Source organism: Hevea brasiliensis, chromosome 12, assembly GCF_030052815.1.
Source record: "Hevea brasiliensis isolate MT/VB/25A 57/8 chromosome 12, ASM3005281v1, whole genome shotgun sequence".
NCBI classification, from domain to species: domain Eukaryota; kingdom Viridiplantae; phylum Streptophyta; class Magnoliopsida; order Malpighiales; family Euphorbiaceae; genus Hevea; species Hevea brasiliensis.
The window spans coordinates 5,985,153-6,089,341 of record NC_079504.1 but is presented as its reverse complement, the minus strand read 5'-3'; the positions used below and the strand labels follow the sequence as shown (position 1 = coordinate 6,089,341).

The window sequence follows — 104,189 nt, the reverse complement described above, 5'->3', positions numbered from 1 at the left end:
TAGCTGCGAGCGTTCAACCGAAGATGAGTCTAATCAACCATTCTACCTTCTGAGATAGGCCCGAAAGTAATGACCTTTTTGAAAAAAAAAAAGGAAAATTAATACAATAAGCATTAAATGTCTCAATGTAATAGTAATAAAATAAAAAAAAAATCTCAAGCTCCAATTTTCTCTGCTATATATTATGATATTTATTTATTTTTTTATAAATACAGAGGGAATTATCTCTCTTTATTGCATAATTCACTGATTAGAAAAAAATAATAATTTTCTTATTATGTTTTTGTGTAGCTTATTAATTAACAAAATTATATATTTTGTGACGTAATTAATATTGAAAGTCATTAGGGTCTTCTCCCTTCTGACTGAATAAATCTTTTCCTTTTTGAATGTGTTGCCAGTTTAGCAACTGCCTAATAATCCCCCTTAGTCTTCTTTTTCTTTCTAATTTTTATTGTTATTGTAGTTTTGTCTTCAGATTTAGAGTATTTTAGTCTCTCCTTCCATGAGAATTTAGTATTAATTCTTCTAAATAAAAATATCACCATTAATTTTATTTTATCAGAGTTTTTAAATCTTGATTTATAAATATAGATCCTCTATTAATAGTGTTTTATAATGTGATTTATTTATCTATTAACGCATAATAGCATAAACATCTATATGCAACTCCATGACCCTTTGGATTAGAAGTTAGCCAAGATAATTTGTTTTCAATTAGGGGTAAGCATTCGGTTCAAACCGAATCGAACCGAATTAAATTATAAAAATTGAATCGAACCGAAATGGGTGAAAAACCGAATCGCTCTATTTCAGTTCGATTCGATTTAAATCGATTGGTTTGATTTTTATTATTTTTTAATTTTGACTTGATTTTCAAATTATTTGGTCTAATTTTAACTTTGATTTAAACCTAATAACCATTAATCAATGAAATTAAACAATTAATATATATATAATTAAATATAATTCATAAATTTTTCATAAAAATAAATCAATTTAAAAATCAACTCTGTTCGATTTAGTTTGATTTGACTATATAAATTACTATTCAGTTCGGTTCGGTTTAATCAATTTTTTTCTCTTCAAAACCGAACCGAACTGAAATAATCGAAATTTTTAAAATGTAAAACCGAACCGAACCTATTTAATTTTAAAACCGAATCAATTAAATCGAATTAACTCGATTCGATTTAATTTTTTGATTTGAACCGAATTCTACTCAGCCCTATTTCCAATAGGTTCTCAGTTGGTTGAAGACATGGTCTTTATTGTATTATTCTATAACTATATTCTTTATTGTTGGTTCAGAGATGGATTTTATTTTTTGTGTTTTCATTGCTGATTGTCAAGCTATTATTAATGAAATTTGTGATTGCACTCTAGTTTTTGTTAAAAGATTAGAGAGTTTTGTAATTCTCTTATTGGCTATAACAGTTGGTTTTATATTTACACTTCTAAATTAATGACTGTATTAATAGAATTTTTTTTTTTTTTTTTTTAAAGGAACAGAGGCAAAGCTTGTGCAGAGGGACTCAATCCCAAGAGCGTCTCACATGGAAGGATTGCAGACCAATACTAGAACAATAAGTAAATATTAATTAGTATAATAAGTGGGTCTTATGCGTGCGAATATTCGATAATTGCGCTTACAAATTATTATATTAAGGACATTTGAACATAAACAATCCACGTTAATCATTTATCTAATCAATCTTTTCCCATTTTTTTTAATCCCTTCTGCATGTGACATTGCCCCTTTTTTTTTATTTCCATCTTATTCTAAATAAATCAATTACATAACTGTTCACGTAGAATCATGTGCTCGTAACCTAACCATAAGGTTTTGATATGGAAGCCTCCTTCTTTCTTTCATATATGGGCACTTACATAACTTGTTAATTGCCACAAACATCCCCTTGTCAATAATTTCCTTTAATACACCTGCTCAATAGCCGGTTTGTTCCTTAAATTCGGCTCAAATTAAACCCAATTTTTTATTTTTGTTAATTATTTCAAGTCTTGAATTAAAATTATAGGTCGAGTAAGGATCTTTTTCCCTTAAATTGATATTGAAACTGACTTATTCAAATTATTGATTTATTATTGAACATTGTGAAATTAATTTTTTTAAGTTTTTTATATTAAATTATATAGTTTATAAATAATGCATAAATATTTATTTTAATTTAATATTAATGATAAAATTAAAATCGAGTCCAACCGATAATTTCAATTTTAAACTGAACTAAAATAAGTTGAGCCGGAAAATATAAATTTTAATATTTTATTAATATATAATTAGAAAAATAAATAAAAGAGAGCAACTAGGGTTATGTTAATTACGCTACTAGGTGCCTCTATAGTCGAGAAAGGGCACCCCAAACGTGGTCCATAGTCTCACGTATAGAGTGCTCCTAAGTGAGTAGAATACAAAATGATGATGTGAGAGTGAGAAGCATCTCTAGGTGTTATATTAACATTTATGGGATTTAAAAATCTCACTTGATTTGCAATATCTTTGTCATCTTCTCGTTGCCAAAAACATATGAGCACATATATAATATAGATATGTATATAAGACTCGGATCTCTTCGTTCGTGAAAGCATATCTTTTTCTAGGGTTTTGAGTCATCAGCCATCACAGTTGCAAAAGTGCTATTGCAAATGGATGCCATGAGTGAAGCACAAACTTCAACTCTATAATGTAATTAAACTAAGGGTTAGCAACTTTATTAATTAATTTAATTAGTCTTAAAAACTTAATCTTTTGGTTGGTATTGGAAAATTTTACCATCCAAGATTATAGCCTATGGAAAAATTGATTACCAGAATCTAAGACTCTTGCTAGTATATATGTTCAAGAAACCCTTCAATAGGCTTAAATTATAGACCTCATTTGAGTTTTTCTACCCATCAAATTGCACTATAATAACGTCATTTCTTTTTATAGTGCATGGCTGAGAATGAACAAGTTCTTTAAAAAATAAGTGAGAATTAGCTGTTCAAAGTTACCCACCACATACATACAGAAAGAATAATGCTTTGGTATAAAGGGTTATGCAATTTTATAATGAAAATTGTAAACAAAAACACCTTTTAGGCTTCATAAAAAGTTGCAACTGTTTCCATTCTTTCATGTTGCCCAATTGCTCAAAAGGATCAGACATGAAAGAAACACAAAGTTAACACTAAATCTCTTTCTTGTGGATATTTTATGACTCATTCTTAATGCATTATGTATTCTTATAAGCTTTTTGAATTTATTTCATATATATATATATGAATTTGCTTAGAGTCTATTTGGCATTGCTGTTGAAACTGCTTTTGAAAAAATTAATTTTTAAATATACTAGTTAGAGAATGTTAAAAAATAATTAAAAATTAAATTTGATCAGTTTTAGTCATAAGAACACTAAAATAACAAAACAGCTTTTTTTCAAACTGTTTTTTTTTTAACAATATGTAAAATGATACTTTTATTTAGAAAAGAAGTTTCAGACTTTGAAACTCAATACTAAACAGGGCTTTAATCAATTATATTTCTACAAAAAATAAGACATATATCCTTTTATATATAGAGAGAGTGAATTAATTTATTTAAATGATTAATTTTTAGTTATTATGAATAATATAAACATGAAATCAATAGAACTTGTGATTGTATTCAATAGAATTAATCTGGTAATAAAGAAATTATATCAAATTTTCAATACCCATAATCTGGATGATGATGATAAAAAAAAAAAAAAAAAAAAAAGGGGCTGTAGCATCTTAACAAGAAACAGAGAGAGAGAGAGAGAGAGAGAGAGAGAGAGAACAAAAACCAATGAGAGATGAGGAGGGGTAGTATGGTATGGATGAGCTTTAGAAACGATGAAAGACAAGCCCTACAAAACTTTGGAGCCTGGGTTTTTACAGGGAGACACAAACCTAGATGCAGCTAACTAAAGTAATTAAAAGACTTCTTGGACAAGGGAATGACGACAGGCATGGTGGCTAGCTACTTGAAACATTTTAATTCGGGTTTATTTTGACCAAGAACAAAAGGTGATAAGACATGCCTTTGGGATTACACACTCTTCGAATTTGTAAACCCTAGAAAACCCCAACAAAATTAAAAAAATATATATCTTAAGGTTTTATTATGCACATTCATCGATCCCTGGAGATTATATATATATATATATATATATAAAGGCTATCTTTTTCTTTTGAAATTTTTATTTAATGATTTTGCTTGTAACCCATTCTTATTACTACAAGACAATTGTGACCCACTATTCTTATTCTGTCAACAAAACCACCACACTAATTGTAACCCCAAAGGGCAAGAAAAACATATTTATTAATGGGTCTCATATCCATGTCGTTTCCAATGCTTTGTATTCTGATGCTGCTCTTCTGCCTTGGAAACTCGCAGCAGTTTCTTCCTCAAACTCAAAGAGAGAGAGAGAGAGAGAGAGAGAGAGAGAGAGACAGAGGAATAATAATGTCCTTATCCATATAAAGAAAGAAAGGACTATAAATTTGTTTCTTGTTGGAACCAAAACCAATTTCATCTTTTCTTTTGAGTCAGCAACTCAACAAGTAGGCAGCATATGGCTATAGTTACTGGTTAGTAAATTAGCCCCCTTTTTTTGAGAAAGAAAAGGTAAGCTAAGCTAGTGCTAGTCACGTGAGCATCATTACCTCAATTGGGGATACTTATCGCATTAGTTTCTCCCTCTCCCTTCTTCTCTCATTATTATGTTTGGTTAGCCCTTCTAGAATAGAATAGAATATAAAAAAAATTAAATTTAACTTTAAATTTAAAATACTCTAATCATAAAAAATTTAATATAATTAAATAGTTTTTAATATTTATCCCTCCTTCTTCAATGTTCTTAATTAATTAATAAATAAATTAATTAATTAATACTATTATACGTTTTGGAAAACGAAGAAATGGAGCTGTCAAACATAGGGTTTTCGGTTAGACCATCCAGGCGTTGATGTACAGTACGTTGCTGTCTTTGCTTGCAGCTTGCTCTTTGTATACCTTCCGACATTGGCTATGAAACTACAATAGCTGTGGCTAAGCATTTATTTATGTTTTTTTTTTTCAGTAGCTCTAGACTATAGAGTTTGGTGAGATCAGGGCTGTAGCTAGGTGGCTAGCTCCATATACATGACCTAAAACAACTAATTCAAGGCTCTATTCTACTTCAATGCCTTGAGAAGATATCAATGTTTGCATTAGCAATTGTCAGGTTTTGCATTCAAGTCTCTTTTTTTTTTTTTTCTAAAAGATATTAGAAGGGAAACATATGGAAATAATTTTAATTTAATTTAAACCAATTTAATTTTAATTTTAAATTAACCTTTGACTCGATTTACATCTAAGTATAGTATAAATTGGTCAGGAGTTATTTTCATAATTAAAATTTAGCAGAGATGATGTGATTCAGTCATAAAATTAATGCAGGCTGACGCCTTGAAATCAAAAGATCTCTTATTTAAATTCTACCAATATTAAATTGATATTATTTACATATTATTTGGTTTTATTTTTAGTTGCATACTTTTTTATAGTGTCTTGATGAAATTTACATTTAAAATTGGATAAAATTTTATTAAAAAGAAGAAATTGACAAGTCCTGGCGTACGTGTCTGATGCCTTGAAACAAGAATAAAGGTGACATATGCTCAAGTCACCATTAATTGTATACTTGAAGTGGTCACAACATTCCAACTCAAATAATCTTCCCCCATGGGAGATTCAAATTTTTTGTAATCTATAGAAATCAGCAACTTCTAATGTTACCTGAATAGCTTATATGGGACCCCAGCAACCCACCTTGTCAATGATATATATGGTAACGTTTATGAAATTATGGATAATGGATCCACAAACAAATTTTCTCTTCTTCAGAAGAATCATTTCATTTCATGGCGGACTTTATCCATTTCAAAGGGAAAATATCTTGTGCTTTTACCATTTTATTTTGATAGATTATAAATTAGTGTTTAAAATATGTTAAAAATTATAGATTGATCTTCTCTCAAATTTTATTTTATTAATAAAATTACCCTTTTATCTATTGGTAATTAGTAACAATAAATTAATTTAGATAAATTTAATCATATTTAGTAATAAAACTAATAAGATACACCTGAAAATTATTTTATTTAAAGTTAAATTTATTAATGTTAAATATAACTAAAATTTATCTCAAATTACTCAAGCTCTTACCAAATTTAATTATTATTACTTAAATAATAATTTAACACATTTTAACTTTATATATGTTAATAGACAATATACATATACTACTAATATATAATTTAAAATTTTAATAATTAAAAAAATATTTAATCATACTTTTTCAAAATATAATATATAAATTTTATAAACATTATTATAAAATATATTTTTTATCTAATTAATTATTTATATAAACAAATTTAAATAACATATGCTCAAATTCAATATTATAAAATTAATTTTATATTACTTAAATATACCTTAATAAAATTCAATCAAATTAAATAACAACAAATATTCAACTTGTTACCTTCTATAATCACATCTCCCCATTTATGGAATGTTAGGTGGGCGTAGACTGTAATAGGGTTATATACAATTTACAGAATTTATAATCAAAATCAAAATTTGATGATCGAATTGAAACTGTATTAAATAAAAATTAAAATAATAAATAATTAAATTAAAATTATATCAAAATTTTGATTTAATTTCAGTGGATAAACAAATTTCAAACCATATTCTGAACTCACACCCTTAATTTACAGGGTGGCATTGTGTTGGTTGTCTAACAATGTCAAAGGTTTTTTCCCTATTTACTCAATTATCTCTTGTTTAGAGTCTAAAATTTTTTAAAATTTAATTAAATGGATTAAAATTTATTTTTATTAAAAAATATTTTTAAATGAATAAAAATATAATATAGTTACATAAAAATTCAAATTTTTTTTATAAATAATTTGTTCAAACGAAGCTTTTAGTAATACTAATAATAGTGAAGAGGACTGATGAATTATTTTGTGGTCGAATAATTTTTTTTTTTCAAAGAAAAATAATAATAAAGGCAGAGGAAGGGAGGGAAGGAAAGGGGAGAAATTACAAGGGACAGGGGGGTAGGTCGGGCTCGGGCAAATGAGAGAGAGAGAGAGAGAGAGAGAGAGAGAGAGAGAGAGAGAGAGCGCCCCACACGTTGAAAATATCAAAAGGAAGAGTGGGGCCTCTTACATTAGAAAAAGAAAGCAAGTTAAATTTAAAAGAAGCCGAAGGGGTTACTGTGGGCCCAGTGAGCCTGTCGGCAAATGGGAAGCGAACTTCTCGCTCTCTCTAAGCCCAACAAAAACATTATCATCTTCTTACTACTAGCCTCAGTACTTTGAGCCCATCTCGTGGGCCCGCGTGGCTCTGTCTTGGCCACACCCTCTGGTGACACGTCAACGTCAGACACATTCTCTCTCTTCTATAAGCAGGTATGGAGGGGATTCCGAGACGATATGATGAGGGAGTGGAGAGAGAGAGAGAGAGATATATATTAAAAAAAAAAAAGAAAATCATCCTCCAGTTGTCTCCTCTTCACCACGCGCTTTTCCTATTGGTCCCATTACTCATTATAAACTCCAACCCTCAATTCCATGCAAATCTTATTAATAACGTTTTCTTTTTATTCAATTTTAAATAATACTAATTCATGTGTGATAAATATAATTTATAAAATGAAAGAAATTAAAATTAATCTAAATATTTGAAGAAAAAAAAAAAGAATTACATGTTAGTATTTTTGAAAAGGACCTGCAGAGAGAAGGCATCTTTATTATACAAGTTGAGTCTCCCTGCTGCATCAATTCGAAGCATAGATGGTTCTCAGTTACATTCTCTGGCAATTTCACTGTGGAACTACGAATTTCATTTTTTCCATGGTAGTGAATTTTTCGCTTTCAATTAACCTTCGACTCTTGGCACTATAGGGACGTGTACAATCTATTCGATATGGCCCATTTGGATTCTATCATCTTTGTCCGTATACAAATACATCTTTCAATCATTCTAGTTTTTTTTTTTAATATTTATTCCATAAATCTGATGCCTACTTTCAGTATACAGTAAATATATGGGCTGAAAGTTTTTTTTTTTTTTAATATTAACTTTGTATAAAAAATTATTTGACACTCTTAATTGAATCCCATTTGATATTAGAACTTTACAAATATTTAAGGATATACTAAAATTAGAGGGAGCAGTTAAAATCAATTAATAACGTTAAAAATTTACCATTTTCAGAGTTGTTTTTATGAAATGAAATTAAAGATTTGACACATAAGAGAGTGAATTAATTAATGAAGTAATGCAAGGACCCAGTCCTGTTGACCAGAAAGGCTCCGATGACCAGTGATTAGAACGGTGCGTACCAGCGTAATATATCCAGCCACCTCAGTGATAGCAATATGTACACGTCAAGCATTCACGATAAACCCCACCCAACTCAACTGTTTTCGTTCTCTTTTAGATAAATAATGAATAAGTTACTCTATTTATATCATCCTCCTCCTTACGGTCCATCAAAGCTAAGAATGAGCTTGAAGCCGTACAAAAATTATATAATGCTTTTACTGTGTGTGTGAAATATTAATTAATCCAGTTTGACATTATAATCGGAGGTTAAAAACTGTTTCTTTAAAAAAAAAATTATCATTTCATATGTAAACTGTTTTATTATTTCAATATTTTTATTATTAAAATTTATTAAATTTAATTTTAAATTATTTTTTAAATTTTATTAAATAATAGTGTATACATATATAAATATTATTTTAATGACAATTTCAATAATAATAATAATAATAATAATTAAACATACCATCAATGGATATGAAAAATGTGGCTCTCCCTTTCTGCTTCGTTTGTACTGAAATGGGGTCCTTATTACTCAGTGAAAAAGCTTTGAACTGTGCTTGCTTCACTAGACACGCTTCCCATCATGGGGGCAAGACTCAAATGGGAGTTTGAAGAGAAACTATTTAGCTTCTGTGGCTCTGTGGGAGACACAAACTTTGAATTTTTTTTTTTTTTTTTCCTTCTATGATCTCTTGAGTAAACGAGAAGACGTTGCTGGTAGATTCGTAGTTATTGTTGCACTTATTTGATGCATACAAGGTATTGTGATTTGGTCTAAACATGGACCCACCAGTAAATTTTATAATTCAAATCAATTATATATATATATATAGTCTGTATAATATTATTATTCAAAAAATATTTAAAATTAAATTTAATAAATTTTAATTATAAAAATATTAAAATAAAAAATTAATGGCATATAAAATAATATTTTTATTTAAAAAAATAATTTTAATTTTCTAAATTTAAAGTTAAAAAATACATAAATTAGAACATTAAATCTAATAATTCATATATTTTCCCCTCCCTGCATTATTTCCCCTTTCTTGTGGTTGCCACAACTCTGTACATGAAACTAATAGGACCCATATACTTTGTTGACATTGAATACACAGTGCCACAAGTTGACAACAGTGGATACCAGCTATAAGAAATTTTATCTTCTTTTTAATTATTAAATGACAAATTCCATAACTGTTTCAATTAAGAAATTTATTAAAAAAAAAGCTTATCAACAGTAAATTTATCGTGAAATTAATGTAACAATTAATCTATATGTTTTCTGCATAATTAGTATTTCTTTACATCCCCATCAGCCATAACCTAGAATTTTAATATGCATGGAGAAATAAACTTAGGCTTCTCTCATGCATTAAGAAATTATTAGAATAGAAAACCAAGTATCTTTGACCGCCAACTACTAAAGCAAAAGACACATGAATACAATTAAACAAATGAAATTGTATGGCTTGAAGAAATACTCGAGAAAGGGGTGTAGCTCAGAATAGTATTTTTCTTAATTATATATTAATTATTAACAAGGATATTTTAAATGGGTGTGTTTATACTTTTATAGATCTTCGCCAGAAGAAGAGAAAAGATAAGGTGGGTATGGGAGACATGTAGAGATGAGGGTAGAATTAGAATTTTGAGTGGCTTCCCAGTCACGTGGCAACGCATCTTTGTTCATGCAGCCCACCGCTCCCGAGTCTCAATACCTTTCAACTTTAAGATGAGAGAGAGAGAGAGAGAGAGAGAGAGAGAGAGACAGAGAGACAGATCCATTTCTATTGCCCATTGAAACCACTAGCACACTTTGCAACCCAAACCTTTCTTTCGTTCGCAGTTTCCCTCTCTTAACGAAACGTAATGAAAAGTAAGTTGACAAAGAATTATCTTTGTGAAATGACATTTACACCCTTTAGAATTTCTGTCATTTTGCAATAAATATGGTAAATAATCTTCTTTGTCAATAATTTTATCGTAATTTCAAATCTTTAACTTTTCAAAAATCATTTGACCAAAATTTAAAACAAAAATGAAGGAAGAAAAAAAAAAAAAAGACACAAACCCTTTTTGCTTGCGACACGAGTTTTGCTCATAAAAACATACATTTTCTTTGTTAGTTTTGTCTAGTCAGTCACCTCCCAGCCCTTCTCTCTCTCTCTCTCTCCAATTATTTTACCTTTGCAAGATATCACACTTAGAAAAACCAGACTCGTTTTCAGTTTGAGCTTCTTAAGGCTTAAGCATCCCCCAAAATGCTCCTGTCGCCTACTCATCAAGCTGATGTCTTTTTTGCTAATCTTCTACTTGAATATTTCTTCAGTGTAGAGGTGGTGTAGTTTTTTGAGGTGGGCTTTTTTCTATATGGATTTTGGGGTGGTTGGTTTGGAGGGGCTGGTGGGTTCAGACACTAGTAGTAGTGGTCTTGCTTCTCTTGCTACTTCAGATCCTGAGACGAAGCAGAAGTGGTACGGATCTGGGTTTCTCAAGCAAGAGAGATCTGTTACTATTGAAGATGATTGGAGGAGCTCTAAACTGTCAAAAACTGAGTCAATGCTGCTTCCGCAGAGAAACACTTTACTCAAATCTAATACTTCCACTGCTTCTACTACTACTACTACTACTCTCTTCACCGATGGCCAGCAACAGCAGCAGATGCTGAGCTTCTCCTGTCCCAAATCAGAAGCTCTTTCGGCGGAGAGGATACCTCAGAATGCCACATTGCCCTACTTTCACCTCACTTCTTCTGCTTATAATAGAAATACAGGTACCGTAGTAAGCAATACTAAGGTTTTAACTATCTCTTAGGGTATGCATCATTTTTTGAGGACATGATAGTGATATATCTTGGTTTCCTTTCGGGAAGTAAAGAGCCCGCATGAATAAAATTTTACATGGAGATTATGATGATGCGCGGTTGTTGTAAAAGATTAGACATCTGGTGTGATTAAAAGATGGGATGTTATTGGTTCCTTGGGGCTTTGGTTCCTGCTGGTGTTGGAGGTCTTTTCAGGGAAATCAAGGCACTCGTCTTTGTTTCGAGTCATATCAAAAAGAAAAAAGTGGATAATTTTCCTTCTTATCTACCGTAAAATCTGTGTCTTTCTGTTTCTAGGGGATGGGTTTTGGTAATTAATCAAACACAGAAGATCGGTGTGCACTAAAGAAGCAAAGTTTATGAAAGGGCAATTAGGGGCAGCAAGAACAACATAAAAGGCTCAATCTCTGAGTCCTGATTTTCTGTTCCTTTTCTTTTATTTTCATTTATGCCTCTCTGGCTTATTTTTCATCTTCTATCAAAGACAAGAAATTCATGATTATTGTAGCCCCTTGGATGCTTGCAGACAAAGCTTATAACTTTGGGTTGCCTGCCAGGCCCTTTATTTCTTTTTTATCCTTTTTACCAAGATAGCCTTTTTCTATTTCCAGTTTGCTCCTGTATGCTCTGAAATTTTGGCTTTTACATTTTCCCCCTATCCCTTTGTCTGATATAATTTTTTGTTCTTTGTTTCGTCTTTCAGGGTTCAACTATGGAAGCTTCAATAGTGCAAACATGCATGGGGTTTTGACCGAGGCTAGAGGGCCATTTACTCCATCTCAGTGGATGGAGCTTGAACACCAGGCCTTGATCTACAAATACATAACTGCTAATGTGCCTATACCTTCCAATCTGCTCATCCCCATAAGAAAAGCCCTCGATTCTGCTGGGTTTTCTAGCTTTTCAGGTGGACTCCTCAGACCCAATGCATGTAAGTTTTGTCTGTTTATCCAGGATTAGAAAGAAAAATTTTTTGCCCATAGGATTTGCATGTCTGTCTTCTATAAATGATTTTTAAATTTCTTTTTAATTTGATTTGCAAAGTTGCTATATTTAGCTTCTCTCTCTGAGTGTAATGATCCTGTTGTAGTGGTTCAAATTTCAAACACAATGTCACACCAAGTACATTTTTCCCCCTTTTTCCTTTCTATGCTTGGTTTTTTTAGTCTAAGTAGAGATTGGCACTAAGCTTGAGTAACCGGTCCTTGAAAAAAATGCCATTTTTTGGCATTTTAGGCGTTTCTGTGAAAAGCCCCAATTTTTAGCTGTCTTCTATCATGTACTTGTAGTTAAGAGGAAAACCAAAAGTACTAATATATAATAATAATTATTATTATTTTGTGTGCCATCTCTGATGGCAAATTTTTAGTGTCTTGGGGAACTTTCCATCTGGGGTTCTCGAGCAACACTGATCCAGAGCCAGGACGGTGTCGAAGAACGGATGGGAAAAAATGGCGGTGCTCAAGAGATGCGGTTGCCGATCAGAAGTATTGTGAGCGGCATATGAACAGGGGCCGCCATCGTTCAAGAAAGCCTGTGGAAGGCCAATCTGGCCATTCCGTCGCCGCTGCTACATCTACCATGACTGCAAAGTCGATGCCTACAGCCTCGTCCTCCTCTATGTCAGCAGCCGTGGCGGGTCTCCGTGGCAGCAGCGGCGGCTCGTCCAACAGCCTCACCATTGCACAGCAGCAGCAGCAGCAGCTAAAACACTTGCAGCCAGATAGTTCATTTAATCTTTCTGCAGCTACTCCCCTCAGCAGGTAAAAGAAAAAGGGTTTTTACCTTATGGATTCATGTTTTTCTACTTCTGTTCATGTTTTGCACATTTTGGTTGCTGTTTTGCTGTGCTTTCTGGTAGTATCTGCAGATGATGACTTGGTTATTTTAATGCTTAATAGTTTTTCCATCTTTTAATAGGATTTAATTGTGTTCATATTTGTAAATCTTTTTATGTAGGTACTGGAGCTATGACTTTTCCATTCATAAGGAATCTAGAGATATTTTCATATCTTTGTTTGTTTGTTTCTCTTGGTACAAGGTGTTGATTATTTATTAATTCATAGTTTCTGTACTTGGTAAATTCTTTCGCAGGATGTTTCTTGATAAAGAGAAGTTGGGTGAGAGAGATAGACTGCAAGATTCACCTGGCTTGTCCATGCTATCATCCAACATTGACCTGAAATCCAAAGAAAATCCTTTCTTTGTTTCAAAAGAATCCTCGCAAATTGAGTTTGGACTTGTCAACTCTGATTCCCTCCTCAACCCTTCACAGAATAGCTCTTCATTGATCAGTTGCAGAAACTTCGGTTTGTCTCAGGACCTCACCGACCAAGAAACTGTTTCACAGCATTCTGTTCGCCAATTCATGGATGATTGGCCTAAATGCCAATCTGATCAATCTGCAGTTTCATGGCCTCAACTTGATGTGCAATCAGATAGAACCCAATTGTCAATTTCAATCCCCATGGCCCATACAGATTATATGTCCTCCACCTCCTCTCCAAACAATGAAAAAGTGACTCTCTCCCCATTAAGATTATGTCGCGATTTGGATCCAGTACAAATGGGGCTTGGAGTTGGTAGTGTTCTCAATGAACAAAACCAAAGGCAAGCAAATTGGATACCAATCTCTTGGGAAACTTCTATGGGTGGTCCTCTTGGTGAGGTTTTGCACAATACAAATAGTAGTGCTTCAGAATGCAAGAGTTCATCTGCGCTTAACCTCATGACAGAGGGATGGGACAGTAGTCCTCAGATAGGTTCATCTCCAACTGGGGTCTTGCAGAAGACTACATTTGCTTCACTTTCAAATAGCAGTGCGGGAAGCAGCCCAAGAGCAGAGAACAACAAAACCAATGAAGGTGCAAGTCTTTGCAATGACCTTCTTGGTTCAACTCTAGTGCATTCTTCTTCGTTGCCCGAGTTGTAACTGCTTGACCTGCCAATTAAGTTTTTGGTTGATGGAAGAATTAGATGAAGACGACTTCTTTTTTAAGTCTGTGCTGACATATGAGGGAACAATTTGTTTTCAGTTTTTCATCAGTATGTTGTTTTCTTTTGTTTTATTTTTTCTCTTTGAAAATTTATTTGATAATTTGCTTTTGCTTAGTAAATGTTAAGACTAATTAAAAGGGGTACTAGCCATGAAGAAGGCTCTTAAACCTTGCAGTGTGGAATTATGGCTATGATTTATAGTTTTGATTTTCTAACTCTGATTGTTTGGAATGAGATTTTGATTTATGTTTTCCATTATTATTGTTATGAAGCACACAAACAGCAGCTCTTCTGCGATTTCCTCAGCTCATTTTCAAACTTTAAATCATTTTCTTTGTATTTTTAGCAAACAATTGGGTATGCATTTGCATCGATATAACAAAATATGAGGCTCAAAAATCTTCTTGTTAGAGGGAATGTAAAGGTCTTCAAAATATAACCTAACCGTGTAAATCTTTGAAAACCTTCCAATGCATAGACAATATGGTTTAGTTTAGTTGAACTTACCAGTAAATAACAATGTGCTCTCTAATCTACAATCATTATTTGCAAAATTAATCTAATTTGTGTGAGTTGCACAGAGAAAATCAGTGTATTATATGAAGCCAGAACTTCCTCTCAAAATTGTTTCCCACTTTGAAAAATATCCTTTCTTCTAACTTTGATTGTCCAGTAAATTCCTCCTGGAATTTATAAAATTTAATCGTTCTGGTAAAAAAAAAAAAAAAGATTCAGGGCAACCAAAGATTCAATGGGATGAATTCTCATGGAAGTGACAGCATGTTGAAAATGACGAATCTTCTCTTTATTCATTCTCCATGGTTTATTCTTGTAACGACTCTTGAAGTAAAAAAAAAAAAAAAAATCCCTTTCAAAGGTAAGTTAATGAGTCAATTTGATTAATCTGCCCTGATTCTATATGACTAAAAATATATTATTTACTTAATAGAGTCAGTTTATTCCCTATTTCTTCAACTATCTAAAAAAAGTTAATGAATTAATGTTACTCAATGTTAATAAATTTTTTTAGAATATATTCATGTGTCAATAATTAAATTAAATTATAAAAAGAATTAAGTTAATAATTGTGTCATGCAAATAAAGAGAGATTTAGAGGAGTATATATTTCCTTCTAATTTTATGATATTTTTGCAAATAAATTTTTTTATTTAATGAATTGAGTAATGATTAATGAAATACATAACAAAAATTATATTTTAATTTTTTTATAAAAATGATTAATAACTTCACAAAATTATCCACTTCATGAACCCATACATGCTGCGTAAAAGCAATTAAATTATCCCGAGCGAGAGTCCAGCTCGAACCCTGAAGTGTGAGGTAGGGACGAGAGGGCGACCTCCACCCCCAACCTGCATACAAATTGAGTTTGGACTTGTCAACTCTGACTCTCTCTCCTCAACCCTTCGCAGAATGCCTATTTTTTAATCGGTTGGAGAAACTTTGTCGTTCTCAGGAACTCACTGACCGGGAAAATATTTCACAACGTTGTGTTCAGCGCCAATTCACGGAGGATTGGGCTAGAAGCCAATCTGAACAATCTGATGTTTCATCGCCTCAACTTGATGTGGAATCAGAAGCCAGTCATCAATTTTAGTTCCCATAGCCTCTACAGACCTCATGTCATCCACTTCCTCTACAATCAATGAAAAAATCTCTTGCTCCCCACTAAGACTGCCTAGTGATTTGGATTCAATACAAATGGGAACGGGACTTGGGATTGTTCTCAACGAACAAAACCAAAGGCAAGCAAATTGGATACCTGTCCCTTGGGAAACTTCGATAGGTGGTCCACTTGGGGAGGTTTTGCACAATACCAATAACAGTGCTTCGGAGCGCAAGAATTCATCAGTGCTGAATCTTTTAGCACAGGGATGGAACAGGAGTCCTCAGTAAGGTTCATCTCCAACTGGGGTTTTACAAAAGACAACATTTTGTTCCCTTTCAAATAGCAGCGCAGGAAGCAGCCGAAGAGCAGAGATCAACAGGTCAAATGAAGGGGCTAGCCTATACAACAACCTGCTTGGCTCAATTTTAGTGCATTCTTCCTCATTGCCTGCCTGGTAACTACTTGACCAACTGAAGAAAATTCTGAAGAATGAGTTTTATCTGTATGGTTTTTAATAAGTTTGTTTTTAAGATTTTTTTATAATTTTATTTGATAATACGTTCATCTTTTGTATGCTTTTGGTTAGTGATGGCAGGCTAATTAAAAAGACCCTAGCCAGGAAAAAGGTTCCTTAGACTGGCGATGAGGAATCTTAGCATGGACTTCAGAATTTTTTTTCCTTCTTCTTTATTTGCATGTATCTGTAAGAACAAGTCCTTCACCTGCAGCATTTTCGTTGGAAAGCATGCTGCGGGTTAACTTTGATGGTGAGGTGAATTCTGATTGTGCTGTAGCTGCCAAAACTATTTGATTTGCTGGAAGCTAAGAAAGGAAAATTGGTTTTGTACTCTGCTAGTTTCAGCTTATTTTTGTGTTGGATTTTTCAGCAACATCATACTGATTGTGACGCAAATATGTATGGCACTGCGAAATGTTGATATCCATAATCTTCAAGCTGGGTGTTGTCAAAAAAGAAGCTTTGATTCCTTGATAATTCTTATTCCAGCTGCTGCAACCTGATCTTTTGCTAAGCTCCAGATCCTGAATTCATCAAGAAAAGCAGTATAGCTTCTGCAAATTGCAAAACCTAGATGATTGTTGATTTATGGGCTGGTTCCTGCCAAAATTCTTAGTAATGAACAATAGGACAAAAGAAAACAGTTTGCCCTTTTTCTTCTGGTGTAGCAGAAAGCCAGAAAGGGTCAGAAAAACAAGTAGCGGACTCTACGGATAACGGAAAGAACCGTAGGAGCCAAAGCCAAATAAATAATGATCAAGACTCTGACAGTAGACTCTAGCCAGGCTGGATAATCAAAATCAATAACAATTAAAGAAATTCAAAATTTAATGGCAGCATCCTGCATGCGATACGCCATAAATGCTATTTATCTGTGCTCAATTATTGAATTTTTCAATTTCATAAAGGATAAGTATCTGTGCTCAATTGTTGACAATTTTTCAATTTTATACGATACGTATCTCTGGGAGGCTCTTTACCAATTTTTTCGACAAGTGAATTTGGTTATTTCAAATTTGCTTCTGATCATCTACAGAAGATAACGAATTCGTTGGCAAAGCAGCATCATAGCCCTGAATTCCGTTCAACACGTTTTGAAGCCACAAAATTTCTTTCAAGAAAAAGAGTTTCCATGGAAGCAGAATTTGCCAACATTTAAAACCATAGAACCTCTGATTCCCCTTAAAATTACCAGCTTTGTACTTTCAAGGATGGTAGGGCCTATTACCCTGCTCTCTGAGTCACCCCTTGCTATTGGAAACTATCATCAATTCAAGGGCAACGAAGAAGCCATGAAATGCAAAACACCTGCACACGAAAATGACCCTTTCATTTTTGTAGAAAAATGGAACACCAACTTTGAGATAAATACGGTCATTCACATCCAAATAAACCACCATTCAACTCTATATCTAACAAATTGTACGAGATACATGAAAAGCAATAAATTGTATCATCTCCCTAGCCAGCGGGTTCATAATATATAATGTGCACCTTCTTCCCTGTACATATCATACAACTAATCTACAGTCAACAGAGATACATCGAATTGGCAATTGCTATCAGCATGAGCCCTCTCTGGACTTCCAGTTCAATTTCAAGTTTCTAATACCTCTATCTTCAGCTAAATTTAAATTGCCCAAAAGCTTGTCCAGCCTTCAACGAGGCCAGTTGAATGCAGCAGAATTAGATAACATTCCAACTTCCAAGTAATTGCAGAATATCAGCATCCATAGATCCATAATGATCATACACGAACCATAATCATCTAATCAGGACTTCAGGCAACAGGTATTTGTCAATGCCAATTTGCCAATATGGAAATACAACATACAAAGAATGTATAGAAGCAAATGAAAATTAACAGATGTTCACCATGGTCCACATTCTTCCTGCTGCTACAAGCTACAGATTGTGATACCAGGTTTCCTGCTGGTACCATGGCCCTATTTCCAACGTATGGATAAATACATAGGATACACTGAGTGATACTTATGAACAGCTTTTGTTTGTCCAGAAGTATTTGAAAAGTTGGAAACCACGTTGTATCAGGAAATAAAAGAAATTAAAATCCACATTTTCAGTCATGGAAGGAAAGTAAGCTCAATTTCATTTGTTTTATATCACAGTCACACACTTAATCCCTTCTATATGATAAAAGGGAAAAAGAAAATCCGTGCAGAAAACAAAAGTCATTCTTGAGGACGGAATTGGAAGATTATATCCCAAATTTGGTGTTGAATTATTAGAATTTGTTGATTATGTGTATGCAAGTAAAAACAAACAACATCTGAAAATTTATAAACAGATGAAATTTTAAAAAATAAAATAAAAAGAGAATAAAAAAATTACAGATGATGTAGAGGTGTGCGTAACTCCAATCTACGGAATTGCTTCTTCCATCAAATTAAGGCTTTAAACACCACCAAATAATTTTAAGGAGGTGACTCAACACAAAGTAATTTAATAGTAATGCCTTGCAAATCAATGTCAACTCAATTCAACTTAGCATTTAGGGTCGGTATATGAATTCACTTTCCGATTTTGCTAGGTCTTACAGAAAAATCAATTGAAAACGCTTTCAAATACAGGAATAAGACCTTAATCAATTAGTCCAAACAAAAACAGCGTGTAAATGCACAAAGCAGCAAAGTTATCAAAGGGCAAAAATTTTCAACTCGGATTAATCCATACGAGTTGCTATTGATCCATGAATAAGCCAGCAAATCAATGAGATAAATTGAAAACAAAATCTACAAATAAAGCAATTAATTAACTAAAATAAACTAAAAACACAGTGACATTAGAAAGCGGGGCTCATATTCTATGGGTGAAAACAAGTCTGTCATGCGATGGCTATAGTATTCAGAACAAAGAATTTCATTTCTAATCATCGCAAGCGACCCTCTTCTATTTCTCCCTTTCTATCTTCACGTATCCATGTAAATTACGCATACATCCCAACTTATAAGAATGCATGTCTTATATAAATAGGAAGATACGTTACAGAGAAGGAGAAGAAACAGACAGCAAATCTGCTTGACTCTCTGCGACGGCACTTAAATAGACAGGAATAAGGGAATGGTAGCCAAAACCCTAAGCCTAATTGCACAGACGTCGACCATGGAGGACGCCATTTCTTGCTAATTTTCGAAGTAACGTCGTTTTAAATTCAGACCCGTCGCACTCGCACCATTAAGCAAGGTTATTTTGTCATTTCACACTCATTAACTGCAATTTTGGCGAAAAATGGACAAAATAACTAGGCAAATTATACAATGCCCTGCATCACCCCGCGACCAATAATTCGACCATGATTTCATATCATCAGTATGACTAACAACAAAACCGTGTCAAATTGCGATGTTTGTATTCAATGTTGACAAGTCTTTTTCTTTTTATATATATATATGTATATATATATATCGCTATTTCAATTTTAATATATTCAAATTCAAACTAAAAACGTGTATTTTAAACCTTAAATTACGTTATTAATTTAAAATTAAAAAATGGTCTCTTTTATCTTATTCTAAATAAATTCCAATTAATTGGCAATTTGGCACTACTAGTCCTTTTGATCTCAACTAGGCAAGTTGGAGAAGAATATAGCAGTACAAGATTTTAACGATATGCAAATCTCAAGTATGCCGAGTCAAAGTTCTGGGTTTGTCATTTTGTCTATTCCCCCACTTCTCAATCCTTTCCATGATGTAGACACATGAGACTTGGTCTTCTTTCTTTTTTTCCATTTTTAAAATTCTTTTAAAACCTAGTACCCTAATAATTCCTTCTTAAATAAAGCATGACACCACTCTGTTTCTCAAGCTCCTTTTGCCAAAATTTTTTGCTACAGCATGAATCAAATAAAGGCTCACCCAAAAGGAAATGTACCCTTCTCTTGGGAGAAGAAACCTGGGGTCTCCAGGGTCGCCATCCAACGGTATCCTAGTGAAGAAGACTTTGTAAAGCTTCCACCACCTCCATGTCCGATCGGAAGCCCTAGGGTTTCAGCCCATGACATCCAAATTCCTCTTCCTCCATGCACGTTTCAGCCTCCTTCCAGAAGTTCTTCAAGCAGAAGTTTCAGAAAGCAGGATGATCCTTTCTTGGCAGCTTATAAGGAGTGCACTAAGAGCACTAATAAGAAAGCTAAGTTGTCTAAAAATCTTGCTGCTGGGTCTGGTTTGCGAAAGGGTATTTTTAACTTGTTCTGTAAGAACTGCTGCAGTGTTCGTGATGATAATTTGGTCAGGGTTTCTCAGATTCCATATGAATTGAAAGGGAGAGATGTGAGAAAAACTGGAACTATTTGTAATGAAGCTGAGTACTTGACGGGTTCGACAGTCTTTTAGTCTGTTTCATTGGCAATTCATTAATTACTTGTCTATTTCTAATGTAACATCGTAATTATAGCAAACAAAAATATTATTTCCTTGAATTTCATTTCTAAATAGTTCAATCTTCCAAGTTTATTTGAACTAATTACTCTAACCTCTGCATCCGCACTCTCTTCTCATCCTCTGGCCCTGCCAACGATTTTATATATCGGAGATGCTGGAATCGAATGCTGCAAGTTCCTTCCCCAAATATTTGAATCCACTTCTCATTTAATTCTTAGCGGAGATGACGATGAGGTGAGGTTTTTTGATGGCTGCAGACCGTGAAGAAGCTCACTTTGAGCTCTAGAGACAACAAGGAATCCGTTAACTGATGATTGACTAACTGGCTATTTGGCTATGGTAATTTAATCAAAGAAAAGGGGGGAGGAGGGCCTGAGGCAGGAGAGGCTAAAACTATTTTTTGAAAAAAAAAAAAGATTGAGACTATTATTTCTAAGTTTTGATGATTCGAAAATGTTATATTAAAATTGAATTTTTTAGTTTCTAACAAAATAATTTAGGTGAGCTAAAAAAAAAATTATTTAGAGAAATGGAAAAAAATCTCAAACTTTATTATTATTTAATTGTATCATAATTTTTTTAACCATTGCACCAGAATTAGTAAAACAGTGCAATTGTATCTTATCGTTAATCACATAGTTAGAAATTAATAAAATCATTAGCCATTAAAGCTATTTAACAATTTTATTTAGACAATTCTATTAATTTAAGGTATTATTAATATAGCTAATGTGACAATTTTATTAATTTTAGCAATGTGATTAACATTAAGATATAATTATATTGTTGTTAACAATTTAAAGTGTAATTATTTAAAAAAATAGAATATAAATATAAAGATAAGTAAAGTTTAAGAATTTTTTTTTTCTATTATCCTAAATGATAATGATGACACAAATCCTTGTTTGGATATGTAGAAAACAAAAAAAAAAAAAAAGAGAGAGAGAAAAATAACTTGAAACAAATAAGAAAAAAATTTTTTTTTTTTTTTGAAAAGAGGAAAAATAATATATTTTTTTATTTTTTATTTTTTTTTCAATTTAAAAAATAATAAAAAAGTGAAAAGTTACTTTTTATAAAAAATTATAAAGTTACTCTTTTTATTTTAAGGTTTTTTTTAATATACAAAATGAAATTATAACTTTATCATAATTTTCTTTCTTTTATTCTGTCTATATTTATATTTTTTTATTTTTTATTTAAATAAAAAATAACAAAAACAAAAAAAATCATTTGTTTTCCTCTCTTAATTATCTTATTCTCTGAAAAAATCAACTAATAGTTCATTTTTGACTCTTAACTCTTTGTTAATGTCCAACTTTATCAAATTTAAAATTTAAATATAAAGATAAGTAAAGTTTAAGAAATTTTTTTCTATTATCCTAAATGTTAATGATGACACAAATCCTTATTTGGTGTCACGACCTTATGGACCGAACCGGCACTAGGATTTAGGCAGGCATAAAGCTCCCGAGGCCCATAGTAAGTCTTAATGTTCTCAAACCCATGACCAGGCCCACTATTTAGGCCCAATATGCAAATAAATTAATTTAAATTAAACTGTTATAATTTTATTTCGAGTAAACTTTAACCCAGCAATTATCCGAAACTAAAATTAGGGGAACTCAGCTCAACCCTGTTACATCATTTACAAACTATTCAAAACTCATAAAAATTTTTTATTTGTTAATACAAAAACTTAAATTCATGTAGTCTCTGACAGAATAAATGCTACTACTAATATATGCGGAGTTTTAAATTACAAATTTAGACAATAATAATACCGTTAAGTAATTTTCTTCGTAACCTGCGAGGAAAGGAATAGGTTATTGTGAGAAATGTCTCCTCTTGTAGCCTGGAAAAATATGTGAACAAGAGTGAATGATCGACTCAAAGATTAAAATATCAATTTTAACTATAATCTCTATAACTATCTAAAGTTAATGCACCGTGTGGAATGAAATGTAATATCGTCATAAATTTCATACAAATCACATCAAAAAGGTAATTTGTAGCACTCACACACCCGATAATGTTAAACAATACATATGGGGGAGCTAATCCCCTATACAGCCCTCTTAATCCAACCTGTGCCAGCGAAGAACTCAAGCCGGACTTTCGCTTAATAAACCAAATCAGGATCCTAGCGAAGAACTCAAGCCGTGTCTACCCCGAAAGAACGAGTCTCAGCGAAGATCTCAAGCCGTGTCTACCCGTCCTGTCCATAGCCAACACTATACCACACGCATGTCAAATCACGCACACTGCTCTAAATTACCACAACAACATCCATGGCACTTTAACAATTATGAATGCAACATAAAACGTGTCTAGTATTTAACTACATAAATACATATTTATAAGTGATGCATGGGCATGCTTAAACATATAATAATATCGAAATTATAATTAAAATTAATATTTTACTCACAGTACACCGAGGACTATTGTGATTGCTGGATGGAGAAAAATAGCTGACATCGATCACCTAATAATTAAATTATAAATTTATTAGTACTAAGTCAAAATAAAACTCTAAAGAGGTAACAGACAGCCTAATTTATATCGAAAATCTGGTAGAGTTTCCTCTACACCTAGGACCTACCCAACCTGCAAAAAGGTTTCAAAACACACTTCTATAAATCATATTTTAATTAACTAATATTAAAATTGTCACGACACAACCTATGGGCCGGACCGGCACTAGGACTTGAGCCAGCCTAAAGCCCCCGAGGCCCGTAGTAAGCCTAACTATTCACTTAACCCAACTCTAAGGCCCATTTGGGCCCAATTTCAAGAAATCAACCGGATAGAGTCCGGCCATAAAATGGACCTACCAACGGGGAGTTTTTGACTCACCCGACCTGTAAACACAGTAAATACTCAATTGGGGAGCTCAGCTCACCCTCCACATACTCATCAGCATAAAAATAAATGGGAGCTCAGCTCCCTCATCCAATCTATCAAACATGCATAGAATATTAAGTTTGCAGGTCCAAAATAATAATTTAGTTTACAGACCCATATCAAATAAACATTTCTAACACATACGGAAATTCTAGAAATTTATAGAATTACACAAGCATGAATAAATAACCTGCGAGGGAGAAAGCAGGTTAACATCAAAAATATCCTCCTGTGGCCTGGAAAAATATTGAACAGGAGTGAGCGTTCGACTCAGAGAGTAAAATATCAAATTTAACCATAATCTCTATAACTATCTAAAACTAATACACCCTGTAAAGCGAAATGCAACACCAGCAATAAATCCACATCATAACAGCAAAAAGGTAAGTTAGAGCACTCACGCACCCAGCAATATCAATCATATATATATGGGAGCTGATCCCCTATACAGCTCTCTTAATTCCAACTATGCCAGCGAATAACTCAGCTCGGACTTCCACTTAATAACCAAATCGGGGTCCCAGCGAAGAACTCAAGCCGTGTCTACCCCGAAGGACCGGGTCCCAGCGAAGATCTCAAGCCGTATCTACCCGTCCTATCCATAGTCCACACCACATCACACGCACGCCAACGGACGCACACTGCTCCAAATTACCACAACAACATACATGGCACTTTCACAGTTATGAATGCAACATAAATCGTGCCTAAAGTTTATCTACATAGATATATGCATATAAGTGATGCATGGGCATGCTTGAACATATAATAATAGTGAAATTACAATTAAAATTAATATTTTACTCACAGACTTGACAACGGTCACCGTGTGGCGGTGGCGGAGGAAGAAGGTCATTCTGCTCACCTGACAATTACATTACAATTATTTAATACAAATGACTCAATACAAATCAAGAAAAGACTAAGTACGTCCTAAGTTGTGCCGAAAATTCGGCAGAGTCTTTCCTATACCTAGGACCTACCCAACCTGCAAAATGGCTCAAAATACACTTCTATATTCACAACCCATATATCCGCAACTCAATCACATCACACAGCCCTTCCTGGGCCAATCAAATCAGTCATCCATCATAATATGTAAAATTTCAATTTAGTCCTTATAATTTATCATTTTTGCAAAAACTACCCAAATAAACTCTAAAAATTCTAAAACTTTGCCCCGCGGTCCTTAGCTATATTACTAGGCTATTGCAAAAAGAATCATAATTTTCTGAGCTGCCACGAATATTTTATGGATTTTTAGTCCTATTTAAGCACTAGAAAATTACGAAAAAGTAAGGTTCGGGTTTACCTTTGCTGATTCTGACTCCGAGGACGCGCTCGGGACGTCCGACAATGGGGGGTAGCCAAAACCTCAGTCCAATTCGGAGACTTTTCCGGTAACGGGTCTGTCTAGCCGGAAATTCACAGACCTAGTCAACTGTCGAATTTTCGCGAATTGAGGATACCTACACAAAGCCCACAACACGGGGGTTAGTACATAAATTTTTTCAGAATTTTCTAAGCTCATTTAATGGTCGGAAAAATACTGCGAAGTTCCGTGGGACCCACCGAAAAACGGTGTCAAAAAATTTTGAAATTTATATCCCCGCGAAGCTCTTGACGAGTGGAACGCTCTGGTACTCTCGGTTTTCTCGTGGGGTTCACGGTTTGCGAGAAATCTAGCCCGAAAGTCAAAATGGGCTAAAACTTTCCGGACAAAAATTGGACAAACCACTCAATGGATTTCGGTGTTCTTGGTGTCTATGGAAAGCTCTCGACGAGTAGATGAGTTTAGACACAAGACCCGGTCTGATTGGTGGCCGGATCAGCCGGATTTTGGCCGGGAAGGAATGCGACGCGCTGCCGCCTTGGAGCCGCTTTCCGCTGCCCAAGCGGTGGCTACCGTGGGGAGGGGCGAGGCACGGCGAGGTAGGGTGGCAGGGGAGGCGGCGGCGCGACAAGGGGAGGAGGGAGGAGAGAGAAAAAGGAGAGAGAAGGGGAAGAGGAGAAATGCGCGCGGGAGAGGAAGAAAAGGAAGAAGAAGGCCGGTCCGATTCGATCGGTCCGATCCGGTCCGGTTCGATTCAGAATACAAAATTTTGAATTTTTACTTTGCCTCGGGACCTAAAACGAGGTCCAAAATTTTCGAAAAAATTTCAGAAAATTCAGAAAAATTCGTAGACTCCAAATATATTTTTAGTTTTGCCACGTGGTCTTTAAATTAATTTTTAAAAATCATCAAAGTTTATATTTTCCGAAAATCGAACCCGATTTTTAAAATCCGAAAAATCTCAAATAATTTCTTAGAATTTAAATAAAATTAAAATACCAATATTACTCATAAAATAATAAATTCAAAATTTTAGGGGTGTTACATTCTTCCCCCCTTACAGAAAATTCGTCCTCGAATTTTACACAAGGCAGAATAAAGTACATGATTACATATTGAACAGATAAGGTTACTTGCTACGAATGTCCCGTTCTGACTCCCAGGTTTACTCTTCCACTGACTGACTCCTCCACAAAACCTTAACCATAGGGATCTGTTTTGATCTTAGCTGTCTCACTTGGTAGTCCATTATGGCTACAGGTTGCTCCTCAAACGTCAAGTTCTCTTTTAGCTCTATTACATCCGGCTGTAGTATATGTATTTCCTGAGCATGGAGATGTGAAACACGGGATGAACATGAGAAAGGTTGGGTGGTAGCTCCAACCGGTAGGCAACTGCTCCAACTCTATCAGTAACCTCAAAAGGTCTAATATACCGAGGTGCCAACTTGCCCTTCTTTCCAAACCTCATGACTCCCTTCATTGGAGAAACCTTCAGGAATACATAGTCGCCTACTTCAAACTCCACATCCCTCCGTCTGGGGTCTGCATAACTCTTCTGCCTACTAAAAGCTGTTTTCAATCGTTCCCTGATTAAAGGAACTACCTTTGAAGTGTACTGCACTAGGTCTACATCATGCACCTTTGCTTCTCCCATTTCCGTCCAACACAGAGGAGACCTACACTTTCTTCCATATAGTGCCTCATAGGGTGCCATCCCTATGCTGGAATGGTAACTGTTGTTGTAGGCAAACTCCACTAAAGCTAGCTGATCATCCCATTGACCTCCAAAATCCAAAACACTCATGCGAAGCATGTCTTCCAGTGTTTGGATTGTCCTTTCGGACTGTCCGTCTGTCTGAGGGTGGAAAGCAGTACTAAAGTTCAACTGTGTGCCAAGTGCCTCCTGCAACTTCCTCCAAAACCAAGAAGTGAACTGGGGCCCTCTGTCAGATATTATGGAAGTCGAAACTCCATGCAATCTGACTATTTCTCGAATGTAGAGTCGGGCGTACTGTGACACAGAATACGTAGTCTTCACAGGCAAGAAGTGAGCTGATTTGGTTAGGCGGTCTACAATTACCCACATCGAATCATATCCTCGCGTGGTACGAGGTTACCCAGTCACAAAATCCATAGTGATCATTTCCCACTTCCACTCTGGGATAGGGAGCTCTTGCAGCTTCCCTGACGGTCTCTGGTGTTCAAACTTCACCTTCTGACAAGTCAAGCACTTGGACACAAAGTCTGCTATATCTCTCTTCATGCCATTCCACCAATAGCTATTTTTCACATCATGGTATATCTTGGTGGAGCCTGGGTGGACACTGTACATTGTATAGTGTGCCTCTTGCATGATTTCATTTCTGAGATTGTCCACATCGGGCACACATATCCTAGAACCCTGCACTAGGGCACCATCATTGGCAAACCCGAACTCACCACCTTCACCTTGCTGTACTCTTTCTATGATTTTCATCAATTATTGGTCTTTGTGCTGGGAAACTCTAACTTTGTCCCGCAAGTCTGGTCTCACTGAAAAATGAGCCAACAATACCCCCTCATCTGAAAGATCTAGGATTAAACCTTAATCCATTAACTCATGTACTTCCCGAATCAACGGTCTTTTCTCTGCTGAAATGTGCGCCAAACTGCCAGAAGATTTTTGCTCAAAGCATCTGCCACTACATTGGCCTTTCCAGGGTGGTACTGGATGGTGCAATCATAGTCTTTCAGAAGCTCCATCCATCTCCTCTGTCTCAAGTTTAAATCCCTCTGTTGGAAGATGTACTTCAAACTCTTATGGTCGGTGTATATCTCTCACACTTCACCATACAGGTAGTGTCTCCAGATTCTTAGTGCAAAGATTACAGCCGCCATTTCCAAATCATGGGTGGGGTAGTTCTGCTCATGCCTCTTCAGCTGTCTTGAAGCATAAGCCACTACTTTTCCATTTTGCATCAAGACACACCCTAAGCCAACTCTGGAGGCGTCACAGTACATGGTGTATCCTTCACCACTCATAGGTAATGTCAACACAGGGGCGGTGGTTAGACACTCCTTAAGCTTCTGAAAACTCCTCTCACAGTCATCTGTCCAAATGAATGGAACATTCTTCCGAGTTAACTTAGTTAGGGGAGCCGCTATCCTGGAAAAATCTTGCACAAAACGCCTATAGTAGCCAACTAGACCCAGAAAACTTCGTACCTCAGTGATTGTTGTAGGCCTAAGCCAATCAGTTACAGCTTCAATTTTCTTGGGATCCACTTGAATACCTTCACTACAAACTACGTGTCCCAAGAATGAAATACTTTCTAGCCAAAATTCACATTTTGAAAATTTGGCATATAGCTGGTGCTCCCTCAAAGTCTGCAACACCATTCTCAAGTGCCACACGTGTTCTTCCTCGGTCTGAGAGTATACCAAAATGTCATCTATGAATACGATGACAAAAAGGTCCAAAAATGGCTTGAACACCCTGTTCATCAAGTCCATGAAGGCTGCTGGTGCATTAGTGAGTCCAAAAGACATCACCAAGAACTCATAATGACCATATCTTGTCCTGAATGTCGTTTTGGACACGTCCTCATTCCTGATTCTCAACTGATGGTAGCCTGATCACAGGTCTATCTTGGAAAAGAATCTAGCCCCTTGGAGTTGATCAAACAGATCGTCGATCAGAGGAAGTGGATACTTGTTCTTCACAGTCACCTTGTTCAACTGTCTATAGTCAATACACAACCTCAATGACCCATCCTTCTTTCTCACAAATAGAACAGGAGCACCCCAGGGTGAAGTGCTCGGACGTATGAAACCTTTGTCCAACAGCTCCTGTAGTTGCTCCTTTAACTCTTTCAATTCTGCTGGTGCCATCCTGTAAGGTGGCATTGATATGGGGTTTGTACCCGGAACGCAGAACTCTATTTCCCATTCTGGTGGCAACCCTGGAAGCTCTTCAGGGAAGACATCCATGAATTCTCTGACAACAGGAACATTTTCTGTAACACCCCCGGTTGCATAGCCTGGTAGATTTCACTGTTCCGGTGACCGGTGTCGGTCAGGACAATTAAGGAGATTAGAGCCACATTTAAGACAACTTAAGAAGCCATAAACACAAATAATTAGTAATGTTTAATTAGTTAACTATAAATAAGAAAAACAGAACATAAGAGGTTAAACGAGCCGAGAGTCACAGCGATGAGTGACCTCTCGAACGCATCACAAGTCATTTTAAACTCAAATTTTGAACCGTAAAAAGTGACGCTGCGATCCTTAGGACCCTTATGAACACAGTGGAAAAGAGAAAATCATGAAAAAGAACTGTTAAGCCAGTCAAATAATTAAGTCAGGGAGTCGAAAGAAATATTGGATTATTTGCAAACCGGGATGAACCAGCGAGGGGTAAATTGGTCAATTGACCCCGAGAGCTGACTCCTGACCTAACTGTCAAATAAAATCGGAGAAATAAAAATTTTTGAATCAAGAATTAAATTAAAAAACTAATAGAAAAAAATAAATAGAAAAAAAAAAGAAAGGAAAGAAGTTAGAAAAGTCAAAGGTGATGTCATAAAAGAATTAATTAAATGAATTATTAAATTTGGACTTTGTGGTCTTCCATAAGCAAAATAAAAAGAAAAGAAATTGGTTTTTTTTTCTTCTTCATTTCCGTCAACCTTCATCTCCTCTCTCATCTCTCTCTTTTTCTTAACTCTCCATCTCCACAAACTCCATTAAAGCTCAATTTTGAGCTTGTATATCATAAAATTTCACCATAGAAAAATTAGCCACCATAGTTAAAGCTTATTTAGGCAACTTGAGAAGAGGATTGAGCAAGAAAGAAAGAAAGAAAGAAGAACAAAAGTTAGGGTTTTGAAGATTTAAGAAAGGTTAGTGTGTTAACTCATTATATTACTTCTTTAAATGCATATGCAATGGTTGACATGAGCTTAGAAGTTATGAAATGAAATAAAAACATGGGAGAAGGACCAAATTGAAATTTGGGCAGCTTGAGAGGAGTATGATTTACATGAATTTGATGCATTAGAATAAGTTTAAAAGCTTTGATTAGTGAATTGTTAAGGTTAAGTGCACTAGTTGTGATTTAATGCATGAGATGGAAGAGCTAGGGTTTGAATGTTAGGGTTTTGAGGCAAAATTTTGGAGAAATGCATAAATGATATCTTTGACCAATTGTGGACTGAAAAATGGTCAATAATGACCAAATAAGTTGTGTGGGAATGGTAGGAAATTAAACCAAATTCGTAGGTCAATGGTCATGCTGCTGGCAGCATGACCAAACCCACTTTGAAGGACCAAAACTCAAATTTTACAAGTCCAATTGATATGCCACCAATTGGAGATGAAAATAGACATAAAAGAGCACAATTTTCATTAAGGAACCATGGCTAAAAACTGACCAAAACTTGGTGAAACAATTGACCAAAGTGAATTGATTGCAGTCGCCATCGCACTAAATCGACCAAATGAACAAGAATCGCTCATTTGGTCATAACTCGAGTTAGACAGGTCAAATTGACCTGAAATTTGGCCAGGGGTTAGAGGGCATATAGATCTAAAACTTTCATGAAGAAATCACCCCAAATTATGCCATTAACCCATTCAGATTATTGAGCAAAGTTAGGCTACTAAACCTGCGACTCTGCAGAATTTTCATTGAGCAGCAATGTTTGGATGGCTATAACTCCCTCTAGAAAACTCGGATTTAGGCGATTCTTGAACAGATGGAAACCTAAGACATAGTACAACATTTCATATGAAGAAAGTGAGACCAAATTATGAACTTAACTTGATCAAATTATTGACCAAAGTTGGACCAAAAATCACAAGACCAAAATCTCAAGATGAACAAGACACGTGAACAAGAAACTTATTTTGGCCATAACTTGAGCTACAAAACTCCGATTGAGGTGATCCAAAAATGAGAATACACTTAAGACAATAAGGAACATTTTCTATGAAGGAAGTTTTGTTAAATTCCAACAGTAGATCGACCAATGGAATAGTGCAACTTTGGAGAACCAAAACCGAAAATTTGCAATTTTGCCAAAATGACCTAAGCTTTGAGAAAATGACCAAAACCAACAAGTTTAATGACCAAAATGTGGTATGTGGGTGAAGTTGGAGTTCCCATACCTATTAAGTCTTAGAAAGTCAACTATTTGACTTGAATAGTGCAGTGAATAGTAACCCGAAATACAAAATTTAAAGAACGTCGAATTTAGCACGTTAGAGCTAAGTAATTATGAAGCTAAATTTATTTTGGATCTGTGTTAAGTTCTAGTACTGAAACATTGTAAAATTGTGTGTTTCAGTTGAAAAGAATATCGGGAAGGAACCCGAGGAACCGAGTCGAGGCTAAGGGACGACTCGTTTGAGGTTTGTGCATAACATATACTTTTATAATCATCTTTTGCATATCGTTTTGAATAATATGAAATATCGGATTATGGCATTCTTATGATGTTTGATCTAAATTGTTGAAAGTTATTATGTATATTTGAAAAGACAATGTTTAGCAAATTGTTAAGATAAGTTTTGAAACCACAGTGTCATGACCACATATTTGAACACCTCACTAGCACGACTAGTGGGGGTAATTAGTTTTGAATTTTGATTCCTTCTCTGGAGAAGTGTTGAGGTGTGCTAGTAGAAGAGGATGTGAATGGATATCCATATATTTGAGCTAGCTAGCCTTGTGATATGATTTCTCTTTAGCCTCTGGTATTGAGATTCATGTGATTTCTCTTTAGCCTTTGGCTATTGAGATTCTATTTGTTTCGAATGGCATGATCTAGCTGTGGGTTTTATGAAATGTGTTTTGATACTTTGAAATGAACTTGGTTTACATGTAAAATCTCACAATGCATGATTGTATTTAATTTTCATGTTTAGCCAAATTTTGAATGAATGTGCTTTAAGTTTTGCATAAAGATTATTTTAGTATATTGTGCAACACTGAGTCCTAGTACTCAGCGATAGCTTTTATTGCTGTCGCAGATACAGAGACTAGAGGAGCAGCAGACTGAGCTGCTGAGGTGTGTGAAGTCATCAGCTTGAAGCCTTCGGGTATAATTTATACCCTAACTGTAAATACTTCTTTTGATGTATATATTGCACATAAATGTATGGACATGTAAAAATGGGTCTTGAGCAGCTTGTACACAAATTTGTATGAAGTTTGTAATAAAGTTTAGTTTATGTTTCTTTTGATATAAATTTGTAAGGTTGCATATGAATTATTTTGTTTTTAATGAAATATGAATGATATTGATTGACAGTATTTTGAGAACTATTGAACTTGTGAATTTTGAGAAATTGACTGAGTTTGATTGTGAAACCGAAGTAGTGGTTGAGAAAAACTTTTAGAAGTGCTTTTTACAGGTATTCGAAGAACGGTTTTCTCAAAATACAGAGAAAACTCTATCAAAATTTTTATAGAATTTGCGGAAAACTAAAATGGACCAAAAATATTAACTAGTTTTAATTTTAACTAAATGTTTTAAATGCCTATTAGACAATGCTCACCACTTAACAAAAGTAAGAAAATTGATTTAAAATCCTTTGTATGGTACTTAATGAGTTATCGGTAGGTGAAGTTCGGTAATTCATTAGGTATTCTACGGGATCATGTTATGCCTTATAGAGGGGTAAGGTGTGACATTTTCCATGTTAACACCTTCTATAGATGTATCTCTCACCAATGCCAAATATCCTTGACATCCACGCCTCAACATTTTTCTAGCACTAATTGCTGACACCAAATTATATGGAGCCACGCTCTTGTCACCGTCAAAGCTAAACTCTTCCACACCAGGTATGTGGAAATGCACCTTTTTGTTCCTGCAGTCTAAAGTGGCATAGTGAGTTGCCAACCAATCCATCCCCAAAATTACATCAAAATCCATTACTGGTAGAGGAACCAAGTCTGCTGGGAGGATCTTTCCATCCACTACCACTGGGCTACCCGGAAAAACCATATCTACATCTATGTTGTCACTAAGTGGGGTAGCTACCGACAAAGGACATTCTAAGGTTGTAGGGTTTCTACCCAACCTCATGGCAAACACAGGGGAGACAAATGAGTGCGTAGCACCTGGATCTATCAAAACACGAGCCTCATAGGAATGCACTGTAAGAATACCGCCACAACCGCATTTGAAGCTTGAGCATCCCGTGGGTCGTGGTGAAAACCCGAGCTTGACCTCGCCCCGAGTGACAAGCCCGACATCGACTTCTACCTCCTGATCTGCCTCCAAATCCACGCCCCCCTTGTCCTCGGCCCTGTTGGCCACTGAACTGACTGCCTGCCATGCTAGAAGCACCCGGATACAACTGATGAGGAACACTTGCAACAGAACCCTGTGACCCCATCTGTGGCTCACTGAACACAGGGCATTCCGTAGCAAAGTGACCTGGTTGGCCACACCTGAAGCATACTCCTGAACCCATCATACAAGGTCCTGAATGTCCTCTTCCACACTGTGCACAAGGTGCCAAGGAGGATCCTGAACCAGACCCAGAACTGTTGTACCCTGAACTTGGACCACTGCTGGATCCGTACCCTGGTCTAAACCCTCGGGATTTGTGTATGAAACCACTCCTCTTATTCCGGCTTCTTCCTCTGTAATTAGTTTGGCCACCACTATCTGTAGTAGCCATGTGGGGAACACCTGAAGAACCCTCTGCTCTGTTTTTCTTTGCTCTTCCGCTGTCATCCGCAGCATAGCTAATCTCTATCTGTCTGGCTCGATCAAATACCACATCAAACGACTGATTCGACATCATGGCCAGGTTTGCATACCTCCTGTCCAGCCCCTTTAGGAATCTCTTCACCTTCATAGTCTCTGTAGATACTGCTGTGGGGGCATACCTGCTCAATTCCAGAAATTCTGTAGCATATTCATCTACAGACCTGCCATTCTGTCTTAAGGCCTCAAAGGCCCACTGCTTTTGGTCTCTGAAACTTTCTGGCACAAACCGATTAATTAACAGTTCCACAAACTGAGTCCACGACAAACCCTCCATCCGAGGTAATATGTAGTCATTCATCCTTGTCTAGGCATAGGCCCCATGACATGCTGCATACACTCTATTAGTCTTCTATCACCAATCGCACTCGCTCTCTGCTCATGCGAGAATCCAAAACCGATATGCATCGTCGACACATCATAAGTACTGTGCACCAACTTCTTGAAATTGATGATCTGCTTGTAAGGTTCCTCTTGGTGCGGTAGATCGCCGCTGCGTGGAGGGTGGACCATATATCGCGCCATCATGTTGATGGTTCTCTGCAACCGCCTAGAGTAGCCGCCATAGGGTCCATGGGACCTGTGCCATGAAAGATCGATCTGACCGTGGCGGTGCTTCTACTTGAGCAGCTCTAGGCCTCCTACCCCGCCTCTTCGGGGCAGGCGCCTCATCCTGTGCTGACGCCTCATCCTGTGTTGACGCCTCGTCAGGCACATCTGGTTCTGGTGCAGTGGCAGCTCTCCTACTTCTACGCATTTTCCTGAAATTCAGCAGCATTAGCCCACAAAATTCAAAATCACTCATTACACAGCTCTATAGACTCATATTTACACACAATATATGAAGCAGAAACTAGAAGCAAATATGACAATGCAAGACGAATGTGGACCCTATTTTTCCGCATGTGACTCCTAGTAGACTTTTCCCAACACTTTAGATGAACATTCCCTAAGAATCTGGAGCCTAAGCTCTGATACCACATTTGTTACGACCCAACATAGGCCGGACCAGATTAGGACTGGCCACCCTTAAAGCCCCGGCCGTGAGTAAGCCTAACTATTCACTTAACCCAACTCTAAGGCCCATTTGGGCCCAATTTCAAGAAATCAACCGGACAGAGTTCGGCCATAAAATGGACCTACCAACGGGGAGTTTTTGACTCACCCAACCTGTAAACACAGTAAATACTCAATTGGGGAGCTCAGCTCACCCTCCACATACTCATCAGCATAAAAATAAATGGGAGCTCAGCTCCCTCATCCAATCCACCAAACATGCATAGAATATTAAGTTTGCAGGTTCAAAATAATAATTTAGTTTACAGACCCATATCAAATAAACATTTCTAACACATGCGGAAATTCTAGAAATTTATAGAATTACACAAGCATGAATAAATAACCTGTGAGGGAGAAAGCAGGTTAACCTCAAAAATATCCTCCTGTGGCCTGGAAAAATATTGAACAGGAGTGAGCGTTCGACTTAGAGAGTAAAATATCAATTTTAACCATAATCTCTATAACTATCTAAAACTAATGTACCCTGTAGAGTGAAATGCAACACCAACAATAAATCCACATCATAACAGCAAAAAGGTAATTTAGAGCACTCACGCACCCAACAATATCAATCATATATATATAGGAGCTGATCCCCTATACAGCTCTCTTAATTCCAACTGTGCCAGCGAAGAACTCAGCTCGGACTTCCACTTAATAACCAAATCGGGGTCCCAGCGAAGAACTCAAGCCGTGTCTACCCTGAAGGACCGGGTCCCAGTGAAGATCTCAAGCCGTGTCTACCCGTCCTATCCATAGTCCACACCACATCACACGCACGCCAACGCACGCACACTGCTCCAAATTACCACAACAACGTACATGGCACTTTCACAGTTATGAATGCAACATAAATCGTGCCTAAAGTTTACCTACATAGATATATGCATATAAGTGATGCATGGGCATGCTTGAACATATAATAATAGTGAAATTACAATTAAAATTAATATTTTATTCACAGACTTGACAACGGTCACTGTGACGGCTGGGCGGAGGAAGAAGGCTGTCCCGACTCACCTGACAATTACATTACAATTATTTAATACAAATGACTCAATACAAATCAAGAAAAGACCAAGTACGTCCTAGGTCGTGCCGAAAATCCGGCAGAGTCTCTCCTATACCTAGGACCTACCCAACCTGCAAAATGGCTCAAAACACACTTCTATATTCACAACCCATATATCCGCAACTCAATCACATCACACAGCCCTTCCTGGGCCAATCAAATCAGTCATCCATCACAATATGTAAAATTTTAATTTAGTCCTTATATTTTATCATTTTTGCAAAAACTACCCAAATAAGCTCTAAAAATTCTAAAACTTTGCCTCGCGGTCCTTAGCGATATTACTAGGCTATTGCAAAAAGAATCATAATTTTCTGAGCTGCCACGAATATTTTATGGATTTTTAGTCCTATTTAAGTACTAGAAAATTACGAAAAAGCAAGGTTCGGGTTTACCTTTGCCGATTCTGACTCCGGGGACCCGCTCGGGACGTCCGACAATGGGGGGTAGCCAAAACCTCGGTCCAATTCGGAGACTTTTCCGATAACGGGTCTGTCCGGTCGGAAATTCACAAACCTGGTCAACTGTTGAATTTTCGCGAATTGAGGATACCTACACAAAGGCCACAACACGGGGGTTAGTACATAAAATTTTTCAGAATTTTCTAAGCTCATTTAATGCTCGGAAAAACACTGCGAAGTTCCGTAGGATCCACCGAAAAACGGTGTCGGAAAATTTTGAAATTTATATCCCCGCGAAGCTCTCGACGAGTGGAGCGCTCTGGTACTCTCGGTTTTCTCGTGGGGTTCACGGTTTGCGAGAAATCTAACCCGAAAGTCAAAATGGGCTAAAACTTCCCGGGCAAAAATTGGACAAACCACTCGATGTATTTCGGTGTTCTTGGTGTCTATGGAAAGCTCTCGATGAGTATATGAGTTTAGACATAAGACCCGGTCCGATTGGTGGCCAGATTTTGATAGGGAAGGCGAACGGTCGCGTGTGCGCTGCGCATCGCTTCTGGTGTCGTTTTTCGGCGTTCCAGGCTGCGGACGGTCGTGGGGGAGGGCTGAGGCGACGCGCCGGTGAGGTGGGGTGGCAGGGGAGGCGGCGGCGCGGCAAGGGGAGGAGGGAGGAGAGAGAAAAAGGAGAGAGAAGGGGAGGAGCAGAAACGCGCGCGGGAGAGGAAGAAAAGGAAGAAGAAGGCCGGTCCGATTCTATCGGTCCGATCCGGTCCGGTTCGATTCGGCCGGTTCATTTTAAAATACGAAATTTTGAATTTTTACTCTGTCTCGGGACCAAAAACAAGGTCCAAAAATTTCAAAAAAATTTCAGAAAACTCAAAAAAATTCGTAGAGTCCAAATATATTTTTAGTTTTTCCACGTGGTCTTTAAATTAATTTTTAAAAATCATCAAAGTTTATATTTTCGAAAAATCGAACCCAATTTTTAAAATCTGAAGAATCTCAAATAATTTCTTAGAATTTAAATAAAATTAAAATATCAATATTACTCATAAAATAATAAATTTAAAATTTTAGGAGTGTTACAAAAATATGGTTAATCTCACTTAAAAAGAGTAAATTCATGTTAAATTATAAGGTTTAAATAAATTGAGCGAAAAAGTTAAAATGGGTAAAATTGCTTCAAAGACGAAAAAAAAAAAAAGAACTTTATTCCAAAAAGTTTCCAAGCGTAAGCCACATCTTTGAAATGGTTCCGTTTCGAATCGCGGGATCCTGGTTGACGAACGACTATCCACGACTTGTGAATTAAGGCACTCCTTAGGGGTTATTTTAGGAAAACCACAAACAAATATTATAAATGAAGGATGCAGCAAAGAAGCATTCCTATCCCCACTTATTCTTCAAAATTCCTTTCTACTTAAACCCTAGCACCACAGGCTCGATCGGAGATAGAACACTAGTGCTTCTCGCTTTTCACTTTCTCAACCGAATTATTTCCTGCTATTCGTTTTCTTCTGCCCTAACTGTAAGTAATGCTCTATTTTATTTATTTATTTTATAATTTGGACGCAATTATTTGCTTTCTGTTGGTTGGTTGCTCGGAAGATGTTGAGTGCAAAAATTGGAAAGCAAAAGGAAAAGAAATATGAAATGCTTTTTAATCGATTGCCTGATGGTTTGGCTATTTTACACAGCGAGAGAACTTCTGTCATTTTCAATTTGTGCTTGTTTACGACAAAATTTCCTCATTAGTTCAACAGAGCTTGATTTCCTTTCTGTTCTACATGACTATGATTTTTTTCTTCATTTTCTTAGTTTGGAACTATTTCTTCTCATCCAGTACTTTGGTTTTCTGAAATACAAACAAGTTACTTGCTTTCCTCGTGATTGAATTTTATTGCATGATCTGCTACATCAGCCTTTTGTAGAAGTTGGGTTGGCGTGGTTCTTTTGTCACTTGACATTTTTGCATTGTCCTCTTCGAGTAATTGTTCATGCATGTTGAGCCCAGAGCTCCTGAATTTTGTGATGAAAGAGATAACATTTTTTCTTTTAATTTGACTCATAGTCAATATTTTGTTTTGAATAAGCTTGTTTGCAAACTCCACGATGCACATTCCTGTCTCTCTTTTTTTTTTTTTGTTCTATGATTGGGGAATGTCAACTAACCATGATGCTTATTTTTGCAGCTACTTTGAGTTTGCATATGTGCTGCAATGGACAATAGTTCTCAGTCCTCTGGTACACAGGTAGCAATCATGATATGGTTCAACATTTGGTTTTATGTTAACTCAAAATCTCAACATGACCCAACTGTGACCTGTTTTTTTAGTGTGTGCATGCATGTGCCATATACCTGTAGCATAGTTGTCAAATTGAGATTCGAATTGAGAATTGAAATATTCATTTTGTGAATCATGATTAAAAATTCTCAAAATTAATTAAAAATGATATATGTTCTAAAAACAAGTAAAAAACATATATCACAATGACATATTAAAAAACATATATCACAATGATATATTTTGATAAATATAGAATTATCATTTTGGTATTCAAAAGGATGCTTTATAATAGAACAATATATTCTTATTATGTTATGTGGTTTTATGTTATGTGAACTTTTGAATTGTAGACAATGATTATCATTGTGCATGTGCTGAAACTCCCATTTAAATTTGAACCAATAATTAAATAATCAGTGGTTTAAATTAAAAGGTCAAAATTTAATAATATAAAATGTCATAATTAGACAACTATAATTATAGAAGTATATTAACAAACAAAAAAAAAAAAAAGAAAAAAGAAAGCAGAAGAAGAGGGAGAGGGAAAAGAATGGCTTGTGGAAGAAAAATAGTTAAAGAAAGGTTTTATGTGCACTTTTCACTCTAAAAAATGAAGTTAAATATTAAATTTTGAAGTTATAGGGTCTAGCAACCGTCTAAAAAAAAATTGATCAAATCGATAGATTCATATTGATTCACTCGATTTACTATCAACTCATAAGATTCAGTCAAGATTTGGGTACATTTGAGATTCACCCTATAGATTCCAATCTCTAGGATAGGGAATCGAATTGGATCATGAGATTCGGATCAAGAATTGTAAGATTTTAACAACAGTGACCTGTAGCATTATTTTGCAAAAGATATAACTAATGATAATATTTGAAGAAATCTGAGTTTTAGTCTTTTTCTGAGCTGATAATTTAAGTTATCCTAGGTTTCATTGATAAGTTTAAAAATTGATTATTTTTCAAAGTTTTATGCTATATTGCTAAATACCACATTCTTCAAGCTACTATCTTCCTTTCTTCCTTTCTCAAAATATTAATTCTGACTGCTTTTTCACCATTTATTCATTTTAAATAAAATCTTTATTCCCTTAACCTTGTCTGTCTGTGTTTCTGTGCCACTGTGTAGGCGGATTAGCCACTTAGAGACAGTTGGATCCTTGGGTCCTATTTGCAAGTTATTTATTCTCCTTTTCATGTTGAGCATTTTTGTAATTTGATGATCTTTTAAGAGTTATATTACAAGTCCTATGTCTTGCAGTTTCGACCAGTAGGTCCTGCACAACAGGGACAGCCATTCATTCCAGTGGCTCCCCAACAGTTTCGGCCTGTTGGACAAGGGATGCCAGCTGGTCAGAGTCCATCGCTGCAGTTTTCTCAACCAATGCAGCAGTTGCCACAATGGCCAAATCAGCCTGGCCATGCTACACCTTCATCACAAGCTGTACCTTTGCCATATGTTCATCCAAATAGGCCAATGACAGCAGGTCCACCACAGTTGCAGCAAACTGCTCCCTCAGTAAGTAATCATGCGCCTGGGTTGGGTGCCTCTGCAATTCCTCTCTCGTCACCATATACTGTAAGATCTCACTGCCGCATTCCTCCTATCCATTACTTACTTGTTGAATACCTTTCACACTTCTATGATTTTATATTGTTTCAGTTTACCCCACCTTTTGGCCAGCCACAAAATAATGTCAGTGCATCGTCCCAGTTCCAGCCGATGCCTCAAATACATGCACCTGTTGTTCCTGCAGGTGGACAACCTTGGTTGGCCCCTGGAAGCAATGGTGTATCACATGGTGCAGCAATACAGCCAACCGGGCAGCAGCCTTCTGTATCTTCTTCCTTAGATCCAGTATGTGCCTTTTCTCTTTTTCTCTTCTGTTTGTGGGCATATTTTATTTGTAATGTTCATGTTTCATGTTGCCTAACACTTAGTGAAGCAATGTGCCATTAGAGATTCCTCAAAGAATTTATTGACTTTCACATACTCTCAGACTTGTTTTTCATATTCATGCTTTTATAAACTAGGAGAAGATAATATTTTCTTAATAAGCAAGCAGTTAGGTTGGTTCAAGACCCTTTCAGTCATCCAGGAAATCAATGATTTTTGTTTTGCAGCTTAGCATGTCAGCAAGAAACCTTATAAGGTCTTGTACTAAGGATTGGTTATCTATTGTAAATTGTATTTCACTGATTGCATGATGCTTAATATGAAGCAATAATGGTAATCATTGTATCAAGAATTTCCCATGATTTGGTGCTGCAGAAGAGTGTATGTGCTTTTTAAAGTGATATGCTAAATTCTCAGATTTAATGGTCTTTTTTTTTTTTTTTTTTTTTGGCTGTAGGCATCATTATATTTCAGTTTAGTAGTTATTAGTTTAACCACTCAAAATGCTTTGTACTCCTAAATATAGTTCAGTTTTCTATAATGGTGAGTGCAGTTATTAGTTTACAACTGTGGGGGTATGATTTAAGCTAAATTCTCAGATTTAATTGGTTTTTTTTTTTTGGGCTGATGAGCCCATTTATAGTCACTGCTTTTGATACCTGGATGGCTATGGTTAACAGGTCATTGATTCTTAGATTTTTTTTTTTTTTGGGGGTATTCAGGCAGTGAATGTTCCTAGCCATAATCAACAGTCTTCATCTGACTGGCAAGAGCACACAGCTTCTGATGGAAGGAGGTTTGGTTTTCGCATAGCTGTGATTTTTGTCTCTGTTTATGTTATTCAAAATTTTTCTACTGATACCACTACCACCTTTTATAAGAGTCCATATTTTATTGCTGTAGTTTGTAATTATCAACTTCTGCCTTTATTTTAGTTTGTCTAGAAATTGTTCAAGGCATTCTTCCTTGTAAAATACTTGATAACCAGTGGATGCTTTTTTCCAGATATTACTACAACAAAAGAACAAAACAATCTAGTTGGGAGAAGCCTTTTGAATTGATGACAGCGATTGAGGTGAGTCAATCTAAAGTGGTTGCTAATGGTATATCTTAATGTTGTCTCTGTTATGTGCCATACGTGCTTTGAAATGTTTTGGTATTTATTCAAAACTGTGTTCCCTTTTACGGATGTTGCAATTGTAGCCACCCTAAAATTTCTCACATTGTTTTATTTGGATCCTCCTTTTCTTTGCATGTTTCATTATTGATTTGTAGATTTCATGGCAAATGTGGAGAAATTTAATAACTGCTCTATATGCTTACTTTGAAGGCAGGCTTTCACTTTGTCAAGGCAGGCTACATTTTATTATTTACCTCTTATTTGTTATATGGGGAAAATTTTCATGTGGAATTGTTGATTGAGTGTGGTTAACCAGTGTTGAGCATTAGTGGTTTGTGTATCTCATTCATTTACTAAAGTTTTCAGGAAGAGTATACAATTAGACCTGGCCACTTTGCAGTTTGGACCTGGAAACAGCCCAGCCTAAACCGGACTGGAACTGGAGCTCCATGGGTCCAAACCGGAGCCGGTTCATTTGCTCTCTCCTCTTGAACTGGGCCAGTTTGAACCAGCATTAGAAACCATTTCGACTTTTGGATTGGCTCAAACTGGAATTGAAATCTCGGGACCTTGCAGTCTGGTCCCTGGCCCTTGGTTCTAGGGACTGGAACTAGCTGGCCCAGCCTATATACAGTTGTTGATCTTTACTTGCATTTGTTTATATGTATATGTTATTGCGATTGTTACTTTGATGCTTCTGCATGTTTACAATTGCCATAAGTAATTGCGGTGTTATCCATTACGTGTTTCTCTGGAATCAGAATCTTTGCTTTGCATTTCTTTTCCCTCTTTTTTTAAAAAAAAAATTTAATTATTTATGGCCCATTGTTTGTTGCTATATATGTTTTTTACTTGTTAAATATTAGTTTTGCTTGCATTTGGTATTTTGGTGTATGACTTGTTTGATGGATGTAAAGCATAAAAAAGTTCCACAGATAATTATGTTGTAGACATTTGAGAGATTTGAAATCTCTCTCTCTCTCTCTCGTTGATTTTCTCTTCTTTAGACTAGTTTATTATTTTTCCTTTCTCCAGTTAGATGGTGATGAATGTTTCACGTTCTGATTAATGGTTATTTATGGTATGCGAATTGAATGTGCATAGAGGTAGAGTTGCAACAGAAATAATGAAGAAATTACAGGTTCCATACGCCATTGTCCATTACTTGTGTTTGCTTATACGGTGATGTTATTGCTTGCCTTTTTATTGAAGCTTATAAAGGATTATTTTGAACATGAATTGGTATATGAATACAAAGTTTGTACTTATTTGGGCATTCTTAAATTTTTATGTTTGAGATTAATGAGCATGATGAATTTGATTGGGTAAAAAACTAGTAGAGGAAATGGCTACATGCTTCTTATCCAGTAGTTAATTTTTCTTTTGTTAGCATACTGAGCATCGGGAATTTTTATTAAATTTCTAGGTAAAATATTTCTGGTAGAGATTTGTATGTTTGTCATTGCTATTTAAAGCATAAAATTAAGGTTTATGGGCTGGAAAAGTTACTGTTGTTTCTTGTGTTGAGGCTTCCTGGTTGGTAACCCATTTTTCTGGGCCAGAAGAATGTTATTTATAGAACCTGCAACCCATTTTACAGTGTTGATTTTGTATTCAGTACTACTATAATTTGGGCTTCCTGTTACTGGTTAGTTTATGACATGTTCTGAATGAAGAAAATAAACAGGCAGTTCAGGGGAAAAAAGAAGAAGCGCAGCTATTATTGTAGAAATTAGGCATTTTATGCTTTTATGAAGCAAATAGAAATCATCTTTATTAATTTTTATTTTATACCTTGAAGTAGAACATTGTTATCATGTTCTTGTCTGGCTTCTGGCTGTACAGATTTTATCATCGAAATTTTACTTTGTTCTTCTTCCTTGTCAGTTCATTATGAATTTATCATTGTAATTATTTGTTATTGTTGTTTATCTTTTAGTGACAAGTAAATACACGGATTTCTTCTTTCTCCTCTTATATTTGTTTATGCGGTTGCTTATCTTTACATGTCATATCTATCATTCTGTCTATTGTCTAGCTTCTTGACTTGATACTTGTTGTCAATGTTACAGAGGGCTGATGCATCAACAGTCTGGAAGGAGTTCACCACTCCAGAGGGAAAAAAGTGCATGATGATTTTCCTTTTTTCATTATTAGTATCATATTTATACAGATTTAATTGGAATCTGTTATGATTTTGGCCCTCTTCTCCTCTTTGAGATCCTTATTTAATCATGGGTGACATTTGCAGATATTATTATAACAAGGTTACAAAGCAATCTAAGTGGTCAATACCAGAGGAATTGAAGGTATACTAAAGCGATCTGTTATGGTCCCAAATTGCTGCTGCATTTCTGATCTCACATTCTTAAGATTTGTTTCCAGTTAGCTCGTGAACAGGCTCAACAAGCAGTTAGCCAAGGAACCCCGTCTCAAGCTGATGCATCTCATGCCCCAGCTGCTGTCGCTGTTACCTTGGCTGAAACATCTACGACAGCTATTTCAGTTAGCTCCAGCTCTTTTGGAGTAGCTTCAAGCTCAGTTCCAGTTACACCTGTTGTTGCTGTTTCTAATGCTGCAGTGGTAGTTTCTGGTTCATCAGCGCTGTCTGTTGCACAATCTAACATACCAAATGCTGCTGGTGCCCAACCCCCTGTGGTTAGCTTGACTCCTTTACCCACTGCTGTTTCAGGGAGTTCTAGTGTTACTGCTGCTTTGGTTAATGCCAAGACATCACTGTATGGCCTTCTTTTTCTGCTGCACTTTTTTTAAATGGACTTGAATTATTCATATATTCGACCCCAAATTTTTGGGATAAAGGCTTAGTTGAGTTGAGTTGAGGACTTGAATTATTCATAATTGTCATATATTTTGAGTGCTTGGTGCTTAATCTTTTGACAATTACAGAAGTGGCCTTGATAATGTTGCATCTCAAGTTGCTGCCAGTTCTGTAGATGGAGCATCTGTGCTGCATACTGAGGTATGATACATTCTTGAAAGGCTGTTTCTGAAAGCTATAAGTTGTCATCATGTCTGCCAATATTGTGGGAGAAAGAGGACTAATAACTCTCTTTCTATGTGTCTGTGTTTTGGTCCTCAGATTTCCATAAGCCTTTCTCTGGTTTTTTTACCCTATAACATGATTGCTGTTTTCACTTCCTCATTTTCTGCAAGTTAAAAATCTCTTGTTGTGAAAAGTATGCATGTAAGTGTGAGATGGAAATTTTTAATTTTTTTTTTATGTGCATGGCAGGAAGTGAGAAAAGGAATGGCTGTTGCAGGAAAAAGTGATGCCAATCCATTAGAGGAGAAAACTCCGGATGATGAACCTTTAGTGTTTGCTAGTAAACAGGTATCAACTCAAAATTAATTTTCTATTTTTTTCCCTACATCTACTAACAAAAGTCATTGATTATGTGCTTGCTCAACTTTATATGCAAGGATTAGGAAACAATGATGAATATTGCTTCCTTCTCAGCGCCTTTGTTTATTTATTTGTGATTTCATATGTATTTAATGTTTAGGAGGCTAAAAATGCATTCAAAGCTCTCCTGGAATCTGCTAATGTTCAGTCTGATTGGACTTGGGAGCAGGTAGCATGGTTGTATCACATTCTTGCTATTTGTTTTCTTTGTTGAGTGATTGTCATTTATTGATATTGAAATTTGATATTAGACAATGAGAGAGATCATTAATGACAAGAGATATGGTGCTCTTAAAACACCTGGTGAACGGAAGCAAGCATTTAATGAGGTAGACATTACATCAAAATTTATGTGGCTTTGCATTGAATTTCTATAATTGCTAATTAACTCTTCATATGCACATTAATTTATTTGTACTGGTCATACAAAATCAACTATCTTTTGTGCTTTAGTACTTGGGTCAAAGGAAAAAAATAGAAGCTGAGGAGAGGCGCATGAGGCAGAAAAGAGCTAGGGTGGAATTCACCAAGATGTTGGAAGTATGTTATTTGAAGCTTAGAATGTCTCTTTTCTTTATTCTTTTTCTTTGTTTCTCTGCCTCTTCTTCTCCCTTGTTTGTATTTCTGGTTGGTTTAATGCTTTTGGTGCTTTTGATCTCATTCCAGGAGTCCAAAGAACTCACATCATCCATGAAATGGAGGTTGAAATCTGTACTCATTCTATGTGAAGTTTGACTTTAACCCTAGGCTCTGTGTGTGTAGTGGAGGTGGCAATTTGGTTAAATCATTGACCTTTTATTTGGTTTAGGTCATGTGGTTTTTGGGTGGGTTTGGATTACCCAATGAGTTGCTTTCTGGGTATTCATTTCAGTTTACATGGGTCCTTTTCGTAATTTTAAAATTATTATTATTTCAAATTTCAATTTTGGTCTTTTATTTTCTAATTTTTTTCAGTTTAAATATAAATCATTTCAGTTCATTTGGGTTCTTGGTTTTGATCCTAAGATTTTTGGGTCATTCAAGTTTAGTACAAGTTTGGGCAGATTTTTTCCATAATTTTCTGAGTGGTTTTAGGTTAGGTTAGAATTTAGAAATCACCACCTCTACTATGCAGCATAGTTTATGACCTTAGGTAGGCAGAGTTTTTTACCCCCTTAATAAATGTTTTAGCTGAACATTTTGTTTAATCAGCAAAGCTGTAAGTTTGTTTGAAAATGATGAGCGGTTCAAGGCTGTTGAGAAAACCAGAGATCGGGAGGATCTTTTTGACAACTACATTGTGGAACTTGGAAGGAAGGTAGATACTTGTGGCATTTAACTTAGTTCAGTTATGCACTAGTACATATCTGCATATAAGTGTGAATAGAATCTCTATCTATCTGGAATTCAAGTAATATTAGTTATGATCTTGTAAAAACATAGTAAAGCGCCTAAATATGTATGAAGTCCTATATGTATTTTAATGGCATTTAGAATTTCCTATTAGAACATATGGTTTCCTCATTTGACTGAAACATAAAAATATAATCTATAGTTCTTACACATGTTCTTGTGGTGCAGTACTGCAGTGGAAATAAACTGCCTCTAAAATCACATGTTGGGTCCTGATATTTTCTTGGTGTTTTATCATTTCTTATTTTCAATGAATAGCTGAAGGGCCTGGGGGATGTATATAGCGTTGTCCATCCTATTTTTATAATATATGTTGCTATATATGTTACAGGAAAGGGAAAAGGCTGCAGAGGACCACAGGCGGAATGTAGCAGAATATAAAAAATTTCTGGAATCCTGCGACTTCATTAAGGTATTTCTGGGAGAGTAGAAATATCATGGTTGTTTAGTCATGAGCCTGATCATGGTTGGTGTCTTATTTGCAGGTAAATAGCCCATGGCGGAAAGTTCAAGATCGCTTGGAGGATGATGAAAGGTGTTTGCGTCTTGAAAAACTTGACCGCTTACTCATTTTCCAGGTATATTCTTTTGCTTACAAATGATTAGGTGTTTTGAATTATATACTGAGAGTGTCAGTGGCAGGACTATATCCGTGACCTGGAGAAGGAAGAAGAGGAACAGAAGAAGATACAGAAGGTAGATTCATTTACATTTTTACATGATCATTTAGGCTCTTGAGATTTATGTTTATATCTTCAATTTTTTTTTTTTTTGTTTGCAAAATGAAAGGAACAACTGAGACGGGCAGAGCGTAAAAACCGTGATCAGTTTCGCAAATTGTTGGAAGACCATGTTGCTGATGGGTCTCTTACTGCAAAAACTCACTGGCATGATTATTGTCCTAAGGTACAAACTTGATATGTTGTGTCAATCATGAATATAGTTTCAACTAATAGAAAATAAGGGACAAAGAACTGTATGTAATTTGGAATTTGACTAATGTATTTAATATTTTTTTTTTCTTTTGGTTATAGGTTAAGGACTTGCCTCAATATCATGCTGTTGCAACAAATTCCTCAGGTTCAACACCGAGAGATTTGTTTGATGGTGTTGCTGAAGAGTTAGAGAAACAGGTAACTATCTTACATCTGATCTGCTCCTTGGACTCAGCTTTGGTGGCAAGGCTATGGGGTTGTTCCTGAATTTTAACAAGCTAAAAAACCAAATAAAAAAAAGAGTAGATATAAAATATTGAGTCTGTTCTTGAGAGGAGACAAATCTTCCTTGAAAGGGAGATGTTTTAATAGTTATAGATCAAAAGATGTAACAAGATAAGGTCAAAATTTTATTTTGGATTGGGGAAGGTTTGAAAATTTTATTGCATTATCAGTTAACTCAGGTTTGTTTTGAATAGAAGATTCATGGGCTCGGTGAGTTTCAGTTGTGAACTTTCAGATCTAAGAACTGCTTATGCTTTCTTTAATTTTTGAGATATCATCTGCTAGCAGGTTTTGTTAATATTTAGTATCAGTAATTTTACTAGTAACCACACTCTTTTATTGCCATGATTTCATGAATGCACTACAATGTTGGATTGAAGTAGGGTTTATCTATATATCTGTTGGAACAACTCATTGATTTGGTCCTACTGGCTAAGATGAGCTTTGTGAATATTGTCTTGTATGGTTCTGTTTTGGCTTACTTTGAACTCTTTACTAGTATAAACTTGTAACTTTTAACTGGTGTCGCAAGGGGTTTTGCGGTCGCCTGGACGAACAATCACCGAAGTGGGAAAGAGTGAGTAGTCGCCACTTTAATTTTGAGGGAAATTAAAGAAAACCATTTGCGAAAATAAATTAAAATGAAACCACTTCAAAACAGAGATTCTAGGTTCGGGGTCCGTAAACGGGTGGGGAAGGTGTTAGGCACCCCACCTCGTCTCTCAATGACGGTAAGCAGATTTAACTTCAAGCTCTTTATAAACTAGAATTGATAGTTAGGAGGTTCGAACGGAGATGTTAATCCTCTTAGTAAAAGGGAATATTTGATTTTTCACCAATTCGGGTTGTCCAGATACATAAATAAATGAGTCGACCCTTAGTGAGTTACTGTTGCGTATCAGTTTTGTTTAAGGGGTCATTTTGCATATTTATTAGAATTCGATTTGAGAATCGGATAAGAACTCTCCTCCGATCTCTTTTAAATTAAAATTTCGATTGGAGATCGGATAAGAACTCTCCTCCGATCTCTTTTAGGTTAAAATTAGAGTTTTTGGATTGAGAATCGGATAAGAATTCTCCTCCGATCTCTTTTAAAGATCTATTAAGATTATGGACTGAGGATGGGATAAGAATTCTCCTCCGATCTCTTTTAAAATTATGGATTGAAGATCGGATAAGAACTCTCCTCCGATCTCTTTTAAATGTCTACTAAAATTCTGGTTGAGAATCGGATAAAAACTCTCCTCCGATCTCTTTTAAATTAAAATTTCGATTGGAGATCGGATAAGGACTCTCCTCCGATCTCTTTTAGATTAAAATTAGAGTTTTTGGATTGAGAATCGGATAAGAACTCTCCTCCGATCTCTTTATAAATATTTGTTAAAATTTGATTTGAGAATCGGATAAGAACTCTCCTCCGATCTCTTTTTATTTTAATAGGAGTCAGATAAGGACTTTTCCGACCTCTCGAAATTTGATTATAGCTACACATCACAAGCGCCTAAAACTAAGGGTTCTGGCGTTCTAAGATGCCGGGGATTAGAATAAGGCTTTTTTTAACTCATTGGTACCCTATGACTAGACAGGGGATACTAGAAAGAATTTTCCGATCTCCTATGTGGTTGCCTTGCCAGTATTTTTTGATACCTGATTTATTCCATTTATTTATCTTAGATTTGGTTTTATTCCGCCTTATGACGTTTTACCCAATTATCTTCTGTGTTAGTCTAGTACTTTACTATTTTCCTGACTTGTTATTCAGACCATCTATTATTTTAAAGAAACGCTTAAGACACAGTTACCTACATTTTATCTAACTACTTCTACGATACTCGGGACCAGAACTCCTGCATTTAGAAGTAACAAAGATTAACAAAAGGATGGACTGATTAACAAAGAAGTAAACTCGAGAATGACCTTCTTCACGTTTTTTAAGGCAGTATAAACTTGGTAAAAATCACAAACATAAAAATAAAGGAAATACGTAAAATAAAACGAGCACTTGATAAAGCAGCGATATAAACACTCACCTGTAGGAAGCCAAATCTACTAAACTAACTACGGAATCACAAAACGTAATAGGACTGCAGGTTGATAGCCGGAGGATTAAAGTTCGCCTTGAAATGAAGGATACTTCGCCGAAATGCAGTCAGGTTAAAATAACCGAATTTGAATGAATTTGAGCTTGGACAATGGGAGTGGAAATAAAGATAACAAAATCTGAAAGTGAGAGTCACAGGATAATGAACGAACTGAAAATGAAGAATTTCAGTATTTAAAAATCCCTTTACAAGAAAATACTTCAGAAAACTGGTTTCAAAAGTTTTTCTTATGAAAGCTCAAAAATAGCAGAGTAACGAACTGAATTAAGTTTCAGAGTCCTTCCGCTATATTCACTATTTTTTTTTTCGTCCTTTGAACAGTTTTCATGTAGGTATTTATAGGGACTGGGTGCTTTCCATGAAGGGTCAGGATTCATTGTGAGGGAGATGGAAGGTCAGGATTTTAAAGGACATGATCTGAGGCTCAGGAATTAAAGAGAATTAGAACGAACTGCTGAGATTCCTTTCAGAATATTTGTCCTTTCTCTCTTCTAATCTGACGGCTCAAAATTTTCTTGTCAAGGGCGATCCGAGGGCTAGGAGTGAAAGGCGCTGGTCTTGTCGTCTTCTTCTTTGATCCAAGGGCTCCGGGCTCGTCTTTACAAGTAAGATCAACGGTGGAGATTGGGATGTACAGCGCTGTCATGACATACACTGGCACCTGTAAGTAATGTGGGCGATTCTGAGGCGTGCGGTTGAGATCTCGTCTGCAACGCTTTAACTACCTCGGCTCCGATTATGACGACAGTTAGTGGGAGTTGTCTCACCCCTTTTGTCTTCCGACCTCCCCTTCATTCCGATCTTTCTAACACAATCCTTTTCCTATCTTTCATGCCGGCCTCCTTTCTTCCGATCTCTATCACTCCGATCTTCCCTTTTATCGGGTTCGGTCCAGTCAAAGCATTTATTTCCCTCAATTCTCGAGGCGTCCACTTCGTTTTCTGCTTAGCAATAAATGCTCGGACCTCCTCTATATATAACTTCAACAGGGAAACCTTCTGCATTTGATTTTCTCCCATTTTCTACTCATTTTTCTTGTTCTAGCTGCTCCGGCAACAATCCCGGACATGATAACCACTTCTGATCTTTTTTCGGTTGCTTTCTTTGTTCCTTGCCTGAAAATTTACGATCCTGGTGAACGGGAAATTATGATAATCTCATTTGATGACCGTGAGAGAACCGGACTAATTTATCGATCTGGATCGAGGACCTCGATCTCATTGATCTCTAATCGTTCGACCGATACAAATGGTGAACTGATTTCGGGCAAGAAGACTGTTAATATTCCCCTTAACACCAGTGACTGCTCCTTGGCGTTCATCTGGCTCCTCAACACACTGGGTGTTCCGACAGCGGCTCGGTTTCGAGCGGTAACTTTGATGACGATCTCTCTCATTCTCATGAGAGTCATAGTCCCCCCATCTAAGCTGTACATCTATCCGATGTCAACAACCGGGCTCCTGGTCAAACACACCTTTTGACTCGATCACGAGACTAGGCTTTGACATTGGCCTTTTAGATAGGATGTTTCACCGATCTCTAAAGATCGCCCTTATGATGTAATCAGAACTTTAATGTAATCCGATCTCTAGAGATCGCCCAAATGATATAATCGGTCCTTTTGGAAATATAATTTTATTTTGTCAATTATCATTTTTATTATTATTGCATTGGTTATTTTTCGATCTTTGAAGTATTTACCCGATCCGACTCTTAATTTGAATGACCTTATCCGATCCGTAATTCAAAACACCTTAATCTGCCGCTCTATAGTTAGCCGATCTCTTTATGGAATCTCCGGAATATTCGTGAGACGTGTCAAAAAAGACTGGCAGATCTCGTTAACCGATGCGCTCTTGGGACATCGTGAGCATTAAATGCTCGGACGGGTATAAATAGGGGAAGGGTTAGCCAATTGCTCCTTTATGTCATTTTCAGCCTCTCGCGAACAATTTCAAAATTCTCTCGTTTTCTCATGTTCTTTCGACACCGATCAGTCTTCGGTAAGGGTTTTGATCTTTCTTTTTAGTTTAAATTCTCTATTTCCTTTGAAAATGAGCGGCGCCGAGGGTCAGAGAGCGGCAAGCCCCCCTTTCGTTCAGATCTCGTGGTCATCTGATGAAGTGGAGGAGGTCGGACCAAGCGTGCGACCTGAACCTCCTAGGGTCTATGTCCCAGCTCGGGGGCAAGCAGCACCATCAAGGCATGTATCTTCTTCAGGGAGAGAGAATCTTCCCATGGACGAGCTGCCATCAATCTTGCAAGAAACCGACCTGCAGTCGTTCAGCCAGGAGTACAACATTGAGCCTGATTCATACGAACTTATCCGGTATCACGGCGATCTCCGAGTCGATCACTTCTTCGAAGAAAACGACATGATTATAGTATACGAAGAGCAACTAAAAGCCAGGCTGCGGTTCCCTCTTGACGACTTCTTCAAGGAAGTCTTAAAATTTCACCAAGTGTGCATAGCCCAAGTCCACCCGAACTCATGGCGGATCCTAGTAGCCTTAAGAGGCTTCTGCCGAGCTAAGGGATTCCGTCCTACAGCTAAGGTATTCGCCGAACTGCATAAATTAACTTGTCGAAAGGACGACGAGTATTGGTTCTTCCAGGCGAAGCCGCATTGCGGGCTTTTTACCGATCTGCCCTCCTCCCTGAAGAATTGGAAGAATCGCTTTTTCATTTTGAGGAGCAAAATTCCGAACGGCTTTGAGGGTTTCCCTCGTAGCTGGCTACACCAAGGCCCGTTTATTCCGAAGCGCCTCACCTTGAATAGGGAAGAAGGCCTGATGGTGATGGAGCTGAAAGATCAGGCGGGCAGAGAGAAGTTCTCTTGTTTGGATGCAGTGACTGCCGAAATGCATCACTGGACAATGGAGTTGATCACTGGCAAAGATCGGGGGCTTCAGCTCTCTGACCTCGGCATCGGTATTTTCTTTATCTCAGATCTTTGGACTTTAGCGATCTCACTGACCTCTTCTTTGTGCAGGTATGGCAAGCGGCGAAGCTTCCAAGGAGAGCCGAAAGCGAAAGAGAGGTCTCCCGGAAAGTGCGGGAGATGAAGCGATTCGAGCTGCTCCAGACACCCAGGCATGAAGCTGAGGAAATGCAAGGGGGCTCATCTCAACCTTCGGGGCAGCCGATCCCCGAGGTAGAAGTGATCCGATCTCCTTCTCGCCAAGAAGAGCCGCCTCCACCTCCTCCAGTCGCTTTGAGCGCGGAAGGGGGTCCTTCTCAACCTCCTGTAAGGACCCTTTCCCGCGGTGCCCAAGTCTGGATCCACTCGCTAGAGAAGAACCGCACGGTTCGAGAGAACCCGGGTTTCGCTAAGGTCTTGGGGTCCTCCATCTGCCTTCGGGAAGATCGAGATAGGCTGTCTCAGGATAATCTTGATGACATCTTGACCAGATCTATGAGCCTGAATGTGGAGTGCTTGGTGAACCAGCACATTGTCCGGGAGAAGACTTACCGCCTGGGTAAGGAGGTCGAGAAGATGGGTCATGAAGTGGCTTCCCTCCGATCCCAACTCTCGTCCGCTCAGAACTACATATCTGAAATTGAGGGGCGGATGAAGTTCTACGAGTATAAGCTGGCCGAGCGAGCTCACGTTCTGGCCGAGCGAACCCATGTTCTTGAAGAAGTTCAAGCACTCCGGGCCGGTGAAATTGCTCATCTCACTGAGGAGCTCAAAGCGAAAGAAGAAGAAGCGGTGACAAGGGAGGCCAATGCTTATGTGAATGCTCATAGGGATCTCCTGGCCGAGCTCAAGAAGCGTTATCCCGAGGAGTACTTCTCCTGGATGGTCGACCTGGCTCCCCAAGACGAAGAGGAAAGCGAGGAGGAGGCTGAGGGTGAGAGAGGAAGTGAGCAAAATGTAGATCAGGCTGGGGGTAATCCTTCAGCCGAATGACTTGTACAAATTTTAATATGAAATGAAATTCTCTTTTTGTTCAGTGAATGGATGTGATCGGAAAATCTCTAAATTACTTAAGCACTTGATTGTATGAGCATATTAAAACAACTAAAAGTGATTATTAATCTAAGTATAAGAGGTCGAAAAACACAATAAGCATGAGATCGGCAGGGAATCAACGCTAAACGGGACTTGATTAAAATTGAAAATTTGACTTGAACACTTAAGATCGGGATCATCATTAAACCGGATCGAAACCATGACTTTATTATTCCCAAACTTTTAAATGAGAGATCGGCAATAAGACTGGTGGCACGAAGGCCTAATGTTGGTTGAATCTCGTTTGACAAGAAAGATCGGAAATATAATTGACTAGTTAGGAGATTTGACAATTAGTTTGAGAGGTCGGTGAGGCTTTAAATGACATGGGGATTTAGTATTGATTCGATTCCTTTTAAGGAGAGATCGGAAATGTGGTTGTCCGGCAAAGAGAGATCGGAAATGTAATTGGCTGGCAAAGGGAGACTTAATGCTGGGGATCGGTTTCGAAATTTATTGATTTTGGGGATCGGCCAAAATATGGTGTCGACAACTAGTACACATAAATTGCATGGGTGTTTATGTTTTACCCCTCTTCTTGTACTATTCTTTTTTTTCCCTAAATTGTTGTGCGAGTCATCCTTCATGTTCCTTCCCCCTCTCTCTCTCTCTCTCTCTCTCTCTCTCTCTCTCTCTCTCTCTCTCTCTCTCGCACACACACACACACTCACTCACTCATATCTGAAGCTTATGGACCTTGGTATGGATATTCAAATTACTTAATTATTTATGTTTTCTGGATTCTTTACTGCTGTCTGACTGCTGAAAACTTTCATTGGCAGTACCATGATGATAAAACTCGTATAAAGGATGCAATGAAAACGGGGAAGGTAAGGCACATGAACCTTCTATTTGCTATTGATGTTATTTTTAAATTTCTAACATTGCTACTCCCAGATTAACTTGTCATCAGCATGGACATTTGAAGACTTTAAAGCTGCTCTTTCTGATGATGTTAGTTCCCCACCAATATCAGAAATAAACCTGAAGGTATTTTTTTCTCCCTATTTAGACTTTAAGGCTACTGATTCTGATGATGTTAGTTTTCCCTAAGACTACGTTTACATGGAGATCGAAAAACTATTCCTATTAGATAGGGGGCAAACAACTATATAAATAAGAAAATTCCTTAAACCTTTAGCTATGTTTCCTAAATAGGAAGATCCTAGACAGGAAGAAGGGTATTATAACACTAATGAAATAGAAAAATTTAGAAGAATTGGAATTTTATAAACTAAGAAATAAATCAAAAGAATTGGAATTTTATGAACTAATAAATAAATCAAAATAATTTTTTAAATCTCTCTCTTGGACACTCTATCCTATGCCGCAATGGTCAATATTTCACTAATGGCTCACTATGCTACCTGGGAAGAATCCGATGTTCCAATTACCATAGTGTCTATGCTGGTCACGAGCACAGGGGGTGATACATTCCATAGACCTGTTATTTTTTCTGCTACATACATAATTTATTGATGGGTGTGCCATATATATATATATATATTTATATATATAGTACATGGGACTGGTTATTGCTCCTTTATTTGCTGCCCAGAGTCACTTCTAATTAGTCATCTTTGGATTGTCCTGCTCATTGTATCATTAATTGTGAATCTTCTCAAGCTAATACTCAACTATGATTATTGTGTCGGACTAAGTGCAAAGCACGTAATCTTATATCGGATTCTGATTTTCTCTATTCTTCAAAGCTTTTATATGATGAGCTACTTGAAAGAGCCAAGGAGAAGGAGGAGAAAGAAGCTAAAAAGCGGCAACGGCTTGCTGATGACTTCACTAAATTATTGTATACTTACAAGGTAAGGAAATGTTGTCCATAGTCCTGTCTTCTGTCTCTATTAGAGCCTACTAGGGTTATGATGTCTTGCAGGAGATAACTGCATCTTCTAGTTGGGATGATTCCAAACAACTTTTTGAAGAAAGCCAGGAGTATAGGTATGGCAACTTCTCTCCGTCTGTCTTTTAGGGCCCTCTTGTTCTTCACCACCGATTTGCTTTATTTTCCTGATGGTTTCCTACTTGTTGCTCGTCTCTTGTAGATCAATTGGGGAAGAGAGTTTTAGCAGAGAGATTTTTGAAGAATATGTTGCACACTTGCAGGAAAAGGCTAAAGAGAAGGAACGCAAACGCGAGGAAGAAAAGGTGCCTACATTTTTCCTTGTACTTGAGAAGTCTGTGGGAGTCTGGCTGTTTGCTGCCTTGGCAATCTTTTTGTGTTCTTCCTTGGCTTGAATGCGGCATCTTGTGTTCAGTATAAAAGATTTTTCCAGAATTCATTTCTTTATCTGTTTTACTATCAACAGGCCAAAAAGGAGAAAGAGAGGGAGGAAAAAGAGAAGCGGAAAGAGAGAAAAGAGAAGGAGAAGGAGAAGGAACGTGAAAGGGAAAAAGGGAAGGAACGAACAAAAAAGGATGAAACAGATAGTGAAAATGTTGATCCAACTGAAAATTATACCCACAAAGAGGACAAGAAAAGGGAAAAAGACAAGGATAGGAGACATCGGAGACGGCATCAAAGTGGTACTGATGATGTGAGTTCTGACAAGGATGAGAAAGAGGAATCTAAAAAATCACGCAGACATGGCAGTGACCGTAAAAAATCAAGAAAGGTATTCAATTAATTTGTGTGATTGTGATTAAACTGTGAAAAATGTTTTAATTTTCTTCTAATATCTTTTGGCAGCATTCATACACACCTGAGTCAGATAGCGAAAGCCGGCATAAAAGGCACAAGAGAGATCACCGCGATGGTTCCCATAGAAATGGCGGCTATGAGGAGCTAGAAGATGGGGAGGTTGGTGGGGATGGGGAGGCTCATTAGTACCCTATTGTCAGATTGTAAGATACAAGAATTTTGCAGCTAGTTCTCAGGTTTTCCTAGCGCGTTCAGTTTGTTGCAAGAGATTGTTACTGAAGATAAATGGTGCTGTTGTAGGTTTTGGAAATAGGTGAATGAGAACCTGCTGCTTTGATGGAATGTATAAAGGTTTTCTCCCCCGGTTTTTTTCACTTATGTGTTAAGAGATCATGATTAGTGTTAGTGTTTGGCATGTATGTTGCCAAGTAAATCAGAGGAGGATTGTGGGGTAAGAATGATTCCGTGTTGATAATTTGGAATTAAATAGTGGTAAGTGAATTGACGTTAACAGGCTTTTACAGGTTTAATTTATTTGCATTATTTTGGGTAGTTCTTGTGTTGCAGGATTTTCTTGTATGTAATTTGTGCTTATATTTGTGTGTTTTCTTTGCATTTAGGCCATTTCTTCTGGTCTTTAGCTTCCTTGTCTTGTGTTAGCCTGTTACAGGCTTTTAATGGAACGAAACCCATGTTCAAAAAAAATAAATAAATCCACATGCGGGAGGCGATCATTTATCGAGCTTTGAAATCTCTATTTCTATCATCTGAGCTGGGGTATTGCAGGCCTAGAAAATTGAAAGTAGGTGTGCTGTGGGAGCCGTATATAGCATAATTTACATAAAGTAAAAAATACATATTATACTAATATGCTATTAAATTCAAAAAACTTGCTAAAAAAAACTTTCATCTTGTTAGCTGGGAAAGTGTAGTTGTGGAGGGGGGAAGTTAAAATTGAGATTATTTGGATCAAAGTGATTGAGAACATCTGGTGATTGGTGACAAGAAATCAATCATGTCCTTAATCATTTCACTGCTGATCTCCTCCAAAATGGCATCCCCAATCTGAAACCCAATGTCCCTTCGCTGTGGCTCATAACCCCTCCATTCATGCGCTGAATCCTGAAATTCCAATTCCAGTAGTTCCCTCAAGGTTGATTCTTCGCCATACTGTTTTCCATAGAACTTAATTTTCTCTCCAATGAGCTTTCCAAGCTCTTCTGATGCCAAATATTCTCTCTGTTGTTGCTGCTGCTTCTCCTTCTCCTTCCTTCCTTGGTTCTCTACTATCTCCCTTACACAGTCAAAAAGAAGTTGCTTTGTTTGCTGCAAACATGACCTGGATTTCAAGTGATGTGAAGAAAGATTGGATTGGACAAGCTCCTGTATTTCTGAGACTCCTGGTAAAGTTGGTTTCTCAGTTGCTGAGTGGAAAAATATTTTCCACAGAGAAGCTGATAGAATAGAGTCTTCTGTAACTTTCTTGGAAGAAAGAACACAGGTTTTTGAGGTATTCTTTTCTTTTAAGGTACAGAAGCACTCTGTTTTATCCACGAGAAGAAATGGAAGAAGATTTCAACATCAAATAAGAAAATTACGGATAAACTGATGGTAAACTAATGGCAGATAAGAACATTAACTGTTATCAAGTGGGTAACCTGTATGTGAAGCTACCTCTTCTAATACAGACACTGGGCTGAGCTGTCTACTTTCTTCTATGCATTGCCATTGGAGCTTTCTATCTGTAACAGCCTGTTAATTTTATGAGTAAATTTATTTTGAAGAAAAATAATTGCGGAATGTCACTTTATCTAGGCAAGAAGAAAATACAGTTTTCCTACCTCTTGTTCTATTAGCTTGCAGCGTTTGAAAGACTGGGAAGTGTTAGTTGTGAACGAGATGTGATCTTTTTGCTGAGAAGTGGAAGTTTCTTCTGCATCGCTTCCACAACATGAATTAAACACTGTCGAGCTGCTAGCAGAAGAAAATCTATCTATTTCTACTGCTTCTTGTTTATTCCTGTCCTTCTTCTCTGTAACATCAACATCTCCATCCCTATGATTGGAAACTTTAGTTCTGAGTCTCTCGTTGAAGGAAATGACCTGATTATATGCACTCCTTAATACCTTTGGACAGTACGTAATACCCTTTTTGGTCCTTTTAAGACCAAAGCTAAATGAACTCTTGAGGGATTTTCTTGAATTGCCATGACAACAAGGGAAGCTAGAGCTACTTCCTGCATTAAAGCTGTTTCTCAAATAACCTCTTTCCACTAGGCAAAGCTCTAGGATAAAAGGTTCTTGCTGCTCTTGGAGGAGTTCTCGAAGTTGTTTAACTGGTATTTTGGGATCCGTGGCAGTCATTAGTTGAAGCTATGGAGGGTTTGGAAATGTAGAAGAGGGTGGTAGTTTAGGAAGTTCTGCAGAGAAGATGCATGGATAGGTAGTATATTCAATACAATAGACAAAGCATATCTGTCAGTAAGAGACAGAAGAAGAGAAGACCGAGGATTTAAGGCTTGGATAGAGAGAACATGTTCTCTATGCCATATGGTCTTAATTGCTGGAGGTGGTGGTGGTGGTGGCACCCTCTTTGAAGTTCCAGATTGCCTGCACTATACTTAAGATCATTGAGGTTTTGTAATGGAGTACTTCTATTTCATTGTTTGGTTTGGTGTGCATCACAGTTTGTCTTTATTTTTAGTCTTCATTCCCTGTTTGGACTCTCTCATATAGAGACATAGATGGTCCTAACAGAATTTGTCTTATCTGTGAGGAAAATACAAGCAAGAAATGAACTTAATTGCAAATAAACATAAATGTAGAAATACTTGAAACAGAGTTCAAATGCAAACTCTCTTTTCTCAGCTCCCTAGGCCTTGGTGGGGTAATCATATTCATAATTCATCCTTTTGCTTAGCTTTAAAGCTCAAAAGAATGGATGATGAAACGATCCCTTTTTTTCTGTTGTTTAGTTTTGGTTATTTTAGAGATTATCGAGAGCCCAAATCATGATATTAAAAAGGCCCACAACCAGGAAAAGGGTAAATGGCATTCGTGTCGGTGGGTCATGTCCTGCACGCTCCTCAAATAACCCTCCCCATAAAGTCCCAATTGCCAAAAGCAAAATGGGGACAAGGTGGGATCGCTATAGACAAATAGACCTTCTTGAAAAGAATTATATGCATATATAAAGATAAAATTAAGTGTTGATTTTATTGAGCTGTTAAAAAATAATTGAGTGCAACCCATTAAATAAAATAGTTTTAGATTAATTTTGCCATAATTTTTTAAAAAAGGATTATTAAAATTTAAATCTATAATTATATGCACTATGAAGAGAGAGAGAGGTGGGAAAGTTGTTGGCAATCCATGTCTTTATCTTGCATATTGTGTTATAATAATGTTGTTTTGTTGGAACAAAATGTTTGTTAGGCTTTAATTAGACACTAACAATAAAATTGAAATTCTCAACTACAAATGATTAGTCCCCACACTATTTATTTATTTTGGAAAATTTTCTTTTATTACAGTCCAACCACAACTTTAATGCTACCCACTTCATGACACCTGTACTCCTTCTATTGTTTCAATCAGACATCGTTGTTGACAGTCGGATTGGCTCCGCTTATTTGAAACCGTTTAATTGTGGACTCTGAATTTTAAATTATAGTTGAAGAATTTTTTTTTTTTTATATATATGACAAAATATCTCTTTCATTTCTTTTTTTTATATATATAATTAATTATAATTAGATTTTAACTCAAAATTTTATAATTTTAAATATAATTTTAATATTATTAAATTAAAAAAATATATTTTTTAATTAATAAAAAACTATTTATCAACAAATTTTTAAAACCTTTACATTAATTGTTACATTCATGTAGATTTTATCACATTTAATCATTTTGTCTATCTAATTGACAAAATACGAATAATTATTTTATCCAAAAAAGAAAGACTAATTATTATTATTATTTTTTTTTATGGGATAATGATGTATCCATTAAATTAGTATTACATACATGATTGGATAGTTAATCTCACACTATACTTGCTTGAGCTTTTAAGTGGGTTGTTATATATTATTTAGCTAAAAAATTATCGTAAGTTCTCTTCAATTTCAGTTAAGATTTCAACTCGATTTTATTAAATTTAATTATCAAATTTTTTTATTTAAAAAAAAACAAAAATTTTAATTTAAAATTAGATAAAAATTAATTTAATTTAATTCAAAATAAATTTAATTAAATTTAAATTTAAAATTAATTAATTTTAATTTAATTTCAATTTCGATATTTAATTAGAGCGGGGGTTAAGTATTTGATGTGATATGATGATGTTATGTCATAATTAGGTTTCGTGATTACAGTTAAGAATAGAATAAAGCTAAAAAATAAAAGACGTTACTTAATGAGGTGTGTCATCTTGAATCGCTCGATCGTTTGTTACGCATGCTTATCACATTTGTGGGACCCCACAAGGTGGAAATTTTCCCCGTAAAAAGTAGAATGGGTCTTTATTATCAATCACATTCTAATCAATTTGTCCAAAACTCATTCGTCATTGGTGCACCATCTTTGATCATTCAAAGCTAAAGCATCTTCGCATTAAATTATTAATCGACAGGTTCGGTTGATTTTTAAAGAGAGAAAAAAAAAATCTTAATTAAGAGTATAATTAATTAATCTTCTTTCAATTTTAAAAATCTAAAGAATCCAAATTTTGATAATTTTTTCCCTTTATTTTGCAGCCCTCTCGGGGGCATTCCGTCTGCCAAAGAAAAACGGGAAGTAGCTGGGTTTTAAAAGGCCACCGTTACATGAGTTGGAATTATGTCTTTCGTCCTTGAATGAGAGTCCTGAGCCCACCGATTTTAGGAACATAATTTTTACTCTCCATTTTCAAACAACAAATTAATAATTTTAGGATCCAAACTCGAATTCTAATCATGTATGAGAATAAAGATTCCTCTCAAGTCTGGCTTTGAGAGCCCGAGGTCAGATCAATAAGTTATGCAGGTAAGAACAGAAATCTCCGGAAATTGTTCATGGTGAAAACTATGTTGAAAATCAGTTAAAGAGGTGACCCAGACTGCAATGGTGATGTAGTAGAATACGACCGAGTCTTGATAATGCTAGAAGACGGTCCTAGGCTGGTACCCAAATGAGCAACAATTTGTAGTAAACTTATGAGTGCTATCCATGTAAAATATATCTAGTATTACATTCAGAGGAATTCAGGTAAATGCATAACAAAGAACATGCAGAACATATGAAACAAGGGAAGGCCTATATAACATTAAAGAAACAACTACATGGCCTTCAACATCCAAGAGAATTGGATGCTGAAACTGTTTGCATGACTCTCAATTTCTCAATTTTTTATTTAAGTTCACTTTTGAAGGATGTAAATGATCTCTGCCTACTAGCAAAAGCAACATTGAAGTGTTTAATCTGTTCTTCAAGAGCTTTCCTACTTTGTGCTTAAATGTTCAAATCTTTCAAAATTTTCCTTTTGCTCACTAACAAGTGCATGCTTTTGAGATGATTCTGAGATTGTTTCAAGCAAGGAATCCCTTTCCCCTTTCAAAAGCTGAAGATCTCTTTCCAAGCTAGTATATTTTTCTCTATAAACCTCCAGAAGCTGGTTATTGAGATCCAGCTTCTTCTCCAAATCATTGAATTTCTCCTTGATACTGTAAAGTTCATAGTTTAGTTTCTCCTTTAAAGAACTTTCTCCTTCCAGAGTGGAGTCCTTCATCACATTTAAAAGCTAAATCTTAAAAAAGAAAAACGACTTATATGCGCTACTTTTCGAGCTAAAATGCAGTTCTTTTATCTTACAAGTAGCATACTTGCTGTTCTTTAATAGTAAAGACATAAGAAGAAAAAATGACTTTCATTAAAAAAAATGAAAAACATAATCAGGACCTCAAAGACTACAGTTTTTCAATCATTCATGGTGTTATTTTTATATGGCTTGAATTTTGGATATGTTTTTCATGAACCTGAATTGTGATCAACTCAAAAATTTCACGCTGCGACCTGATTGGAATAAAAAGTGAGATCTATGGTAGTATCGGAAGTTATGAGACCAATATAAATATTATAATATTTTGCTCTTTTGCAGTAGAGTATTGAGATATCTAGGTTAAAATTTGAAAGTTCTGAATGATTATAACTTGCTCTTCTCATCATAGTAGAACTTTTTCTCTTATTTTACAAGTAGACGTAGACCTTACGGTTGAACCACGTTAAATCCTGTTGTGTTATTTTTCTTTTTCTTTTCTATACTGTGTAATTGTGCGATTTATATGTGTGCTTTAAATTTGCGTGCTTATCATAACACACACATCATAAATGCACACAATGCCAAGAAAACCTTAAGAAAAGTACAGACTCGACAAAAATAATTGTGTACAAGCTTCATTTATGGTTCTTCATCCCACTAAGTCAGTAAATTTTCCCTTCGCGTTCAAATTGTAAACCATGAGAATTTTCAGTAGAACATTGGCCTGGAAGTTAATTTCTATTATAACAAATGCGTCATGATATGTTTAAGCGGTTGAAAGGGCTATGGATAAGAACTAACAAGAGATGATAATGTTCCTAGGAGACTGAACACAAATTTCCAACTCATACTCTATTTCTGGTTAGAAATTGCTCATCATTTGATAATTAACAAGTGAAGCTACATAATCATGTTAACAAAAGCATAGTGAGACAGTTTAAATGATTGAAGTCCTAAAAAAGTTAACAGCATATCCAAATATCAAGAGGAAAAATAAGATCATGATCAATAAAAGATATCTTGACAATTGTGACGAGGCAGCTACCTTACCGTCGCAGCCACATATTGCGCTCTTAACTTCTTTAGTCTGAATGGCTAATTTCTCTGATGCTACCAGGGATGTAATTGTGCCTCTTAAGCTCTCAGAAAGTACTTTGCAGTGCTCTTGGACCAGGGAATCATTTCTTGGGAAAAATTCATGACCATCCTTTTTGATAAATAAATGAGATTCCAGATTTGAGAAAAGTCTTATGCCAATTTCACTTGTGCTTGAGAGCAATTTTGCAGTGGAAGATTTGCCATCAGGTACAAAACTCTGTTACAAACAACAAAACAGAAAGCATATCTTACCTAAAAAATGTTGGCAAATATGAGTGCATAGGCATACATAATGCATAAGCTTCACCTCCAATGTTAATAAAAGATCCTTGTAAATTTTTTTGCAGTTGGCTACAGATTTGCACAGCCTTTGAGGAATCTCTTGAATTATCAATGCTTCTTTTTTCAGTTCTGATATCTCCTCCATCAAATGATCATTTAACAACAATTGCTATGAGTGCTTCTTCTGTAAACATATACATCCACCACATGAAAGCATGAAATGCATGCAATAAAATATTAATTTTTAGTCAAAAATAAATAATAGAATGAGAACAAAAATATAGTTTTTTATCAAGAGTTTCACTGATTGGCATGGCATCTAGTGTAAAATGTAAATGTAGGAAAAGCAGCTGTATAGTGAACTCAGTTTGAAATTAAGGCTTGCTACAGATATCAATGTAAAGCTAAGACCAGAAATTTCGTTGACATAAATTTTGGAAATAGACAAAAGAATTTAGAGGGTTAATCAATTCTCAAACAAGACAAGCAACACATTTATAATCATCAATGGAACATAGCCAGCTGATAGTTAACCGAAAATTTGAAAATGCAAAGCTGAATATATACTAACCTTGAGTTCATTCTTCTCTTCAGTGATGAGTTCTAATTGTCTTTTAAGATTCTCTACTTCATTTCTGTGGTTATCAATTGAAAAGACCTGACAAATTTATTAAGTCCAATTAAAATAAGTACATACATTATTTACTAGAAGTTTTCTCAACATCAATGAAATTGCAGTAACATGAGAAGTAATAGCCATAGATCACATCCAAGCCTAAAAATACATGAAGACAAGTCTCATAAAGCCCTCAAATTATGGACTCTGCGAATGATGGTAATATTTTTGTGACAGGTTATCAAGAATGAGTATGAGGAGCTTCCAATTTATAATTATTTCATCTAGGAACCTGTCCGTGAAAAGGAGGAATGAGAATCTACTTGAAAACAAGAGAACTAACAATGAACTTGACAAATCTTAGTTAAAGGTAGATGGATTGCAGATTATAAAATCTTAGTCTTATTCTTATACTGTTAATTCAACAACACAAGTTAAAATACAAAATAAGATGAATAAAATGTAATTTTTACACAATATTGATAATTGTGTGAAAGAAAAACTTAGAATTATAAACTCACATCATTTATGTCACTTGATGGAAAGGATTGAACTTTTCTTGCAGGGGTCATCTGAATTGAATCAAGGTCAGCTATGTAACCTTTGTTCACTTTTAACCAAGTGTCTTCATCAGCTACATTGCTAAGAGTGTCTGGAAGAGGACTGTAATCAGTAAGCCTTGAATTATTGGATCTTTTGGCAACAAGGGCATTTGGAGCTGCCTTAAAAAAAGGCGTTCTAAAAACATCTTCTTGGCATAAGCTATTGCTGTCATTGAATTCTCCCTTGCTACATTGTCTCCCTGAATTCTGTTCCTACCAGTGGTTATTTTATTCATAAAAAGGAAATTTGTCACACATTGGCAGAATCTAGAAATAATGGTATTGGCTACACAGCACATAAACAATGGATTTAAATGGATTCAAAATATCATCTTTTGCTCAATAGTTCATTTAGTGAAAAGCTTGAGCATGCTACGCTAACAGAAAATAAAATCAAAGATACATGTGCATGGAGCGTCTTTGCCCAAAATCAAAGATAATGTACCATAAGCCATTCTTCAGATTATTGCACAAAATCAAGCTTACCCAGTGCATTGCATATGAACCATCATCGAGAAAGATTTAATTTTCAATAATGCGCAAACAAACATAAATCACAGCGGAATCCAAAAGCAGGGGAATGAGATTGGCTGAGATGTGGTGGGTAAGGCCAACATAGAGATGTTGGTACTAACAATTTTTATACCATGATGAATAGAAGGAAGTTTTAGTTTTGTCAAAATGCAATTGGAGTGCAGATTAGGTATCTTTCTGTTTTCCAACGTCCAAATAATCAGAATTAGATAAAGATGGAGATTAGACAGCATCTTCAACAAAGAGTTTATCAGTTATACAAGTCAGGCTTTAACGTCCAAATAATCAGAATAAAATAAAGATGGAGATTAGACAGCATCTTCAACAGAGAGTTTATCAGTTATATGAGTAAAACTTTGCTTCACTTGAGTTATACCTGACCAGCATTCTTATCAAACTCTGGAAATGTGACTAGATTGCTGAGATTGCCAATTCTCATCTGCTGCTCCAAGATGCATTGATCACACTCCTTATGTGATTTCCTCTCTTCCTCCAGCTGCATTTCAAGTTTCTCCCGCTCTTGTTCATACTGGAAATCAGAAAATGAACAGAAAAATCCATGAGATGAAACTAATGCCATGTCTGAATTCATAAATTCATGAAAATTTTTCACTTCAGATCAAAGGTAAAAATCTACCTTCAGCATTTCATTTCGCAATTTTAAGATCTCTTGCTCCAAAACTTCAGCCCGAGATCCCTAAACAAGAGTTTGACAATATTGAAAATTGTTTTGGAGCCTTTATCATGTATAATTAACATGACATAATCATCACCTGCAGTTTTCTGCGCAGTTCTTCTATCTCTAACTTCTGCCGCTTCAGTAAGGCTGCATCAGTCAAAATCTGTAACAAATTCAACCTTGATTAGCTGCAATGTCCAATTCAAATGGAAGGATCTAGAGAAATGAATGAGAACAAACTGCTGCAGAGAAAGAAGCTGTCATGTTCTTATGCATTGTTGTGAAAGTAAAGGTAAATAAACAAATAGAGCATTCTAAACATTAATTCCAAGTATGAAAAAAAAAAAAAAAAAAGTGAGGCACAATTTTTTAAAATTGCAAACGACAACCCTACCACCACATGAGGTTATTAAGTAGCAAGGTGCTCATCTCGCCTTGCTATGCACAAGCACTCGTGTCATTTTGCCGACACCAAAACCTCCAACCTCAAGTGTTTCCCATTTTCAATTAAATCGCAACCCCAAAGTCACTTTGACACTCATAAATCTACATTAAAGTTAATGTGCTCAACTGGTTAATCTGTTACACATAGCAAAATGCAAACCTCATTCACTTGGGCACAATTCGTGATGCGGTTGGCTTGGCTAGCAAACTGGAGAGTTCCTTTTGTTTCTTCAATATGAACCTAGAAACCATATCACCCAAAAAGCCCATTTGACAATTTGAAAGATAATGAGGAAGAACAAGATGATATAAGAATTAAAAAAGGATTGTAAAAAATAATAGGCTACCTCTTCTGGGGCTATAGTACATATAATTGAAGTTTTGGCATTACCACCAAGAGCAGGTTGAAGTATACGAGTTAATTTGCTATCACGATAGGGAATATGCCCCCTGCATTCATAATTTAATAAATTAAGAAGTTATGCCCACTAGGATTATGCACTCAGATTTTTTCACTTAACAGATTAAGACCTGGTTTTGTTATCAGATTAAGATGTCAACAGCAAGAGAAACAATGACCTTTGCTTTGGACCATCACTTAATTTGTTTATCACATTACCAAGAGCCACCAAACTCTTGTTTATGTGCTTTCCTTCTTTCAAACGTACTCCACCAGCTCCAGTTTTAGCAATCCTTTCTGATCCAGCTAAATCTACCAAGTTCTACTTTCCACAACGACAAAGGGAACGTATAAATTTTCAAGAATGAAATACCAAACAACTCTGTTACCATCTGAAATAGAAAGAAATAGTTCATGTTGTATAAAAATCTATAGTACGCAATGTGAAGAAAATGCACACCAAAACAGAGACTCGAACAGCATCACCGCTTGAATAATCGGCTAAAGAGTTGGTATCCTTCCCTTTGCTTTCAATAACCTGACATGCAAGATAAATAGTATAAAAACACCAATAAATTTATCAGGGGAATGGTATGCAATCGGATACGACTTCCAAAAATACACCAAAGGAATACCATTCTGAATATTGTGTGAGACCTACTGCTGCGAACATTCATGTTTGTCTCCCCAAAGTGCCGATGAACTGAGAAAGTTCAGAAGAGTATATAAGCACACATTCACTATGTTTTCAAAGGAACATAGAAGAAATTTGAGGCCCATATGCATTAAAACCTTCCCCTGCTGCTATGAGCTCAAGCACTTGTTCAGCATTATTCACAATTTCCTCCCTGACCCCTGCAACAAATATACCACGCTGGAAACGAGGGAAAAAAAATTTTCAACGCTCTGTTTGGATACAAAATTTGAAATGAGGGATTTGAATTTAATTTAAATATAAATTATTAATAAATTGTATTTTTCAAATATTTTCATTTTATTTGATAAGAACTTTTTAGAATGGATTTAAAATAACACCATTTTGTAAATTATTTCAAATACATATTTAAGATATTTATTATATTTAAAGGCTAATATATATTCATAATTCTAATCAATTGAAAATATATATATATATATATATATATATATATATATATATATATATATATATATATATATATATATATATGTATGTATATCAAATTTAAATCTCATACTTTAAGTTCCCCATCCAAACACAAAGTAATTAAATTGCACATACTAAGGCAACTAATGAAAGAGTGCTTTGATAGTATCCAACCTCCAAACTCTCATGTATTTGTAATTTCTGGTGCTCCACTGCTAAAAGATCATTAATTTCTTCATTATATATTTCCATATAGGAAACCCGAATCAGAAACTCCCGGTCATACATCTGCTCCAAGAGTATTAAAAGTTAAAATTACAAATTTTGAAAGCACATAATAAACACTTGAACTTTAGCCATAGCAGTAAAGGTTACCATATTTATTTTGTTAAATATATCTCTAACTGCCCGATGAATAATTCCAGGATCAGTTTCAGAACCATTCATGGTGAAAGTCTTGCCACTGCTTGTCTGCCCATAAGCAAATGTCGTACCTGTAAAGATTTCAAAGATTACCTTAAAAACTCGCATTTAAATTCTGAACCACACATTTTCCAATTAATTCTCTTAATCACAGGTCAGAAACTCTAGCCCTTCAACAATTATCCAAAGTTAATTCACCAAATAGTACAAATCTATAGGAAAATGTACAAATCATTCTCCAAAACGAAATTTAACCAAGAAAAAGGCATACCATTGAAACCCTCTACAGCTGAATGGATGATATCTTTGGTAAGAAGCTCATAAACTCTAGCATTTGTGCAACTTTCATCAAATACATGATCTGCAAATTAAATTTAAAAAAAAAAATACAAAGAACATCCAGATAAAAATACGGGTATGTGAATCCATGAGAGGGAAAGATTAGAGGAAGTGGATGAGACAATTGATTATGACATACCAAAAGCATAAGAGACGCCGGAGATATGGGTACCGTCAGACTTGCAAAGAGAAATGTGATTATCTTCGAGCCTCCAGTAATTTCCATTGAAGATTTCTTGAGACACAGCCACTGGTGGTCTCACTCTAACCGCTACACAGATCTGCATTTCTCTTCTCTGTTTGATTTGAGCGCACCTGCCTTCCTTCTTGGCGGGATATTATGCTGTTTGATTTTCAAGCCTTCTCAATTTCAAAGGCCTTGTGTAATTACGCAAATATCCCTCCAAATTGAAGCCCATACCAGTGAACCTATAGATCCTTCGGCCCAATGTGTATTTAGGATGTTATTGGGCCTCTCCCAGTTTCCTCCTTTTTTTTTTGTTATTGGGCCCAATTTGTAAAAGAACTTGTTATTAAATCGGTTTTGAATGTTCCCCACACCTAATATGTTGTTAAAGGTTCAACTCACGAACATTAAACCATGCAATGCATGCACGCTTATAGTCAAAAAGGAATTCAATTCATCAACTTCTTAAAAACTTAATTGATCACCGCCACCACTACTTTGAAATCTCTCTCTCTCTCTCTCTCTCTCTCTCTCTTTATGTCAGCTGCTTGTAAGAACTTGCAAATGAAGAAACAGACACCGCACAATGGCTTTGAGTCAAGAAGCAAGTACATGTATGGTTCCATTAACATATAAGGCATAGCTTGTGAGAATCAATTCAAATCTGCTTTTGATCTTTCTTTTCTTATATATCTACAGTGATCAACTTTTGTTGATTTGATGGGGGCTACATATCTTGATTATCCAAATCCATTCCTTTCACTTGGAAGAGCAAGGACCCATCTTGGGGGGGATTCTGTGGTCTTCTCTAGTCCACTCTACACCATGCATGCATTTGTAATTAATTATAATTTCTTAAAGTAATTAGTTTCATATAAAAACATATATAGGAGCCCATTATTATTTTATTCATCAATAATTAAGCTCTACCAAACACGTCTTTTCTTTCTACATGATAACTAATTGACTATATATATATATATATATATATAGATTAATTCATTTGACTCTTAATTACCAACCAGTTAAGAAATATATAGTGATAGTCCGAGTTAGTTTCATCGACTCTTGTTAAATTCGTTGATTGATGCAGGTCTCACCATCTACATTAATTAATGATATTTACAATAATTAAGAAATATATATATATATATATATATATATATATATATATAAAGAAATGAGGTTTTTTTTATTGTCATGTGAGATTCTAAATTTTAGTACTGTCACATGATACTTATCATATAAAAATTATAATATTTAATAATTATAGTAATTAATATAAATTATTATTACCTTTTATGTTAAATATTTAATACTATTTTTATTTAATTCTTTTTAATTTCTTTTTAAATATATTTACTATTATTATTATTATCACAATTTTCATGATTAACTAATTAAAAATATTAAATATATTTCAATAATTTTATAAATTTTTAATTATTTTATTTAATTATAAAATTTAAGAATTATATATCTTAAAATTAATAAAATAATTTAAAATTATACTATAAAAGTAATCATATGGAGTTAAATACTTTGCCCTCTTTATCATTTTTATATATTTAATAAATTTTAATTTACTTTAATGTTATTTTATTTTTATTTATTTTATTTTAATATATATTTAATAAAAACATATTTTTAATTATATATTGAATGATATATATATAACAAATTATAAAAAAATGAAACAAAATTTTATTTATACAGTTATAGTAAACAAGAAATTTATAGTAATATTTATTTTTCATTATTTTTTATATTTTTTAGTATAATTAATAAATAATTGATATTTTTATTTTGGTTAATATTAACCATGTTATATTATTTTATTATGATTTACAAAAATTTTTAAATTATTTATATATATGATTAAGTTATTAATTTTCTAATTATGTATATATATGTTATAAATTATTTAATTATTATTATTATTATTATTATTATTATTATTATTATTATTATTATTATTATTATTATTATTATTATTATTACTGCTTAGAAAGCCCAATTTAATTAGAAATAGAAAAAACTATGAATTAATTAGATCAATTTATTAATTATTCTTAATAAACAAATGTGCTAATTTTATATATGTTATATTTTCGCTTCCTGATGAAGATGTGGTCTAGATTTTTGTAAAATAAATTTAAAAGGAGATGGGATTTTAAATCTATCACATTTATACTAAATGATAATTTTTAATTAAATTTATTAATGTTAATTTTTCTATATGTGCTAAATAATTGTAATATATAATTATTATATAATTTAATTTTTTAAATATAATTTGTAATTAATTTAATCTTTTAAAATTAAATAATTAAAAATATATTATTACTATATATAATTGTCATTCATTTTGAGATTTTTTAATTTTTAATTTAAAATAAACTATTTAATTGTTATATATATATATATATATATATATATATATATATATGAAATTTGTATTAAAAATTTTGAAAAATAAAAATAAAATTTAAAATAATTAATAAAAGGAATCTACACGTGACATGTGCTTTTATATTATTATCACGTGACTATACATAATATTCATCTAGATAGTATTATTAGGTGAAATTTTTTATTATATGTAAATTATAAATTATTTAATAATTACTCCGTTAATACTATAATAATAGCTACTATTATAAAATAACTTATAATATATTAATATATATTAATTACATATACATATTAATTATTTATATTATAAAATCTTTATTAAAAAGTTTTTGCCACAACTAAAAGTTTAATTTCCTTTAAAATATCTCCAAATTATAATCAGGCATATTTAAATTTTTATTTTTAGAAAAATTAATAATTAAATTTTTTAAACATATCTAATTATTAAAAATAATGCATATCTATTAATTTTTAAATTATTTTTTAAAAATATAAAAGTTAATATTAATTTTTTTTTTATATTTTATAAACAACTGTAATATATATAATAAATATAATTATCACACATTATACATTCTTTAATTTTTAATTTGAAAATGTTAATGATAATAAAATTAATACTCATATTTATTTTGAATGAAAATCAATACTTAATTTTTTTTATATATTTAATAAATTTTAATTTATTTTGATATTATTCTATCTTTATTATTTAAAAATAATTTTATTATTATTATTATTATTATTATTATTATTATTATATACACACACGCACGGGTATTCTGCTAGTGTTTACATATAATAAAGTCTACTTTCCCAGAGAATCGCTATTTCTAGAAAATCTAGTCAGCCACAATGTGGTGGCGTTGCAATTAAGCATGTGGTTTCTCATATACGTGGAGAAGTAGAAAAAATACATGAAGGGATAAAGGGGGTATAAAGTAAGAAGCCTCCCACGTGACTTAAAACAAAAAATTTGAAAAAGAAAAAGACAAATATTCCATAATTTTTTGGATAGAATGAAGGTCGTGGCCTCACTTGTCTACGATGATTTTATAATGAAGAAGAAGCATATATATTTTTGGAATCTGGATCTTTCAAGAAAACAAAAGAATCTGAAACTCCCCGTTTTCCAAACACGTGGGACTTCTTGTATCCTTAGTATTGGAGGCATATTCATTTCCCAGAAGCCGACCAAATTATATAATTTGCAGAGAAAATACATGATTTTATCCCTAAAATTTTCTTTCAAGACTTTTCCTTGACAGTAAATGAAAAACACTTTTGAAATTATTAACTGCGTGGCATCAAAAAAAATAATAAAAAAAGTTAAAATAACCTTCGGTACAATTATTATTATTATTATTTTTTTGAAATTTGATTAATATGCTATTCACGAAAAAAATATATTAATATACGAAAGAAGTGAAAAATGGAAAGCTATAGCTTGTATATGGATATGAAGATATATTATAATAATTAATTATTTTAAGCTGCTTAATTAGTTAATTAAAGTTGCACCAATTTAATAATTTCATTTCATTTCTTTTTTTTCATTGCCTAGAATTTGAATTTGAGTTCTCATATATAGTATTTTTATACCATATCAGCATAATTAAGTTAATTTATTGATTACCTACGTAGTTATTTTTTATATATTTATTAATTATTACTTAATTTATGTTTATTCATAATTTGAAATTTGGATTATAAATATACATAATTTATGCTTCGATTATTTCTTTTTTTATGATTAATTTTAATTAAATTTTAGATTTCACATTTTCGAAGAGAGTTAATTAGGTGTTCATAATTTTGATTAAAAAAATAAAAATAAAATATAATAAACCGAGCTTTAGAACAAGACTATCGTAGATCACGACCGAGCCTTCGGAAAACCATTTTCTTTTCTTTTTTTTTTTCTTTAGCTGTTTTTTTACAGAGTAGAAGGGAACCAAAGAAAAAGAACATGCTTGTTCTTTTTGAAAAGGTGAATGGGTAATATAATAATAGTCCTGTTACACCAACTTTTGTTAATTTCTTGGGATGAATCTTTAATTAGGTGGAACTTATATTCGTGGGTCCAAAACAAGTTAAACATCCTCCTCAATTAATGCAACAACAGTGCTTTAATTTTATCGCTAGCTTGTTTTTTTCTTGGCATAGCAATTAATTAATTAATAATTCGTGGGTAGCAAGAGAAAGGACAAAAACAGCACTCCATTTCATTGCTAATCACTAATCCTCAAAAATCATATGTATATTTACATGCACATTATAGATAATGCCTGAGTTTTCACGAGCTTACAAATTTTAGCTCTAGATCTCTGTAGCTATTAGCAAAGCATGTTAAAGTAATAAAGGATACCTCTGCTGAAAAAGAAGTCCCAAACAAGACAGAGACCAAAAAGCTTTACATGGTATAACAACGTGGGTGTTTTTTTAAAAAATATATATATATATATATATATATTTTTTGACGACCACCCACCTGGTTTCTACTAGGGGAGAGAGGGAAGAGAGAGCTCTAATATTTTTCTTTTGTGTTTATTAGAGCTTTAATGGACTTAATTATGATTATGTTAAAAATTATAAGGTTGATGATAATTATTTTGAATGCATGGCAACTAAAGCATGGCGTAGATCAGAAAGTCTGGCTTGGAGACCTAAATATTCAGTTGTCAACTGGTCATTCTCTCTCCATAACACGTGACACTGCCCTAAAACTGAACCCAACAGCTTCTTCAGCTCCTGGTTCTGTATTTTTAACCGGTTCACTTCAACCTCAAGGTTCTCTAAATGCTGCTTCTTTCTCCAGCGGGACCGTCGAGCTGACTCGCGGTTTGATATCATGCGCCTTCGCTTTCTCTCATCAACCGAGTAAACCACCCGGTTTGAGTTTGAGTTTGAGTTTGAGTTGGAACCCTCCAAACCGGAGTCTGGGCTACGGGTGGGAGACTCAAATAGGGATAAGAGTTCTTGAATTTCACTGGCAGTGAACCCGGTTTCAAGAACCGGGTAATGGAGTTGGACCGCATCTTGGGGAAAGAACATGGCGATGACTCGGGAGAGCAAATATGAGAAAACCGGTACTTTAACACTTATCTTTGAAAGTGAACCGGAGGGAGGAAAGAAGGGGAAAAGGGAAGGAAGAAGCGTGGGGAAGAGGAATTTATAGAGAAGAGAAATGGGAGGTAGGGACCAACACAAACAAAAAAGATTATGGAAGAGCAAGGGTATTTTTGTCCAGAATAGTATAGCTATATGCTTTTTTGGTGTCAGGTGGCAATCATGCACGATGGGGAGATGAAGTATTGAAGTTAGCTTAATCGCTAAGAATCAAATAAAAACATACAAATTAAGATTAAAAAAGAGTGTGACGTTTACTGGAGAAAGAACACAACTTTATAGCAGAAGTCATATGGAATACGGAGCTGCCCAAAAGTATTATATTATATATTATATATATGAAAAATATTTCATAATTACTAATTAATTCATTAATTACTATGTAGTGGGTTTCGTAAGTCCGAAAGTTCTAGGTGCTATCTAACTTTGCCAATAATAATAATAATGAAGTGATTTCTCATATTTTACTATTGCAAGAGATAAGAAATTGAACAGAAGAAATAGTAGTTGCTATAACATGGGATGCACATTCTGAATAGTAAGGAATATTCCGGGGGTAGGGTAGTTTAACTAATTAATAGTTGGCAGTTAGTATTGGATTGTTGCATGTTAATTATCAAAATTGAAAACCAAGAATTAATAGTGGAGGCTAATATGCACACGTTCATTGTGGTTTATCATGTAAGTTTAGGTGAGGAATTAAAGAGAATCCAAGCAGCTCTTCCGTTGCCTCATGCCTCTGCTATTGTCTGCTTGTGTGTAGTCTCTCAGATATAGGTCGGCTTTGGGTGATTCCAGCATGCCAAATTAAGGATTTTAGCTCCTCTATACAAATAAGTTACACCGTTTTCATTATTATAACTCTTAAATACTAATTTAAGCGTCGAAATGGTGAACTCAGTGGTGTGGTTCAATTCCCAAGTAGCCATCGCGTGGGGATGATGCTTAAATTAAGGGATCCACCAGACACCCCCTTTTTCAAATGAATTTTCAACTGCCCTCCATATGCTGGGCAATGATGGCTATATATATATATATATATACAGTAGTACGTTTCGTTCTCCGAAAACATTGCCCCATCAGTATAGTAATAGAACTATTGCATTTAATTTTAGGCCTCAAATTAGGCCAATTATATAATGTGGGTCATCATCTTCATGGCTACAGCAAGCTCTTAAAAGTCGCATTTGAGTGGGTGGAGCAGGTTTGCGTCGTTTCAGATGTTGTCTTATTAATTATTTTATATTCTTTTATTTAGTTTAATAATTAAAAATATATTATTTACTTTAAAAAATATAATATGCGGGTTTACTATTTCTCTGATCTTCCTATAAAAAAAAATTAATAATTTATTAAATCATATAAATATAAAATTCATTTCATATAATTTATGGAGAGACTCACACATCTCTCTACATATATATAAAAATAAAAAATTATTAAAATTTAATACTTAGAGTATCTTCAATCATTTTCCTTTCAAGTTGAGATCACTTAAAATTTCCAATGATTATTATGTATTTTTTTATTTTTGTCAATTGTTCAAAATTTATTTTGTAATTTCTTTCTAATTTACAATTTGAGATAAATTATTTTAAATTACTTAAAATGAGCTAAAAGTTTTATTTTTTTTTTATTTTAGTTTAATTTTAAATTTTTTTTGTTTCATACATATAGAGAGGGAGGAGGGGATTTAACTTGAGTCTCCTAAATACAATATGTATCATTGGACTATATCCACTATTATATAATTTTAAATATTTTAATCCATACACCAATAATAATTGCATTTTCTAAAATATCATATATATTATACATTTATTACATAATTGTTTTAACAATAAAGTATTGAATATTAATTCATTTTATGATTAAGAATATTTTTATCCATAAAATGATATGAATTAAAATAGATATTTTGGCATTAAATGGTTATTTGTAGTTTTAATTTAAAATTTAAATGTTAAATAATTAGTAAATCATGTTTTAATTTGATTGATTTCTTAATTAAGCTAAAAGGACCAGAAGTCTCCAATTCGATTATGCCGTTCATGATTCCTTTGGGCAAAGTCATCTACAATATTCAAAATTTCTTTTCCCATTGGCCTAAATTTGCGTCCACAGATTAATATATATATATATATATATATATATATATATATATATATATATATCTGTGTGTGTGTGTTTTTATTTAAATGTTATCTATTCGTCAGCCCTTTAAAGGAGGGTTGAAATATTATTATTTAGTATTTAACTACTTCAAAATTAAATTATTAATTTTTTTTTAAACTTTCAACTATTTATTTTACAGCTAATTACAATTGATGAAAAATATATTAAATAAAAAATAAGGCATAATTATATAAAAAAAAAAAATTCAAACTGTGAATTTGTGGTTTAATCTAAATTTTCTAATTTTGACAATTTAGGTTAAACTAATTGTAATTATATATACTTAATTAAATTAGAAATATTGAAATTAAAAAATAATTTATTGATTAAATTTTTTCCCTTGTCTCTCTCCTCACTCTCTCTTTTTTTTAATCAATTTTCTGTTTTATTTATTAAAATAAAATTTTAATTTTAAAGAATAAATTTTTTTTATTTAGATTTTATCAATTTAATAAGTTAAATAAAATTTTAATATTTTTAAGAATTGGACCTCAATTGTCAAAATGAAAAGATTTAAATTAAATCATAATTTAGCCAAATAGTTGACGTTTTGATGTAATTAAGAAAAAAAAAATCGACAAATATGACCAAAATTGATCGAAAAAGTAACCAATGACTTGAAGTTTCTTAAATCAGAATGGAGTTTTAAACTGTGGACAAAAGACACTGTGTACCAAATACAAGAAAATGACAATTCTCGTGCTCTCATCACTCTTCTTTACCGTTAAACTTCAATTCAAATGACAGAGACACCAGCCACTGCAATGGAAATGTCAATTTGAATTATCAAAGAAATCACAAGAAGAAAGCTGAAGAATGTCAATGTCTATCCATATCCTAACCATCCCCCTTTTTTATTGAGCTAAGTGGGTTTTCTGATTTCGGAAAGGACATTCAAACTGCAAAGCCATTTCAATTGTGGGGGAAAGAAAGATTATGTGAAGCTAGGGTAAAGCAAGAAAGATATAAAGCAACTAGAGGCCACCTCTAATTGGACAACAAGAAGAAAAACCTTGAATGTAAAAAAAAAAAAAAAGTAGCATAGAGAGAAAGATAATGCACTAGAAGTTGATCTGGCATGTGATAGAAAGATAATGTTATGTCGACATTCAACATTGGGGGGGAATTGAAGAAAATTGAGCCTACGGAACACTGTACCTGATACCAATGAGCTAACACCAACATTTAATTTGCTTTGTTATGGAAAACATACAATATTTCCTACAGAGCCCAGTGAGACTCAACCCGACACCAAAAATGCTGAAAGACAGGAAGAACTTTAATGTACAGCTTTGTTTACATAAGAGTTGTGCAATGCTGGCTACTGTTGTCGCTTTCACTGATTGTTTTCTTCCACACTTTGCACACCTGCTTTGCAATTTTAGGTGAGAGATGTTTTAAGATGTTCACAAGTTCACCGGAGGACTTCCCTGATTTTGGCAGTCAGGAAAAAAAAAAAAAAAACAAGAGTTAGTACCGTTTATCCATGCAAGGAATGATCAAAAGCCCTTCAATACATTAATTAGCGATCAATTTATAACATCATCAATAAGCAGATCCAAACGAATTGATGCTCCCATTGCAATAAATATGCATGTGTGTGTGCGCGTGTATTACATAGATGTTGGGGAAAGAGAGAGAGAGAGAGAGATGGATAGGCAATCTAGAGCCACAAAATAATTGGCAAGTTATACTTGTACCTCACAACATAACAGGATGAGAAAGCCGTGCTAAAGAATGCCACCACGTTAAAAATGTAATGTTCTTTTTCATTCATTAATAACTGTGACATAATGAACTTACCTTAAACAAAAGATCATAAGCAATATGTTCCCAGGGCAATGATACAGACATCAAGCAGCATTTAAGGGGCAACATCTCATCATGAGAACTTGTGGAGGCAGCAGCAGCTGCATAGGCATGCTTTGCTGCCACAGATGCAACAGATGCAGCTTTTTGAACAATTGAGCCAATTCCAAATCCTCTCTTCGATGTAACTGGCGAAAAAGGGCCAAAATCCTGCTGACTTTGATCTGACACAGTAAACCCTAGATTTAGCCCATTTATTACAGATTTGTACACAACCATTCACTTCATTAAGTTAATTTACTAAAAAGAGGATGTGCCCAGTGCATGAGCCCCCCTCTCTGCAAGGGTTCGGGGAGGATTGTCTATCATAAGCAGTCTTTTCCCAACTCTTTCATGAGGCTGTTTCTACAACTTGAACCATTATTTAGGAGTGATCTACTAAAGAAAATAAAAGCCCTTTCACAGAATGGGTTTGCTTCTCTGAAGAAAGCAAAGCATTATAATTTTATTCCAAATTGATAGCAATATATTTTATCTGTTCTGTTAACATGAATATAAACCTGACAAAACTCCTGGATTGTTATCTTTATCTTCTGGACCATCCGATGCTATCATCAAAAGTGTTTGTTAACACACTGATCAACAAGGAATTTTTCTGATCAGTGCATGTGAACAAATATATATTAATATTAACATCAGAGCCCCGCCATCAGTGCACTAGAAGAAAAGGGAAAGAAAAATTAATAAGAGAATTTTGCTTTACCTGCAACCCCAGAAACAGCAACTTCAACCTCCCCTCGTCCACCTGGGCCCTTCATGTACAGTTTATCTGTTTTGCCAGGGGAATGACCAAGTGAAAGGAGACTCCCGAATCGAGACTTTCCAGCTGCAGGAGATAGAAAGTGAGAGAGATTAAGCATGCAAATTTAAGTTTAATGATTATTCAGCATTCCCTGCCTCCATAAAGGGTTGGGGATTTTTTCGTTTAAGAATAATAACTGCCATGCAAAAAAAAAAAAAAATGCTGATACAATGTTTGGTTGAAGTTAAACCACCTAAGCAAATACATTTCAACCATATTGCCCTCAAGTAACATGTGAAAACAACAGAATGGAAAGTCACTGTATATTTATTTCTTAACAGAAAAAACAGAAACATTTTTTTTTCTTTGAAAATATGAATACATACCATCATATGCTTCTCGAACCATTTGATAGTTTACGAACCCAGAGAAAAGAGTGAGCTACATTCACAGCCACCAAAAAGTTGGAGTATGTAAAAGCTAATTTTCCAAGTACCCTGATATTGTGTCATCGTGTGTCCATCACAAAGTATAATTTTACACAGTACAAAATAGTTAAGTAGAACATTTTCACGAATGCTTTACTATTAATTGTATCAGCATTCAACAGTAATTAGTAATGAAATATATATATATTGTTTTTTGTAATGCTTATTCCCTACTTAGCACGTGAATTAAATATTCGATAGTTATGCAATGCAACAAAGATAAATATACTCAGTAGCTTATGCTACTCATCACCTTTGTATTTGATGGGAAGGACACCATTGGCTCATTCCTAGTAGTTGGGTTGAGCAAGCTGTGACCATTCTAAACACGAGCAACTAGACAACCACTTATCACCAAAATGAAGCCTACTAAAATTTTAGTCAGCTACCCAAAAGGCCAAAACTAAGAGCAAGTGTCTTGGATTATACTAATTATGTTTTCTTATGCACACGCACATACACCCCTTACTAACATGCAATCTACCAGTTACCCTTTTAACAATCAATTCACTCTTTTGAACTAAAGAAATTAGAGAGAAAAAAAAAAGAGTAATGACTAGAACTACGAAATCAATTTAATATTCTTCACCAAAATTTAAGCAGCTTATGCTGTTGTTTTTATTTAGTTGCTTATTCTCCAGTAATTTTTATGAAACAAAAAACAAAAAGCTATAACTAGAAAAAAGCTTGCACTAAAAGAAGAGCGGGGGAAAGACAGCAGCCTAAGCTTTAAGTAATGTACTTTGGAAGAGAGGCTAGTCTAAGAGATGCATTCAATTATCTTAGAATTGTGAATCTGTCTATCTAAAACAGAGATAGCTCAACAAGTGATGGTTGTGGTAGATAATGGAATCAGAATAAATAATCTCACAAGTGGATTAAAAGGTTACCCAAACCTTAGAATTCTTAGTCTTCCCAGAATTACTATCAACTTTAAGAGGGGTATCACCACTGAAACTGTTATCAGGTGACTCTTTTTCACTTGGAAATGCTGCCCCATCATGTGCATTGAGAAGTACACAGTAACAGTGGTCCGTTTCTGTCAAGACCTGCACAGTGGGTGGAAAACTGAAAGAATAATAGACATAAAAAATATATATATAGACATTAATAGGGAAAGAGTATCGCATAAATTAAGAAACATAGAAGAAGGAAAAGAAAAAGAAAATTTTAGGCATAAACTGCTTTCTATATTTAATTATGGTATTATAGTTTAACAGAGAAAAGTAACAAAACAAATTTTGGATAAATAAACAATTAATTTTATTGTCTAATAGCAGTCAACTATAGCTAGCTACTTTAGAATATTTATGTACACAGTACAACTTAGAAGAGGAAATACTGAAGGCACAACTATGAACACATTAACGCACACCACAGCATCAAAAGTGGAGTCAAAATCATCAACTGCAAAACAGATATCTGGATAGGCAGGAGTTGTCTCTACTTCCTAGATATATATTAGCAACCATGTCAGGTAAAAGTTGAAGATAAAGAACCAATGAAAAAACATTTTTTTGTTCACAACAAAAGAGCTTGCCTTTTTGGAGTCCAAATGAAAATCTACACGACTTGGTGATGCATAAACTGTCTTTACAACCTGAAGAGACACCACAGACCATATTATTATTAAACATTCTTGGAAATATATAAGCACAAAGTTGCAACTTTTCAAGAGACTCTGATATTAAAGCCTTAATCTGTGGTTTCAGATGCCAAGTTCAGCAGTGCAGTGTCATGATTTTCATTAGAAGAATCCTAAACTCATAAACATGTAAACCATAAATCATACCTAGCTCCATCTGAGACCCAAACCGGCACCTAATAAATTATAAAAGGAAAAACATGCACCGCACTTCCACAAGATAAGGAATGCATAAAAGAGATTTAAAATAATTTAAAGTACCCCCAATAAAATAATTGTGCAAATCCAAAGCTTCAGGTACCTTGTATATGGGAGATAATGGTGTATCTTGCCCAGCTTGATAATTGCGAAGGACCTGATGACTGAAAAAAGTAACAAATATGTATTCAAGTTGAAAGCAAGAAGTTTTATGAATCTTGAAGGATAAAGACATGACGATAAAAAGGGGAAATTTTCACCTGCAAATTGCTACTGTCACTGTGAAAGAAGTGTGTGCAATTAAATTCAAGTAAAATGAGCGCCTCCAATCTACCCCATCTGAATTTTCACTGACCAAACTCTCCAACTGCTTGGCAAATGAAAAGATCTATTGTAAGCACCATAGCAATTGATTTTCCAACCAAAAAGAAGTATCAGCTGCCACACGTTCAAGCAGAAAAGAAAGTGACAGACAATTTTGTCATAGATTAATCACAACCAAGGACAAAGAAGCAATCTTTTCTTATTAGTTTCTTACACAACCATTTTCTGTGCCTTACCAAAAAAAAAAAAAACTAGAACTATGCCAAAACTTTGTTGCAAGGTACAGACCTCCAGGTGAATTCACTGTATTTTAACAGGAAACAAAGAAAATCTCCTGGTGCTTGACATTTGTTCCAATGCATGGCAAAGGCTCCTCTAAACCAAAATATTTCCATTTCAATTTAGGGGGTGAAAACAATCCAATAAATGAGATAATCAGGACTTTGTTATTTGTATGAAAACTGTAAAGACATTTTAATTTCAAGGAAACTGTTATTTACAGAAAGCTAACATGATGATAGTTAAGCAGCATATTGTGGGAGCATTCAATACTGCATGCTTGTACCCAGTCCCATTTCTAGTAATAAAGAAAATGTGGCAAGTAATATTACAAAATCAAGGCAAGAAAATGTTCAACCCGATTTGGGCACATATTAATTAAGCTAAAATAAGCTTGGTATCGTGCTACTTTTACCTTAGGTGCCCACCGGCGTACAAAGTAAGGAGGAGGGCCCTGCACATTATCATTGAAACCATATCCTTCTGTGCCCTACAACAATATAACAAATTTAGTACAAATCCAATATCAACAACAAAACTATGTAATACAAAAAATTAAAGAAACAAAATAAAGATGTCAGTGATTCAATTATGTTTTAAAAAAAATGCCACACCATTTTTCCGACAAAAAATACTAGATCATCATCCTGCCGTCCCCTTGACTCCTTACCACGGATAAAGTACAAATCTAACATATCATACCAAAAGCGGCCATCCATTTCAACATCTGAAGCATCTCGATCGTCGAGGGTACCTTTTCCTATGAGGGTGGAGTGCTTCTTCACCATACTCAACAATTCATGCCTACCAAAACAAGCATTCACAGTCAAATTATGAAATTCAACAACCATAGCACACCAATACCAAACTTAAATGGAAACATGGAGCTCTAGAAGAACATTGAAGTTTAAATTTAAACATTATAGTCAAATTACAGCCCTAACTCAGTTAAATTGCAACTAAATTTGGCGTTTGGCTCTCCAGGAAATGCAAATTGCAATTCGAATTCAAACAGTTAAGCAGGCAAATGCACACGACGCCATAAAGAATAGAGAGAAGATTATATTAAACCCTCATTGCGGACCAGTATCTGTACCTGGAAGGGGTATTTTCTCCATCCCCCAGCATTTCGGTTTGTCAAATTTGAAGGAGAAAACACTCAATAAATGCTTCTGAAAATCTGATAGCAGTTCGCAGTTAATGTGATGATAACTGATAACCTAAGGAATTTAAGTTTTTTAATATATACAAAAAAAAAAAACGTTTCGACGGAGAAAAAAAAACTGGCGCGAGCACTGGCTGAACGATTCTTTGCTTCGGGTCTGTGACACATATCAGGGAAGACGACAAATCCAAGAATGGTAGTTAGAGCAGTTATCGGTTGAGTTTGAGCCGCATGAGGAAAAAAGTAAAACTTGCCTTTCGATGAGGCCACGTGTCAATGTAAGGGTGTTTTAGTCATTTAGTTGCTGACATTGACTGATGGAGGATGATTAGTAGTTGTGCAGTGGCAGTGTCAGTTTCTCACGTTAGCCACGTAGAAGAACAGCTGGACTTCTACGCCACGTGGCTGACAGCTTGGGAGACACTTTGGATGAATAATTAAGGGTGGATTTAATATTATTATTTGAGTTGTTATAAAATTTAAAAATATTTATTAATAAATTTTAAATTTAAATTTAATATATAAAATAATTTTTAAGATGTATTTTAATTATATTTAAAAATTAATTTTTTAAATCACAATTATAATTTCAAATAAAGCCTAAAGTCAATGAGTTTTGAAAACAAAAGTGTTTTTTTTTTTTTTTTTTTAATAAGTAGGATGGGCCTCTTTCCTTTTTTATCATCAAGACGAGGCCGTTTAGCAAATGCAAAACTTGTTAATGCATTGTAATTGGGTTGGATTTTTTAAATGTAAAAAAAGAAAAAAGAATTATATTTTTAAAATTCAACCAAATATTAAACACATTTTTGCAGGATTACAACTATTATTAGGTATTTAATTTCAACACACAAAAGCTGGTGCCACGCGTTATAAAATGTGAATAAAAATATTAAATATAAATCAAATAAATATACAAATATATTTTTATCATTAGGCCCAGCATATATCGTTATCGCCAGTCCAGATAATCTCCTCTAATCTCATTCTGTAGAACAGAACATAGATATTAGTTGGATATTAGATTCTTCATAATTTCACAGTTATGAGTTGGAAACAGTCCGCCTATTCAGTGTAATCGATAAAAGCAAATGGTAATAAGGGGCTGAGCCGTGCATTAGAGAGAAAATGATAAGCTTGGCTCTGCCTTTTTTTTCTTTTAATCGAAAGGTAATGAGATTTCATTGATAGAGGGAGAGTACAATCCCAAACCCTAACAAAGAAGTTTCAAAATTGCAGAGTCGAAATCCAACCATTCAAAACCTAATGCATTTAAATACTTTTTAATTGATATATTTAAAATATATATATATATATTTTTTTTTTCTCAGCATTCCACAATCTTCACTGCTCAACAGTGTCACTGTTATTATTTTACTCAGGTAAATTTCAATAATTATCTAAAATTTTAAAAGTTATAATAAAATTATCCTTTAAATTTTAAAATATAATATAAAATTTCTTAGATTTTAAGATTTTATACAATAAAATTATTCTAACTCTTACTACTCGGTTTATACAATGCAAAATAATAATGACGTAGATAATTCTCTTTTCTACGTGTGACAGTGATAAAATTGATCATAAATTTTTTTATAGATTAATCATAAAAATACGAAATAATAAAATAATATAAATATATGGGAGCTGATTAGAGAGATATTATCTTCAAAAAACAATAGTAGTTCTTCACGTTATTGTCACTAAGAATTTTTCACATTAAGATATTACTTTTAAACCGATTATTGAGAGTTAAAGGAATCTTATTGTGTAAAATTTTAAAGGTTTTATATTACATTTTTAAATTTAAAGACAGTTTTATTAAATTCAAGTACTGACTATTAAAATTTATCCTCTTGGTTACTCTATCATTTATCACTATAATTATTGTTATATTTTTTTATTATTATTAAAAATAAATTAAAATATTCAAATGAAAATCATCAATACGTTACATTGTATATATTTTTATTATAATTCATATATAATTATATATAATTTTTTTTCTTATAAATAATTTATTAAAAAAAATGTATTATTTTTTAAATTTTAAGAGGGCAAGAGGAAATACAAAAGGAGAAGTGCATATATTATCCACCAATATAATGATTAATTTGTCCTTGAATTTCAGGATAATAAAAAGAAGCATTTTAAAAAATATATAATTTTAAAAATTATTGAAAAATAAGTAAAAAAAATATTTTATTATTTTAATATTTTTATAATTAAAATTTATTAAATTTAATTTCAAATATTTGTTATTAATATATTTTAAAAACATTTTTTTTCAACCGTAATATTAAACGGACCAATTTTAATAAATTTGTGAGGCTTTTTTTCTTTTTTAATTTGCCTCAATATCTTATTCATTCCAGGTATATAAGCACATCGGATCTTTGGATTCCTTGGAAGGCTAGAATAAAATTAAAAAAAAAAAAAAAAAGTAAGAGAAATTAGTTGGCATCAAACACCACTATGATATAGACCAGATATTCAAAATTCATAGACAGAGACATCTTTAAGAAACTTTAGTTGGCTCTTACTTTATCTTTGATTTTCAAAGATAAAATCTCTCTCCGAAAGGCAAAAGAAGGATGGAAATGAATGAACATATCAGTAAACTCATATACGTTATATACAGTGGTCACTAGTCACTAGTTCAATTGTTTCTTTCATAATATAGTACTCCGTTTCTTGCCTTTCCCTGTGCTCCTCCTGATGATGCTGGTGGTGTCAACTTCATGCCTCATGTTTCCTTCGTTGAGAATTAAGGGTGCGTCTTTAGCCTGGTCGCCGTCCTCTATGGATGCAAGAACATCTCTCTAAGGATGCAAAAAGGGTACTTGCCACGCCATTGATGAAACACATAGCCATCCCATCAGCAACCTTTCCACACCTAGGAGAGCCATGGCTCGACGAACGGACATTGAAGAAGCCGTTGCAACTCGTAGTTTTAGCTGCGGCCGTGAACTGGAAGATCCAAGTTGTAGCTGTCTGGCAGATTTTTGTCAACTTAAGCAAGTCACTCACTAAAAGACAAAGCAATATGAGAAAGTAAAGTAATTATTTTATTTCCTTAGAAAGTGGAGTTTTTACGGGCTTCACACAGCAACAGCTTAATCCAAATAGAGGCTAAAAATATGCTGAATGTGTAGATATTTTATTCAATATTAATAAGATAAAATATAAGAATATTATTATTTAATTAATATATTTAATAAAATTAATTTTTTAATTTTTTAAAAAATATACTAATTAATTATTATATTTTTATTTTGTTTACTTTGAATTTCATTCCCTCTAACTTAAGTAACATAATTATATAGTGTTTATATTTTTTAAGTTTTAAATTATTTAATTCGGTAATAGCAATTTTTCTCTTTTTTAAATATATTAATTAATAAAAATTTTATTTAAATTAGTCAGAATTAAATTAACTAATATATTTTTTAAAATAGAAGAATAATTATTTAATTTTATAAAAATAAAAAGACTAAATAAAACAGTTTTAACATCATAATTCTATGACACATAACAAATTGATTTTGAATCAATCTCAACAATCCCCTTAATTTAAAATTACACACTCCTAACTGCTGTCAAAAGCTGTTAATTTTGAGTTAATACACAAATTTAATAAACAGATTTGTAATAGGAAATATTATAAAATATTTTTGACACATATATAAAAGTAGTGCTCACTCTCTCATAGAAAAGTGAACCCTCTAATAACATAGAAAGTGAATTTCACATGATTATAAGAGATGATACATATATATCGAATGTACTTATAAATTCTCCTACAATAGCTCATTTGTATCGGTTAAGGCAATTGCTCCACTTGCTATCATTTTTCTGATGAAATGATGCTGGACTTAAATGTGTTTTGTTATACCATGAAAAAGTTGGATTCCTTGTCATTGCAATTGTAGCTTTGGAGTCACAAAACATTTTTGTTGTTGCATATTGTTCTTGGTTAAATTAGCTAGAATTCTTCTAGCCACACTGCGTGACATGCTGATTAAGTTGCGGCAATGTACTTTGCTTCAGAAAATGAAAGTTCAGTGGTGTTTTGCTTCTTTGAATTCCACGAGATTGCATTGAAATCAATGAACTTTCATCTGAGTACTTCTTTTTTCATCCAATGAACCTGTCCAATTACTATGTCCAAATAATTTGAAATCTGATATTTTAGAGTATAAAAAATTCATAATCAGCAGTCTCTTAAGATATATCACAAGATCCTCTTAGCTGCTTCAAGATGTTGCTTTGTTAGACTATGCATAAACCTACACACAATACTGGTAAGAAATGCAATGCTAGGACAAGGGCGTGCCAAATAATTCAATCCGCCTCCGCCAATCAACTTCTGAATGCATTAGCCAACTCTCTTTGCCCTATATTCAGATTATAATTTTTCATTCAAATTCATTGGTGTTCTTGAGCATGTCAATTGCATACTCCCTGTTTCACCTCAGGCCAATAAAAAATTGCAACAGACTTAACCTGTCATCCCAAATTTGAAATCCAAAATTTACCAATATCGACTGCATAACCAAACTAGCTTCCAAAAGCTAAAATGTAAAGATTACAACCCAAAATCTACCAATTAAAAAACCCAAAAGCATCAAAGTAACAAAACTTCTTTTTTTTTTTTTTTTTGGCAAAAGAAAAAAAAAACTTAATTTTTAGGAATAATTTATGAACATAATGGAACCTTCAATCACTTATTCAATTGCTTCAATTCATTTGATCTTATGGATAAGAGATTCAAACCCATCAAACATGTAACTCCCTTTTTGTTTAATAAACATTTACAACCTCTCCCAAGGTCATACGGACCAAATCTCAAACATCCCAAAACCCCATAATTAACTTACCAAAACTCACATTTTTCTTTCCTTCTTTTCCCCAACTCTCGCTTGCCCAACCAAATTAACTAGTACTCATCAAATGTTCCACTACTCTGTTTCTTGCCTTTCCCTGTCCTTCTCCTGATGCTGCTGCTGGTGGCAACTTCATGCCTCATATTTCCATCGTTGAGAATCAAAGGTGCGTCGTTAGCCTCATCGCCGTCGTCTTCGGTGGCGATACGGATGCAAGAACATCTCTCTAAGGATGCAAAAAATGCACTTGCCACACCATTGATGAACCACATAGCCACCCCATCAACCTTTCCACACCCAGGTGAGCCATGACTCGATGAAGGCCGGACCCTTCCCTCGTCTGAATTTGAACGGAAATTGAAGAAGCCGGTGCAACTGGTGGTTTTAGCAGCAGCCATGAACTGGAAGATCCAAGTTCTAGCAGGAGAGAGAGAGACAAAGAGAGAGAGAGACACCTAAGGCTTTGTTTGTTTTTAAGGTGTCAAGGTCGTCAATTATTGCAACATGGAAATTATGTTGTGCAGCGGTGACCTGTGAAAAGCACAACCCGTCCCCTGATCATAAATACGTAAGACTGATATGTCTCCTTTGAGCCATTAGGGGCATTCCCGTCTATTTATATAATATCTCCCCTCTTGTATATGCAGTAAAACAATTCATTACTGGAAACAAGAGTGTTTGGCACTATTGTCTATTGCTTTATGTGGACCTTAATCATTATTATTAAGGCAATTAATTAAGGGTCTTAATAATATCAATTAAACATAAAAATAATAAAAAAGTAGAAATTTAAAATAATGGACAATGAATATTAGAATGGAAATAGAGGGAAAAGAAGGAAAGAAAGAGAGATAAGACTGCAAATATAATTAAAGAAGAAATAAATGATGAGACCCAAAAAAAAAGAAAGTGTGTACCATCATTTGTTTGCCCACTAGGGTGACCCCATGCCCATCTAACAAAACCTAGCTACTACTCTAGCCAGATCAAGTCAAGATCGGATTTGACATAAAATTAATTGATTTTTATGTTTAAATATTTTATTCCTATTTGGGAAAAAATGATATATAAATAACGGTAATGCATATAATAATTAATAACTCTGGGCCATGTGGTGTGGCCCAGCACCGTAACGCGGCTGTTTCCTTTCCGGCACTGTATGGCATTGGGTATTTTAGGCTGGCTTTTAAAATTTTAGGCCTTCTGTAACACCATTAACAAGAATCCAATGAACAAGTGTGGAGAAAAGGGAAAACATATAAGAGGCCCATGATGCTTCAATTTAAGGCTTAAGCCCTAACCCAACTGCCCTCAACCCATCTGGCTGTGGAATTGATTTTATGTGGTTATGGTGGGTGGGGTTGAAAAGATCGATGGCTTGCAATTCCAAATATAGGCTTTCATTTCCATATGGAAGGCATTAACGATGTATCAAATTCTGCCATTTTAAGTTCGAATCTAGAAGATTGCACGTCTGTATTTTCTTTTTGTGGCGAGCCAGCAAAGTGCAGTAATTGCTCTGATCAACCATTCAAGCCATTTTTTTTTTTTTACCATATTTAACCAGTTGACAGGTTTTTGACAGCAGATTGAGCTTATCTAATCACTCACCAATTTTTAGGGTTACGGTTTGAGTTGAATTAAAAACTGTATTAAAAATTTTAAATTGACTGAATTAATTTTGAAATTAAAATTAATCAACAGTGTAGGAATCAAAATTGCCTTTGAGAATTGATCCAAATTCTTCAAATTAAAATTGAATCAAAATCGATTTTGACCCATAATCGAACCATGACTAGCTCTACCTATTTCACATCCCCATCCATTATCTATTTAAATAGCTCTTTCTTTTGCTTATATATAATAAAGGCTAATTAGCTCTTTGTAAATAATCCCAGAAAACAATCCACGGTTGAATAGCAATCATGTCTAAGCTCGGCACCATTTTTGCCCTAGTCCTTGTCCTCACCTTGGTGGTTATTCACGCTGCTCGCCAGGAGCCTGGCTTCGCTAGTGATTCTCTGGTAAAATTCCAATGTTGATTTTCATTGTATCATATTATCTCCATTTTTATTCCCTACTGATAGATTCTTAAATTTTTTTTTTCTTTTATGTGGTTACCATTTTCATATTCTTATTAACTGTTCAGCGGTTCTTGAATGTGAGATATAATTGTTTCTTTCCACGTTTAGAATGTGAAGGCAGAGAAAGCTGAGACCGAGGAGAGCTGTGAAGGAGTGGAGGAAGATGAGTGCTTGATCAGAAGAACTCTGGTGGCTCATGTGGATTACATCTATACACAGGGTGAAACTGAAAACCCATGAGCTAGTGTGAGATTACTTTCATTTGTAATGTAGTCATGATCACTTATGATTCATGACCGATATCAATAATGATGCTTGGGATTGCATCACACTTTAACAATAATAATAATAATAATATTTCGCTAATCACATAATTATCTTTCTAATTCCATGTATGGAGTATTACTCTTATTTATGAATTTCTAACGAATGACTCTTTTATGGATTCTAAAGACCAGTAAAAGAATTCATCCGCCATTGTTATTGTTTATCATTTAGTTAAAATTCTATATCCAAACTTAATTTAATGGTAAGAAAATGATCAGTAATTGTTTATTTGATCGTTTATCACCTTCCCAATTCGCATGTGTAGTATGATCAACAACACTTTCAAATACTGAGATTTTCTCAGCTCAAATCTTTAAAATGAACAGTAACTGTGAATCCTATATTCTCATTGATCGCATACCTTGATTCAAATTATGAAATGCTCTGCTACAGTAACTGGTGTGTGTGTGCCCGCGTGCGCCCGACTTCTTTAAACAACAGGTCACTTCAATGACCTTTCCACCAAGTTCCTTGGTATGGTTAATCTACATAACAATATTAACTTCTAACCAAACCAATATGTGACTACAGATAGAAAACTAAAACCAAGCACCCAAAACTGTTGCTTTTAATTTAACATTAGCACTAATAATGAGCATAGCCCCGTTACACAGAATATATTGAAGACAAAGACAACCATCAAAATGAGAAGGTGAGCTAATATTTCATTAAGCTTTTGAACTGAGGATACAAAGACATACATACAAAACAGGTCTATGTCATAAACAGAAATGCTTTATTAGGGAGGGACAAGGCCATCAATTTAAGCAGGTAAGAGAATCCGAGTGCCACCCAGAACATGCAAATACAGGGCAAGACATATGGTAACAATAACAGACGACTTTGCCCCAAAGTATCTAATAACCTCTAGTCCCCTTTCTACAACCTCTTCATGAACTACATTATGTATTCTCTTCAAACAATCTGATATCTTCCATAAGAACAACTCCACAATAGACCTTATCGTTGCGTAAGTCACCCTCCCAGTCACATCCAGCACAAACTTCCTATTGCTTGGCACAGCCAAAGTGGATGAAACCTTACCAAACCATCCACGGTTCTGAACCCCTTCAAGTGAGTATCCATCTTTCAAACATACTTCTTGCTTGAGACAATCATCTCTGCTTGGTCTTTCACTCTGCTCAACAATTGAATATGCAGAACGAGAATTGGAACCTGAATTCAGGTTGGAATTGGAATTTGAATTTGTCAACACCTGGTGAGATGTTTTAACAAGCGTTTCTACAGCACCATTACAGACAGAAACCAGAACCTCTCTCATATTGGTTTGATGCTTGGGATTGGTCAAGCCAGAGAACAACTCATCATAAGTGTTGATATCCATTGTCTTATCAAGATAAACAGCGATTGCCGTGCTCACAAAATTCTGTATGCAATCAGCTATAAGCTGCCTGCAGCGGTCATCACAAACCACACTAACCCATCTCGGCATTTCCGATATGCTCGATTCACTTTGATCCACACCAGCTCCAACGTTAGAATAAAACCCCAAAACCAAATTCCTGGCAAAACTACCAACAACGACCGAAACAAACCCAGTCCCAGCAGTAGAGAACAACCTGTCCATCGCCTTATCAGCGAAACTTGAATTCCTTGAACCTGATGCCAATTGATCATTTGTTGACTCCAACTTATAGCCTCTCAGAATCCCAACTGTGAACGCCTGAGAAACCCCAGTCAACAACTGGGAGAACTCATCCGAATTGACAATCTTAGAAATTTGTTTGAAGCTATTCGGAATTTCATCCGAATCGGAACGCAGAAACTCCTTCAAATCCCTTGAAACAATGTCAATCGTCTCAGCGGAATCGGACACCATTTCAGCAATAGAAATTAAGGCTCCCATAAGTTTGATCAATCTCCTCCTTTTCATAACCACGGATGGCAAATTATACACCTTGTAAAGTCCATAACCAGAGACACCAGAGAGGGCTAGTAAAATCAGCCATTTCTTCTTGCTCCGGGAGAAATCGAACCCTTTCTTGGCCAATTGAAAATCCATCCAAGAACCAAACCCTAGAGGACTTGGAATTGGGAACTTGAGGTGGGTTTTACAGAGGGTATGGAGAGCAAAGGTATAAAGAAAGAGGAGAATTTAGAGAATCGAGGAATCTAGGGTTTCGTTTCTTCTGCTTTGGGCACTTCTGGTCATCATCAATCTTTGAAATTGGAGTTTATAGAGCTGAAGAGGGAGCGAGACGTATAAATATTCAGAGGGTGTTGGTGGTTAAGCGCCTTAATTAAGGAAAATTAATGATAGTACAATGACAAATGAGATTATGAAGAAGCTAATTAGTGAGGATTTGACACAAAATTAAAAGCCACAATAACGGGATTAAAGGAACACGAACTTGCTGCAGACGCACAGAGCAGAGAGAAAAGTAGGCGGAGATTGCCAAGCTGACGTTAACGGACAAACAAACACCGTTACAGATAGCGGCATAACTAATGCACACGTACCTCGATTCATGTGATATGGATCTTTCTTCTTCCTTTCTCCCAAAAGCTCGGGTGCTTTGAATATTTTTTTTGTTTTTGACGTTTAAGTTAGTGAGAACGACGTACCGTTTTGGAGCTGATGGTGGAGGAGCAAAAGAACAGAGGAACCCAGCACTGACGTTGACTAATAGACTTTGTGGAAATCTTGCGAAACGACACTGCTTGAGCTTAATTGGTAAAATAAATGAATATATTATTTTAAATATTATTATAAATATTTTGACAAATATCATTTAGTTGTTTAAAATTTTTATATTTAAAATATGTTAAATTAAAATTAAAATTAATTTGTAATACTTCTGAAATAATGTTAAATAAATTTTTTATTTTTATTAATTTTGTGCATTGAGAAGTCTTTTTAAAAATTTATTCATGTTCTGCTTTTCAGAGTCAAGTTAAATGTTTACAGCGCAAAGCATTCTTAAATCTGCCCAGATAGAGACAGCCCATGGGTTCTTAATTAGAGGATTGCAAAGTTTAAACTGTCCAACTACAAATAGCCCATGAATTTATTATTATCGGCTAACTCCTGAATTGGGATAAGCACTCATTTAACACGCTCAGTCATTGGTCTGCTGGAAGTTCGGTCCTTTAAGCATATCCAAAATGTTCAAGGGTACCGATTACTATCAACTTATTTGACCCGACTAAATCCTGGAATTAGTTATTAAATGAATAACAAATGACAAACTATGACTAATTGACTATAATCCTTTGAGATTTCGATTGTTGAATCTGTTCATTATCCATCTACTTGTTGTATAGGGATATTAATATGAAAATCTCAATTTTTAATCGCTATTTTTTTTTTTTTTGTCTGAAGTCAGAGATGTCATTAATGAGAAAAGCATACACAAAAACAAGCTTAGAGAAGAGCTAACAAATATAAGAGACTTTGAACCTAATGACACCTAACTTATAAAACATACAAACCATGGCTCATAACAAAAGCTCCTAAACCCAGCATACAAGCTTAGCTCCAAGACTCAAACCCTAGTTAGGGCAGTCACAAGCAAGAATAATGAGGCACAGTAAAAGGCCACCGGTAGCCCTGAGGCAACCGCTAGAGATGTTTCACAGGGAAGAACCAAAGAGTTAAAAGTAGTGAAGCTAGATTGTAGACCCACAACTTTTCTCTGGTGAGTGGAGGCCAAAACAAAATGTGAGTAACCAATAACAAAGGCTCTATTTGACTTGGATGAGGAAAGGTTAATTAATGAAAGGGTAAGAAAGAGTAAGATAAAGGAGGAATAAAAAAAGGTTATAATAAAAAATTTTAATATTTGGAAAATAATGAATTAATAAAAAGGTAAAAAGAAATAATATATAGTCTTTATGTTTAGGAAGAGGTGAAATAATAGGCTAAAATTAAGTATTTAAGAAATAAAATAATTATAGTTCTCATCTCTTCCTCCTTAATAAAAACTGAGATTTGAGAGCTAAGGCTTACTCTTACCTTACATTAGTTTACTTCTTTCCAAACATAGATATATAAGCTACCTACCTCTCTTTACCTCTATTTACTTCTCCTTCACCTTCAACCAAATGAAGCCTAATAGATACCAAACCATGGGAGCACTAGAAGATAGATGAAGAAGTGATGTAGAGCTTCATGTCAATCGCTTTAGAGGTGGGTGAGGATTTCAGAGTTGCCATTCATTGAATCAAACCTCCAAGAACCCAACAACCCGAAAACTAGTCGATGTTAGGAGATCACCAACACAGCAAATAGAAACCACAGACCCTCACTTGCATGCAGAACTAAAAACTAACAAAACCATATATATAGTCCGCCCAAAGGTGGAAAGGGAGAGACCAACTCTCCACCAAGAAAGGAAGCTATCCCGTACCTGGATGAAGCAGGGGATAACCAATTACTTAGACAGAGACAGAGGGCTAAGCATTAAAAGAAAACCAAAACACAAAGAGGAAAGTTCCTCTCCAGAAAAAAACTAGAGAGAGAAAGATGCTTGGTATCTTTTTTTAATCACTAGCTTAATCCCTCATAATCGTTCTATTAAATTTTTGAATGCAAGGACAAATTAAACAACGGATTTGACCTCCTATGTAGGCAAGCATGTTTGCATTGCACAAGGAAAAATGAAAATTTTAGCCATGAGTAGACTATAGTTATAAATTTCAGCCGTAAATAGAGACCATAAGATGGGCAGCCTTTCTGTATTGCTTCTATGGCCATCATCTAAATTTGACAAAAGGCTTATTTTGACCTTTAAAGTATAGGCTAATAGTCATATAAGTCCTTAAAGTGTTTCAGAGTGTAAACAAGCCCTTTAAAATTTAAAAATAGGTAAATTAAGCCATTTTATTATTTTAGGGACAAATAAGTCCTTTAATTTTTAAAAATAGATAAAAAAGACTAAAATATAATTTGTCTCTCTTATAAATCTAGTCAAGCCTATGCAAAAAAATCTTCTAGTGCACGAGCTCCTCATTAGCAATTTTGCATATGTGATTTGTAACATTCTGGTAAATACTGCTATATTTTGTAACAGATTGATAAGTTATCCTTTGCTGAATAATTCAAGAAGCATCTTCATGGGTTTATCATTTTCATCATAGTTTTTATAACAAAGTTTCTTGAATCATTCGGTAAAAAAAAAGTTATTAATTTACTTTAAAATACAGTAAATATCCACCGGATGTTGCAAATAAAATACTCATAATTGCTAATAAGGACTCTGTTTACTAAAAAATCTTCATACATAGTGTTAGCTAGATTTATATCGGAGACAATTTATAGTTCAACTCAACTCAATTCAACTCAACTAAGTCTTTATCCCAAAAATTTGAGGTCGACTATATGGATTCGCTTTCTCCACTCTAAACGATTTTGGGTTAAAGCCTCAGAAATGTGTAATGCTTCTAGGTCATGTTGTACTACTCTCCTCCAAGTTAATTTAGGTCTACCCATTTTTTTCTTTCTATCCTCTAACATAATGTGCTCAACTTGTCTAACTAGAGCCTCCGTATATCTACGCTTCACATGACCAAATTACCTCAATCTCCTTTCTCTCAACTTATCCTCAATTGGTACCACTCCTACCTTTTCTCTAATACTCTCATTACGGACTTTATCTAATCTAATATGACCACTTATTCACCTTAACATTCTCATCTCTGTAACTCTTATCTTAGATGTATACGACTCCTTTAGTGCCCAACACTCACTACCATATAACATAGTCGGTCGTATGGCTGTACGGTGAAATTTTTCTTTCAACTTAATGGGAATTTTGCGATCACATAAAACTCCCGTGGCACGTCTCCACTTTAACCATCTGGCTTTAATCCTATGACTAACATCTTCCTCACATCCCCCATCCACTTGAAGGACTGAGCCGAGATATTTAAAGTGATTTCTTTGGGACAGTACCACTTCATCCAAACTAACTCCTTCTCTATCACCAGTTTGGCCTTCACTGAACTTGCAATGCATGTATTATATCTTCGTTCTACTTAACTTAAAGCACTTTGACTCTAGAGTACTTCTCCAGAGCTCTAGCTTTCTATTGACTCCTTCTCGCGTCTTATCTATCAGAATAATATCATCCGCAAACATCATGCACCAAGGAATACTCTCTTGTATATGTTTCATTAATTCATCTAAAACTAATGTAAAAAGGTAAGGGCTTATAGCTGATCCTTGGTGTAATCCAATTGAGATCGGAAAATCTCTTGTGTCCCCTCTCACTATGCGTACAATAGTAGTTGCTCTTTCATACATATCTTTCAACACTTGTATGTACCTAATAGATTCCCTCTTTTGTTCTAACACATTCCATAAGACATCTCTTGGAACACTATCATAAGCCTTCTCCAAATTAATAAAAACCATGTGTAGATCTTTCTTCACATCTCTATATTTCTCCATCAAGCTTCTAATGAGAAAGATCGCTTCCATAGTTGAACGATCGGGCATGAAGCCAAATTGATTGAGAGAGATAGAAGTATCATGACGTAGTCGATGCTCCACAACTCTCTCCCACAACTTCATAGTATGGCTCATGAGTTTAATTCCCCTATAGTTTGAGCAACTCTGTATGTCTCCCTTATTTTTAAAAATAGGTACTAAAATACTCTTCCTCCATTCATCAGGCATTTTCTTTGAGCTTAGAATCTTATTAAATAATTTAGTTAACCATGCCACTCCCATATCTCCCAAATACTTCCACACTTCAATTGGTTTTTCATCTGTCCATGTGCTTTACCCACTTTCATTCTCTTAAGTGCTTCCTTTACTTCTAAAGATCTAATCCTTCTAGTATAATTCACATTCTTTTCTATTGTTCTACAATCTATATTCACGCTATTACCATTTTGATTATTATTAAAGAGACCATTAAAATAATTTCTACATCTTTCTTTAATGTCCTCATTTTTCACCAACACTTTTCCTTCTTTATCCTTAATGCACCTAACTTGATTGAGATCTTGACATTTCCTTTCTCTCCTTCTTGCTAATCTATAAATATTTTTCTCTCCTTCTTTAGTTCCAAGTTTCTCATAAAATTTTTCAAAGGCTTGTGCTCTTGCTTGACTAACTGCCTTTTTTGCCTTTTTTTTGCTATCTTGTACTGTTCATATACCTGATTATTATCACATTTAGGTAATTTCTTATACAATTTCCTTTTTCTCTTCACTGCCTTTTATACTTCCTCATTCCACCACCATCTCTCTTTTGAAGGTGGTCCATGTCCTTTAGACTCTCCAAGTACTTTTCTAGCTACTTCTCTAATCTTTGATGCCATCTATATCCACATATCATTGGCCTCCATATCCAGCTTCCATGCTTCGGACTCGAGAAGCTCATTTTTGAACTTCAATTGCTTTACTCCTTTGAACTCCCACCACTTTGTTTGAGCTACACTATTCTTTTGACCTTTCTTGAATTGTTCCTAAAATTGACATCCAAGACCACTAACCGATATTGACTTGTTAAAGCCTCTCCTGGAATGACCTTGCAATCCTTGCATAGAGCTCTATTTGTCTTCCTGGTTAAAAGGAAGTCAATTTGGCTTCTATGTTGCCCACTTTTGAAAGTCACTAAATGTGACTCTCTTTTTATAAAATAGGTATTTGCTAGTATTAGGTCGTATGCCATACAAAATCCAGGATGCTTTTTCCCTCCTTATTTCGACTGCCAAAACCAAAACCTCCATAAACATTCTCATAACCTTGCCTATCACTTCCTACATGTCCATTCAAATCTCCACCAATAAAAAACATTCTCTTCATTCGGTATGTTTTGCATTAAATCATCCATACATTTCCAAAACCTTTGTTTACTTTCACTATCTAGTCCTATTTGTGGGGCATAAGCACTAACTACATTTATTATTTCTCATTCTAGTACTAGTTTTACTAGTATAATTCTATCTCATACTCTTTTCATAGTTATTACAGCGTCTTTCAATGTCCTGTATATGATTATACCCACTCCGTTCTTATTTCTTTCCTTTCTAGTAAATCACAGTTTGTACCCTGAATTACCCACTTTCTTGCTTTTCTCTCCTACCCATTTAGTCTCCTGAATGCAAGCAATATTCACCCTTCTCCTTTCTAAAGTATCCACAAGTTTCATTAATTTTCCTGTAAGTGATCCAACATTCCAAGTACCAATCCTGATCCTCCTTCTATCCTGTTACTTTCTAATTGGTCTTCTTCTATGATATCTTTTATTGTTTTCTATGTCTATTTTGTGTTTTATTCCACTATTTATTCTATTATCTGTCCCATGGACTAACTTCTTTACCCACACCCGTCCATGATGTGGGAACCCCTGCTCACTTAACACCACACCCGGGTGCTGGTATGGCATGGCGCGTCGCTTTCAATGAACGCCCTACACCCTTGCATATTTTTCACTACACCCGGGCTCCGATGTAGCACGTCGTAAGTAGAGGACGCCCCAACGTTTATATCATTTGAATCCATATCATAAAGTGTGACGAAATTTTTACGCTGGTTGTCACCTACCGCAACCCTCCTTTTTTATCCGGGTTTGGGACCGATTAAACGTAAACTACTTAGACGGAGTTACAAATTATAATTCAATATTTTTTATTTATTTTCAAAAGTTAAAAAATTTATTTAATCTCTTTTTAAAAATTTAAAATACTTATTTGATATTTTTTAAAAATTAAAAGACTTCATTGTACTTTAAAATACTTTAAGAACTTATATGACTATTGAGCATAACTTTAAAAGCTAAAATAGCCTTTTTGACTCCCAATTTAATCTAAAAGCTTTCTCGTAAAACCGCTGTAAAATTGGCCAATTTTATTCACAAAATCCTTGCTGAGTCGTTTAACAAGTTCTGTTTACAACCTTTGCACAACAAATCAACATATGATCTCTCTAATAGGTAACTCAATTCAAACAACCATCATGTACAAAAGTGCTCGCAAGACACATCACAGCAACCCCACCAAAGTTCTGGACGCTCATAGAGTTGCAAGGTCTTCACTCTTTATCACAGTGTTCAGTTCACACCAGACGACTTCACAGTTCAAGCAATAGTACAATCAGCCAAGCTTACGCTTAGCTGAAGCTACATACTTAGGTTTTTGATGTTGAAGTTTCAGAACCCTTGGAAAGCATCTTTGATTTTATGGGTATGGTGCTCGTGGCATCATCTTCAAGATCACTGAAAGATATGTCTTCTTCATTTCCTGCAGGGAATGTGGCTTTGTAACTGCCTAAATCAGAATCTTCCTCATCTGGCCAGTCATCCTCATCATCTTCATAATTTGGAAGCAGTACCTTAGAAGATTGACTGGCAAGCACATCCTTATTCACAATTTTTGTCACTGGCTTTTCTTCAATAACCGACTTATCAATGAACTGCATGTCTGTACTTACAACTGGGTGCTTCTGAGTTTCATAATCTGTTGCCATATTGGTCGCTGGTTCAAAATCAAATGTCCTGGCACATTCAAACTCTTCATGCAATACCGCATTATCATTTGCATTGCAAGTGCCTTTTCCAAACCAGTCATTTTCTGGATTCGTTTGTTTATGTAACTCCTGCATCCACAATGCTCTGGATTCCATTACCTGCAACCAATAGGAAATACTATAATTTACCTCAACCATATTCCCAGTTCTCAAACCACTACAATTATCAATGACGCATTTATTAACCTATGAATTTTCAAGTAAATACCCAATTGAAGCAGTGAACTAAAATATTCCATGCAAGATCATTCAAGCAACCTTTGCGTGGAAAAAATAATAAAGTGACTGATCCATTAATGAAGTGCAGAATGGATGAAAGTTAGTCAAGATACAAAGAAACGAGCTACAAGAATATCGCATTTATAAACTTAAATGAATAATTTGTCATTTTTCTTAGCTCCTTGAAATAGGGCTTTATATGCAATGTGTGGGAACAACCATCAACCAAGGTCAAAAGGGCAAGAGTCAAACAAAGTTCTGTGCAAAGCAAATAATCCTTTAGATTGAGATTGTCTCAAATAATTCACAATTTTTAAAATTAATTAAAACATAACGCATTTTCTTAGATTACTGGAGTGTGAATTTTGTATAGGCAAACTGGCAAACCATGCATCCATATATTAAGGATGAAAATTTCAATTTCATTACATCAGCTCATCCAGCCTTCCCAGAAGCACTACCAGAAAAAAAGGGCAAAATTTGACTTGCACAACTCATATTTATACATTTACCAGTTGCAGTGCTTAAAAACGTGAAACCATAGCAAGAATCTTCAATCGGACATAAAAAAGGACTTCATACCATAAGGACCTTGGAAACTTGACTAACAGAATTAAAAAGAGATAAATATTACCTGAGGTGTAGATAAAATTTCTGCATCATGTTTGTTGAGTCTTGAATGCAGAAGAACAAAATATACTTTCCAAAAGTAACTCTCCGTCATATGGCAAGGACAAAGTTCAATTCTGAGAGCAGCTAGTCTAGGAGCGAGTCCTTCAATGGCCAAAGCATGCTCTTGTTGGGCATCAGACATGACAAAATCTGTACAAGTGGAGGAAAGGGGGAAAAAGGAAAGGTTTATAAATATGGCATGGATCGCAGAAGGCAGAAGCTTGGCTTTTGTTGCTGAGTAAAACAAATAAATCACGGTAACATCCAACCACTTATTAAGCAGCACCTAGGCAACAAAGTGAAACCTAGAAAATATACCATTAGCGGAACTCATCAAACATCATTTTAGGACAATCTGAAGCAACTGAATCTGAATCAATCACACAAATATTGAAATCCAGACAATAAACTGATTTCACACTTCACAGTATAAGTTTGTGAGTTCTGAACCACTAAATCTGATCCAGTCAGTCATCTAATTTAAATGAATTTTGAATATATCACAGCTATTCACATTAGATTATGTAATGCAACCGACTGACATAATACTAACCAAACAACCTTCAGACTATGTTTTATTATTAGCAAGCAAAGGAGCCAAAGTCTTATTCATGCTCATTCATCTTACACAATAAAGGAAAACATTAGCAACAATGTCGCCTGTTAGGGAGTTAAGAAAAAAAATTTAGGCATTACAACCAGCACAAGACAATCCATTAACCAAGCATCACCAATGGCATTTCTTATCAATCAGTGTTTATTCTAAGATGGGGTGGAAAAAAAATCAGAAAGTAATGCAAAAACACATCCAAATGTATGCAAAGTCCGAAACAAACTCCTAAGTGTCATTAAACAGAGGATTGAAATGCAAAATTATTGATTCTGCCATGCTCTCTCTCTCTCTCTTTCTCTCTCTTTCTTTTGGTGTGGGGGAAGATATGCAAGTAGCCTATACTATCGCTAACGCAATGCATAAGTAGAACTTTGCATTTTGACGTGATCTATTTCTATTACAATGTGGGACGACATTGATCATTCCAATCCACCTATTAGCAACTATATGCTCCAGTAACTACAGAAAAAGCGTCAGATAACACCAGATAAGGAGCATTTTGGTTGCTTCAAGCCTTCAACAATAAACAAATTCACGACAAAAATGAAAATTTATTTAAAATATAAGCATATGCATATAGAAATTTAGGAAAATGGACACACCATCTAAATCTTCTTCCTCATCCAGGGGAAAATCCAGCCAAGTCTCAGGATGCATAGCAATATTCCTCGCAAATGCCAACACCTCGTCGGTAATCCCGATGGCTCCTGCGCCCCACTCATCAGGCTCCTCGATCTCCAATTCCTCCCCATGTGTCTCATTTCCCTCCTCATTATTTTCTACCTCGTCTTCCTCTGATCCAAAAGGAAAATAATTCGACGCCATCTTCGAAATCTCCGTGACCCCACTCCTAAATCTTCCTCCGATCTCTGCAAAATCTTGCCTGATCCCCAATCTTTCTTCGGAATCGGAGTGTTCTCCCTCGTCGGATCGATGAGATGCCTCGAATTGATTCAAATTAGAGAGTGATCGGTCGTTGGAAGTCGGCGGAGGAGCAAGAAAAGTGGCGACGCCCCACAGTTGACGCGTTAGGGTTTGCTTGAGTTCTGAAAGATCCTCTTTGACGCCTCTTGTTTGCGCTTCTTCTCCTTCATCTTGAATTTCTGTTCCTTTTGCCATTTCTTCTTCAATGCATGTTGCAGGTGATGGGTCGTGTGGAGTGTCGGGTGCGACGTCGTTTTCTGAGTCGGCGTCATCATCGCCATCGTCGTTGTCGAGTCGAAGAGAGTTGGCCAGGGAACGAGCCAGCCATGACATTATGCCGGCGAGCGAATGGAGGGGTGAGAAAGTGACTGTTAAAAAGGTCGGGGTTATTAAAAATGTTTTGCTGTGTGAGCGGCGGAATCCTGTAAATCACTGGTAAATTTGGCCTATAATCCAATTAAATGCTGCCATGTGAGCATGGTTAAAAAAAACAAAAAGCCTAAACTTTATATGAAAATTAACTTACAAGCGTTTAAAATAATTATTTAAAACAAAACTTGTGAATTGTATAATTAAATTAATGAATATAAAAATTAAGTTATAAATATTTGATTTAAAAAATATTGAAATTATTTTTATATAAAATCGAGTTTAAATTAATTATAACACTAAGATTAAAAAGTTTTTAGGATTAATGAAATATATAAATAATAAGCTTAATGTTCTTATTTGATCTAAAAATATAATAATTTATGAATTGTGAAAACAGGGGTATCTTGATTTGTTTTGGAAAGGATATAAATGTTATGATCCAACCTATAGACCGAATCGGCACTAGGACCTGGACCGGCATAAAGCCTTCGAGGCCTGTAGTGAGCTTTACTATTCTCAAATCCATATCCAAGGCCTAAAAACTTAGGCCCAACATGTAAATAAAATAAAATAAAATAAAATATTTTTATTCGGGTTAACCTAACCCGATAACCATCAAAAACTGAAGTAAGGGGAGCCTCGCTCAACCTTGTTATCACCACTTACAAATTGTTTAAATACCACACAAATCTTCATTTATTAATCTCAAAAATTTAAATTAACACGATTTCTAATAAAGTTCACACTATTACTAACAAATGCGGAGTTTTAGATTTCAAATTTTAAAAAATAATAAAACAATTAAATAATCGACGTTAAACTTGCAAGGAAGAAAGCAGGTTGCTCTGTAAAAGAACTCCTCCTGTAGCCTGGAAAAATAGGTGAACAGGAGTGAGCGTTTGACTTAGGGAGTAAAATATCAATTTTAACCATAATCTCTATAACTATCTAAAGCTAATGCACCCTGTAGAGTGAAATGCAACATCGTCAATATTTTCACGTCATAACAGCAAAAAGGTAATTTGGAACACTCACACACCCGATAATGTCAAACAATACATATATGGGAGCTGATCCCCTATACAGTTCTCTTAATCCAAATTGTGTCAGCGAAGAACTCAAGCCGGACTTCCACTTAATAAACCAAATCAGGGTCCCAGCGAAAAACTCAAGCCGTGTCTACTCCAA

General features: G+C 34.8%; 9 protein-coding genes, 3 long non-coding RNA genes and 1 other non-coding gene across 18 annotated transcripts; 5 read left to right on the top strand and 8 right to left on the bottom strand.

The window, feature by feature from the left end:
• The first annotated feature begins 10,546 nt into the window (after nt 1-10,546).
• On the top strand, nt 10,547-14,455 carry LOC110669766 (growth-regulating factor 1-like). Of its 2 annotated transcripts, none has more exons than XM_058130918.1 (4): nt 10,547-11,192; nt 11,947-12,150; nt 12,613-13,006; nt 13,338-14,455. In XM_058130918.1, exons 1-4 carry the CDS (start codon nt 10,790-10,792, stop codon nt 14,173-14,175), a joined length of 1,839 nt encoding a protein of 612 aa, XP_057986901.1. In that variant the 5' UTR covers nt 10,547-10,789; the 3' UTR covers nt 14,176-14,455. The 2 variants fall into 2 exon arrangements, with proteins under 2 accessions (XP_057986901.1, XP_057986900.1); XM_058130917.1 differs by having other exon boundaries at nt 10,548-11,192; nt 11,947-12,174.
• A 1,050-nt stretch (nt 14,456-15,505) lies between these two features.
• On the top strand, nt 15,506-16,725 carry LOC131171301 (uncharacterized). Its single transcript, XR_009141935.1, has 2 exons — nt 15,506-16,324; nt 16,457-16,725. It is a non-coding gene; the product is annotated as an uncharacterized LOC131171301 (long non-coding RNA).
• A 2,474-nt stretch (nt 16,726-19,199) lies between these two features.
• LOC131171671 (small nucleolar RNA snoR8a) lies at nt 19,200-19,290 on the bottom strand. The gene has a single exon (XR_009142329.1). It is a non-coding gene; the product is annotated as a small nucleolar RNA snoR8a (small nucleolar RNA).
• A 10,317-nt stretch (nt 19,291-29,607) lies between these two features.
• LOC131171063 (uncharacterized) lies at nt 29,608-32,253 on the top strand. Its single transcript, XR_009141812.1, has 2 exons — nt 29,608-29,915; nt 32,047-32,253. It is a non-coding gene; the product is annotated as an uncharacterized LOC131171063 (long non-coding RNA).
• A 5,391-nt stretch (nt 32,254-37,644) lies between these two features.
• On the top strand, nt 37,645-57,003 carry LOC110669839 (pre-mRNA-processing protein 40A). 4 transcript variants are annotated; one of them, XM_021831667.2, is made up of 28 exons: nt 37,692-37,857; nt 38,522-38,581; nt 39,887-40,144; nt 40,289-40,483; nt 41,245-41,318; nt 41,528-41,597; nt 43,715-43,767; nt 43,894-43,951; nt 44,028-44,380; nt 44,550-44,622; nt 44,896-44,994; nt 45,167-45,235; nt 45,318-45,395; nt 45,520-45,606; nt 45,733-45,767; nt 46,258-46,363; nt 46,790-46,870; nt 46,944-47,036; nt 47,101-47,154; nt 47,248-47,364; nt 47,493-47,591; nt 54,578-54,625; nt 54,693-54,785; nt 55,508-55,615; nt 55,687-55,751; nt 55,856-55,958; nt 56,120-56,425; nt 56,500-57,003. In XM_021831667.2, exons 2-28 carry the CDS (start codon nt 38,549-38,551, stop codon nt 56,635-56,637), a joined length of 2,946 nt encoding a protein of 981 aa, XP_021687359.2. In that variant the 5' UTR covers nt 37,692-37,857; nt 38,522-38,548; the 3' UTR covers nt 56,638-57,003. The 4 variants fall into 4 exon arrangements, with proteins under 4 accessions (XP_057986899.1, XP_057986898.1, XP_021687359.2 ...); XM_021831666.2 differs by having other exon boundaries at nt 37,693-37,857; nt 39,887-40,204; XM_058130916.1 differs by lacking the exons at nt 54,578-54,625; nt 54,693-54,785; nt 55,508-55,615; ... (2 more) ...; nt 56,120-56,425; nt 56,500-57,003 and adding an exon at nt 52,773-53,741 and having other exon boundaries at nt 37,645-37,857.
• Nucleotides 55,552-56,134, bottom strand: LOC131171300 (uncharacterized). The gene is made up of 2 exons (XR_009141934.1): nt 55,967-56,134; nt 55,552-55,848 (listed from the first exon to the last, which is right to left on the bottom strand). It is a non-coding gene; the product is annotated as an uncharacterized LOC131171300 (long non-coding RNA).
• A 244-nt stretch (nt 57,004-57,247) lies between the features above and the next one.
• Nucleotides 57,248-59,349, bottom strand: LOC110669840 (uncharacterized). 2 transcript variants are annotated; one of them, XM_021831668.2, is made up of 3 exons: nt 58,293-59,349; nt 58,092-58,203; nt 57,248-57,992 (listed from the first exon to the last, which is right to left on the bottom strand). In XM_021831668.2, exons 1-3 carry the CDS (start codon nt 58,812-58,814, stop codon nt 57,421-57,423), a joined length of 1,206 nt encoding a protein of 401 aa, XP_021687360.2. In that variant the 5' UTR covers nt 58,815-59,349; the 3' UTR covers nt 57,248-57,420. The 2 variants fall into 2 exon arrangements, with proteins under 2 accessions (XP_021687360.2, XP_021687361.2); XM_021831669.2 differs by having other exon boundaries at nt 58,110-58,203; nt 58,293-59,347.
• A 2,331-nt stretch (nt 59,350-61,680) lies between these two features.
• On the bottom strand, nt 61,681-69,124 carry LOC110669768 (kinesin-like protein KIN-7N). The gene is given in 19 exon segments (XM_021831537.2): nt 61,681-61,962; nt 61,964-62,211; nt 63,293-63,562; nt 63,653-63,811; nt 64,199-64,285; nt 64,765-65,058; nt 65,756-65,908; nt 66,017-66,076; nt 66,153-66,221; nt 66,663-66,743; nt 66,850-66,952; nt 67,082-67,224; nt 67,363-67,440; nt 67,538-67,605; nt 67,695-67,776; nt 68,203-68,316; nt 68,404-68,522; nt 68,723-68,812; nt 68,930-69,124. Coding segments are annotated over 19 exon segments (2,550 nt in total). The 5' UTR covers nt 69,078-69,124; the 3' UTR covers nt 61,681-61,778.
• A 4,875-nt stretch (nt 69,125-73,999) lies between these two features.
• On the bottom strand, nt 74,000-74,446 carry LOC110669837 (basic leucine zipper 4). Its single transcript, XM_021831665.2, has one exon. The coding sequence runs from the start codon at nt 74,444-74,446 to the stop codon at nt 74,000-74,002; it is 447 nt and encodes a 148-aa protein (XP_021687357.2).
• Nucleotides 74,447-77,753: 3,307 nt separating this feature from the next.
• On the bottom strand, nt 77,754-83,548 carry LOC110669824 (uncharacterized). Its single transcript, XM_021831642.2, has 12 exons — nt 83,338-83,548; nt 82,856-83,045; nt 82,657-82,731; nt 81,899-82,005; nt 81,742-81,802; nt 81,336-81,395; nt 81,171-81,245; nt 80,692-80,844; nt 79,694-79,748; nt 79,269-79,391; nt 78,500-78,729; nt 77,754-78,126 (listed from the first exon to the last, which is right to left on the bottom strand). Exons 1-12 carry the CDS (start codon nt 83,367-83,369, stop codon nt 78,103-78,105), a joined length of 1,185 nt encoding a protein of 394 aa, XP_021687334.2. The 5' UTR covers nt 83,370-83,548; the 3' UTR covers nt 77,754-78,102.
• Nucleotides 83,549-90,145: 6,597 nt separating this feature from the next.
• On the top strand, nt 90,146-90,742 carry LOC110669852 (phytosulfokines). The gene is made up of 2 exons (XM_021831688.2): nt 90,146-90,316; nt 90,485-90,742. Exons 1-2 carry the CDS (start codon nt 90,218-90,220, stop codon nt 90,614-90,616), a joined length of 231 nt encoding a protein of 76 aa, XP_021687380.2. The 5' UTR covers nt 90,146-90,217; the 3' UTR covers nt 90,617-90,742.
• A 603-nt stretch (nt 90,743-91,345) lies between these two features.
• Nucleotides 91,346-93,207, bottom strand: LOC110673894 (protein PHLOEM PROTEIN 2-LIKE A10). The gene has a single exon (XM_021837124.2). It carries the CDS (start codon nt 92,724-92,726, stop codon nt 91,467-91,469), a length of 1,260 nt encoding a protein of 419 aa, XP_021692816.2. The 5' UTR covers nt 92,727-93,207; the 3' UTR covers nt 91,346-91,466.
• Nucleotides 93,208-99,490: 6,283 nt separating this feature from the next.
• LOC110669783 (uncharacterized) lies at nt 99,491-103,012 on the bottom strand. The gene is made up of 3 exons (XM_021831557.2): nt 102,308-103,012; nt 101,055-101,242; nt 99,491-100,300 (listed from the first exon to the last, which is right to left on the bottom strand). The coding sequence occupies exons 1-3, from the start codon at nt 102,960-102,962 to the stop codon at nt 99,803-99,805; spliced, it is 1,341 nt and encodes a 446-aa protein (XP_021687249.2). The 5' UTR covers nt 102,963-103,012; the 3' UTR covers nt 99,491-99,802.
• Nucleotides 103,013-104,189: the final 1,177 nt, after the last annotated feature.

What these genes read in the sequence shown, in the direction of transcription:
- LOC110669766 (XM_058130917.1), top strand. Translation starts at nt 10,790, where the DNA reads ATGGATTTTGGGGTGGTTGGTTTGGAGGGGCTGGTGGGTTCAGACACT. An exon ending in TGCTTATAATAGAAATACAG is followed by an intron (nt 11,193 to 11,946) that starts GTACCGTAGTAA and finishes TTCGTCTTTCAG; the next exon opens with GGTTCAACTATGGAAGCTTC. An exon ending in ACTCCTCAGACCCAATGCAT is followed by an intron (nt 12,175 to 12,612) that starts GTAAGTTTTGTC and finishes GCAAATTTTTAG; the next exon opens with TGTCTTGGGGAACTTTCCAT.
- LOC110669839 (XM_058130915.1), top strand. Translation starts at nt 38,549, where the DNA reads ATGGACAATAGTTCTCAGTCCTCTGGTACACAG. An exon ending in ACAGCTTCTGATGGAAGGAG is followed by an intron (nt 41,319 to 41,527) that starts GTTTGGTTTTCG and finishes GCTTTTTTCCAG; the next exon opens with ATATTACTACAACAAAAGAA. An exon ending in TAGTGTTTGCTAGTAAACAG is followed by an intron (nt 44,995 to 45,166) that starts GTATCAACTCAA and finishes TTTAATGTTTAG; the next exon opens with GAGGCTAAAAATGCATTCAA.
- LOC110669840 (XM_021831668.2), bottom strand. Translation starts at nt 58,814, where the DNA reads ATGACTGCCACGGATCCCAAAATACCAGTTAAACAACTTCGAGAACTC. An exon ending in GCAAGCTAATAGAACAAGAG is followed by an intron (nt 58,204 to 58,292) that starts GTAGGAAAACTG and finishes TAAAATTAACAG; the next exon opens with GCTGTTACAGATAGAAAGCT. An exon ending in AGGTTACCCACTTGATAACA is followed by an intron (nt 57,993 to 58,091) that starts GTTAATGTTCTT and finishes TGGATAAAACAG; the next exon opens with AGTGCTTCTGTACCTTAAAA.
- LOC110669837 (XM_021831665.2), bottom strand. Translation starts at nt 74,446, where the DNA reads ATGTTCTTTCCCCAAGATGCGGTCCAACTCCATTACCCGGTTCTTGAA.
- LOC110669824 (XM_021831642.2), bottom strand. Translation starts at nt 83,369, where the DNA reads ATGCTGGGGGATGGAGAAAATACCCCTTCCAG. An exon ending in ACTCCACTTTTGATGCTGTG is followed by an intron (nt 80,845 to 81,170) that starts GTGTGCGTTAAT and finishes CCCACTGTGCAG; the next exon opens with GTCTTGACAGAAACGGACCA. An exon ending in TGCTGTTTCTGGGGTTGCAG is followed by an intron (nt 78,730 to 79,268) that starts GTAAAGCAAAAT and finishes TTACTGTGTCAG; the next exon opens with ATCAAAGTCAGCAGGATTTT.
- LOC110669852 (XM_021831688.2), top strand. Translation starts at nt 90,218, where the DNA reads ATGTCTAAGCTCGGCACCATTTTTGCCCTAGTCCTTGTCCTCACCTTG. An exon ending in GCTTCGCTAGTGATTCTCTG is followed by an intron (nt 90,317 to 90,484) that starts GTAAAATTCCAA and finishes TTCCACGTTTAG; the next exon opens with AATGTGAAGGCAGAGAAAGC.
- LOC110673894 (XM_021837124.2), bottom strand. Translation starts at nt 92,726, where the DNA reads ATGGATTTTCAATTGGCCAAGAAAGGGTTCGATTTCTCCCGGAGCAAG.
- LOC110669783 (XM_021831557.2), bottom strand. Translation starts at nt 102,962, where the DNA reads ATGTCATGGCTGGCTCGTTCCCTGGCCAACTCTCTTCGACTCGACAAC. An exon ending in TGAGGAAGAAGATTTAGATG is followed by an intron (nt 101,243 to 102,307) that starts GTGTGTCCATTT and finishes CCACTTGTACAG; the next exon opens with ATTTTGTCATGTCTGATGCC. An exon ending in AAATTTTATCTACACCTCAG is followed by an intron (nt 100,301 to 101,054) that starts GTAATATTTATC and finishes TATTGGTTGCAG; the next exon opens with GTAATGGAATCCAGAGCATT.